This window comes from Homo sapiens, chromosome 1, assembly GCF_000001405.40.
Source record: "Homo sapiens chromosome 1, GRCh38.p14 Primary Assembly".
Taxonomy (NCBI): Eukaryota; Metazoa; Chordata; class Mammalia; order Primates; family Hominidae; genus Homo; species Homo sapiens.
The window spans coordinates 38,658,972-38,801,648 of record NC_000001.11 but is presented as its reverse complement, the minus strand read 5'-3'; the positions used below and the strand labels follow the sequence as shown (position 1 = coordinate 38,801,648).

Genomic DNA, 142,677 nt, shown 5'->3' with positions numbered 1-142,677 from the left:
GCTGTCAGCAGAGAGGAGGCTGTGGAATGGGTAGCTCCTCTCTGCAGCTGGTGGTCAGGAAGTCTGCTCAGCTCTGGCTGAGCCTAGGGCTTCGATGGGCCTCAGAGGGAAGGAAATGCATGCCGATTGGTCCATGGGTCACCATGGGCAGGCCCAGAAAAGGCACCGCAAGTTTCCAGTCTGTTTCCCTGGTCCCCGGGACTGGTAGCCCAGCTCCCAGCCTTCAGGCCTTCCCTGGCCTGAAGGTGGGGCCTCACTGGGGATCCACCCCTTCCACCCAGGAACCTATCTGCCTCTCTGCCATTCATGGCATCCAGACTATAGGTGCCAAGGGTCACCTACAGGCCAGCATCAAGCTGCCCTCAGGACCCCCTTGGCTTCCTTCCTGTGCTCATCAATACCCAGACTGGAGCGGGCTGAGGCGGCAGGGGGGCTGGCATGTCAGCATTGCCCTGAATGTGTGCACACCTGGCCAGGCTGCGACAGCGCCCTAGCTCGACCCCGACTTTGCTCAGAGATTGGGGCGGGCACTGACAGCAGGGAGAAGCCAAGCAGTGGGAACAGGCACTTCCAAGCCTGTGAGAGCAGAGGGGTCCTTCCTGGGCTCCTAAGAGTGCAGAGACGCCGGGGTCTGCAGTCTCCATTTGGGCAGCTACAGCTGCGCTTGGGAAGGTGGGGCTCCTGCTTGCTCCCAGCCCCAACAAGAGCACAGGGAGGCCTGGGTCCATAGCCACTACTTGGGCAGCTGCAGCTGTGCCCAGGAGGGCAGGGATCCCGCCTGTTCCCAAGCCCTGAGAACACAGGGATGCCTGGGTTCTGCAGCTGTGGCTTGCATGGCTGTAGCTGCACCTGGGGAGCTCCTGCCCCAGCTTTTATTGCACTTTGCTTTATTGCACTTTCACAGAAAATGCATTTTTTTTTTTTTTAACAAATTGAAGGTTTGTGGCAACCCTGTGTTGAGCAAGTCTATCAGCACCATTTTTCCAACATGTGCTCACTTTGTGTCTCTGTGTCACATTTTGGTAATTCTTACAACGTTTCAAAATTTTCATGATTATTATATCTGTTATGGCAATCTGTAACCAGTGATCTTTGATGTTACTATTATAATTGTTTTGGGGTACTATGAACTGTGAACCTAATCCAATAATGTGTGTGTTCTGATTCCTCCACCAACCAGCTATCCCCTGGTCTCTCTCTCTCTCTCTCCTTGGGCCTTCTTACCCCCTGAGATATGAAAATATAGAAATTAGGCCAATTAATAACCCTACAATGGCCTGTAAATGTTCAAGTGAAAGGAAGAGTCTCACATTTCTCACTTTAAATTAAAAGCTAGAAATGATTAAGCTTAGTGAGGAAGGCAGGTCAAAGGGCAAAACAGGTCAAAAGCTAGGCCTCTTGTCTAAACAGTTGACAAAGTTGCAAGTGCAAAGGAAAAGTTCTTGGAGGAAATTAAAAGTGCTACTCCATGAATGATAAATCAGCCTTATTGCTGACACACAGAAAGTTGGCGTGGTTTGGGTAGAAGATCAAACCAGCCACAACATTTTCTTAAGCCAAAGCCTAATCCAGAGCAAGGCCCTAATCCTCTTCAATTCAGTGAAGGCTGAGAGAGGTGAGGAAGCTGCAGAAAAAAAGTTAGAAGCTAGCAGAAGTTGGTTCATGAGGTTTAAGGGAAGGAGTTCTCTCCATAACGTTAAAGTGCAAGGTGAAGCAAGTGCTGATGTTAGAAGCTGCAGTAAGTTATCCAGAAGATGCAGCTAAGATAATTGATGAAGATAGCTATGCTAAGCAACAGATTTTCAATGTAGACAAAACAGCATTCTATTGGAAGAGGCTGTCATATAGGACTTTCAAAACTAGAGAGAAGTCAATGCGTGGGATCAAAGCTTCCGAGTACAGACTGTCTTGTTACAAGGGGCTAATGCAGTTGGCGACTTTAAGTGGAAGCCAATGCTCATTTACCTTTCCAAAGATCCAAAGACCCTTAAAAGTTACTAAATGTACTCTGCCTGTGCTCTAGAAATAGCAAAACAAATGTTTTCTATTTATGACAGCACATCTGTTTATAGCATGTGGTTTACTGACTATTTTAAGCCCATCATTGAGACCTACTGCTCAGAAAAAGATTCCTTTCAAATTATTATGCCAACCAGCAATGCACCTAGATACTCAAGAGCTCTGATGGAAATATACAAGGAGATGAATGCTGCCATAGATAGTGATTTCCCCAGTATATTTGGGCAAAGTAAATTGAAAACCTTCTGGAAAGGATTCACCATTCTAGATGCTGTTAAGAACATTTGTGTGTGACTCATGGGAGGAGATCAAAATATTAACATCAATGTGAGTTTGGAAGAAGTTGATTCCAACACTCATGGATGACTTTGAGGATTTCAAGACTTCAGTGGAGGAAGTAACTGCAGGTGTGGTGGAAACAGCAGGAGAACTAGAATTAGAAACAGAGCCTGAAGATGTAGCTGCATTGTTGCAATTTCACGATAAAATTTTAATGAATGGTGAGTTGCTTCTTATGGATGAACAAATAAAGTGGTTTCTTTTCTAAAAATTTTATTTTTAACTGCTGTGGATACATAGTAGGTATATATATTTATGAGGTATATGAGATATTTTGATACAGGTATACAATGTGTAATAATCACATAAGGGTAAATGTATCTATCACCTCAAGCATTTATAATTTCTTGGTTTCTTGAGATGGAATTTACTGCTGGTGAAGTTGCTGTGAACATTGTTGAAATGATGACAAAAGATTTAGAATATCAGATAAACTTAGTTGATAAAGCAGCAGCAGGGTTTGAGAGGACTAAGTCCAATTTTGAAAGAAGTTCGTCTGTAGGCAAAATGCTATCAAATGGCATCACATGCTACAGTGAAGTCTTTCATGAAAGGAAGAGTCAATAGATGCAGCAAACTTCATTGTTGTCTTATTTTAAGAAACTACCAAAGCTACCCAACCTTCAGCAACCACCACCCTAATCAGTCAGCAGCCATCAGCATGGAGGCAAGACCCTCCACCAGCAAAAAGATGACGACTCGCTGAAGGCTCAGGTGATCACGAGCATTTTTTAGCAACAAACCATTTTAAAATTAAGGTTTAGACATTGGTTTTATAGACATAATCCTATTGCACTTAATAGACTACAGGATAGTGTAAACATAGCTTTGATATGCACCGAGAAACCAAAAAATTGGTGCAACTTGTTTTATTGCAGTATTTGCTTTATTGTAATATTTGCTTTATTGTGGTGGTCTGGAACCAAACCTGCAATATCTCTGAGATATGCATGTACATTCAAAAATTCAAAGATCAAAGTAGTAGAAACATGAATGCATTGAGAAGTCTTGCTTCCACCGCTGGCTTCCCTGTCGGGGGTTCCTCATGCATTTGCTTTTATATGTGTGTCTTGCCAGGGTCTTTTATACAATATTCATTATACCTCTTATGTATTTAATTATCTTATTGATGAATGTTTAGGTTTTTCAGGTTTTCCTTCTTTTCATTTTTCTGGTGATCACATAAAAAAGCTGCATCAAACATCCTTGTACATACTTTTTGCACATGTATGTGATCATATCTGTAGGAAATATTCTTATCAGTAAAATTGCTGTGTTGAAGGACACGTAAGTTGGAAAAGGTGAAACTTACTGCCAATTTGTCCTTCAAAGAAGCTGCAGCAGGCTGGGTGCAGTGGCTCATGCCTGTAATCCCAGCACTTTGAGAGGCCAAGGCAGGTGGATCACCTGAGGTCAGGAGTGTAAGACCAGCCTGGCCAGCATGGCAAAACCCCATCTCTACTAAAAATACAAAAAATTAACTGGGCGTGGTGGCGCATGCCTGTAACCCCAGCTACTCGGGAGGCTGAGGCAAGAGAGTAGCTTGAACCTGGGAGGCGGAGGTTGCAGTGAGCCAAGATCGTGCCACTGCACTCCAGCCTGGGCAACAAGAGCGAAACTCCATCTCAAAACAAACACAAACACAAAAACTAACAAACAAACAAAAAAGAAGTTGCACCAATTTTTACTCCTGTTGATGGCACATGAGTGTGCCAGTGTCTCCATACCTTCACCTACACTGGGTGTTAGTACATTTTTACATCTTTGCCAATCAAATGGATGAAAAATAACAATCCCTTATTTTAATTATAACTGCTGATGAACACTTTTTTGAATGTTTAAAAGTCACTTGTTTTTTCTTTTTTGTCTCTTACCATTTTTTCTACTGGGTTGTTGGACTTTTTCTTGATTTTGGAAACTTCTTACATAACATTATGGATGCTGGTCTTTTCCTAGTTTGCAGTCGTCTTGATTTTGTTTTTGTTTTGTCTGGCAGATATCTCTAATTTTTTGTGTAATGAGATTTGTTAGTTTAAACATAATTCCTGGGATATATGTCTTACTTAGAAAGACCTTCAAAAGCCTTGTTTTGGTGTCAGCACATGACCTGTCTGATATGAAAAAAAAATTTCAAAATTTCAAAAAATATTTTTCATGTTTTCTTTTGTATTTTTATAATTGTATTTTTCAATGCTTATATCTTTTATCTATCCAGAATATATTTTAGTATAATAAGTGAGGTAGGAGTTTAGCTCCCCCCACCAAAATGACTAAGCCAATTGTCCCAACATGTTTATTAAATAATAAAATTTCCTCTGTTTTGAAATGCCGTTTCTATTTTATACCAAATTTGTATACATGTTTGTATCTCTTTCTAGACCTTCTATTTTTTCCCTTGATTGGTCTGTCATTTCATGTTTCAGGACCAAATTGTTTTAATTATTGATGCTTTGTAATGTGTTTTAAAAGGTGGTAGGGCTAGTCTCTATGCCCAACTCTTCTCTTTTCCAGAATGTTTCTGGCTATACTTATGTTTATTTTTGCATGTGAACTTAAGATTTACTCATTTTGTTCCAAGGAATATTCTATTGGTACTTTATTGGGATCACATTAAATTTATAGCATAGTTTAGGGAAAATTGGTATCTTTATTGAGTTTTTTTTTTTTTTTTTTAATTCGGAGCTTGGCTCTGTTGCCCAGGCTGGAGTGCAGTGGTGGAATCTCGGCTCACTGCAAGCTCCGCCTCCTGGGTTCACACCATTCTCCTGCCTCAGCCTCTTGAGTAGCTGGGACTACAGGCGCCCACCACCATGCCCGGCTAATTTTGTTTTTGTAATTTAAGTAGAGACGGCGTTTCACCGTATTAGCCAGGGTGGTCTCGATCTCCTGACCTCATGATCTGCCCGCCTTGGCCTCCTAAAGTGCTGGGATTACAGGCGTGAGCCACCGCACCGGCCTTTATTGAGTCTTAATCAAGATTACAACATGACTTTGATTGCCTCTGAGACAGAGGCAGTAAATGCTCACCAAATATTTTATTTGTTCCCCTACATTTTGCAGTTTTTTGCAGTTAGGCAGGTCCGCATAACTAGTTCTGGCCAGTAAAATGTGGGCAAAAGTGACACGTGACACTTTGTGATAGAAGCAATGACAAGCCCAAGGGTTATTCTTTACGTTTTCTTGCCATATTGTGGTAATCATGGAAGCACAAAGTCAAAGCAAGACAAGACTATTGCTGAGACACATGCTGAGGCTGGCTGCCCTGAGGAATGATCCAGATATACAGTTGACTTCAGGTGAGAATAAATAATCATTTATTGCATTAAGCCACTGAGATTTTGGTGCTAGTTATTTCTGCAACATCATTTAGCCTATACTGCCTGATACACCCTCAGTAACATTTAAAAGTTGTACTCATATGGTTCCTGCACATCCTTAATAGGTTTTTTCTTTTTTATGCTATTATAAATGGGATTTAAAAACTGCCTATACATTTTCTAATGGCTTATAATTTATATATAAGAAACCTATTAATTTTTATATATTAAATGTATAATCAGTCATCTTACTGAAACGGTTAGATTTTCTAATAGAATTTCAGTTGATTATCTTGAGTTTAACCTTTCTTTTTTTCCTTGTTCTTCTTATCTATTTGCTAGTATGGAGACTGAAAATGAATTGCTCTTGGGCCAGGTGTATTTTCAGTATTTTCAAAACAATTAAAAATCTTTTTTAAAAAATTGATTTCAGCAGAAAAGTAGGAAAGAAAAGAATTGAGTTTTAACACATATACTAAAGCTGAAATCCTAGCGTATCTTGCAATTTTAGCTGATTTGACAATGCTGGAGTAGTATTCCTGCAGGAGAGAATACACTGGAGCTCATGAGCTCTAGACTGTAGAGTTTAACCAGTCCTTATTTTTTAAAACCCAAATTTCTTTACTTTTTTTTTTTTTTTTTTTTTTTTTTTTTACCTTACTGCATAGTCCCTAAAGGCATTTGAGTTTGAAATCTTGCTGGTATTTTCAGAATGACATTAAATGATATTGGTGATGGTAGGTATCTCTGACTTATTTCGATTTTAATGGAAATGCTTCTAGTATTTTACTGTTAAGAATGAAGCAGGCTCTTCCCCCTAACATTTTATTATGAAAAATTTCAAACATACAGATGAGTTGAAAAAATTGTACAGTGAATACCCCTATACTCAGTACCTAGTTGCTATAATTAACATTTTACTATCCTTGTTTTTATTATTTTCCAACCATCTGTCCTTCTCTTCATTCATCCCTCAATTCATCTTATTTTTTTGATGCATTTCAAAGTGAATTGAAGACAACAGTATACTTTATCTCTAAAAAAGTTTAGTGCGCCTATTATTAACCATAATTCAATGTTTGTTTAAAGTTCTTTTTTCTTTTGAGGTTAAAATGTACACACAATTCAATGCCCAGATCTCAAGTATACTAGTCTATGAGTTTTGACAAATTAATATACTTGTGTAACCCAAACTCCTATCAGGACATAAACTATTACTATGATTCCAGAAAGTTCTGTTGTGCTTCTTCCCAGTTCAATTTCCATTCCTCCACCCCCAGCAACCAGACTTCTGATTTTTTCCCCTGCCACAGATTAGTTTGACCTATTCTAGAACTTTCTATAAAAGGAATCATACTCTGTTAATCCACATTGCTGCAGAATCCTTTTTATGGCTGAGTAGCGTTTCATTGTTATGGCCTGCATGTTTGTGTCTCTCCCAAATTAATATGTTGGAGCCCTAACCCCCAGTGTGATGATATTTGGAAATGGGGCCTTTGGGAGGTAATTAGAGTTAAATAAGGTCATGAGGGTGGAGCCCTGGTCAAATGGGATTAGTGCTTCTATAAGAACACCATAGATCTTGCTCTCTTTCCTTGCCATGTGAGTATATAGCAAGAAGGTGGCCTTTAGCAGCAGCCCAAAGAGAGAGCTCTCATCAGAACCTGACCATGCTGGCACTTTGATATTGGGTTTCTCAGTCTCCAGAATGGTAAGAAAATAAATTTTAGTTGTTTAAGCCATCTAATTGATGGCATTTTGTTATGGCAGCCTGAGCAGATGAAAACATTCATTGTGTGAATACACTGTGTTTAACCATTATTCTGTTGCTGGATACATGAATTCTTTCCAGTTTTTGGCTAATGTGAATAAGGGTGTTATGAACTTTTGTGTATGAGTCTTTTTAGGAACATATTTCTTCATTTCTCTTGGGAGAATAGCTAGGAGTACAATTGCGAGTTGCAGGGTAGGTATATGTTTAGTTTTATAAGAAAGTACAAGAACTTTTCCCAAAGTGCTTGCCATGTTCACAACAATGTATGAGAGCTCTGGTAGCTCTATATCCTTACCAGCACTCAGTGTTGTCTGGCTTTTATTTTTTTTAATTTTAAATTTTAATTTTTAAAAATATATTTATACATAAATAGGGACAAGTTCTCACTAAGTTGCCCAGGCTTGTTTTGAACTCCTGAGCCCAAGAGATTCTCCTGCCTTGGCCTCCCAAAGTGCTAGGATTACAGGCATGAGCCACCACACTTGGCCCTGGCTTTTGTTTTGATGCTAAATATGTATAATCATGTTAAGAAAGTACCAATCTATTCTGATTTTATTAATCATTTTTGTTTCTGTTTTTAAAATCTGGAATTAATGTTAAAATTTATGAATTATTTTCCAGCATCTGTATGATGATCATATGGTCCCCATGCTTTGATTTGTTATTTCAATGACTGATGGTAATAGATACCCTAAAATTGAACCATCCTTGCATTCCAAGGAGGAGCTCTATTTTATCATGGTATGTTAGTTTTTTAACATGTAGCAAGATTCTGGTTGCTAATAGTCTACTTATATTATTATTTGCTATTCATAAATAAGTCAAACCAATTTCATTTGAATTATTTCTTTGTAAGGTTTTGGTATTAGTGTTATACTGGCTTTGAAAAATCAGAACTTTTGGAAGCTTTTTAGCTTCTGCTCTGACCCAGTGATTTTGGACATGTGGTTTCTGTATGACTTTTTCAGCTTGTTGATTAGATGATTTTTGTCCTCCTAATACAGTTATTGGCAGATCCATGCTACCTGTTGCTGTTTGAGGACCATGTCTATAGCCACAGCATACTGAGGAAGTATAGCTAGTGGTTAAGGGGACAGGCTCTGAAACCCAGTGGGGTCAAATTCTGGCCTTGCCACTTTCTAGCAGCATGGAGCAACTGAGACTCAAAGAGGCAAATGTCTGGGTCAGAATATAGAGGTAAAAATGAGGCTTCCAAATCCTCATCTATAAAACAGGGACAATAATAGTGTCTGCCTTCCAGAGTAGTTGAGAGATGCAGTGATAGGTAAAGATACTTAGCACAGACCCTGGCGCACAATAGGCATGCAGGAGGCCTTACAGCAAAGCTGGTTCCAACCCTTCAGTCAAGTCGAACCAGTCAAACTGTCACAGCCGTCTGCCAATTCACAAAATTGGTATCCTTTTCCTGGTGACAACATTTATTTCCAAGAGAGTATAAGGATGTGAGAAATGTCACCCCAAGTTTCCCTGGGAGTTCAGCTAGACTGGTGATAGAAGCCACATCCTATGTAGGTCCAGCCCAACCCACTGGGACCCACAGAGATTGGTCACCAGGAGTGATGTTGCCTCTATCCCTCATTCCCTTCACCTGCTCCTGTTTTTGTTAAATAAGTGAAATAGATGAGTGATGGGAGCAGACTAGGTTCCTGGCTGTTGCTGCATTTTTTTTTCTCTTTTTCTTCTTTTGAATAATTTTTTCTAATTTTCATTTTTTAAAGAAGCTAGCTCTAAGGCTAAACTCTTATCTAAGTTTATCTTATCTTATCTTATCTAAGCTCTTATCATCCTACCTCAGTGGGAGTGGAAGTTTCCCCGGATCTCTCCAGTGGAGAGGTAAGAAAGGGTAGGGGCACTGATGGGAGACAGAAGCTGCTTAAGTGGGGAATAAGTCCCCTGTTCCTGTAGGTGTTTGAGCAGAGACAGGATGGTCACTAGGTATAGATGCTGCAGCAGGGATTCAGGCATTAGATGGTGGAGGTGGGCATGGGAGACCAGGCTGGGTGAGTCTGGACTATGAATAACTATTGGGAAGAGCTTTAAAGGTAGACAGACCCGAGTATGAATCCTACCTCTGCAAATCCCCAGCAGTGTGAGCTCTAGCAAGTTACTGCTTTTCAGAGCCTTAGTTTTCCCATCTATGAAATGGCACAATAATATGTGCCCCTAAGAGGTTGTGAAGAGCAACTGGGATAATGGGGATAAAATGCTGTTTCTTGTTATCTGGAGATTCTGTGAAACAGAGGATTTTCCCTAATGTTTAGTAAGTTGTTTTTAGCATCTGCCCCTTTGCTCAGCCTAACCCCATCCTTTCCACAAGCACAGATTGTGCCTCAGTTTAGAGGTTTCCACATTAGAGGGTTTATATTTCATGGAGACTGCATCTACAGGGTCAGGGACAGATGTCAATATGAGTAGATACTGCTGTGTACTTGGATGGTTCCTGTTATATTTGGTCTCATTGGCTACTTTCCCCAAATTTTGTAAATTAGATATGTTGGCATCATTTGGATGTCCATTTTGGCAAAATGACTTTCCTTGGACTAGATTTGTGGCTGCCTTGTGGCCTCCCATGGACCTGTGGAAGGTCAGGCTTGATTGTGAATTCCATTGTGCTGAGAGGGTGGGTGGGGAGAGGGACAATATAGGTGAATGCCAGTGCAAACCATTACATTTTTGAGTGTTTGGCTAACAATTTATGATGCAGAAATTTCCAAGACAGGAAAGATTTGGAGTTTAAAGCACAAGCCTGTCTTGAGGTTTGATGGTTAAACATTATATTCTAGAACTACAAGATGTAACAATAAAAAAATTTGGGAAAATTTCCCTATAATGGCAGATGGAGATTAAAATGCATTTGGGGAAATTTCCAACATACATGAACATAATGGATGAAAGCAAGTCCTAAATGAACTAACCTGTGGGAACTGAGCTCTGCCTTCACATCTCCAACTAAAGGGGGGATTCAAGAGACTGATGGCTGCCTCTAGGGTCTCTGGATGATCAGATTGTAAGGGGAGGGGCAAGAGTTAAACAGCTACAGCAGCAGGTTAGTGAGATAAAGCAAATCTGGAACAGGAAGGTAGTTTGGGTTTGGAGTTTCAGATTATAAAACATGCCAGGACCAGTGAAGATCTAATCAGTGCATTAGGGACATAGAATGATGCCCATTCTGCAGTGACAGCAAACTGAGGCTTGGAAACACAAGATTTCTAGAGGCTACCAAACAAGTCAAGTATACTTGAGACAATAATGCACATCTTCTTCTTGGTCTTCTATATGGATTTCTCCATCTAGGTACCAGACATACCCTAGTGTTTTGTCTGTGTTGGCATGAACACTACCAGAATTACAGACTCACCTTCTGCAAGTGCTAATGAGCAATGTGGAGGAGAGAATCCATCAAATCCTAGCCAAAGGCTATATCCCATGAATTGCATGCGAGAGAGGTCATCTGTCCTGATGCCTGCAGCTGGCCCTCTTAGGAGGCTGACTCTAGATGACTCAGGGTGCTCCGTCCTCCCTCATTGCAGAAACAATTCAAAGACAAAGTCGCCTGGTAGGGGAAATGTCTCTGGGGTGGTGGAACGCCCATTGCTACTTATCAGCTGTGGGATCCTCAGTAAGCTGGGGCTGAGGGACAAGTTGGTGGCGTGCTTTATACTGTTTGATGTGGCCTGTCTCCTCTCCCCTGCCTCTACCAAATGTTCCTAAGTTCTATTGGAACTCACCAAACCCTCGGTGTGAATGGATTTCCAGTGGAAGCTGGTTCAAGAGGCTGAGCTCTGCACTTGGGGGATGTGGGGGCAGGACAGAGACATTGAGGGGAGCAGAAGAGCAGAATCTAGATCACAGGTGTGAGGCTGGGGTCTCAACCCACATCCTGGGAAGGCTTGAACAGCCCCTATTTCTGTCTCCCAGGCTGCGATTACATCTGGATCACATTATCAATACCTCCAATTTACAGTGGAGGAATCTGAGCCCCGTTCTTTCCCCATCTGGAGCTTTAGATTCTGACAGCCACACTCTAGGCTGCTTCTCCTGAAAACCCTCATGCCCAGGGAGAGAAGTGGTTTGCTGTTGGGAGCTAAGTGGTGGCCTGTGGAGAGATAAGCTGTAAAGACATGGACAAGGCAGGCAGGAAGCGGGACTTTGCTATGCTCAAGGCCACTCAATCCAAAATCTATGTGGGTTTTGGAGGCTGTTTTCTAGACCTCTTTGTTCCTACTTGGCCAAAGGCCAGACCACTCCCTGCAGCAGTTCTTGGCTCCTTTCCAGTGCCTTGTGCCCCAGGCCCTGGAGGACCGACAGCTTCCCATCCCAGCATCCTCACTGGCATTAAATGCATGCATTTCAGCACCAACAACAAAAGCACTAGAGAAAAGGAAGCTCTTTTCTCTAGAGCATTTATTATAAGGGGCCAATGGTACCCGGGGAAAAAAACACTGACTTCCAAATTCTGCTCTGGAAACCAAACCTAATTTAGGGAAGTACGATATGCTGAAGAAAGATTGCCTCTTAATTTTAGATTCATGCGGAATGCAGGCAGGAAGGCAGAATTCCTTAACATAACACAGTGTTTTTGGTGGTGTAACAGAATAATAAATCCTTAAGGAATTCCCCAAGCAAGGTAAAGTAGGATAATATACATTTCTTAATATTGCAGAAGTTTTCTTAATCTTATTGTTTAAACTTTTCAATAAACTGTAATGTTTATTAGTAGTTTTTCATTTCCAACTGTCAGATAATTCCTTTTGCTAAGTTGGGATAAACAGGGTCCCCTCAGTGCCTCTGGTTTCAGTTTTGTGTGATATATATCTGACCAGACACTTGATGTAATAGAGAAGTATTGTGTTTTCCACTGTGTTGAACTTAGAGGTTCAAACGTGTTAATGCAATTGAATTGATTGTAATATTTTATAAAAGTTTCTCCAACGGAAATATTGTTAGCGACTCGAGTTGTCAGGGTTATGAGAGGACACATAGAGGCTTGCTGGCAGCTTCTGGCCACATATGTTCCTCCAGGGGCAGGCAAGGGGGCGTGGTGTGGAGGAGTTCATTTCTCCACTTGCTAGGAGAAATCAGAAGGAAGCACAGCTAGGTTTTCCCCAGAAAGGTCTGCAGAAGAGACAAAATGCATTTGTGTTTTGTAAAGGGTATGCATTCATCCTCCGTGAGTGTGTGACCCAGCTGGTTCCACACAGGACCTCCTTTGCCAAGCACCCCAAATTTTGAGTTGATAGGGAAGTAGGGAAAGCCACACAAAGCTGGGGATCGAATGGAATTCCAAGCTCCTTTTGCAGGAAAGAGATGGGAGATGGTAACGTTAATCACCACTGAGAGAGAACTTTTTCTTTATCAAATGCCCTAGAACTACTGTTATTCTGTGCAGTATTCCCGCAGGGGAAAATCCCATCTTAAATGATCAGCACAAGTGATAAAGAAATTCATTTTTATCTTCTCCCAGACTCTCTTTTTAATTGATTTTTTCCCTCTTGGAAATGGCAAATAATTTAACATTGTTACAAAATTCCTTCCTCTCAATAGCAGAGGGGGGAAATTAACAATCACAATAAGGAAAAGGGTAAAATCCCACTCGGCTAATGAGGTATGTAACTGAGCCATTAGTTCTGCTTGAAGCCCCTGTCAGCCCCAGATTAAGTTGATGGCCGTTCCCGGTGTTTTCAGCTTTCTTCAGGAGCATACTCTGCATACACTTTTACCACCTGCAGCGTGGCTTCATTGCTGGTCTTTCAGAATTAAAAGAAAAAAATCGGCCCAGGATGTTTTCTGCTCTCTACGAGGTGCCAGGCTGATGGAGAGGATGCTCAGGGCACAAGCCTGGTGGTTTTCTGATGCTGGATCCCAGCTTCCTGGCATTCTAATATTTAGCGAGAAGAGTCGTCTGAATATAATTTTCAGAAAAGACTGGATTGAATGGAGCAATCAGTAGACAAGGGTTCTGAACTCACCTTTTGTAATTTCTTCTTTCTTCTTTAAATGATGCTGTAAGCTGGTCAGGACCCATGGGGGTTGGAGGCACAGAAGCAAGCCTGTCTTCCATAGGGTTGTCCTTGAACGAAGTTTCTTTTTTGCCTTAGGATTTAGAACTGCTCTTAGGCCTGAGAATGGAATCTGTGCTCTCCCATACGGTAGCCACTAGCCACACATATCTATTTAAATTTAAGGAATTAAATAAAACTATAATTAAAAAAATTTTTTTTGGAGACAGAGTCTTGCTCTGTGCAAGTCTCACTCTTTTTTTTGAGACAGGGTCTCGCTCTGTCAACCAGGCTGGAGTGCAGTGGTGTGATCTCGGCTCACTGCAACCTCCGCCTCCTGGGTTCAACCGATTCTCGTGCCTCAGCCTCCCGAGTAGCTGGGATTACAGGCATGCGCCACCACACCTGGCTAATTTTTGCATTTTTAGTAGAGACGGGGTTTCGCGATGTTGTCCAGGCTGGTCTCCAACTCCTGGCCTTAAGTGATCCATCCGCCCTGGCCTTCCAAGGTGCTAGGGTTACAGGTGTGCGCCACCGCGCCCAGCTGGAATTACACTCTTGATTATCACATTTATCATGTTTTTTATTTTCTGTATTTTATGCTGCTTTGCCATCTTGGGGGCGTTGTGAATCCTAGAGAAGACTGCCCCTTCCAGGGCTAGCTAATTCCTAGTGGTAGCAAAAACTTGCCTGAGAGTACATCTTTCATATGCAAACCAAGCAATCCAAATCTTATGTCCCCAACCACCTCCTCTATCTAACTATCACACATGAAGCCAGTATTTCCCTTGCTGGAAATCCCCCCAAGGCCAGGGACTAGACAATTAAGAGACCACCCCTGTAGTCCAAAGCCCACCCAAATTATTCAAACTATCCAGTCCCAAATTTGCTCCACCTGGCCTGCCTTCCCTTGCCCGTTCCTTCTTGTGGAAACCACAGTGAAGGCCCTGGGACTGCTCTACTCTGGCTTCCCCTGCCTCCTGACTCAGGCTGGTGCCTCACTGGGTGGCCGTGTGTGGTGTGGTGAGCCCTCTTCCTCAGGAGCTATAAGTAATAAATCCTTCTTTCAAGGCAGCTGTCTCTACGTTTGTTATCTTGCCATATCTGGTTATAACAAAATTTTGGATACATTATAAAACAATTATTATTATTATTATTATTATTATTATTTGAGATGGAGTCTCGCTCTGTCACCCAGGCTGGAGTGCAGTGGCACGATCTCGGCTCACTGCAACCTCGGCCTCCTGGGTTCACGCCATTCTCCTGCCTCAGGCTCCCGAGTAGCTGGGACTACAGGCGCCCGCCGTCATGCCCTGCTAATTTTTTGTATTTTTTAGTAGAGGCAGGGTTTCACCTGACCTCGTGATCTGCCCGCCTTGGCCTCCCAAAGTGCTGGGATTACAGGCATGAGTCACCGTGCCCGGCCATAAAACAATTATTTAATGACAATTGTGGGAGGTGCTACAAGAGAGAAATACAGGATGCTAGGAGAGTGCATAGCTGGGGATATGACCTAAACTCGGGGGGGACTATAGTCAGGAAAGGATTCCCTAAAGAAGTGGTAATGAGTTTGAGACCTCAGGAATACGGGGAAGGGGACAGAGGATATTCCCAGCAAAGGGAATGAAATATGCTCATGTCTCCAGGTAGGAAGGAGAATAGTATATTCCAGGAACTGGAAACCATCTGTCATCCTAAGGAATTGGCAGGGTAAATGCCAGGCAAAAGCATTGGCTGTGATTGCACCCACTGAGTGTGGAGGTCGAGCGTGATGTTAATGTAGCACCCTCCAGAATTCCTTCAACTCAGGGCTTCAGAGGGTCTGTTCTACATGTGACCTTCAAGAGAGGCCCCAGGTTTCTCACCCTCTCCTGGAGCTGGAGCCACAAGCCTTTCCTGGAAATGATGTCAGTTTGGCTTCCAGTTTCCAGGGGAGTGTCTGGGTAGGGTGTGGCAGATTGTAATTTCCGAAGATGGCCGCACTGTTATAAATCCGACTCATGCTCTTCTTGCTATGTGAGGTTGACCCTCTCCTTGAACCTGGGCACACCTCTCTAATGGCTTCAGCCGAGAGAATATGGAGGAAGTGAGGCTGCATGACTTTGGAAGTTAGGACATAAAATATGAGAGGTGGCATGTCTTTCCCCACTCCTCGCCTCCCTTCCCTTTCCTCTCCATTCCCATTGGGATCCCTGGGCTGCTGTGTGAGAAGTCTGACCACCTGGAAGCTGACATGCTGGAGAGATCATGTGAAGAGCTTGTGTAGAGCAAGAGGGAGATGGCTGAGGAGCCCCAGCTGGTTCCAGCTTCTAGCAGAGGCCCCAGAGATCATGGAACAGAGATAAGCCACCCCTGCTGTGTGCCCTGTCCCAGTTCCCATGAGCATAATAAGTGAATGTTTTATGCCACTAAGTTTTGAGATAATTTGTTACACAGACGTCATCACTGAAACAGTGAGTCTGGTGGGATCCTTGGAGCTTGGGGAAAGTAACAGCTTTTCATCTTGGGTGGCCCAGAGCATCCCTGGCATGTGCTGGAAGCAGAGGGGTGCTTTTTCAAATGCAGTCAGACCTTGCAATCTTAGAATTTGGATTTGGTTTAGTTTCTAATCAGGCTTGGGCTAGAACTCCCCAGAGCACTTTCCATCAAGAAGGGATTTTTGAAAGCAAATAGGAATGGCAACTTGAGTGAGGGGGGAGGGCTTTAGTTACCTAAGAGGAGGACTGATGTTGAAGAGACCCAGCCAAGTGTGCGTCACTATTTACACATAAACGATTGATATGCTTACCACAAATCCTTGTCTATTCACCAAAGCAGGCCCCTAAGGACCTAGTTATGGAAACTACAACTAGGTTTGTTAGACTTAGAGCTTGGCTAATGTCAATCTTGTCACTTGTACTTTAAAAAGTAGTAATTGATGAGTATTCTCCAGTGGCTCTTAAAATCCAATTTTTACTTTTTGAGATGAGACCAGCCAGCCCTTGTGCTGGTCTCATGTGGACAGTCATTTCTACTTCTTTTTTTGTTTGTTTGTTTTTTTAAGAGATGGGGACTCACCCTGTCACCCAGGCTGGAATGCAGTGGCACAATCATAGCTTACTGCAGGCTTGAGCTCCTGGGCTCAAGCACTCCTCCTGCCTCAGCCTCCCGAGTAGCTGAGACTACAGGTGTGCACCACCATACCCAGCTAATTTTTTAATTTTTCGTAGACATGGGGCTTCACTATGTTGCTCAGGCTGGTCTTGAACTCCTGAGCTCAAGTGATTCTGTCGCTTCTGCCTCCCATAGTGGTTGGATTATAGGTGTGAGTCACCATGCCTGACCAATTTCTATTATTTATTGAGAGCTTCAAATGTGCCAGGCAAGTGCTGTGCTAGATGTTTGTACCTGGAACATTCTCATGTAACCTTTGAGGGAGATTCTGTAATTATCCTTGTTTTGCAGATGAGATCATGGGTCAGAGGCGTAAAGTGACTTGTTCAAAGTCACCCAGCAGTGTGACTCCAGTGCCTGAGTGGGAGTGGGTCATCATGATGATTCAGCCTCTCCAAGGGAACCAATCTTTCCAAACCGTCTGGTGGAGAACAGATGGCACAGCACCCAGGAGTCCCCGAGCTGCCCAGCCTCAAAGATGCTCCATGTATGTACATGGGTGGGAGGCCTTGAGGTGCCAGAGCAGTGGGGTGTGTGACCTTGGATAAGTCATGTCTATCTCTTTGGGTGGTTGGGTTTGAAGCTCTGTAAACCCTCTTCCCAGTCTTGTCACAGAGAGGCTCTCAGAGTCTGTGGTAGCAAATATCCCTTTAGGTTGCGGCTCCTGTTTGCAAAGCATGTTACAGATGCCTTAATTAATTATTCAGGCTGACATCTCCACCTCCAAAATCAGAGGGTTGAGAAAAGATCATAGGAATACAATGAATGTGAACTTGGCTGATAATGGCTGGTCCCAGGGTGGTGAGAAGAGAAGAAAACCCTCCAAATTGGTCTTCCCTTACACTTTGGCCCCGCTTCCGCCAACGGCCAAGATAAAACTGTCCTCCTTCAATAATTAATGAGCAGGATCCTGCGCTCCTGGCCTGGATCCCCCGAAGGAGACCCCTTGCGGTGGCTGCGCTTCCGGAAGCTTGCGCGCGTGTGCACACTCACGTGTGCCAGCCCGGTCGGGGGCGCGAACACTGAGTCACGGCGGCTGACCCAGCAAAGTGCTGGGAGTGTGACCGGAATGAAGGGTTGCTCTGTCTGTCTCCGAGGTGGCATGGCAGATCAAATCACAGCGGATCAGGCGCCGAGATGTTGCCTTGCTCTGAGTGACAGAAGTTAATAATTAGTGACAATGATTGACAGATACACTCCATCTGCTGCTCTGACGCCTAGGAGCAGTTATTCCACAACTGTCTGCGGGCACAATGAACTCCCCCGGGAGCGCGGGCTGGCCCGTGATTGACAGCTGCCTCCAAGAGAGACAGGCCACTGACGGGAAAGCCGCTGTCAGCAGAAGCGCTCCGTTCCCCCCCCCAACCCCCCTCCTGTGTTCCCGAGGAGGCTCACTCGCTGTATACATTTATTCTGTTTCATTTATCATGTCAGCCGTGGCTTTAAATAGATTACTAGCTAGCCTGTTTTTTAACTGGAGAGTTTTCTATCGGTAAATTAGAAATATCTACCTATGTCGGACTACTTCCTGGGATGCAAGCCTTCCTCTTGTTTGTTCTCTAGATAGATCCAGGAGAGGACGAGGAGCTTGCTTGGGGTTTCAGGTTTAACTGATCTTTCCATTAAAATCAAAATGGAATCTTTAACCAGAAGCCCTGTAAAAGGGATTGAGTGTTACTTGGTAAACTTGGGCTCAAAAGTCCAGAGTGAACTATGAACTATTTATTCCCTAAGAAAATAACATATCTCTGAGGGTGCCTTTGGATGACATAAGATATTCGTGTTTTTAGACAATAAGAAGGATTCCTGGACAATTCAGAACCCCAGCGTTCTCAGGATGAACTGTTTATTCTCTTGTGGGTTCATAGTCAAAATCTGGTACTAACTAGCTGGAAACTCTTAAGTGTGGGTTACAGTTCTATCTAGACCAAAGTCCTTGCCCCCATTTCTTTCCTGAATATTTTTATTCTAAATTAAGGCTTAGCTTCAAACCAGTAGCAGGAGGACTCTGATACCTTCTAGCTCCATTATAAATAGGAAAACAGAAACATATATATTTCTACTAGAGGAATTGTCGTCACCTAATTGTTCCTACTTATAATTTGTTTGGCTTTCTGGAAAAATGCATTTTAATTTTGCTTCATTTAGGATCCCACAGATATGCTTTCCGGGCCGTCACTTACTCCCCTCTCTCCTTTCGTCCCCTGATGCCTCAGCGTAATTTAGAGGACTGTCCATCTCTGTTATGAATAAAAGCCTACTTAAATCCTGCTATTTAAAATACAATGAACCCTGTTTATATTGATCTCATTCAGAATGTTTTCCCGCATATGATGTCCATCTTTTAAAGTATGGGTCATGTTTCCTCTTAAGATGTTTTCTTATCTTATTCCCCTAAAATGATATAAACAGTTTCAGGATTCTTGATAATTAGGTATGCGGGTAAAGAAAAGACATCCTGTTCTTTTTCAAGTTTTTTAATGATCAGGATACCAGAAAATGAAGTCATAGGGACCACAAATGTTTGTTTCTCATCCAGGGACCTGCTTTCCCTCTTGTTTCTATAGCAAGGAAATTTACAAGGACATACGATGTTAGTGGCAACTTAGCCCACCCCTCCAGGGGTGAGTCAGCCTCAGTGTTACCCCAGAATGTTAAAATTGTCCTGTCTCCCATTGTTAAATGTGCATCTCTGTGTCCTGCAATAAACAAGAGGGCATGAAACACATGTACAAGTGTGTGTGGCTGTTTTCGCTCATATCTTTTCTAGAGAGACTTTGAAGAAGGTGTGTGGATGCAGCTCATTTGTTTGTTTTTTGGACCATCAGGTAGAATGTCACCACCCTCCATTTCCTTACTTAGGACCTGCCCCAGTTAGGGTTACAATGACCAAAATAGCCAGCCAGGCACTGTGCCAGTCCCACTGACACAATGGGAAACAGAGACCCTCAATAGTGTACCATCTATTGAGAAATTGAATCAGTAAACAGGAAGTATACCGTCTCATGACTAATGCTGATTTGGGGGAAGAATGTGGCTGAGGGAGCCTGCAGGAGAGGCACTCAGCTGGTCCAGAAATCTTTCTAAGAGGAAACCTGATGAAAGGGACTGGGGTGCAGGGAACAGCAAGGGTGTTTCAAGCATCAGAAATGGCTGGTCGGAAGGACCTAGCCAAAGTTCAAGTGGCTGCTGTGGAAGGCTGAAGAAGAAGCTGAAGTCACATCACTGAGGCCTTTTCTGCCATGCCAAGGAGCCTGGACTTAAGAATCTGTACTTTAGGAGGATCACTCTGGCTACAGTGTGGAAAATGGTTTGGAGTGGATGTGAGACAGGAGGCAGTGTGTGATTAGAAGGCTGTTACAGGTATGACCTGGGTTCAGGGAGCAAAAGACGTCAAGGAGAGGCACAGGCTTTAGTAATCGCAACCGAGTGAGGTCCTGCTGTCTAACTTGAGTAACTGGATGGATGGGGAGGCTGTGCTTTAAGATGAGGAACTTATGAGGAGGAGCATGTTGGGGTGGGAGGAAGATGAAAATTTCAGACATGTTGAGTGTGAAGTGCCTGCAGTCCAGGCCAGCTTCATGGGTGTGTGACCCGGGTGGTCGCCCTGTGCTCAGGAGGGCTCTGAGTGTGTTTGTATGCTCTTCTATCACCATCTTGAAATTCTTAATACATTTTTTTTTATCAGGGGCCTTGTGTTCTCATTTTCTTCTGGGTTTGTGTGCAGTTCAGCCAAGTGGAAAAGTCAGGCAAGCAGCTTGGGATCTGGTTCTGGCAGTCAAGGCTGGAGAAAGAAGCCCGGGATGCTTCAGCATAAGGAGAGGTACTTAAAACCCTGGGAGAGGATGGGCTCACTGCGGGACAGCATGAGGAATGAGAAGAGAAAAGAGTCACGGGTAAGATCCTGAGATCCCCAGCACTTTAGGATCAGCCTCTAAGAGGGTGGGACCTCCAAATGCAAAGACCCAGTTACCTGTTGCCATGTTTTGCCTTTTGAGATGAGGCAGTGAAGGTTAGCCACTGTCTTAGGTCTGAGGAGCGTCTGGATTGGTCTCAGGTTATCAGCTAAATGGCAAATCCAAACAGCACATGAAAAAAAATTATGAGAAAGTATCTATAGCTATTATTAAAGACATTTGCAGCACTCTCCAGATTTCAAAGTATCTTCATCCATTCATTCAACAGATATTTATTGAGGCTGGGCATGGTGGCTCACACCTGTAATCCCAGCACTTTGGGAGGCTGCGGCAGGAGGATTGCTTGAGCCCAGGAGTTCAAGACCAGCTTGGGCAACATAGCGAGACCCAGTCTCTAAAAAAATAACAAAAACAAAAACAAATAAAAACAGATATTTATTGAGTATCTACTATGTGTCAGGCACTGTGTTGGCTGCTAGGGATGTATCAGTGAACAAAAGGGACAAAAACCTCTACTCTCATGAAGCTTCCATTGTAGTGAAGAGAGATAGACAGTGAGCAATAAACATAATACATTCATAAATTTATTATGAATTTATATTAGAAGGTGATAACTGCGTTGGAAAAAATAAAATCTCACTTAACTTTTCTTTGTGAAGAAAAAAAAGCGTTTTGTCTCAGGTGATATGAGACGTCATGTATGAGCCCTGGGGCTCCATCATTGTCCTCAGGTTTGGTTTCATTCTCTGCTTCCTCTGTGCTGATTCTATTATCAGGCAGATCCTACCCTCGTGGGTGGTCAGAGATGCTGAGCAAACACCCAGGTGCATATCTAGTAGAGCAGAGTGAGTGTCTGCTCCCACCTTGCTGGCAAAAGCCCTGAGAGACACTCCAAGTGGACTGGCTTAGGTCCTTTGCCCTCCTCTGAGCTAGTCTTCTCCCCTGTAATCTTTGCAATCACTCAGTGGGGAAGCTGCCATTTCCATTTCCCAGGAGGGGAAGACTGAGGCCAGGAGAGGAAGACTGAGCTTCCCAGGGCTGTACACTTAGAAAGTGGCAGACCTGGGACCTAGGCCCAGGCTGTCTGTCCCTAAGCTTGTGTTGTGTCCACAAGAAGTTCCAAGGCAGAGTATAAATAAATTTAAATACATCATTTCTCCCCAAACCTACTTTAAGGTTTAAAGGTGGCTAATTAAAATAACCATGAAAGACTTAATTAGGGACATGGTTAGGCAACAATTGCTTACAAATTCATGGGAATCCTAAAAGTATAGGGATTTAGACATTTAAAGACTCTCCAGTCTAATCCTTGCCTCTGATAGGCGAGGAAATTGACGTCTAGAGAAGGGAAGGAACTTGAATGGTCACTCAGCAAGTGGAGAAAGGGCAGGGCTGGGAGGGAGGCTAGGATTCTGTTAATCTGGACCAGCGTGAGTGGATCAAACCTCTCCGTGGTGTGTCTGAGCCATTCAGCAGCCACTTAGATTGTCTATGCTGGGCTAACATCTACCAACTGGATAAACACTAGATTGTCTAATGAATATTCACGGCCTCTTAACAGCTTGTTTGCCAATTTAACTCCCCACTAGTTTTCCTTGGTGATAATAATAATAAAATAATAATCATACCACACCCTTATCGAGCAGTTACTGGATGCTAGATACTGTACCAAGAGCTTTACCTGTATCAACATACTTAATTGCAGCAGCAGCCCCAAGAGATAGGAGGTATTTCTAATCCCCATTTTACAAAGGAGACAACTGAGCTTTAGAGGATGAAAAACTCACCCTTGGTCTTGGATAGTGAGCGCTGGAGAGCCCAGATGTAAATCCAAGTCTGTTTGATTCTCTAGCCCAGGATTTTAATCACTGGAAGAGCAATAGTTCTTTTTTCTTTTAAAAAAGAAACTTCAGCCGGTTGCGGTGGCTCACACCTGTAATCCCAGCACTTTGGGAGGCTGAGGTGGGTGGATCATGAGGTCAGGAGATCGAGACCATCTGGCTAACATGGTGAAACCCCGTCTTTACCAAAAATACAAAAAATTAGCCAGGCGTGGTGGTGGGTGCCTGTAGTCCCAGCTACTCGGGAGGCTGAGCCAGGAGAATGGTGTGAACCCGGGAGGCAGAGCTTGCAGTGAGCCGAGATTGTGCCATACGCTCCAGCCTGGGCGACAGAGTGAGACTCCGTCTCAAAAAAAAAAAAAAAAGAAACTTAAAAATTAGGATTGGATACAAAGTACAGCTTGTCACTTTCCCAAACACTACCTACCAGCACATTTCTTTCTTTCTGAGGTTAAGTCAGCCCCTGCTGGGGATAGAAATCATCAGTTAAGTAACAAAGTGCACTTAACACCACTGAGGTTTAGAGCTAAAGGCCTTGATAAGGTGCTTGACTGGTTCAAAGAGATTTTGAAGCAGAATGAAGCAGAACACCATCAAGCCCTGGGACAGAAGCCTTCACCATCCTCTGCATGGTGACATGCCTGTTTGGAAGGATTTATGCATCTCTGTCAAATGTATGGTCTGCGTGGGCTTTCCCCAGGTGTCACTGCCATCAACAATGTCAAGAGAATTATCAAATCAAAATAAGCACAACAGCTACCACTTCTTGAGTGCTCCTGTGCTGAACCCATTAAGAGCTTTGTGTAATTACCTCGTTTAATCCTCAGAAGAGCTGGTGGGAGAACAGAGGTAGGTAGGTCCTGTGAAGTAAGTACAATTAGAATCTCCAATTCACATAAAATAAACTCTAGTCTTGCTTAGAGGGGGTTAAAGGACTTGCAGAGGGTAATAGTTTCTAAGTAGCAGAGCTGGAACTTGAACTCAGGTCTTTGGGGTCTAAAGGCTGCCATTCAGCCACCATGCTATACAACCTGCCACAGAGGCTCAGAGGCACTTCAGAGGTGACTGAGGCGGAGGTTAGAACAGGGCAGGTCCCAAAGCAAGCTGCTGGAAGGTCCAGGACAAGAATCCAAGTGTCCTCACTCCTAGCCTAGCACCCTTTCGAACACACTTAAGAGCTATTGAGCAGCTTATTCTTCAGTGATTCCTAAAACTGTCCCAGAAGAAAAATTGATGAAAGTTTTTTTTTTTTTCCTAAAACACTTCCCCAACTCAATATGCAATTAGCCATTAATACTCGGAGAGTTTGGCTTCAGTCCTGCCCATTGCCCTGCATTTTTCAGTGGCTGTCGATGACCTCATCTCTGTCTTCATCTTTATTGAGGGACAGTAGCGTGCTCAGCCAATGAACCTTCCACCCTTAGCGCATCATGCCATTCCCAACAGCGAGCCTCTCTGAGCTCCAGAGACTAAGCCTGGAGATAGGGTTATAAAATAGGTCGCCACTTCTGTGCAGTTTTGTCACTGCAAATGTGTACACTGATAAGAGGAGCCAACGTTTACTGGAGGGTTTATTGTGTGCTTGGCTTTCTGTATAACTTGTCTCATTTAATCTTTACAATCACTCTCTGGAGGAAGTATTGCTTTTAACCCCATTTTACAGATGAAGAAAATAAGGTCCAGGGAGATGATGAGATGTGCTCAGGAACATGGGCAGGAAGTGGCAGAGCAAGAACTTAAGCCTCTAGAGTTTGTATGACTCAAGATTCTGTGCTTCCCTCATGACTCTTTTTTTTTTTTTTTTTTTTTGTGACAGGGTCTCACTCTGTCACTCAGGCTGGAGTGCATTGGTGTGATCACAGCTCACTGCAACCTCTGCCTCCCAGGCTCACGCGATCCTCCCACCTCAGTCTCCCAAGTAGCTGGTACTACAGGCATATACCACTACACCCAGCTAATTTTTGTATTTTTTGTAGAGACAGAGCTTCACCATGTTGCCTAGGCTGGTCTCGAACTCCTGGGCTCAAGGGATCCACCCGCCTCAGCCTTCCAAAGTCCTGGGATTACAGACGTGGGCCATCACACCGTGACTCTTGACTGCATCTTTTGGAGGATTATCCCAGCTTGTGGGGAAAACCTAAGGAGACATTTTCCCTGCATGTAGCTCATGTGGCTCTTGGGGCATGGTGGCCAAGGCTCCCCCAGGTCTCTGAACAAGGACTAGCTGATGTGCCTGAGAATTGTCCACCTCAAGACCTAAAGATTATCTAATTGAACTGCCAAGCCCTTGCTACAATGCCTTAGTTATATGATCTTTTGTCTTCTGCTTGAACATCTAGCAGATATTTTTTAAGCCCCTTATATGTGTTGGGTACTGCACCAGTTATAGGGATGCCATGGTGACAAGACAGGTGTTTCCTGCCTTTTCTCAGCTCATGCTCTAGTGTGGAAGACAGACAATGAAACAAGTAATTACAGTATTGTGGAGAGTATACAACAATGGGGGCAAGTACAGACTACTCAGGGACACACAGCAAAGCATTGAAACTAGCCTGGATGGGGGCCATCAGGGAAGGCTTCCTGGAGGAGGTGAGGTTGGAGATGATTTCTAAAGAAAGAATAGGTGTGTGTTAGGCAAAGAAGGGGTAGAGGACTGTTCTAGGCAAAACCTGAAGTGAGAGACAATGGAGAGCTCCTTTCAAGACAGCCCATTCTATCTTTGCATACACTTGACTTGCCTAAGGTCATACACCTAGGAAGTAAGGTGGTCTGGTTCCATAGATGATGCTCCTAGCTTCCACTCTGTTCCCTTTCTTCTCTTGGACATTATGGCTGGATGTGATGCTTGGAACTGCTGCCACTGTCTTGGCACCATGAGAACAGCCAGCCTGAGGGCAGAGCTAATTTCCTGAGGATGCAGAGTGGAGAGACAGAAAGAGTCTGAGTTCTTGATGACATTGTGCAGCTTCTGAATCAGCCAGCCCTAGAGTCAAGTGCACCTCTACTTCTTTTTTTTTTGAGACGGAGTCTCACTCTGTCGCCCAGGCTGGAGTGCAGTGGTGCAATCTCGGCTCACTGCAAATTCTGCTTCCTGGGTTCATGCCATTCTCCTGCCTCAGCCTCCTGAGTAGCTGGGACTACAGGCGCCCACCACCACGCCTGGCTAATTTTTTGTATTTTTTAGTAGAGACGGGGTTTCACCATGTTAACCAGGATGGTCTCGATCTCCTGACCTCGTGATCCACCCGCCTCAGTTTTCCAAAGTGCTGGGATTACAGGCGTGAGCCACCACACCCGGCCACCTCTACTGCTCTTAAGTGTTACAATATAGTGTTTGAAGATGTAGGGTTGAATCCTGCCTCTGCCATAAAATGCTCGTGTGACTTTAGGCATGGTAACCCGTCTGAGTTTCAGCTTCCTCATCTATAAAATAGGAATAATAAGAATTGTTAATTGTCGTTATTTACCCAGTGAGTAAGTTTTTGAGGATGACATGTGTTGATGCACGTTGAGAGCTTACGATAATGCCTGGCCTTAGGAAGTGCCGACAGATGGAAGCTATTAGTATTGCCAACACACATTGCCTTGATCGGCTTATACTCCCAGCCCTCTGAAACTCTCAATTAATAATGGAGAGACTCAGGCTAGTCACAGTGCAGGTTGATCCGTGCTGTGATAGAGCCTTGAGCAGGAAGCAGTCAGCTTTTGTGGAGGGAGCAGCTGAAGGTTCCATAGAAGCAATGACTTTGAGCAAGGGCTCTGAATGTGAGTGGAAGTTTTAGGGTAAAGAAGAGGAGGAAGGTCATTTCCAGCAGTGAGAGCAGCCAGTTAAGTGTCTTAAGTGCCTTGTGAAGGGCAAGTAGCTGGTGTGCTTAGAACTTCAGGTGTGGGTGCATGTGTGTGGGATGAGGGAGAGCCTGGAAATATGGGCCAGGACTAGGCAGGGAAGGCCTTGCATGCTAGACTAAGGGGCTTGCTGTGAGTCCCAGTGGTGTTCCGTAAAACTATAGACCTGAGGGTTGCTCCCTGAAGCAGAGGTTCAGTGGCGGTCAAATCAGGGATGGAAACGCTGCACAGATATTCCAGGCCCCCAAATGGCTAATGAACCTTAGCACAGCAAGGGCCCTGCCAAGTCCTATAGGAACAAAACCTGTTTGACTTGGCCTAACCCAGTGTTTTATAAACGTATTCAACCACAAGACACCCGTTATTCCCCTAACAACTATTATTGCCGGTTACAGTTTGGGAGCTACTGTTACAGGTGTTAGGGAGCTGTCAAAAGGTTGGAAGTGAGGGGTCAATTCTGTGTTTTGCAAAGATTCCCTCTAATTATTTAAACAATAAGGGACCAAATTCAATCACAAGTAAGCGGTTGTAAGGGTCTAGCTTGTTCAGCCAAGGCTGTTTTATTCGAAATGGGTGACTTCTCTTGGCTATGCCCCTCTCTGAAAGTCTACCTTTCAAGTGTCTGAAGGAGAGAAGCTTCCCGCAACACACTGCGGTTGTCCTGCTGACCTTTTTAATGTGGCTCTTTAAAGCCGAAGGTTAGATAATTCAGGCTCAGCTCTTAGATTGACACTTGAAAGCTACAATGGGGCTTTTTGGAGGGTTAAAAGTTATAGTCACTGGAGCCGCAGTTTGACTTGAAAAATTTTTTGAAGTCTTTTTCTTTCATTCCTTTCTCTTCCTTTCCTTCTCTTCCGCCTCCTCCTTCTTCTCTTTCTCTTAACAGAAGGGCCAGTCGAAAATGATGCTTTCCAACTTGCAAATCCTGCTGAAGATAACACATGTGGTAAGCATGACCCTGTGAAAGATTCTGGCAAAGGCTGGGATTTCTCATCCCCTGGAAGTTGGGGTGTGGGGAGGGTGGAGTTTATTAAATATATAGATTTTGGCCAGGCATAGTGGCTCACGCCTGTAATCCCAGCTCTTTGGTAGGCCAAGGCAGGCGGATCACTTGCGGTCAGGAGTTCGAGACCAGCCTGACCAACATGGCGAAAGCCTGTCTCTACCAAAAATACAAAAATTGGCTGGGCGTGGTGGCACACACCTTTAGTCCCAGCTACTTGGGAGGCCTGAGGCAGGAGAATCGCTTGAACCCAGGAGGCGGAGGTTGTAGTGAGCCGAGATCATGCCATTGCACTCCAGTCTGGGTGACAGAGCAAGACTCCATCTCAAAAATAAATCAATAAATGAATAAAAATAAAAAATAAAATAAAAATAAAAATACAGACAAAAATCTGCTTCTTGGGTGATTTGAACTCACATAAAGTTGGAAAACTATGGGCCTAGGTACCTTCAGCTTTACACACCAACTCGTCAAACCTCCATAAGTAGGAACATCTCCTCCATACCTACCTCCTTCACTGCTACCCATCCCTGCCCAGCCCCCACCTTAGGGTGCTGCCCCCAGGGTTTGGAGGAGGCCCTATCCCGGCCTGCACAGACTCTGGCCCAGCACCTGGATCTCCACTCCCTTTTCCTGCTCTTGCTCCCCTGCTACAGCCAGGGTTCTTGCTTCTGGGGTGGTGAGGAATGTGGCCCACGTGCAGGAGCAAGGACTTGTGGGTAGCAGGGGGTGGTGGTGAGTGTTCTCAGGGACTAAAGTCATCAGTGCTGGCTGGGCCCACAGTGCTATTACTGGTCTCTACTTTGTGGTTATCTGATTCCCATTTGGCTCTTGCCTACCAATGCAGTTGCTCTGGCAGGGGTTTTGGGGGCTCCTCTTTCTTTTGGCTGTGCCCATCTTTCCTTCCTGTTTTTTTTTTTTAAACTGCTTCATTTGTTTATTAAGCAATAATAGTAGCTAATATTTACACAATGCTTACTCTGTGCCAGGTGCTTTTCTAAGTGATTTAGATACACTACTTCATTTAATTCTGATAATAACTCTATGAGGGATGTGCAATTATGATCTTCACCCCATTTATAGAGGAGGAAATTGAGGCACAGAGAAGTTTAGCAACTTGTTCAAGGCCATTCAGCAAATGGGTAGTGGACCCAAAATTTAAAACCAGATTGGTTGTGTTTTTAAATTATGGCATCGTGTGTAATTGTTAGGCACTGTGCTAAGCACTCGGTATACTTTTGTTATATTATCCTATCTCTACAGATAAGGAGCTGAGCTACAGAGAGATGATGTCATTCACCCAAACTCACTTAGTTTGCAAGTAAGGAGTCAGGTTTGAACGCAGATTTGAACCCAGGTGATGTCAGCACCTGTGCTATTAACCACTGTACTGTCTCTCAATATTTATATATATTTATTTATGGTCAAGATGTAACAGCCAAACAATTGAGAAGAACACAGGGTAAAAAGAGACAGTTTTCCTTCTCCTTTTCCTTCTGTCCATTCTCATTCACTGTCAGACTTTTGGTGGGAGCCTGGCCAGGCAGGCTGGCATTGCCACCTCAGCCTGGCAGAGCTGGGGTTAGGGCTTAGGCTGGAGGCTGGGGTCAGAGTGGACCTGATTGGTCCTGGAAGGACTCTCCGCTGGTGGCTGCCCACAGTGGGAGGGGGCCTCATCTGTGTGATTGGAGCATTAGGGGACCAGCCAGGGCATGCAGGTGGCAGCATGCCGCACAAAAACACTGTGATCCCAGGTAGTGGGTGGCCTAGACCCAAATGCTGGGGTTTTGAATGGACCTCACTGTGTTCTGCAGGTGCTCTGAGCTCAGCGGTCCCAGGACATGAGCAGGTCAGGTGAGGCTGTAGAGGGGTGTCCAGGGAGACTAGCAAAGGTTGCCATGTCTCTTGCTCAGCAGACATCTGGGACAAGAGTCACGGCTTTTGACCCTGCCTCATGAAGATTTCTACAAGTACCCCAGGACAGGACGGATTTTTACGTGGAAGTTTGTACACATAAGCTAGATTTGCCTCTAGAAACACAAAGTGACCCCCTAGACTTCTAGGGGAAGGGAGAGAAGGGAGTCAGGCACAGTCCCTCCCCACCCATGGCTGCTTAAAGTCTGGTGTCTAAGCCAGGGTCACCCAGCGGAGGGTCCCTTAGCATGGGATCAGTGGAGAGGGTGTGAAATGCATTTGAATGGCTTAGCACAAGGGCTCTGCAGCCCAGACAGCCAGGGTTGAAACCTGGTTCTGCCACTTCCTGGCTGTATAATGCTGGGGAGGCTAATTTACCTCCTGAGCCTCGGTTTTCTTCTCTGTAAAACAGAGACACTGACGATAGTACCTTCTCATAGGGCTGTGGTGCAGAATAAGAAGTGAGATAATGAAGCTATGTTGCCCAGGCTGGATTTGAACTGCTGGGCTCAAGCGATCCTCCTGCATCAGCCTCCCAAGCAGCTGGGAATACAGGCACATGCCACCGTGCCTGGCTATTATTTATTGATGTTTCAGGTCACTGTCTGTTTTTCAGCAGGTTCCGTGTTTTGCATTCCCTTCTTGATTCTTTGCAGTGTGGCTTTTGGCTCCTCTGTGACCCCAGAACTGCTCTGTCTCTGGAGACACCACTCACCTGCTAATGGCCACATCCAACAGCCACTCTTCTGCTTTCATCTTTGCTTCTCATCTCTACTGCCTGGGACACTGGAAGCGACTCCCCTCACCTTGAACATTCCCGTGGTGTCCATGACTCTGCAGCCCCTTGGTTTTCCTCCAGCATCTCTGGGTGCTGCTTTGTGGTTTCCTCCATGGGTTCTGATCTCCTTCCCCTCAGGGCTCTGTGGTGGCCGCCTCCCTTCTCTACACATTCCCAACTCTCCCAGTCCACATTTCTGTCTTTTCTTTTTTAACTTCCAAAAAGACAGTGTCTCTGTCTGTCATTCAGGCTGAAGTTCAGTGATGCAATCACAACTCACTTGTATACCCAGGCTCAGGCGATCCTCTGGCCTCAGCCTCCTGAGTAACTGGGACTACATCCACTCACCACCATGCCCAGCTCCAGCCCACATTTCTTTTTTTTTTAATTATACTTTAAGTTTTAGTGTACATGTGCACAACGTGCAGGTTAGTTACATATGTATACATGTGCCATGTTGGTGTGCTGCACCCATTAACTCGTCATTTGACATTAGGTATATCTCCTAATGCTATCCCTCCTCCCTCCCCCCACCCCACAACAGGCCCCGGTGTGTGATGTTCCCCTTCCTGTGTCCATGTGTTCTCATTGTTCAATTCCTACCTATGAGTGAGAACATGCGGTGTTTGGTTTTTTGTCCTTGCGATAGTTTGCTGAGATTGATGGTTTCCAGCTTCATCCATGTCACTACAAAGGACCTGAACCCATCATTTTTTATGGCTGCATAGTATTCCATGGTGTATATGTGCCACATTTTCTTAATCCAATCTATCATTGTTGGACATTTGGCTTGCTTCCAAGTCTTTCTATTGTGAATAGTGCCTCAGTAAACATATGTGTGCATGTGTCTTTATAGCAGCATGATTTATAATCCTTTGGGTATATACCCAGTAATGGGATTGCTGGGTCAAATGGTATTTCTAGTTCTAGATCCCTGAGGAATCGCCACACTGACTTCCACAAGGGTTGAACTAGTTTGCAGTCCCACCAACAGTGTAAAAGTGTTCCTATTTCCCCACATCCTCTCCAGCACCTGTTGTTTCCTGACTTTTTAATGATCGCCATTCTAACTGGTGTGAGATGGTATCTCATTGTGGTTTTGATTTGCGTTTCTCTGATGGCCAGTGATGATGAGCATTTTTTCATGTGTCTTTTGGCTGCATAAATGTCTTCTTTTGAGAAGTGTCTGTTCATATCCTTTGCCCACTTTTTGATGGGGTTGTTTGTTTTTTTCTTGTAAATTTGTTTGAGTTCATTGTAGATTCTGGATATTAGCCCTTTATCAGATGAGTAGATTGCAAACATTTTCTCCCATTCTGTAGGTTGCCTGTTCACTCTGATGGTAGTTACTTTTGCTGTGCAGAAGCTCTTTAGTTTAATTAGATCCCATTTGTCAATTTTGGCTTTTGTTGCCATTGCTTTTGGTGTTTTAGCCATGAAGTCCTTGCCCATGCCTATGTCCTGAATGGTATTGCCTAGGTGTTCTTCTAGGGTTTTTATGGTTTCAGGTCTAACATTTAAGTCTTTCATCCATCTTGAATTAATTTTTGTATAAGGTGTAAGGAAGGGATCCAGTTTCAGCTTTCTACATGTGGCTAGCTAGCTTTCCCAGCACCATTTATTAAATAGGGAATCGTTTCCCCATTTCTTGTTTTTGTCAGGTTTGTCAAAGATCAGATGGTTGTAGATATGCGGCATTATTTCTGAGGCCTCTGTTCTGTTCCATTGGTCTATGTATCTGTTTTGGTACCAGTACCATGCTGTCTTGGTTACTGTAGCCTTGTAGTATAGTTTGAAGTCAGGTAGCGTGATGCCTCCAGCTTTGTTCTTTTGGCTTAGGATTGACTTGGCAATGCGGGCTCTTTTTTGGTTCCATATGAACTATAAAGTAGTTTTTTCCAATTCTGTGAAGAAAGTCATTGGTAACTTGATGGGAATGGCATTGAATCTATAAATTACCTTGGGCAGTATGGCCATTTTCACGATATTGATTCTTCCTACCCATGAGCATGGAATGTTCTTCCATTTGTTTGTATCCTCTTTTATTTCATTGAGCAGTGGTTTGTAGTTCTCCTTGAAGAGGTCCTTCACGTCCCTTGTAAGTTGGATTCCTAGGTATTTTATTCTCTTTGTAGCAATTGTGAATGGGAGTTCACTCATGATTTGGCTCTCTGTTTATCTATTATTGTTGTATAAGAATGCTTGTGATTTTTGCACATTGATTTTGTATCCTGAGACTTTGCTGAAGTTGCCTATCAGCTTAAGGAGATTTTGGGCTGAGAAGATGGGGTTTTCTAGATATACGATCATGTCATCTGCAAACAGGGACAAGTTGACTTCCTCTTTTCCTAATTGAATACCCTTTATTTCCTTCTCCTGCCTGATTGCCCTGGCCAGAACTTCCAACACTATGTTGAATAGGAGTGGTGAGAGAGGGCATCCCTCTCTTGTGCCAGTTTTCAAAGGGAATGCTTCCAGTTTTTGCCCATTCAGTATGATATTGGCTGTGGGTTTGTCATAGATAGCTCTTATTATTTTGAGATACGTCCCATTAATACCTAATTTATTGAGGGTTTTTAGCATGAAAGGTTGTTGAATTTTGTCAAAGGCCTTTTCTGCATCTATTGAGATAATCGTATGGTTTTTGTTGTTGGTTCTGTTTATATGCTGGATTACATTTATTGATTTTCCTATGTTGAACCAGCCTTGCATCCCAGGGACGAAGCCCACTTGATCATGGTGGATAAGCTTTTTGATGTGCTGCTGGATTCGGTTTGCCAGTGTTTTATTGAGGATTTTTGCATCGATGTTCATCAGGGATATTGGTCTAAAATTCTCTTTTTTTGTTGTGTCTCTGCCAGGCTTTGGTATCAGGATGATGCTGGCCTCATAAAATGAGTTAGGGAGGATTCCCTCTTTTTCTATTGATTGGAATAGTTTCAGAAGGAATGGTACCAGCTCCTCCTTGTACCTCTGGTAGAATTCAGCTGTGAATCCATCTGGTCCTGGACTTTTTTTGGTTGGTAAGCTATTAATTATTGCCTCAATTTCAGAGCCTGTTATTGGTCTATTCAGAGATTCAACTTCTTCCTGGTTTAGTCTTGGGAGGGTGTATGTGTTGAGGAATTTATCCATTTCTTCTAGATTTTCTAGTTTATTTGTATAGAGGTGTTTAGAGTATTCTCTGATGGTAGTTTGTATTTCTGTGGGATCGGTGGTGATATCCCCTTTATCATTTTTTATTGTGTCTATTTGATTCTTCTCTCTTTTCTTCTTTATTAGTCTTGCTAGCGGTCTATCAATTTTGTTGTCCAGCCCACATTTCTAAGCACCCTGTAAGTGTGGTGCTCTCCAGTCTCTGCGACCATTCCTGAAGGCTCCCCTGATCTCTAGACTTGAATATCCACCTTGGGTGGCCTGCAGGACGCATCCAAAATTGGACCCCTCCTTTCTGCCCTCAGTGCTGGTTAATGGAGGCAGCATTGGTGGCAGCCCAGGCTGGAAACCATGAAGCCCTCCTGCGCGTCTCCCTTCCTTTCAGCTTACCCAGTCTTATAAACAGCCAAGTTCTGTCAGTGTGCTCCTGTGGTAGGCTGAGTAATGGCTCCCAAAGATATGTCCAAATCCCTGGAGCCAGTGGATGTTACTTTATATAGCAAAAAGGGACTTTGCAGAGGTGATTGGAATAAGGATCTTAAAATGGAGAGATTATCCTGGATTATCTGAGTGGGTTCTAAATGTAACTACAAGTGTCTAAATGTAACTACAAGGGAGGCAGAGGGAAGCTGGGCACGGTGGTTCACACCTATAATCCCAGCACTTTGGGAGGCCAAGGCGGGCGGATCACCCGAGGTCAGGAGTTCGACACCAGCCTTGCCAATCTGGTGAAACTCCGTTTCTACTAGAAATACAAAAATTAGCTGGGCGTGGTGGCGGGAGCCTGTGCTCCCAGCTCCTCCGGAGGCTGAGGCAGAAGAATCGCTTGAACCTGTGAGGCGGAGGTTGCAGTGAGCTGAGATCCCACCACTGAACTCCAGCCTGGGCAACAAGAGTGAAACTTGGTATCAAAACAATAAAAATAAAAAAAAAAAAAAAAGGAGGCAGAGGGAGATTTGACTACAGAAGAGGAAGTCGGGCAAATGAGGATTGAAGAAAGAGGTTGGAGTGATTTGAGGAAGGAGTCATGAGCCAAGGAATGCAGGCAACCTCCAGGAACTAGAAAAGACAAGGAAATGGATTCTCCTTGTGAGCTTTCAGAAGGAGCTTGCCCTATTCACACCTTGACGTTAGCTCAGTGAAATGGACTTTGGATTTCTGGCCTCCAGAACTGTGAGAGAATAAATCTGCATGGTTCTAAATCACCAGAGTTTGTGGTAATTTGTTACAGCAGCTGTAGAAAATGAATACACCCTCCCTTTCGATGTTGCTCCAATCTGTCCTTTTGTCTCCCCATCCCTGCTGCCCCTCCTTGTTTCTTGCTTGAAACAGCTTCCTAAATCTAGCTGCATCTCATAATGATTTCATTTTTATTTTTTATTTTTTGAGACAGGGTCTCGCTGTTGCCCAGGCTGGAGTGCAGTGGTGCCATCAAGACTCATTGCAGCCTTGACCTCCCTCAATTGCTCATGCAATTCACCTGCCTCAGCCTCCTGAGTAGCTGGGACTACAGGTGCCGGCCACCATGCCTGGCTAATTTTTTTATTTTCTGTAGAGATGGGGGTCTCACTATGTTGTCCAGGCTGGTCTCAAACTCCTGGGCTCAAGTGATCCTCCCACTTTGGCCTCCCAAAGTGCTGGGATTGCAGGCATGAGCCACCACACCTGGCCTTCACGATGATTTTGTAACACTTATCAACAACCATCACACTCTGAACTAAGCTCAAGGCCGGGTGAGGCCTTGGTGGAGGCTGAGGTGGAAGGATCACTTGAGCCCAGGAGTTCAAGACCAGCCTGGGCAACATGGTGAAACCTTGTCTCTACGAAAATACAAAAATTAGCCCAGCATGGTGGCATGTGCCGATAGTCCCAGCTACTCAGGAGGCTGAGATGGGAGGATCCCTTGAGCCCTGGAGGCGGAGGTTGCAGTGAGCTGAGATTGCACCACTGCACTCCAGCCTGGGTGACAGAGTGAGACCCTGTCTCAAGAAAAAAAAAAATAGAACTAAGCTCAAGTTTGATGTGACACCCAAGGGTGGCTATAGCTGCACCTCTGCCTGTAGTTTCAGCTGCATCTCCTTGCCTCTTCCTGCCCTGCTCTTTGTGCTTTAATACAGTGATTTGTAACTTGAGGTCCATGTACCGATTTGTTTCCTCCTCCCCAGATTTTTATAGTCAGGTTTCAGAAGGCCCGAGAACCTCTTGAAATTCAGGGCAAAACTTGTTGTACATGCGTATGCAACAGGTGTGTTCTTGGGGACAAGAGCCACGGGAGACCCTGAGCAGGCTCCTTGCCCCTGTGAAGGTTACACATGAATGACTGCTATTCATTCCCCATGAGCATCATGCTGTTCACACCAGCGTGCCTTCCTCCTGCTGTTCCAGCAGCCTGGGATGCCCGTCCCCAGAGTTCCCTCATTTCATTTGTGTGTCTACTCCGGTGTCATGTCCTCAGAGAGCACACTGAGGGAGGCAGTACCTGGATGACCTCACCTGGTCTCTCTGGGAACAAAGATGAGAACCCAGCTTTCCTACCAGAGTCAGTAAACCCCAAGAGTGGGAATTGGGGACTGGAGTTTAAGGTATTTTCCCAAAGGACATTTTCCTCCCTAAGAGAAATTCTGTGTCAGCTGTTAGATAATAATTTTCCCACCTCATTACCTAAATCAGGAACCTGGAAGAGGCAAATGTTGCAATGCTGGGATTAGAACTGTGCTTTGGAATCGAAGGGAATTGGGTGATTAATTCCAACTTGGAGGATTATGGCAACTCCACAGCAGAAACGTCATGTGAGCTGTTTCTCATTGAAGAATGAGGGCGATCTTGATAAGGAGAAAAGGAAGCAAGAAATGGGCAAAGGAAGTCATGGAGTCAGGAGGGTGCTTGGAGTGGGAGTTGTCTTTTACTGTTTGATCCCTAGGGTTTTTGGAGGAAGCCTTGGTCCAAAAGGAAAATTTGAGGCCTCATCGTGGATAGCCCTAACTAGTGTCCTAAGGAGAATGGACTCTATTCTGTAGGCAGCAGAGAGCTAGCTAAGGCTTTTGAACATGAGAATGATACAATCAGATCTTGTTTGTTTTCAAATTCTCAGCATCAAAGTGTGTGGTACATAATAGGTGCTCAAAAGGTGCTTTTGTACCAAGGAATGAATGTGTCTTAGGAGGATGGTCCTGGCGGAGTGAATTGAGTTGGGAAGAGGCTCAAGAGGCACTTTTCCAATAGTTCAGATTGGAAATGAGGAGGCTGGCTGGGTGGGGTACTGAGGTGGCCTGCAAGGAGCATTTAGAGAGTAATTTAGGAAGGAGGATTGACAGGGATTCTTGATCTTTGAGGTTGGGGGGTGAGGTGGAGAATAAGAAAGAGTGGGGATTTGGGGAAGACTGAATTTTGTGGCTTATGAAGGGTTAGATGGCAGTGTCATCGCCAAGATATGGACCTCAGGAGGAGGAGAAAGTGGGGGTATGGAAGGATGGAGATAAGAGGGAGTCTATAGACAGCCTGGTTTTGTACAAGCTGAGACTGAGATCTCTCAGGTGCCAGATTCATCAGCATGTGGGGGGGATGTAAATTTCACAAGTGATCCAGATTATACCCCCCACCCCCTGGTCTCTCCTCAGAGAGAAATGCACAGTGCTTCCCCTAAGGGCCAGAACTTCATTTGTTCTCTCTCAGAACAAACCAACATTGAAGCCCAGCACGAAGCAGCCATTTTTCATTCCTGTCCTCAGCCTCCAGCTCCTCCCAGGAGCCCTCACCTGTTATCTCTCCACTTGGCATGGCCATCAGTTTGGACTGGGACAAGGGACTGTATCTCATGGAGATTTCCCTGATACGCTATCAGCAATGGGCTTTCACTTTGAGTTACAGCATTTCTAAATGTCCATGAGAGGGCCAGGCCAGCCTGATGGAATGTTTATTATTTGATGAACTTAAGGATGCTCCTAGTACATAGTCAAACAGTAGGGTGCCCCTGATTCCTTAGCCTGAAGTTGCCCCCAGAGCCCTGGAGGAGGCATTGCACAGGGCTATTTTGGGGCATAGACAAGATATCTTGGGGGCCCCGTGAGGTCTTGGGACTAGGGCTCCAAATATTCCCTGGAGTAAGTGTGGACATGTGGTGGTGATTTGATTCTACTTCCTTCCACCCACCCACCAGCCAGCTCACAAGTTGCCATACCAGGCCTATGCCAGGTCCTAGGAATATAAAGGTGAACAAAACAGATTTGGATATTTTGTTGCTCAGACAGACACTAACAAGGCAATTACATACTGAGTGTGGACCTGGTATAAGACCAAGAGGCGGATCACGAGGTTAGGAGATCGAGACCATCCTGGCTAACACGGTGAAACCCCATCTCTACTAAAAATACAAACAATTAGCTGGGCGTAGTGGCGGGCGCCTGTAGTCCCAGCTACTCGGGAGGCTGAGGCAGGAGAATGGTGTGAACCCAGGAGGCAGAGCTTGCAGTGAGCCAAGATCACGCCACTGCACTCCAGCCTGGGCGACAGAGTAAGACTCCGTCTCAAAAAAAAAAAAAAAAAAAAAAAAAAAAGGACTAAGAGGCAGTGGGTATAAAAGGTAAAGAGTAAAGGATGTTCTAGAAAGAGGCTGCAGCAGGTACAAAGGCCTGGTGGGTGTTGGGGAGTATGTAGCAGAAGAAAGCATGGTGAGTTCGGGAAGCAATTCAGTTATGGGTACATGCGTGTGTGTGTGTGTGTGTGTGTGTGTCGGGTTAGGGGACTAGAAAGAGATGACACTGGATAATGTGGTCAGGGGAGATAATCATAGACTCTCTTCAGAGAGCTCAGTGCTTAAGAAATAAAGGCAGAAGCCAGAAAAGAAGCATTTGGAAGGCAACCTCTACCCCCTTTCTGGATTTCTTGTCCTCAAACACACCTTCCCCCAAAACAGGGAGCACTGAAGGGCCTGACACTTTCATGGCACCAGCCAGAGGGGAGAGCAAAGGAAGAAGGACTGTAAATTAATGACTCAATACGTTTTCCTACCCCCCACCCCCATTAATGCAAGAGGAAAGGGTCAAAGTATTTCCAGTTCCCAATATCTGCCTTCCTCAGAGGTCTCACAAAGACTACATCAGGAGCAAAGTTGTCAAGTCTCAGCCCCAGGACGCTTCTCCCCCAAAAGAGAGTGACGTTTGCTAAATGAGAATTTTTTAGGCCAGTGGCTGGACAACCTGGTCACGCTTTTGGGCAAAGAAACACATGCAGACAAAGCTCCTGCCCTGCCCCAAGCGTGGCTCCCAGCACATACAGGTTAATCATTCATGTTGAACATTTCCTCTACCAGGAGACTGGCTTCTTAATGAGGGGAGCAGAGCAGGAGCTTCTCCAGCTCAAACCAGCGGATTGGCAGTGGCTAATCCTGGCTACCCATGAAGGCTTGACAGGGCGGGGGGCCCTCATGTCCTGAGAGTTGAACCTTAGGGTCTGCACCCAACATGATGCCCACCCTCCTAAGGTGCCACCAGGTCTGGCCTTTACTCAGTAGCCTTTCCTGGAACATGTCCTGGGGGCCCACTTTATGCCAGGCCCTGTGTAAGGCCAGTGCTGCCTCGCTCTATGTCACTGTCCTTGAGGAAGGCGGTGGGAAGAGACGTGTAAACAAGTAACATCTAGTGTGACCAATGCCATAGCAGAGGAATGATGAGGCCCAGTGCTATGGAGGCTCAGTGACAATAACCACCACCACCACCAGCACCACCACCACAACAACAATAATATCTAATATTTATTGAACACTCACTTGCAGTCGGTACAGGTTGGATGTGGGGAACACAACAGTTTATATTTATTGAGTGCTGGATGTAGGGTTCAAGCTGTTTACATGCATTATTTCTTTTTTCTTTTCTTTTTTTTGAGATGGAGTCTCACTCTGTTGCCCAGACTGGAGAGCAGTGGCGTGATCTTGGCTCACTGCAACCTCTGTCTCCTGGGTTCAAGCAATTCTCCAGCCTCAGCCTCCCAAGTAGCTGGGATTACAGGCATGCACCACCATGCCCAGCTAATTTTTCTACTTTTGTAGAGATGGTTTTTGCCATGTTGGCCAGGCTGGTCTTGAACTCCTGACCTCAAATGATCCACCTGCTTCGGCCTCCAAAGTGCTGGGATTACAGGTGTGAGCCACTGTGCCTAGCCCATGCATGATTTCATCTCAACCTTAGAAACAATCCCACGAGGTAGGTGTAGTAGGCAGAATAGCTCCCCCAAAGATGTCTGTGTTCTAACCCCTGGAACCTGTGACTACTTTGCTTTAGAAGGCAATAGGGACTTTACGGGTGTGATTAATTTAAGGATCTTGCGATGGAGTGATATTCTGAATTATCTGGGTAGGCTCAATGGAATCATAGAGGTCCTTATAAGAGAAAGAGGGAGGCAGGAGGGTCAAAGCCAGAGTGAGACCCTGGGCCATGTGAGAAAGACTTAGGCAGTCATTGTTGGCCACTGTAGAGGAAGGGGCCATGAGGCAAGGAATGTGGGTGGCCTCAAGAAGCTGGAAAAGGCAAGAAAACAGATCCCCCCCGGAGCCTCTAGAGGGAATGCAACCCTGCCAACTCCTTGGTTTTAGCCCAGTGAGATCCCATGTTGAATTTCTGACGTTCAGAACTGTAACATCATACACTTTTAAGCCACTAAGTTTGTGGTGATCTATTACAGTAGACATAGCAAATGAACACAGCAGGTATTATTATTATTGTTATTATCCTAATTTACCAGTGTTAAGGGAAAAACTAAACCGACACTTGTTAAAATGGCAAGGAAGACTTTATTCAAGACTATTGCAATAGGGGTATTGCAATAGAGGAGAGTGGTCGGTCTCAATTCCAAGTACAACAAGGAACCAGTCTCACAGTAGATGGAAAAACAGTCAAGCTAGTGTAAGAAGATAGAGGTATGGTACTCTCTGTCTCAGTCTTGGCTTAGGCTCTAAACCAACTGAGAAATTCTTTTTTCTTTTCTTTCCTTTTCTTCTTCCTTTTTTTTTTTTTTTTTCAGAGTCTAGCTCTGCACCAGGCTGGAGTGCAGTGGCATGATCTCAGCTCACTGCAACCTCTGCCTCCCAGGTTCAAGCAATTCTCCTGCCTCAGCCTCCCGAGTAGCCAGGATTCCAGGTGTGTGCCAGCACGCCCAGCTAATTTTTGTATTTTTAGCAGAGATGGGGTTTCACCGTGTTGGCCAGGATGATCTCTATCTCTTGACCTCATGATCTGCCCGCTTCGGCCTCCCAAAGTGCTGGGATTACGGGTGTGAGCCACAGTGCCTGGCTAAGAGATTTATTTTTAAGGAATTGGTTCACACCATTAAAGAGGCTGGCAAGTCCAAAATCTGCAAGTGGGCTGGTGGGCTGGAGATGCAGGAAGAGCTGAGGAGGCAGCTTTTCCTGGAAAAGTTGTTGAAGTGCTGTGGCATTTCTCTCCCGGGACCCATCCATGCAGTGGGATAGGGGTCTTATCCTAAGCCTAATGAGAGAGCCTTACATTGCTGCTGGAATGTGAGATACACAATGGGGTGGCGTCCAGGATGGGTTCAAGCACAGTTTACAGTTGAGAGGTTGCTGAAAGTGGCTATGGCCACATTGAACTTCTACAGGCCAGAGGGTGTGGACAGGGTCATTTAACACAGATACTGCCTGTGTTGGTTAATTAATGTGTCAACTTGGCTGGGCCACGTGGTGCCCAGATAATTCATCAAACATGACCTTGGATGTTTTGGCGAGGGTGTTTTTGGATGAGATTAACATTTACATTGGTAGGCTTTGAGTAAAGCAGATTGCCCTTTATCATGTGGGTGGGCCTCATCCAAACAGTTGAAGGATTAAATAGAACAAAAGACTGACCTCCCCTGGGCAAGAGGACCTCCTCTGCAGTAGATGGCCTTTGGATTTGAACTGCCACCTCAGCTCTTCCTTCATCTCCAGCCCACCAGCCCACTTGCAGATTTTGGACTTGCCAGCCTCTTTAATGGTGTGAACCAATTCATTAAAAATAAATCTCTTGGCCAGGTGTGGTGGCCCACGCCTGTAATTCCAGCACTTTGGGAGGCCGAGGCAGGTGGATCACCTGAGGTCAGGAGTTTGAGACCAGCCTGGCCAACATGGTGAAATCCTGTCTCTGCTAAAAATTCAAAAAATTAGCCAGGCGTGGTGGCATGGGCCTGTAATCCCAGCTACTCGGGAGGCTGAGGCAGAAGAATCGTTTGAACCCAGGAGGCGGAGGTTGCAGTGAGCCAAGATTGTGCCATTGCACTCCAGCCTGGGTGACAGAGCAAGACTCTGTCTTGAAAAAACAAACAAATGAACAAACAAACAAAAAAACCTCTTTCTCTCTCTGTACATATCCTGTTGGTTTTGTTTCTCTGGAGAACCCTGACTAATACATCCCAAAGGGCTTCCTTCCTGGGGTGAGGCAGCCTTAGCAGAAAGAGGCTGGAGGGGTCCTGCTGGATGTGGATTTGGGGGGCAGTCATATGGGCCATCCATATGGCATCTACTGGGGGGCCAGTTGGATGGCAGGCATTGCCTGCATCAAGAGGGTTGCTGATGTGTGTTTCCAGTGGGGGTATTTCCAAGGAACCCACGTGAGCTGGTCACTCATAGTGGTTTTTGTGAAAGAAATAGCTCATCAGGATGTAGGAATATCTCACAGTCCGCAAGAACATTAAGTACAGCGAGGCATCTCAAGAGAGAGGCAGGAACTGGGAATGGGAGAGCTGGCAGCAATGCAGGCCCATCCTCTCTCCATCTCCATCCTGTGGTCTCTTGTGTTGTCCTCTCTGTGGGGTGACTCTCTTTGCTTGCTCATCATTGTGTATTGCCTCAAATGTCTTCTCCATTCATGGGCTCAAGACTACTACCCATTACCATTTGTATCTTTAGTTCAAAATTTCAAGAGAAATCTGATTGGCTTGTGGCTAGGAATCTGATTGACTGCCTCCCTTGGGTCAGTTGCTCCTCTCTCAACAATGAGCTGGGGCTTGGAGGAGTAGGTACCTTGGTAATACGTAGTATTTTGGACTGCTCCCTCCTAGGGCTGTAAGAGGTGCAGACTGAGCTAGGTGCAAGTTAAGTGTGGCAGGAAGGTAACCAGTGGTAATCAAAGGGCCAGTGAGGCTGCAGCCTGGAAAACATGGAGCGTTGTACCAAAAGATGAGGTTGTGAAGGGCATTGGAAGCTAGATTGTGGAGGATTTTGAATGCCACGTCATGGAGTTTGAACCTTAACTCCTGTGTCCAGGACCTGGGAAATAATATTAATTAACAGCTCCATACCTTCAGGTCACTGCCACAAGGCTCACTTACCTGGCTGAGTGGTACGATGTGAAGGCAGCAGCCAGCTGGGGATTGTGCTGAGGATGTGCCTTTTTTGATGGACACTTGAAGGGATGCTCAGGCTTTGGAATGATCCACTTCAAGGACTCTTGGCTTTTGTGTTTCAACTCTCGATTGCAACACTATACTAATGTGGTTTTTTGCATTGAATTAAAATTAATCTAATACTTGACAACTCTGGCTGGATGCCTGCCAAATATGGAGACTAGAGATGCTTCCTGTAAATTCTGCCACAGAGGATTCTTACGATTCAGGGAACGTCTCATTTATCTCACTGCGATGCACTCCTGACCTAGATTCTCAAGGGATTCCTTCCGTAAGATCCTCTTGCATAAATGTGAACATGCTCCATGGCAGTTACTTTTTCAAATCTGTATAATCTCTGGGGATCAGGATGATCTGGGGTGCAAGGAAAGGGTCATTTAGATGAACCAGCTCTGCTCAAAGTCAGTCTTGGATTTTTTCCAGTAATAATCTCTTTTGTCATTAATGGCCTGCTGGGTGAATCTTATTATATCTCTTTAAAATAATTTAGATGCTAATATCTCCCAGTGACCATCATATGGAGAATGCAGGCTGGAGGTAGTGATGAGGAGGACTGAAAGCTGTCTTAATTCTATGTTCCTTTACACAGCTGGAGACCCTCATTCGATGGACTTGAAAAAGATGCCCTAGCAACTAGGATTTTCACATCTTTACACTCAAAATGCCTTTGACTGGTGTTCCAAAAGTTCTACTTTCTAAGATGAGGAGCCAGGATTCTGGCAACCCAAGGGGATTCTGGGTGAAAATTTCAAGAGAATTCTGAGTAAATGATGGAAGGGCAATTGTGGGTTTTTTTTTTTTTTTTTTTTTGGACACAGTTTTACTCTGTCACCCAGGCTGGAGTACAATGGCACGGTCTCAGCCAACTGCAACCTCTGCCTCCTGGGTTCGAGTGATTCTCCTGCCTCAGCCTCCCAAGTAGCTGGGATTACAGGCGTGTGCCACCATGCCCGGCTAATTTTTGTATTTTTAGTGGAGACAGGGTTTTGCCATGTTGGCCAGGCTGGTCTGGGACTCCTGACCTCAGGTGATCTGCCCAGCTTGGCCTCCCAATGTGCTGGGATTACAGATGTGAGCCAACATACCCAGCCGGGCAATTGTATTTTTAATCAGCCGTTAGCTGGAGGGTGGGATTGGGGAGGCAAAAAGGAAGAGGTAAGATTCCAGTGGACTGGCAGTCAGGAGGTTTGACTTCCAGTTCTAGGTTCATTACAGCTAGCTGAATTCATTTATTCCTTCCTTCCTTCATTTATTCAGCAGCTACTGATGCCCACTCTGTGTTGGGTCCTTTGCTGGTTCTGAGAACACAGAGATAAACAAGCCATCATTCTTGCTTCAAGGAGTTCATAGCTTGTTGTGACTTTCTCCTTCCTGTACGGCCCTTTCCATATGGAGCAGAGGTTGGTGTAGAAGTTCTTGGAGTGGTTTTCCAGAGTTAGTGCCTGGGACCATAAAAGCCTCAATATCTGGGACCATTTCTTTTATCTCATTCACTAAACTCCACCCAAGCACTGCCTTGTGGGCCATGGATGAGTCTGTTAGGATCTTGCTGTTAAGGAGCTCAGAATCAGTTGGAGCAGAAATACACGTGACCTAGTGGTAAATGGCCAATCAATGGATATTTGTTCAGAGTGCTATGGGAAAGCAGAGGAGGGAACAAACAGCTTTGCTTAGAGATGGTGATCATAAAGCTGAAGAAGTCCCATACTTCATGGTTTCCAACCTCTTAGAATCCCCAGAGAATCCCAGCCTGATGCCAGCCTCCCCTTAGCTCCTTTCATTGGACAAGGGCTGTATGGCTCTCTTGTAACTCGTTAGAACTTGGTTTCTGATTCAGCCCCTTGATTCCCTGGGGCTGAATAGTAAAATAGGCTGAGCCTGCACTGAGGTTCTCAATTTTGAGCACCAAGGAATATGCCACCACTTAAACACAAAGTGATAATGTTGTTGACATTTTAACAGAAATATTTCTTGTTGCATGCTAGAGAGCACGCCAATGTTGTTTTCTTAGCACAGGAGGGAGTGTGGGGTGTGAGTATCAAGCTTGATTGTGAAGCATATGGGCCTCACCAGTGGTGAGGAGGGGGTCAACCTGAGGGAGCTCCAGCTCCAGCTGATTCATCCAAGTAGATCCTGAGAGTTCATGGCTGGCTTGCTTTAGGTTCTTTCAGAAGCAGAATCTGAGTCTGAGTCAAGGGATATCAATGAGGATTCAATCAGAGAAGTGCAACCACCACTCAGAAGCAGCAAAGCTACCATAGGATTCTCCTACTGGGGGTTTGCCTGAACCCTGATGGCTATACTTTGTCTCTGATGTTTCTCCTGGGAGAATGTATATCCACATATGAGGGATTTATTACCAGGATTTGACTTTACACCTTGTGGAGTCTCTGTAAGGCTGTGGTCATTGTGCCATCATGCCTGATATTGGAGTTGAGATCCGGAAGGCAGAAGATTGTGAAGGAAAGATGGATGGAAAGTGAGGGAGAGCAAGGACAAGCTGGAACCCAGAGGCATGAGCTGGGACCCCATAAAAACCCTCTGAAACTTGTGTCTGTTATTGTTTCCTCTGATAGTATGGGGTGTTCTGCAGAAGCCGAGGCCCTTGGCCACAGAGCTAAACACATATGCTTGAAGTGGAAGTCAGAGAAACTGAAGAGAGGTCCACGAGAAAGTAGAGCAGTCTTGGACCTCAGCCGCAAGGTGTGCAAGCTACAAAATGACTGCTGCCTCCCTTCTGCCCTCCACATCTCCCACAGTAAGTCCTTTGGGGCCAACCTTAACCAGAAAAATACAGGAAATGGAATTCTGGGAAATGTAGTTTAACCTAGCCAAGTTGACGCATCACAAAGTCATCAAAGAAGGATTCAAGTCCAAGGACTTTATTTGCGAGCTGATCCCAGGAAACACTGGTAGGCAAGTAGGGAAGTAGGACAGGGATGGAAAAGAGGCCAAGGGTGGGGCATGGTGGCTCATGCCTGTAATCCCAGCACTTTGGGAGGCTGGGGTGGATCATTTGAGGCCAGGAGTTTGAGACCAGCCTGGCCAACATGGTGAAACCCTGTCTCTACCAAAAATGCAAAAATTAGCTGGCGCGGTGGCACACTCAAGAGGCTGAGGCAGGAGAATCATTTGAACCCGGGAGGTGGAGATTGCAATAAGCTGAGATTGCACCACTGCGCTCCAGCCTGGGTGACAGAGTGAGACTCTGTCTCAAAAGAAAAAAGAGGCTGGGCACTGTGGCTCACACCTGTAATCCCAGCACTTTGGGAGGCCGAGGCAGGAGGATCACCTGAAGTCAGGAGTTCGAGACCAGCCTGGCCAACATGGCAGAAGCCTGTCTCTACTGAAAATACAAAAATTAGTTGGGCGTAGTGGTGCATGCCTGTGATCCCAGCTACTTGGGAGGCTGAGGCAGGGGAATCGCTTGAACCTGGGAAGCGGAGGTTGCTGTGAGCCGAGATTGCACCACTACACTCCAGCCTGGGCGACAGAGTGAGACTCTGTCTAAAAAAAAAAAAAAAAGCCAGGGAAGGGAGGGCACCAGCCAGGTCCACTGTGATCACCTGGAGCTTGATCCTCTGGGGAACTTTGGGGGGACATTCTGATGGAGTCTCAGAGTTACTCGTCCAAGATGGGGTATTGTTTCTTCACCAATTTTCTGTCTGTCATTGGTTGAGGGTTGTTTCCAGCTAGGGAGAGGCTTTTGGGCAGGAAGTCACAGGTGTTCATGATATGCAGCCTTTGGGGGCAGAAGGGAAGGCCATGGGGCAGTGTTCAAAAGATTCTTTCTATTCTGGGGCACCACTCATATGTAGTGTCCTGCCATTCCCTTCTGCTTGTGCTATGGCCACGGTAGTGACAGCGCCTCCTGTTTCCCCTGCCACAAGGAATGGGGAGAGTTCCTTCCATACCCACGCCTGCCGCTCTTCCTTATGTGGTCCTCAGAGTGGGGTGGATCTGGTTTCACTCTCAGGCCTCCTAGAGATTTTAGGGAAAGGGTTGTCTATGCATTCACTTTTCTTTGTCTGGCTTTTCCTTGGATGTAGCTGACTGTGAGAACTAAGCCCGGCATTGCCTGCTGGCTGACACAAGTGTTTGCAGAACCAAATCTCTTTTCTGAGCCAGACCTACTGCCTGTGGGTTGGGGGTGTTCTCTGCTGGGTGGGCTCCAGCCTCTCTCCACACAGGTCCAGCAGGACCACATCTCGGCCTCGCCTTGAGTTCTCAGAGCCCCCAAGAATCTCAGCATATCAGAGCTGGAAGGGACCTGCCAAATCACCCCACCCAACACACTTACTTCACGGTTGAAGTTGAAGCCTGTCTAGAAAGGAAGATTTTTCTGGGGTTGTTTGACCATTTAATGGGATCTGAGATGGTCTGAATCCAAGGTCAATTGATTTCGCATTATGCCATGCTCCGTACCAGGACAAAATGTCTGAGTGGCTGTTCCATTAATATGGATCTAATCACAAGCAGTTTTGGAGAACTTTATGGCTGCCTTTGAGCCTGTTTCAAATCTTTGCAATATGACCAGACCTTTCTTTCCCTCTCCCAGGCAGGTTCATAGATACACCCTTCAAGGCTGTCCCTCCAAATGAGAAGAGCATGAACTATGTGGTTGTACAGCTTGGGTGTGAATTCCAGCTTGGCCACTATGTGACTTTGGAAAAATTACTTAACTTTGTGTGCCTAATTTCCTCATCGGAAAAACAAAGATAATAAAACATACCTCTTGGGGTTGTTGTACGGATTAAATGTGCCTGTGTATACAGAACCCCTAACACAGTCTCTCAGATGTTGTAACTGTTTAACAAGTAGTGATGTGATTATTGTTGATAATGTTGATGGTAAGGCCACTTACCCCACCATGGGTTCAATTTTAGGAAGCTCATCGTTGCTGCATGGCTGAGCCCTGTCTGCAATACCGCTAGTATCAGTAATAAAATGGATACTTTGATCTCTACCTGTCTTGCTCTTTTGTATTTTCTTCAGTTAGTTCAGAGCCTGGATTGGGGAAAAGAAGGTGTATTAGTCTGTTTCATGTTGGTATAAAGAAATACCTGAGACTGGGTAATTTATAAAGAAAAGAGGTTTATTTGACTCATGGTTCTGCAGTCTTTACAAGCATGGCACCAGCATCTTCTCAGCTTCTGGTGAGGCCTCAGGAAGCTTTTACTTGCAGTGGAAGGTGAAGGGGGTGCAGGTGGGTCACATGGCAAGGGAGGGAATGAGAGAGAGAGAGAGAGGAGGAGGTGCCAGGCTCTTTTAAACAACTAGCTCTTGTGTGAATTAATAGAGTGAGAACCCATTCATCACCAATGAGGGATCCGCCCCCATGATCCAAAAGACCCCTACTAGGCTCCACCTCCAACACTGGGGATCACATTTCAACATAAAATTTGGGAGGGACAACTATCCAAACCGTATCAGAAGTATATTTATTGGGTCTGCTCAAATCCCAACAGCGTTCTGTGAGATCATTTTTTGAAAATTTAGAGAGGCAAAAAGAAGAAAATAAAAATTACCTAGTGTTGTGCCACCCAGAAATAACCTTCTTAAGCTGTTTCTGTGTGTCTATATATTTTAAAGCAAAGTTGTATTATGTTGTATGTTTTATTGCTACCCTTTCTTTGAAAGAAGCAATTCATGTCATTAAATATTTTTTCTTAGCATGATTTTTAATGGCAGAATGTTATTCAATTGTATGAGGATCTTATGGTCTATTTGCCCAGTCTCCTGCTGGGGATGTACCAGATCTTTACTGTTTGCCCCTCAAATATACTGTTCACCCTTTTCTACCCTTTCTCGATGTCCAGGGACCCATCAGCTGGCTCCTGTGCCTAACCTAGAGCACTGTGGGTCCCTGGTATGGCAGACAGCAAAGCAGAATGTGTGTTCCCTGTGCTGGCAGATGCTGATGAGGAAGAGAGGGAGAGACGGGGATGCGTGCAGCAGTTCTTCTCCTAAACTCACCTGTCAGGGTGAGGAGGGAAAAAAGCCAGGCAAGAAGACAGGAATATTTAGACAAACTTCCTCATTGTAGATCCAAGAGGAGTGGGAAAGAAAAAAAATATCAGGTAAAAAAGTCAAAATACTGTCATATACCTTATCTTGTTTAATTCTCACAACCAGCCTGTGAGGTAGGTAATGCCATCAATTCCTACTTTACAGGTAAGATCGAAGCTCAGACATGTTACATGATCTACCCATAGTCACACAGCCAGTGGGCGACAACCCCTGGGCTAGAAACTGTGGCTCCTGGCCCCCAGTTCCCCTCTCTGTATCAGTTAGAAAGGCTTTCTAATAACTGAAGTAGGTTGGCAGGGTGTGGTGGGCCGGGCTCTTGGCATTTCTAATACCAGGCTACCTTAGAACCCCAGGTGAGAGGGAAAAGTAATGGTGGTGAGCAGAGCTGCAAATCATGTTCAGAATCTGTGAAGGTGCCCCCAGGTCCACCCAGATTCAAGGGGAGGGAAAATAGTCTTCACCTCTTGAAGTGAAGAGCAGCTCATGTGTAGAGATATGGGAGGAACTGTGGATGGTGTTAGCTAGAGACTATCTACCCTCACCTCTGCCTCAGGTCCAGCTTTATTATGTAACAACCTCCTAACAGTTCTGCTGCTTCCTGTGTCTTCTCTTCAGCCAGAGGCATCATTTAGGGATGCAAATCTGACCATGTAACTATCTTGTTATCCTTCTGTGGCTCCTATTGCCCATAGATAAGTCTAAGATCCTCAGCCTAACATATGTATCTCCTGAAGCACCCTTCAAGCCACATATTTTGTTAATTTCCTCCTGCTTAAGCCTCAGTAAAGTATTGACTATTGCCAAATGTGCCCTGATTGTTCATTCTTCCACGTGAGGGACAGGCTCTTCTCTCAACCTAGAACACGATCTTCTGATTTTATGGTGCATTCCTCTTTATGCGTCAGGGTCCTGCTCAAAGGTCACCTGTACTGCAAAGCTGCAGAAGTCAATTCTTCCTATAGCTTCTAGTACTGTGCAATTCTAGTTAGCCCAGACCACACTAAAGTGCAATGACCAAACTACTGTATTTCGCCACTTCTAAGATTTTTTGCCTGTTCATTTCTCTGAAATTGGGGTGCACTTTTACAAAGTGTGCCATTACCATAATTACTGTTGGATAGGTAACAGGTGACCACAGCCTATGCATGCTGGAAGTGGATTGTTATTTCTGGTGCCTTGACCAGACAACTGCAGCCCCTCAGTGTTTCAGTCGCAAACCAGTTAAGGGCCATTCAAGGAAGGAAGATGAGCCTGGGTTTTTGTCTGAAAGTTTTCTGTTGGTACCCTCTGATGTCAACAGAAGAGCAGGAAAGTCTAGAATCAAAACTTGCAAATGCATGTCAGCAGCTTGGAGGAAAACCCCAAGAGATGGTAATGAAGCCCTTTTTGAAGAAATGTAGCATCACCATGCTCTTGTCACAGAGGACAATGTTAGGTAAAAAAAAAATCCAGCCATAAACCTCTCCGAATATAAAAGTTAATCTGAAGACTTGGATTCAGAATGTGAAGGAGTTTTAGAGCCCTTAAGACATTAATTTTGCTTATCATTTTTTAATGTGAATGCCCAAGAATGATGTGATAAATAAAAAGCCCATGTTTAATTGTGTCAAATAGAGCTTTTTGGATAAGAATAAAATAAAAAACCCATGATAAAAAGCATTGTATCTTAGTTTCATTTGTGGCTTTTTTTTTTTTTTTTTTGAGGCAGGGTCTCACTCTGTTGCCTGGGCTAGAGTACAGTGGCATGATCATGGCTCACTGCAGGCTCCCAGTGAGGCTGGAACTCCCAGGCTCAGGTGATCCTCCTGCCTCAGCCTCCTGAGTAGCTAGGAACACAGGCACATGCCTGTGGAGACAGGGTTTTACCATGTTGCCCAGCCTGGTCTTGAACTCCTGGACTCAAGCGATTTACCTGCCTTGGCCTCCCAAAGTGTTGAGGTTACAGGCGTGAGCCACTTTACCTGGCACATTTTTTATTCAGTAGTACAAAAAATAATAATGTAGCTATTAAATAATAATCAATGCCATCATATTCTAAAGGAAATATAATTATCTGTGCAAGCATCAGAATTCTCTCACCAAACTGAGCTCCCACCCCAGGGAAGGAATCATGCCATTCATCTTTATTGCTTTCAAATTATTCTTATCCAAAAATATTTGTCATGTAAATGAGTTTAATTCCACTTCCAGATAGCAAAAGATGAAAAAGGCAAGGCCCAGAGAGGTGATGCTTCTTGCCTAAGATCACACTGCAGAACTGGAATTTAAACTTGTATCTGTTTGAACTCCAAGATCAGTGCTTTTTCCACAGTACATATCAATTAGGGTGCTTTTGGGTATGAGAAACAGAAGACCCAACTCAAAGAAGTTTAGACAAAATGACAATTTAATGCTCACATAATAAGAAACCTGGAGTTAGGACAATTCCAGGGTCAGTTATTTTCACGATCCAGTGAGCTCATCAGGGACTCAGGTTGTTTCCACTTTTCCTCTCTAACATCCTCTGTATGTCAACTGTTTCCCTCATGGTCACAAGATGGCTGCAGCAGCTCCAGACAGCTCTCTTTAAGATCAAAGATCAAAGATCTTAAAAGATTCCAAAAGTTTCCTAGCAGACTCCCCCTTGGCTCATTGGCTAGAATCACATCCTATGCCCATTCCTAAACAATCATTGGCCAGAGGGGTAGAATGACCTCAATTGGCTTAGACCAATCAAAATACAGTTGTATGAGCTTGTGACCTGCTGATACTGGAACAAAATCGGGAATCTGTAAGTCAAGGAGAAGGGAAATGACATCAGGTAATTAACCCATAGAGAATGCCCAGACTTGTTATGTACCCTAAGAGAGCTTGCATCTTTGAGAAAGAACAGAAAATATCCCCACAGTTAGAGCCCATTACTTACTTCTACACTTTCCTTCTGTGTTCAGGGATCCCTGGTTTGGCCTGGCCAAGGGGACCGAGCTGCCACTCCTTCGTGCGTGCCTCCTGGGTGTGGAGAGAGGAAGCACTTCCCTCTCTGAGGCCCAAACATTTTAGAGTGAAATTTTCATTCTCCCCTTACTCTTCTTGGCAGTCTTGAAAGTCACACTTGTCTCTTACCTTCCTTATCTTCCCAGTTTACACACTTGTCAAGGGAAGATTTTACTTTCCTTCAGTGGCTCAGATATCAGGTGATATGTGAGGCTCAGCTTCTTTAAGAGTGACTGATTGGGGCTTTATGAAAATATATTTTAAAGGTTTCAAGATTAAACTTTTCCTCCTCCATATAATTCTCTTTGGAGATGCAACTTCATGCTTATTTTATTTCACAGCAAACTTGATCTTGCACATGGAAGATCCTTACGGCCAATATATGACCATTTTAGATCTTCCCAGGAAGCACTGTACTGTATTGGTTAAAAGTCCAGCCTCTGAACTCAGACCGGAATGCAAATCCCGTCATTGTCACTTACTAGCTGTGTGAAGATGGACATATTACTTCAGCCCTCTGACTCTCAGATTCCTCAAATGGGGCTAAAGGTGGGCTCTACCTGACAACGTAGTTGTGAGGATTGAATGAGTTGCTGGAAAGTGCCTGGCATGTGGACTGCTCTGTAAATGCCATTCCTCCTTAGGGTTACTGAAGGCAGTTTTCACATTGGCTCAGTAGGGAAAGGGTTGACAGCTCTTACAGGACAAAGACCTCCCCCTTCACTCCTCCTCTCCTTCTTTTCCTTCTTTCTTCGTCAAGTATTTACTGACCTCTCTTGTGAATGAGACATTCATAAGTGTCTTAATTAGGCTTATTTTAAAATAAAATATTCTTAATTCCTAAGTCTTTTAGGCTTCTTTAAAATAAAATATTCCTGATTCTTTGGAGTTAGGAATACAATACAGGGAAGAACAAGACAGACATGGGCTCCGGCCTCTTGGGGTTTACAGTCTAGCAAGGATGATGGATAGATCTACAGATCCATATATAAAGGTCAACAACAAGGGTAATACGGGTTCCACGAGGGAAATGTAGGTGCTGTGCCATGATGAGGTAAAACAGGGAGCTCATCTGGGACCCAGGGAGGGTGGGTGATGGTAAGGGAAGATCTCTTAGGGGTAGTGATGTTTAAGCTGAGTCCTAAAGGATTACCTAAGTTATTCGAGTTGGGAAGGGTGTTCTGGGAAGAAGGAACAGCATGTGCAAAGTTCCAGAGATGAAAGAGTGGGACATGCTTAGACCAACTGGAAGAAATCCAATATGGCAGCATGAGAGAGGCGGGAGACTCAATCATGGAGGACGTTGGGTCATATGAAGGAGTTCAATTATATTTTTAAATGATGAGGAACGTTAAAGGGTTTTAAGCAGGCAGATGAGCAGATATGTATTCATTCAACACAACTTATTCTGGTTGCCTCATGGAGAATAGATGAAGCGAGTGGTGATAGGAGGAAGGGAGAGAAGCTAGATGGCTGTTGCAGTGGTTCCAGTGAGAAATGATAGGCATGTGGCCTAGGATTGGGGCAGCTGAAATGCCACCTGAGTTCAGGTGGATTATGGTGAGACTGGTCTGCTAACTGTGGAACTGGAATTAGAGATCACTTTTGAAGCATTCTCTCCTTGGCCTGCAGTTTGCAGGTCCGGCTGAATTGTTGGGCCTAGAAACCCTCATTGGATTCTGGGACCCATTCACTGCATTAGGGTCCCCCAGGTCTTCCTGTAGAGTGAAGGGTTAATGTGACTTCTCAGAGGCCATATTTACCATTAAGGTTGAACTAAGTGGACATGGTGCCAATTGGTAATTCCAGAGTGTGTTTCTTTGTAAGTGTTCTGCTGACTGTGTGCAGAGACAGCTCAGCCACCTTGAGCCTTATTTCCCTCATCTGGAAAGTGGGAGTCATAACACTTCCATGACATAGGCGTACCATGAGAATGGCATGAGGTAGTGCCTGCAATGGACTGGCCCAGTGCTTGGTACCCAGCAGGGGCTATGATAATTTTTGCTGTTACAATGGTGGATGCTGTAGCCCAATATGTGTGTGTCTGTACTGGGGGGACTAGAATGACACCCCTTCCTTTAATAACTATATTGTAAACAAATTGTGTTCTGGGAGCCTGTGATGGTCAAAGGATAGACTCCAACCCATAGCACCTAGGGGATATGGAGCTGGTTAGTGGGAGTCCATCGACCAGGAGTTGGAGTCCTGGGTTCCAGTCTCAGATCTGCCCCCACACCATCATGTGACGTAGAGTAAAGCCTTTCCCTGTCTGGCTTCAGTTCTCCCATCTGAATCGTGGCACTGATAACTGCGGCTCAAGCAGAGGGGAGGTGGAAGCAGAAATGGAAGGCTGCTTTCTTCCGCAGAGGCTGGGAAAGCCAGGAAGCCTCAGGCTGTTCCATGGCACCTCCACCTCAGTCCTTGTGGTGGCTGCTATGTTTTCTGGGTCATCTTGGGGAGGGGTCTCGTCTGCTCCCACCTTCTGCCCCTCCCATCCTGAAGTCTTCACCTAAGAGAAAACTGCATTCTTGTCAATGACTGGGGAAAACAGCGCAGATTATTTTGGGGGTGTTTGGTCTAACTCTGCCCATGGATCATAAACAATTTTTCCTAATTTAGTCAGATGATTTCCTCAAGAAAGTTTGTGTTTATACAAATGAATACGTTCGCATAATCTATTCCATTGTGGTCTCCCCAGCCTCTCTGCACCTGCCCCACCCGCACCCACCCCTCTCCACCTCCGAGAAGCCAGACAGCTTCCGGGCTAATTTGATCAAGATGAGTAAAAGCAAAACCATCCGTTTTTCTTCGACAGCTGAGTCCAGAATCATTGTTGTAAAAGACCTGTCTTCCAGGTGAGCCGGTGATATTAGGGAGTTGTCGCTCTTTGCTGAGATGAAAGGGCTCAGCCTGCTACAGAATGCCTCCGCGCCAGCATCAAGCTTCCAGTGAATCACATCAAAGGCCTCTCTGCCACGGCCAGCCCCTTCCAGCTGGGGGAAAATGGGCTCATTAGAAGCAGGAAGAGTACATTGTTTACATTAGGTGGTGCTGATTTACAAGCTTGGAGCTGCCATTTTTCCCTCACCTTGAGCTCCGGGCTCTGGAGAGCCCTCCACTTGCGGGGAATGGCTCCTTTGAAGGTGCACGGCAGCCTCCTGAAAAGGAGCCACACGATGCCCCCACCCTCCCTGCTCTCCTTCCTCTAATTAGGCTCTTACCAACTGAGCAATATCTGGGGTTGGGTAGAGACTAGCAGGGGGACTATCGGCAAAGGCCTCTTGCATAATTGCATTGATTAAGAGGTACAAGGCTGGAAATGTTGTTTTCCTTCAAGATCAAGTCCCTGCGCTTGTGGGAGCCTTGATTTTCTGGGCCACTTTGTTTGCGTTGGCCTAATTGCTCAGGAAGCATTTTTCAGAGTTTTCAGCCTAGATGGTTTGGTGTAATTCTGCAGCCCAATCCCCAGGGCTCCCAGACAGGGGGCAGGAGGAGGCCCGAGGTCTGGTTGTCTATCCTGGGGTGTTTCAGTGTGGGACAACTTTGGTGCCCAGCTGGGGTTTGTCTGGAGGGCTCTGTCAGGCAGGACAGCTTTAGGGCGGGATGAAGAAAATGGTTCTTATTCTCCTGGGTTCTGGGCTTCCCTCCAAAAGCCATGGCTCTTTGGGGCCCTAGAGAAAACTCAGAGAAAGTAAGAACTCTGGCTCAAATAATATTTAGAGATTTAAAAAAAATATCATTCGACTTATGGCAGTTGATACTCACCCAGTATCTACACACACTCTTATGTTTCCCAGTATCTCTTGTGGTTGGGTTGGGGTAACATTACTAGTTCAGGCCAATAGACTTTGAGAGGAGCCAAATATTCAAGACAGAGGGGGCCAGCCTGACTCACATCTGACTTTTTCTAAGAAGTAAACCTTTATTGTGTTAAGCCTCTGAGATTTCATGGTTTAGTTTTTCCTGCAGCCTAGTGTAGCCTGTCCTGACTAATTCATGGCCCCAGTGAATGTCATCAGCACTAGGAAAATGACTATGTTAGATTTGCACTCAGAGACACTCTGGGCAAAGCTAATGTCAGACAGAGAAACTTTCTTCCTCAACTTACTGTTTTCATCTGCACCTTGGAGATATCAGTTCTGGATCAACACGTGGTTGTGTCTGGAGCCATTGGGACAGTCTGCCAGCTTGGGTCATGTGCCCATGCCTTGGCCAATCACTCTGAGTCCAGTACCATTGGGGTATTTTGATTGGCCAACTTGGGCTGGGGAGGTAGGGCCATATGATCGACAGTCCCCACCAGTGGGGATGGATTTGCTTTGGAAAAGAAAAGGTTCTAAGAAGCTGAAAATGCCTATTACAACTGCTGTTCCTTGGGCCAATGTGAGCCAGCAGGCTAGAATGGCTCAGATACCTCGAGAAGACCTTACTGCCAAGTCCCAGGAAGGCTGTCTGTCTGGCCAGGTAAGAAAGTGTGTGTATGCAGTGGGGAGGATCATGACCTAAGTGACTCACCCTATCTGCTTGTGACTAGAGGTGTGGGAGGAATGTTTGCTTTAATGGTTGCACGGTTTGGAAGTGAGAGGCAGCGACCCTGGAATTGAAGGCATGTCCACAGTGGTCATGGGTGCTGGGAACCGGAAAGGGTACGAGGCATTGCCTGTCGCTTTTGAATACAGTTGTCCTGACAAGCGTCACCCCAGGAGAGGGGCCTCACGACCTCCCATCTACTCAGGACTTCTTCATTCTCCTCTTTCTCTCTTGCCTGACTTCTGTTCACATTGTGATCCTTTGAAAAATGGTGGGAGGGCTGTGCATGGTGGCTCACACCTGTAATCCCAGAACTGTAGGAGGCCAAGGCAGGTGGATCACCTGAGGTCATGAGTTCAAGACCAGCCTGGCCAACATGGTGAAACCCTATCTCTACTAAAAATATAAAAAACTAGCTGGGCGTGGTGGCGGCCGCCTGTAATCCCAGCTACCTGAGAGGCTGAGGCAGGAGAATCTCTTGGACTCAGGAGGCAGACGTTGCAGTGAGCCGAGATTGCGCCACTGGACTCCAGCCTGGGCAACAAGAGTGAAACTCCGTCTAAAAACAAGAAAAAAAAATGGTGGGAGCATCAGCCCCACCATTTGAGTGTCCTGACCTCATAGCTCCATGCCCCAGGGTGAACCACCACAGGCTCATGTCAAGATCACAGGAGAAGATAATCTCATTGGCCCAGCTGGGGTCAGGTGTCCAACAGTGGCCAGTCAGCTATGGATGTGGTGCAGGACACATGGCCCTTCTGGGCTATGAGTGTGGCCATTTCTTGAAAAGGGGGCTCTGGGGGAAGGAGCCATTTATTGCCATCACTTGTATGGACCCAAATATAGGCCTCTGGGCTCTGTCTTAGTCAGTTTGGGCTGCTATAACAAAATACCACAGACAGATAATTTACAAACCACAGGAATTTATTCCTCACAGTTCAGGAGGCTGGGAAGTCCAAGATAAAGGTGCTGGTAGATTTGGTGTCCGGGGGAGGGCTGGCTCTTTCTGCTTCCAAGATGGCGCCTTGTTACTGAATCCTCTGGAGTGGAGAGACACTATGTCCACACATGGCCTGAGGGTGGAAGATGGAAGGGTGGAAGGGCCTAGTTCCCTCCAGCCCTTTTGGAAGAGCATTATTTCCATTCACCTCTGCCCTCATGACCTCGAAAGTCAGCACATTCTAAAGGCCCCACCTCCGGAGAACATGTTCAGGCCATAGTGGACTTCAAATCCTGGGCTTCAAAAATGGAGTGAGAGAGGAAAGACCTGGGTTCGGAAAGCTGGAGAGCAAGAGTGGCAGGCTTCCAGATCCAGCCGGGCCCCACGACAGGACACGCGGCAGCTTTTCGGAGTCCACTGCAGCCTTTGTGACCCTCTCGTGGGTCACCGCTGGACTTTCAGTGCAGGAGCGTTCCTGAAGTAATGTCCTGTGTTAGTCTATTCTTGTGCTGCTAGAGTGAAATACCTGAGACTGGGTAATTTATAAAGAAGAGAGGTTTAATTGGCTTATGGTTCTGCAGGCTGTACAGAAAGCACAGTGGCATCTGCTTCCGATGATTGTAAGCCTCAAGGAACTTCCAGTCATGATGGAAGGTGAAGGGGAGCAGGCAGGTCACATGGCAAGAGCAGGCACAAGAAAGAGACAGGGGAGGCTCCGGGCTTTTTAAGCAACCAGCTAACAGAGAGAGAGAACTCACTTATTACCATGGGGAGGGCACCAAGCCCTTCATGAGGGATCTAGCCCTGTGATCCAAACCTCCCACCAGGCTCCACCTCCAACCTTGGGGATTCCATTTCAACATGAGATATGGACGGGAAGCAGAAACTGTGTCATGTCCCTCTCGTCCCAGGGTATTACCGAGCAGCCAGAGTTGAACACTTTTCTTAACTCAGCATAGCGTTGGACAACAGTTACTCTGTCCAAAGTCTCAGGATAATCCTCCAGAGACTGGGGGTCGCTGTCGTTGGCCGCATATTCTTTCCTTACCTTGCAAGCGTTGTAGTAATTGATGGGGAAGATGAAGCCCTAAGCTAGTGAGCCTGGAAACCCCTAGGCATTGCCTCTAGTTCACTGTGTGACCTCAACAAGCCCAGTTCTCTCTCTGAGCCTCAGTTTTCTCAGCTATACAAAAATGGGTCAAATGGCATCATCTCTGGGGTGATGTCTGGTGTCTCTGATGATGGGAGGGCAGTGTGGTGTAGTGGTCAAGCATGCTCATTTGAAGTCAGACAGCTCTGGGATTACTGAATCTCATCTTCCCACTTATTAGCTGTGTGATCTTGAGAAAGTTACTTGACATCTCTGAGTTGCAGATTCCTCATCCATAAAATGAGAATAATAGAGGATAACAGTGATGTCTACTTCAGAGATTTAAAAAAAAATTCACTGAAATGATGCGTGTAAACCATTTAAGCTGTAGCTGATGAATAGCAAATGCTCCACAAATTTAGCTACCAAAAAATGCCTATCATTTTAAAGGCTTTTTCCCAGGAGTCTATTCTACATTTTGGGATTATGTTTTAACAGTGATGTACTTTGGAGGGTGAGACTTAGATTTGCGTAGAGAGCTGGGAGAATGGGAGGATGGCAGTGGAGAAATCCATTGTGTTCTTCTAACTCAACTGGGCTCAAGGATGACTTGTGGGGATTGCACGTGGGCAAAGGCATAGCTAGTGATGAGGCAACTAGGGCCAGGCTGAGTACCTAGGGTGGACCCAAAGCCCTGGGTCCAAAGTGTGGCACGTTTGACAGGACACTGGCCCTTGTGGTCCTGAAAGGGCCCAGTGGATTGGCTGGCAGGCAGGCAGGTGATGGGGGCCCTTGGGACTCCCATAGGTGACTGTTGGTCTTGGAAGTTCTATCTAAATGTGACTGTGCTGAGGCCCATGGGCAAGACTGCCTCTCCTAGGCAGGAGGCAAGCAGGAATGATTTAAGCCGGGGACAGGCCCAGGCCCACAGGATGTAATCACAGTGCCAGGGGCAGGAAACTCTAGAGTCCCCGGTCAGGGAAGAGTCAGGTTTGTGAGGCCTGAGAGCCGGGCCAGCCTGGCTGGGCTCCATGGGTCCCGGGGCCTGCTCCTGGAACTCTTAGTGGCAGTGGAGCCCAGTGATGATAGCTGAGACCAGGGCTGGGGGCTTCAGCTTCATTCCAGCTCCTAGAGGGGTTGGGGCTGCCCTGAAACACCCATCCCAGCCAGGACTGCCACAGTGCCTGGGAGCAAGATGGGGATGATGTGGAAGTGGGAGCCCCAGTGGGCCCATCTGTGAGGCAGAGGGAGAGGAAATGAACGGGACCCTGACAGCTGCAGAAGAACTTAAAGTGACAGTTTCCATCAAAGACAGGGCTTGTGTGAGGGCTGTCAGAGTTAGCAATGAAAAGTTACACCAGGGCAGGGGCACCGGGGGAAGAATGGTCAAGCCACATCATTGTGGCCCCTCCCAGACCACCAGGTGCTCTCAACAACACTAACTTTCAACCATTTAACATTTACTATGAGCCTTTATTATGCCAAGAAAGTACTTTGTGTGTGTGTGTGTGATACCACTTAACCCTGGCATTGACTCTGTAACAGAGGGAGAGGATTACTATCCCTTCTTTTTTTTTTTTTTTTTGAGACAGAGTCTCATTCTGTAGCCCAGGCTGGAGTGCAGTGGTGGGATCTTGGCTCACTGCATTCTCTGCCTCCAGGGTTCCAGCAATTCTCCTGCCTCGGCCTCCTGAGTAGCTGAGGATACAGGTGCCTGCCACCATGCCCGGCTAATTTTTGTATTTTTAGTAGAGACAGGGTTTCACCATGTTGGCCAGGCTGGTCTTGAACTCATGACCTCAGGTGATCCACCCGCCTCCGCCTCCCAAAGTGCTGGGATTACAGGCATGGGCCTCTGCGCCCGGCCTACTATTTCTTCTTTTGTGTGTTTGAAGAGATAGGCTCTGAGAGGTCAAGTCACTCACCGAAGATCAGACAGTAAGTGGTGGAGCCAGGATTTGAAACCAAGTCTGGTCGCTCCAAAGCACAGGCCCTTGCCGCCTGCTGTCTGTGCAGCCTCCCTGGCCCCGCCTGCGTGGCTCTTGCCCTTGCTCACAGCTCTGCAATCATGCTGCTTTCCTTTCCACTCCCTGATTGTCTGCAGGGCTTTTCCAGCCCAGGGCCTAGACGCATGCCATTCCTTAGGCTTGCAACACTCGATTCTTCCCCATTCCGCAGGCTCTGGCCTAATGTCACTTCCCAGAGTCTTGCAGACTCCTAATCTGAATGGGGCCTGCTGGCTGTGACTTCTCAGAACATCCTCTCTTTCCCTCGGAGCTGTTATCACATATGTTTGTTAGCGGTGATTTGCATCGAGTCAGTCTCCCCCCTGGCATTCTGTGAGGTCTGGGAGGGCAGGGACAGAGGGGTTTTATTCATAGCTGTATTCAGTGCTTAGGACAGGAGGCACCACATGTGTTTACCCATTTGTCCCTGGCACCTGTGGTTCTGTCCTTGCTGGCTCTGGGGTCCTCTTTGTGGCCTTTGTGTCTTAGCTTCTTGCCCACAGCTTGGGCTCTGGAGGTTGGTCTTGTGCTGACAGGTAGATCGGGTAGTCGCCCTACATCCCCAGGCCTCTTTGTCTCTGCCAGAGGAGGGTAGGGCAGGCCCCTGACTTGCTCAGACAGCTGGCCTTTTCCCTGGACCCCCTCACGGGGGGCCTGGAGGGGAGACCTGGGGCTTGACACATGTTTAGGAGGTTCGCCATCTCCTTTGGCCAGCAAAGACCTCTTGTGAGATTTGGGGACAAAGATGCCTTGGCCAGGTGTGAGAAATGGTGTGTTGACATTTTGCACCACGAAGGTCTCTGCCGGGCTCAGGCAGGAGATGCTAATGTTATTAAGTCAGTTTCTAAACTGGACAACATTCTTGACATTTCAGCCGAGATGCCTGAGCATGCAAAGCTTCTCCTCTCCTGTTGTGCGTCTCCAAACAGTAACTCTAGCAATATGACTTGACTTAAAAGCCCCGGGCAGTTTGCTCATAATTCTAATAACCATCCAGAATTAGATCACTTCACATTCACCTTATTTCTTCCCTCATTCATCTTCTGGTCAGGTCATTAGAAACTCCCCGATGCTTCCCCCAACCTCAGCATTCTATTATTTATATATTATACACATTTCTCTACAGAGTCCCTGGAAAATGGTGAAGTGGCCACAGAGGATGGGCTTTCTCCCCTGATGACAGCTTGGGAAATGTTCTTTTCTTTATCCACTGATCCATTTAATCCATTGGGGTTTTAAAACTTCCAACTCTAAATATTTGCCAAAAGGCATGTTCTTGGGGTCCCAGTGAATTTGGGATGGGTCGGTGGGATGGGCCAGTGGCTACAGCTTGGAGGGAGGGTGGGAAGAGGCAGAATGTTTGTTACTCAGCTCCTTTGGGGGCCCTAAGCAGGATTTTTGAATGCTGCCATGTTGATGTGGCCATTTTTGTGGCAAGAGATGTTTTAATGTGGCCATATCAGTGTGATATGGATTAGAAAACCATCATTTAAAGATGTCATTTATCTTCGTTTTTCCTGAAGACAAAATAAATATTTGCTTATTGAAAAAAATTCAAACCTTACAAAAATTATACATTTTGTAGAATGTCCTTTATTATCCTATTACTCCTAGAGATGACAATACTGTAGGTTATAGCCTAGATTTTTTTCTACACAGATATACATATGAGTAAGAATATATAATTATATACAGTTATTTTGTTATAAAATAATGCGAACCACAGACATCTAGGATCCACACTTTATTTCTGACCACTCAGTTTCACTAAACTCAAGGGATGACCACTCAGTTTCACTAAACTCACTAAACTCAAGGGAACTGGGCAGGATGTTCTCCCACTTATAAATGGGAGCTGAAGGATGAGAACACATGGACACATGTGGGGGAACAACACATGCTAGGGCCTGTCAGGGGGGAGGGGGACGGAGAGCATCAGGAAGAATAGCTAATGGATGTTGGGCTTAATACCTAGGTGATGGGTTGATCTGTGTGGCAAATCACAATGGCACATGTTTACCCATATAGCAAACCTGCACATATACTTCACAACTTAAAATAAAAGTTGATGAAAAAAAAAAAAGAATTGGGCAGGGATGCCCACCACCCACTGTGCTGATAATAAAAATGATGACATATTAATGGCTTGGGTTTTAGTCCATGTCAAAATATCCTTTTGTCCAGAGGCCAAGTCAGGAATGTCCCCCTCACCCCGTCTTGCCTCCTACGGGCTCCCTCTGTCTCCTGTGGGCACCAACCTTACTACATGCTTTTTTCTCCATATAGCCTCATGTGACTTTCCATCTCAAGGCCCATCTGTCTCAAATGTCACCTCTTCCAGAGCGGTCCCCTGGATCTCCCCACCCTAGACTCTTCCCATTCGGCTTCCAAAGCTCAGAAAAAGACAAAGCAGAAAGAGGCAAGGTGCCTCTGAGATTTAGCAAAATTGTGAAATTTCACCAGGTCCAACTTTTTTCTTTGAAATTTAGTCCTCCAGACGATGCAACATACACCTTTGTTTCCATGAACTTCAAAGTTGCCCTTTCAGACAGTCTCCTAATATGCAAGGTTAAGATAAATGATATTCGGTCTTGGCTGCAAGGACTAGATTTTTCACCTCTAAGTTTTAGTCCACGCATTGAGGTGTTAATTTAATACATTGAATGGCAGAACAGATGAGCTCACCGCTCAGAGTCTTTTCTCTGGGGGCGAAAAGTATTAACAGCAACAAAAATAAGACAAATGATGCGCAGATCAGTAAGTTTATGAAGTACAGTATCCAACGATTGTGATAGCTGATCCTCTTCCAATAACTCATTGCTTAAATGAGAGACATTTGTTGTCAAGAATTCACAGGATTAGACCATGAACAGTTCTTCTGAGAGGCAGAAAGGGCTCATGTCTACCTCTTTTCCCCGACATTGGTTTGGGCAGTCAGTTACTCTCACTGAGCCTCAACTTCCTCATGGGTAAGACGGGGAATAACTGCTGCTCTGCTACCATCCTAGGGTTCTTGTGAAAGTTGAATGAAGTAATAGAGGCCAAACAGGTGCACAGCAGATATTTGTCTCCCGGGATTGCCTAGTATCCAAATACTCTTTTTATGTGGGGAGTAGGTAGGAGTGAAAGCTCTGCCTCTCATACAGAAATGGAATGGGGTCAGGTACTCGTATGCATGGACATGTGGTGATGCTCAGCCAATCAGCTGCTCTTACCCTGTGCAGTGGCTCTTGGCTGAGTGACACGCAGAGTAGGGGGCGTATTAGAATTCCTCCCAGTGGCTGTGGAGCCAGCAGCTGGAGGTGGTATCCTACCCAGACCCCTCCTGACTTCCCGAGTTTCTACCTGCTTTGGAGCTGGGTTCTCCCCTCGGTGCTGTGAGCTGAAGGATCATCTTGCCTTTGCTGCTTATGCCAGCTACAATTAGCTTCAGCTGTTTGCAATGAGGCGCTCTGGTCCACAGATTCCTTTGTAGGCTGTGCACCTGTGAGGGGGTATTTCTGTGTGTGGGATGTGACACAGTGTTTCCTTCCCTGGAGAGCTTCAGATACAAATACCTGGGCCCTAATACCGTCCTGAGATTCTGAAGCTGCCAATCATGGGGAATTTTGGCCTGTGTGGTTCTTCAAGCTGGAAGGCACTCAGAAGTCATAGTCTTGGTTCTGCCTTGTAATCTGTGCAGGGCACAAAAGCAATGTCTTCTTTTAGGAAATGTACACAGAGGTGTGCATCATCCCTCTCAATTGCGCATCCCAGAGTTCCTCCGAGCTGGTTAACTTGATACATAGAAACCACTCTATGCACAGGGGATATTCCTTACAGCACTGTGTATAATGTAACAATATGGAGACAGGTCTGATTGCCCAAAATGAGGCTAATGGTTAAGTAAGCCACAGCTCAGCTACTTGAAGGAATATTATGCAACTGCTAAAAGTGTGTTTGGGCAGAGGTTTTTAGTAACATGAGAAAATATTTATAAGTTAAACATGCATAACCAAAAAGATATAAGAAAACCTACCAAGATAGGTTTTGGTACAGGTTTTTTTGCAGTGTAGTTTTTTTTTTTTTTTTTTTTTTGAGACGGAGTCTTGCGCTCTGTCACCCAGGCTGGAGTGCAGTGGTGCAATCTCGGCTCACTGCAAGCTCTGCCTCCCAGGTTCACGCCATTTTCCCACCTCAGCGTCCCGAGTAGCTGGGACTACAGGTGCCTGCCACCACGCCCGGCTATTTTTTTGTTTTTGTATTTTTAGTAGAGACGGGGTTTCACCGTGTTAGCCAGGATGGTCTCGATCTCCAGACCTCGTGATCCGCCCACCTCGGCCTCCCAAAGTGCTGGGATTACAGGCATGAGCCACTGCGCCCGGCCTGCAGTGTAGTTTTGTTTTTTACAAAATTCAGCATTCACCTTTTTTCCTTCTTCTTCGTAATGCGTGATTCAGTAAAACTGGTTTGTGTGTACAGAAAATTTCCATCGAGGTAATTATGGGGAAATGTTGACTGATAGGACAGCGACAATTTTAAGGCCAACCAAAATACTTGAAATCATCGTGGGCTAATTACGCCCCCATGGTTTTTTTGCCTCCCGTTGGGTAGCTGCCACTGGTGAATGTGCAGGTGAAATTGTTGTTTGCTGTGAGAGTTGAAAGGCCAGGCTTGCCCTGTGTGGGAGACCATCAGGCTATACAACACACTCCGGTTACTTTATGATTTCTGTATAGAACCTTTTCTTGAAATGAAACAAATGTTTGAATCAAACTCTGTTTTCAAGATAATAATAGAGGCCCCTAGGTAAAACGTAATATCTCTATTTATTAAAAATTATGTATTTCCAGTCAGCTCTTTTTTTAAAAAAATCATAAATAGGTAGAAAACATTTGCTTATTAGTTTGTTCATGCGCTTGTTCATTCATTCACCATGTTACTGAGAACAGAGCTAGGAACACCCTTAATTCACTTGCATCATTTCCTAAGGTCAGAAGCTTCTGGTATTTGTTCAGGCTCAGTCTCAGCTCTTTGAAGCTTTTGGACTCTGGTCTTTGCCAAGGGGTTCCAGTGTTTTTGGTCCATTGAAGGGGATTTATCCTCTCTTCTGCTAGTGCTTGCCTATGAGGGGCAGCTCAGTTAGGTTAGGTTATCTTCACAGAAGCCCTGGCAGAGGATCCCTGCCACACCTACAATGGGGAAGGTCTACCAGTCTCTCCTCTCACTTTGGGTCTACATATTAGGTTCTTTCTAAAGAATAGGAGACCCCTTCTATTTCCATTTCAGTCTGCTCCAGTCTAGCTCATTAAACAGGGATGTATGGCTGACATTTTACCCTGAGTCCAGGCCTGTGTTGGGGGTTGAGGGGACTGTAAAAGAAGTTTAGCACCTCTAAGCATTTTATGGAGGCAAGATAAACATACAAGCAGCAAACTTCTATGAAACCCTCAAAGGACACTGTGTGGCCCCCCATCCTGGCAGCTGTCCCCACTTTGGTTGGTGGTAGTGATTCAATCATTCATTAGTTTATTTTCTCAACAAACTTGCTGTGTGTTGGGTGGGCACTGCATAACAGCCGTGGTATCACAGGAATGAGGAAGACTGAGTCAGAAGCTCACAGTCTTGCATGGGCGATAAGACGTACATAAATAACTAGGTCATCAAATGACAAAATTGTATTCCCTGAATTTCTGCTGATCCTACTTCCTTACTAACTTTTAAAATCTTTTCCTCCCCATCCTCACTACCATTGCTTTTTTCTCTTGGATGATTACATAAGCTTTCGAGCTCATCTTCCTGCCTCCAGTCCAGCTCCCACATTCCCATCAGATGGATTAGTCTACAATCTAGACACGTCATTCCTAGCTCTGAGCCCTCCAGTCTCTATGCAAGATGAGGTGACCTCCACCTCTACTTCCTGGCCAGCTCTCTTGCCGCAAGCTGCCTCACCATTTCTGTGGTATTTGCACTATGTGCCTTTGGGCCCTCTGTCATTCCCTCTGCCAGGGATGCTCTCCCAGCTTGTTCTCCTAAAAGACTCTGTTTGTCCTTTGAGACTCAACTCATGTACCAAATCATCTGGCAAAACTTCCTTGGACTCCTCCACTCCATTCATTTTATTCACTCTTTGATGAGTATTCAGTATGTGTCAGGCATGGTGCCAGGAAGATGAAGGGAAGTGATATGGTTTGAATCTATGTCCCTGCCCAAAACTCATATTGAACTGTAATCCCCAGTATTGGAGTTGGGGCCTGGTGGGAGGTGATTGGATCATGGGGGTAGTTTTTCATGAATGGTTTGGCACCATTCCCCTTGGTACTGTCCTTGTGATAGTAAGTTCTTGTGAGATCTGGTCATTTAAAAATGTGTAGCACCTCCCTGCTCTCTTTCTTATTCCTTCTTTCACCATGTAATGTGCCTACGTGCCTCCTCTCCCTTCACCTTATGCAATGATCATAAGTTTCCTGAGGCCTCCCCAGAAGCCGAGAAGATGCCAGCATCATGCTTCCTGTACAGCCTGCAGAACTATGAGCCAATTAAACCTCTTTTCTTTATAAATTACCCAGTCCCAGATATTTCTTTATAGCAATGCAAAAATGGACTAGGACAGGAAGTAAAACCAATATGGTACCTGACCTTGTTTGTAGAGCTTCAAACTGAGTGATGGAGAGAGATGCTCATTAAACAAGTTTAAAATAAATGTAGGATTACAAACTGTCATAAGCAGGATGAAGAAGAATACAGGGTGCTCTCAGAGAGTATAGCTGTGGCTCCTCTCCCAGAGCATTGTGAAGCAGCTGCAGGTTATTCGTTTCTACTGGGTACTGGCCTCTTGCCCTATGGAGAAGGTCTGACCAAAGGTACAATGGGAATCATTTGGCTTGACCCCGGCTCTGTGTGTTAGGCTAGTTCAGTTGGCTCTGGTTGTGATAATGTAGTCCTTTATTAGATACTTTCTGGAAGATTCTGCCTACCTCATGGTAATCTTCCTGAATTTCCCTCCTCATCCTTGTGCACCAACCCTTATAGTCATGTCTGCATTGTGTTACAGTCCACTTGGTCATGGTTGAAGGTATAGTATGGTATACCTGATCCAAATTTGACAATTCAGTTTCTTTCTCCTCAAAATTTGAGACTCAAAAATTCTAGGACTGGCTGGGATGGTCTGTAGAAAAGAATAGATGGGGACTTGGGAGTAGGGGGTGGCCATTTCTTTCTGTTGTGAACTGAGAAGCAAATGGATGAAAGGAACAGAAAAGAGACCTGCAGCAAGTTCTTTCTTGAGGTCTGGTGCCATTTGTGCCCTTGAGTTCCAAGAAACAGTCTTATATCCTTTTAATGAATTCCCCTTTGCTGCCTCAGCTTAGCTTACGTTGGTTTCTATTTCTTGCAGCTTAAGAATTCTAGCCATACAGATCCCAAACAGCCAATCATCCATGTGAGCAGGTTGAAGAAAAATCCTTCACCCCCGCAAAGGCTTGGATGGAGCTGCTCAAGGCACATCAATCAATGCAGTCAGAGAGACAAGACTGGCAGCTTCTTGGCTGACCTTGAAATGTTTCAGGGGTAGTTTTGGCATCTTGTGTGCCCCAAGTCTACTCCAAAGTGAAATTGCCCAACTGGTTGTTAACAGGCTATTAGTAATTGGTCTGTCTAGTTCTAATGATTGGTTGGTACCTGTGTGTACATGTCCCGCGTTTACTTAGGTGGAACCTCTGGTGTTTTGGGAGTAGTGATTAACCCTGCAGAGTGTATGGTCTTGTTCTAATCTTTGCAGGAGTATTGATGTTAAGTAGACGCATTGTTTGCCAGGTCAAATTTGTCTTTTTCTGTTGCATTTCTTTTTAAAAGCCAAGTTTTTTTTTCTCCTATATCACAAAGAGAATTTTATTTTTCTGATAGGATTTTTTACAGACCTTTAGGATTAAAATTAGCTGCCTTTCACTTCTGGGCTTTACTCTCTTCTTGGGTTAATTTTAGCTAATCAGTGGCAAAATAAGTTGCCTTAAAATCACACTTCCTTCCACAGTCTTAGAAAAATAAATGAAAAAAAGAGACCCTACTTAAGTGGCCTTGTTATTTCTCCTACTTGATTTGCACAGCTTTAGCCTTCCTTCTTTTGTCCATACAAACTGTAACGCAAAGGTCACAAAAATTCCTTGACTTACTGAAATGTGGCTGATAGCATCGTTGAAGCAAACATCGGTCTAACCCACATGTTTCATAGTTCGGAGATTTTCAACTAATAAGAGGAATCAAACACTGTATTTGGGGAAAGATTAAGGTCACTGGCCCTCATTTGAGTTGATTGGTCTCTTGAAATGAGATGTTAATTGTGAAATTGATAGGCAGATTTCCATAAGATTTTACCCCCAATAGTTTGTGTTTATAATTAAAATAATAAAAATGGAAACTGTCCAGTTCAATCAGCATAATCTCCCATCTATTCTCAAGCAACACAACTGGCGTGAGATGCATCTGTGTGTGTGAGTCACATATTCCTTTTACTTTACTTCTGGAGGGAAGGGGAAAAATAAATTGCCTAGAGTCTACATATGTTGACATCTCCACAGAAATTAGAGAACAACCACTACAATGTTGGAATAAAAATGAAAAGAGATAGAGCCACTTTTCTATAAATAATAGAAGATTTTGGATGTTTGCAATTAAGGTTATCACTTGATTCATTCATGCAAGCAATATTTACTGAGTACCTACTTTGTGCTGGCACCGTTGTACTGTAGGTACTAGGGATACGAGGTGAAGATGAGAGTTGGGTTCCAAATCTTACAGAACTTGCATTCTGATAGAAAAGGGTTTTAAGCAGGGGAGTGGTGTGATCTGATGCTGTTTCCAATGGCTGATTACTCTGGCTGCCTTGTGGAACAGGTGCTGGAAGGGGCATGAATAGTTGCAGGAAGACTAATTAGGACACTTGCAGGGGTCCAGGTGAGAGACGATAGTGATTTAGAACTGCTGGTGACAGTGGTGAAGGCAAGAAGTGGTGGATTTAGCACTTCTATTGGAGGTTGAGTGGAAAGAACTTACTGATAGATAAGATGTGGGGGACGAGGAATACAGAGGATTAGATTCCTCCCTCCCCCAGCTGAATTGATGGTGGTACCATGCTGCAGGTGGGAAGACTTGGGGAGGAATTAGGAGTTCCATCTTGAGTACCTTGTCTGTGAGATGCATCCAAATTGATTGACAGGTTGCTAGTTACCTGATTTCCAGAGGGGACTATGGAGCTCAGTACCTGACTAAAGGACGCAGAGTCGTCCTATTTGTGGGGAGCACTAGCAAAATGATTTGCATGCATGACAATATAGAATGGGGAAAAATCTTGGCCAGCTGGTAAATTTGGCAGCACCTGAAAAAAGGAATTCAATAAAGATGAATGAAAGTTTTTAAAACCAAAGATAGAATAGGGATGGGAAGGTGGGGAGGAACATGGGGTTTAGCAGAAGTACTTTGCATTATAAAAGGAGAGGTTTAGGGACAAGTAATATGAAGAGGATGACAAAATGTGTGTGTGTCCTTGAACTGCCTCCATAATAGAGAGAGTCCTGACTTGGGGGTCAGTCAGATCTGGGTTCTAAGTCAGACACCATCGCTTACAAGCTGTATGTCTTCTGGCCAGTTACTGAACCTCTGCACACAAACTCAAAGATTTTTTCTCCCCAAAACATTGAAGTCATTAAGTAAAAACTAATTTGTTTCCCATCTTTTGTTGAGCAAAGATATATCAAGCTGCAGCTTGAAATGTCAGGTCAGCTTGAGAGAGTGTGACCACATGAATTGAAATAATTGCAGCCAAAAGCAAAGGCATTTTTCTTGAGGCACAGGTCTTATCTTGCATGAATGGGTCATTTCAGCTGTGATTTTTAAAACCTTAAGACAAGCTTCTGTACCCTTGAGGCTGTCTTTTCAGTTCCCAGGTTAGGGGCCAATGTGCCATTTCCCAAGAGCATCCCAGGTGAAAATATCTGGGACACTCACTAACCTTGACCACTTCTGTAATTGAGAGGGGATCCAGGGAAACAGAGGTGCACTCTTTCTAAGAATTTAAAGACCTCTACATTTTAGGAAGAGGTATGCAATACTTTCCATGTCTACATTTTAGGAATGGCTGTAGGAAAGGGTATTGGTCATCCCTTCATCTCCATCCATTTTTACATCTCCCTAGGAATGGGAAGAAACTTTCCATTGTGGGAACTAGCTTGGATTATTTCTATGTGATGTTACAGCATCTCGACTTAATTCCAAATCTAGTTGTTTGGTCCACGTAATGCCAAATAATGCTTGATACTTTTGTCCCTGCTTGATTTTACGGGTTGATGGCTAGTACACGGACACAGTCCATGATGAATCAGCCATGTTTCCCAATATGTTTACTACAGGCCAGTGCTTCTCAAATTTCAATGTGAACCACCTGCACATCTTCTTAAAGTGCAGGCTCTGATTCAGCAGGTCTGGGTGGGGCCTGAGAGTCTGCATTTCTGACTAACTGCCAGGCAATGCTGCATCCTGCTTGTCTGGGAATCACACTTTTAGTAGTGAAGTTGCAGAAGCCTAATCTGTTAGTAGAACACAGGTTGCTCAAGAAAAAAGAAGGAGGAAAGGGTCCATGGATAAAGGTCAGGAGTAAATGGCATACCTTACTGGCATCTTAAAGGCCCTGAGAAGTCCTGCAGGTACAAAGAAACTGTTTACTTGTTTTACTTAGGGTCAAATTCATTTGATGATGAAACATTTTTGTTGTTGTTCCCAAGGAAAACCTATTAATGTTCAGTGGAATTAGTTTTCTGTGTATCAGAATTTGAAAACAATTTAGCACGAGAGACACAGATTGTCCTACAACTATGTTGATTGTAAATGGGCCAGTATTCGACTAAGGCAGCCACCTGGGAAAGTGCCAGTGTGTGATGAGTAAAAGCTTGGGATCTGAAGCTGAGTCAAAACCTGAGGTTGAGTCTTGGCTCTCCATTTGGGGTCAGTCAACTTCTCTGAGCCTTGATTTTCTACTGTATAAAATGGGCATAATAAAAGACCCTGTACATGGACACTGTTACTATAGTTGCCTGGATTAGCAAAACAGATGATATTGAGCATCTTGGCTAGAGTGAAAAGTACTCAGGCCAGAAGAAACCCAGGAGAATAGTAATATATGAAGAACAGAAGTTTGAGCAGGAATGATCCCTGGAGACTGATGCAGAACCCTTAATTATAGATTAACTTCACTGCACAGTGGGAAGAATTCACCCAAGACCAAGGACCAATTCACCCAAGCAGCAGAGAGCAGACCAGGACCCAGAACCCTGGTCTGAGCCCACTGCCCTCCAATCCACCTTGCCAGAGCCTCACCAAGTCACCCAAAGAACCCCCTCAGGTTTCCTGTAAGGAGCTACCTTTGTTCCAAACACAGCTTTTTGGGATGAAAACAATCTTCATGCATGAAGTCCAGAATTCACGTGGTTCTTCTGTCAGCACTGTGTTTGAAGCTGTGGGACATAGCAGGAAAAGGAGCAAAGGTTTTGTGCATCAGCACCTTTCCCCTGGAGGAGCCAGGCACGGCATCCCCATCACAGCCTGGTTAGAATCCTTGGGATTACCAGGGCTTCTGTGGAAGCGGTGGTGACCCTCCTACAGAGACAGTGCCTGTGGCATCTGCAGGATGTGGTGCAGCCCGAAGAGATCCTGCAGAGTCAGGGCCAATCTTGCAGAGACTAGGGAGTGCCCCCAGCCCACCAGGGCACTTTTCCTGTGGCAAAGCCTGCTGGGTTTGGGAGCAGGAAGCTGCTGCCAGGTGAGAGGTGGGAGGGGACTGGCTGCCGGAACCCCAGCCTGGTCCTTACCCCCTCTGAATGCAGGCTAAAAGGATGAGAAGCAAATGAATGCCCCGCACTTCTCTAGCCCGTTTTCTTTTTTTCTTTCTTTCTTTCTTTCTTTCTTTCTTTCTTTCTTTCTTTCTTTCTTTCTCTTTCTTTCTTTCTTTTTTCTTTCTTTCTTTCTTTTTCTTTCTTTCTTCCTTCCTTCCTCCCTCCCTCCCTCCCTCTCTCTCTCTCTCTGTCTTTCTTTTTTTTCTTGAGACGGAGTCTCACTCTGTTGCCCAGACTGGAATGCAGTGGCGTGATCTCAGCTCACTGCAACTTCTGCCTCCTGGGTTCAAGCGATTCTCCTGCCTTGGCCTCCCATGTAGCCGGGATTACATGCGTGTGCCACCATGCCCGGCTAATTTTTGTATTTTTAGTAGAGACGGGGTTTTGCCATGTTCTGGTCTCTAACTCCTGACCTCAGGTGACCTGCCCGCCTCGGCCTCCCAAAGTGCTGGGATTACAGATAGGAGCCACTGCGCCCAGCTGTTCTGGCCTGTTTTCTATGTTGAGCCTTAGAATAGCCATGAAAGGCACCTCAAATTATCAACATTCCTATCTGAGGGGGGAAAAGAGGCTCCAAGAGCAGGATGACCTGTCCAGGGTGCTACGGGCTCGGACTTGACGCCCAGGTCCCTTTGTACTCCACCTCTTAAGCCCCAGCCTTGTCTTCACACAGTCATCTTCAGACAACCCAAGTGGGTGCATTTGCCGTGATAGCTGAGAGCTGTTACCTCCTAGCTAATTTCCTAAACACTATCTATTCCTCACCCTCTCACTCTGGGTGGGAAGGCAGAGTCCAGGGAGCATAGATGAGGTGCTAGGGTGGACAGAAGGAAACCTGGGGTCTTGGGACAAAAGGACAATCCAGGAAAAAAAACCTCAGCAATGTCCTAATCACATGATGCTAACATGGGAGGGAGCTTACAAAGTTCTTTCACATCCATTCCTCGGTTCTTATAACAGCCTCATGAGTGGGCAGGGCAGGGTTTATAATTCTCTTTTTACAAGTGAAGGAACTCAGGCTCAGAGCTGGCAGGACTTGTCTCCAAGTTCTCAGGGGAGTCTGGATTAGAACCCAGGGCTCTGGATTGGCCCAAGCCACCCCAGGAACTAGACTAGAGGCTACCACTGTTTGGCCCACACCCCTTTACCACTGCCACACCCAGGAAAAACAAGGTCCCGTAGAACAGCCGTGTAGCACCATTCAGAACTGCCCTCTGCCCCGTGCCAAGCAGAAAAAGTGTGAGGTCTGCGAGTCATCCTGCTACAGCCGGAGACTCAGCCTGAACCAGTCAGCGTGAATGTGGTATGTGTGTGTGTAGGGGTGGGAGTGGGGGCTGGAGGGGAGGCAGAAAGAACCGCGGGCTCCATGCCCAGTCTCCACGATTTCCCAGGAGGGAAGCAGGCCTCCAGGCAGAAAGCCAGGAGTGTCCCTCATTGCTCCAGCAAATGGGTCCTGGAGGAGTCATCCCACGTCCCTGCTGCTGATGGGTAGCGTGGGGGTGAGGAGAAAGGGCATGGCTGTGCCCCCCAAGGACTCCAGCTGAATCCGGGAGGAAGTCCGCTTATTTATCTTATTTCCTGTACACCATTTTGATTTATTTTCCTGGTCTGGAGAAAGAGCTGTAGCATAAACTAAGGCTCCATTCTAGGGGGCCTGTTGGCTCCTTGGAGTCTGTAATTGGGACATTGAAAGGAAAAAAAAAAAAGAAAAGAAAAGAAAAGAAAAAAAAACAAGCCCGCAGAGGAGTGGATGATCTTTTATACTTAAAGTTCCCCCCTCTATAAAAGCGACATATTACAAACCTCTTTCTCCTCTCGAACATTTCTTGCTAAGTGCATTCTGATGCCACATTGAAACGCAAAATAGCTGGAATCAAGCAGGCACCGAAGGCTATTTATATGCTAATCTTTATTTCCCAAGCTGAAGCAGGAACCTCGAGCTTGGTGCTGCTTCTAATGATGGCTCGGCTTTAACCTCTCTGGAAGAAAGAAAAGTATTTTCCTTAAGAAAACAACTCAGTTTCTTTAAGATGAAATGTAATTATCTATTATCAGATGTCCCTTAAAATGCAAGGCCTATTAAAGCTGCTAAAAATATTGAAGCCCTAATTTCACCATAATAGCATTTTAATTTCAGCAAATCACGCTTCTATTGTTACAGGACATTTTGCGGTAGGAATGTGGTAAGAGGTCCATCTTAGCTTTTTTCTTAACATTTTCCTTTCTTTGAGAAGTACAATTAAATCATTGCAATCATCTAACCTTGCTCGACACAAAATTTTACTTATCAAATGTGAAAACAATGGTCATTAGCATTTAAAAGAATTTGTTTTAAAAGTAGCTAAAGTTTAATTGCTTTAAATATTCTTGTCGGAATATGCAGCCGGCTGTTGGTTCAACGTTCTTATTAAAGAGGGACGGTGTTTAATTAATCGCTGAATTTCATTGAAAAATATTTACTTTATTTCTGGGTGAAGTATAAAAGAGACGTCTTGCTGGACCCTCAAGGAGGAACAGATTTGAGGGAGGTGAATGCTTTGTAGGGAGTTGCTGGCAGAGTGACCCAGGTACAGTGCTCACCTCTGGATTGGATGCATTTTGGGGAACTTTTCCCATGAAAGTTTCTGAAGCAAACCTCACCAATCCCCTTTTTAATAGGCATCAATGGGAAGCATCTGTGGCTCCCTGCAAAATGCTAGAATGTGTATTTTTGTTTTTCAGAGACCCTGCGAACATGGAGGCCGGTAAAGAGGGGGAATTTCATGCGGAGAAGAGCAGCCTGTTCACTTCTAAGTGGGTTCACCTTTTAACATGGGTTAAAGTGTAACTGTGACCCTGGTAATCAGTACTGCTTGTTGAGCACTCGCTGTACACCAGGCACTATGTTGAGTTTTTTAAATGCATAATTTCCCTTAATCTTCACAACAGTCTTATGGTGGGGGGATATTGCCTCCATTTTCCAAATTTGGAAACTGACACCCACAGCGGTTAATTTGTCCAAGCTTATGTGGCCAGCAGGAGGCAGAACCCCAATTAATCTGAGATCTATCTGGCTATAACCTCCGTGCTATGCTGCCTCCTACCCATTTCTGCTTCCAGAGACCACCTTAACTCTGGCCTCCAGTCCAAATCCGGTTCCAGACAGCTCCCCTGGCTCCATGCTACTTCCTTGCTGCCACCTTTGCCTTGGGGCCCTCTGGACCCATGTACACATGGAATTTGAAAAGTCTCACCATTCTTTCCCTCTTTGGGACTCAGTTTCCTACCCATAAAATTAGGAACTTGGATGACCCAGTCTTCAAGAGCTTTTCTAGGTCCAAGGTCCTCTGGATTCAGTTCAAGTCTACAGAATGGCACTGAGCACTGTGTGGGCCTTGGGCGTGCAGAGATGGTGAAATGGGTCCCTGTCTTCTAGATGAACGCCAGCACTGCCAGCTCAATATTGCCAGCTGTCCTTCTGTATGTGTGGTCAGGCTGGACAATTGTGATGGCACCCTGCACAGCAAGGGTAGAGTCCTTTAGGGCTGCAGGACAATCTGAGATTTCACTTGATTTTCCCTTTGTTTGCTGGACAAACTCCTACTTCTTTTTAAATAAGCAGCTCAAGAGTTACTTCTTCTGGGGAGATGTTTTGGCTCCTTTTCAAGCCCAGATTCCCATGACCCTTCTAGTCTTTCTCTTATAGCATCTACTCCTGCAATAGAGAAATAAGTATATAGCCTTGTTTAGATTCCTGGCCCCACTGCTTACCAGTGTATGATCTCAGGGCCTGTTTCCTTGTCCATGCAGTACAGTGATAATGGTGTCTATCTTTCTCTCTGGTTGTGTAAGTCCTAAATGAGAGTTGTATAAAGCTCCTAGAACTGTGCTTACAAAGCATTACTTATGTTTGAAATGCTTGTTCCCCGGTGCCCTAAAGAAATGGCACTTGAACATAAATTTAATGTTACTCAGCAAGGCCATTTTTGCTTCCTGCAGAAAGGATACACTCGCCAGCAGTTTTGCCATGAGAGTACCCCTAACAAAGGAGACAGGGTAATTTATAACCTGACGCGTCCACCCTACTGCTGTGTCCAGTTTCCATTGGCTGGAACAGGACCTCACATTCTGTGTTTGTCCCGATTGGCTAGCAACTTGAACTTTTTAAGAGAGGCAAAGGCAGAGGAGAACAAAGGAAGGAGGAAGTAACTTGTGCAATGCTGGGAAAGGTAAAAAAAAAACACCTTCAAATAAGGAAGAGGAACAGGCTACGACCTAATGTTTGCTTGGACCAGTATAAGCATGCCAGGGCAAATATTTAGGCTAAATTGTGGGAGCTAAGAACGTAAAGTACATTGATTTCTTTATCACGGCTGGCAGATATTTAAGACTGTTAGCACAGGTCTTTGAATACATTTTGCTTCTAAAAGAAGTTACTATTTATTCCTCATTAAATGGGGAGGAAAGTCTTTGAAGAGGAACCTCTACTTTACTTTTTACACTTATTATTAATATAGTAAAGGTTCTTATTGATAGGTGTGCGTTCCAGCCAGGCTGTGTGCTCTGCCAGGTCTGGTACCACAGGAGTGTCACCTTTATATCCCTGTGTCTAGCACAGCAACTGCTGCATAGCAGAAAGCACTCTATAGTGGCCAAGAACACTTGGCCATTTTATGCCACCTACTGGCTGTGTGACCTTGGGTAGGTTCCATGACCTCTCTGGCCTTCTGTTTCTTCATTTGTAAATGGGCATAATTACAGTTCCCTGACTGTGCAATTATTGGGAGAGTGAAATGAGGCCAAGCTGGTAAAGTGAAGTCTTGCTCAGAGCACCTGTAAGAGTTCAACCCATCATGTCTATCAGGTTACCAGACTCTCATTAATAACTGACATCTGTATTCCACTCTCACATTCTTATCTCATTTAATCCTCACAACAGCTCTGGGAGGGGCCTCCGTTATCGTCTCTGTTTCTCCAAGATTTTACAGCTGGTAAGAGGTAGGTCGCCTGACCTCACATCCCAGCCTGCATTTCTTACCCCATGACATCTGCTCATATCGTGAAGGTAGACAGATGAGGGAATGACGCTCAAGTAGTCCAAATAGTCTTCCATAAAAGTTAGGTGAGGCTTGGGCTCCTGGCTTGTTAGGAATTCCAGCTAAATTGATTTCATAATGGTGGGTCCTGAAGTGACACCTCCAACAGGAAGCTGCCCTTGGCTTTTTATACTCTTCAGGGGCTGTTATAAATTTGATTATATCTGAAATAGCAGATTTCAAGTTGAAGTCCCCTTTGTCCACTCTGGAATTCAGATTTATTTCTGAGAGACCAGTGCAATTTTCTTATCTTTGTTACAAATTACTACAGTCTGGGTTAATCTCACGCAGCAATAAAGCTGTTTGCCTAGGAAGCTTCCTGCAGTGTCAGAGCTGATGAATGGCTCCCTCTGGCTATAATAATTCAGTCTAGAACATTGAAAAAAGTACCAACTTGGTTCTTCTGCAGGAAACTCCACCGCATGCTTGGCTGCTTAGATTGTTGGGGATCAGAGACTCTCACCTGGGTTAAGGCATTGGCACCTTAAACCCATGAGATCTGAGGGGCCCCATGATGAAATGGCAGGCAGCATCGCCCCTCTACTTTGTAAAGAAGGCAGACCTGTCTGGAGTTTTCTGAGTATGGCTGTAGATCTACAGTAGAAGCCAGAGCAGGCAGAGGGGACAGACTGAATGATTTCAGGACAAGGAAGTGAGTGGGCTGGCCTCAGAAGCAGAGAAGAATGCACTGTGGGTGAAGGGGCAGAGGACTTGTATTTCATTCATTCAACAATGACTGTAGTTTTAAAAATCTAACATGCACACTGATTAGACAATACACTGTTGATTTAATATGAAAACTTACTGGGGGGCAGGAGGAATGAAACACAACCACTTTCAATGTGCACATTGATTTTAAGACCCAATGTTGTGGTCCTAGGAGGCATTCTAGGGAGATTGAGATCTGAAGGATGGGAAGAGATGGTCAGGGTGTGTGTGTGAGAGAGATATCTAAGTAGCTGGGAGGAAGAGTATTCAGGCAGAGAGACTAGCATGCCCGAAGATATTGAGACAAGAAGACTTGCTCAAAAAACTGAAAGAAGGCCAGTGTGACTTTGGGGGTAAGGGGTGTGGAGAGATAAAGCTGGGGGTCAGCAGGGTACATCACATGAAGGACCTTACAGCCTGGCTAAAGAGTTTAGATTTATTCTGAGGACAATAAATTCCTCAGAAAGGTTTTAAACAGTAGATCAATATATTCTGTATTTAGGGTACATAGGAGGTGTGATGGTTAATATCAAGTGTCAACTTGATTGGATTGAAGGATGCAAAGTATTGTTCCTGGGTTTGTCTGTGCGGGTGTTGCCACAGGAGATTAACATTCGGATCAGTGAACTGGGAGACGCAGACCCACCCTCAATCTGGGTGGGCACCATCTAATCAGCTGCCAGCGTGGTTAGGATAAAAGCGGGCAGAGGAATGTGGAAGGACTAGGCTGGCTGAGTCTTTTGGCCTCCATCTTTCTCCTGTGCTGGATGCTTCCTGCCTTCGAACATCAAACTCCAAGCTTTGAACATCAGACTCTTCAGCTTTTGAACTCTTGTACTTACACCAGTGGTTTGCCAGGGGCTCCTGGGTCTTCAGTCACAGAATGAAGGCTGTGCTGTTGGCTTCCCTACTTTTGAGGTTTTGGGACTTGGACTGGCTTCTTTGCTCCTCAGCTTGCAGACGGCCTATTGTGGGACTTCACCTTGTGAGTCAATACTCCTTAATAACCTCCCATTCATATATACATCTATCCTATTAGTCCTGTCCCTCTAGAGAACCCTGACTAATACAGGAGGCAAAGCAATATGAGACTGAAAAGACAGCTGTGTCACGGGGAATGCTGGTGGGAAAAGGTGACTTACACAACCTGTGCCCATCCGGGGACAAGCATTGGCTTACTGGGCTTTAGGAGGTACTTCAACAAGAGGCGCTTAGATGACAACGCTAGAGTTAAGAGATAGCACATGTCTTTTTGATTCTGTAAGTCCGAATTCACCTCTTCTGAGTGTCCATCTTTCTAAGCTGGCAAGATCAAGTCTTCAAATGGGTTTCTGTTCCTTGCCTTCCCTCCACTACTGAGTACTAGAAACATTCTGGAGGGTCTTACCCAGTCCGCTCTGGTCTGAGTCCATGCCGGTCACCGTGTTTAGAAGGTGGGGAACCCCTCAGCCCTTGTGCTACGCTTGGCCACAGGGGTCTTTTCATGTAGATCTGAAGGCGGCAGATAGTAGTATTTAATTACCTTCTCCCCCTGCCCCATCACAGCAAGTCCTCATCATGGGTACCATGTGCCATTTGGTCTCTGTCCCACTTGGAAACTTCCAAGAACCCTATCCTTCCACTTCCTCTTCTCCCTAATGGCTTGGTCATTTTGATTCATTCCATTCTAAGCATTCGCTTCCATCCTTTCTGAGATAATTTAGTGAATAAAAGGAGGAGTGGGTTATCTTTTCCTGCCTAGGAATTTCAGCTTTCATCCCTTCAACACCAAAACCTTCAAGCCATTGAGATAAGAGAGCCCAAAGCCCTGGCCTTCCTCTCCCTTCTTCTCTTTTGACTTCAAGGATACTCTAGAGTTGTTTTTTAGCTGATAGAGTACTTTGCTGTGAAATGAGCTGAGCAACAAGGAGATGGCATTAAATTTCCATTCATCTATCCACCCACCCATCCACCCACCACTTTGAGCAGAAGCAAAGGGCTTTTAAGGATAGTGTTTCTTTGACAACTGCCCACTTCTGAGAATGGGCTACCACGGCCCTGTTTCCCCACTAGGCTGTCTATTGTCTGAAAAAAAACAATGTCCCAAACCAACATACTATAATGTTAAAAACCTGGGCTCTGTGCCGGGCGTGGTGGCTTACGCCTGTAATCCCAGCACTTTGGGAGGCCTAGACGGGTGGATCACGAGGTTAGGAGATCGAGACCATCTTGGCCAACATGGTGAAACCCCGTCTCTACTAAAATACAAAGAGTTCACCAGGCATGGTGGTGCGTACCTGTAGTCCCAGCTGCTTGGGAGGCTGAGGCAGGGGAATTGCTTGAACCCGGAGGTGGAGGTTGCAGTGAGCCTGAGCCAAGATCACGCCATTGCATTCCAGCCTGGCGACAGAGCAAGACTCCGTCTCAAAAAAACTAACAAACACACACACAAAAACAACAAAAAACAACAAAACCAAAAAACCTGGGCTGTGGAGTCAGACTCCCTGGGTTCAATGTCCTGGCTTCATCACTTACCAGCTGTGTCAATTTAGCCACACAAATCCGAGTTTTGTTATGGTGTTTACCTTATCTGTAAAATGAGGCTGTTAGCAGCACCTACCTCAAAGGCTGGTAAGGATTAAAATGAGTTAATACACGTAAGCTTTTAGAGCTTGTACTTAGGAAGGGCTCCACAAATGTTTGCTATTGTAAATACCCATGGACCCAAGTGGACATCTGACACCAGCTGGGTCAATTCGATTCTCTCTCTTCTCCCTGAAATTTGGAATCAAGACTGGAGTGAGGCTGGGTCACTCAAAACTGCAGACTTGAATAGATCTTGTAGGGAGGTTGTTCCAGGCTCAAAGATGTTGTTCTGCAGAGGAGAAAGAAAAATGAATGTCTAGATGGGAGATAGAAGTGGGCAGGGGTATGAGGAAGGGAGAGAGGGGATAGGGAGGCAAAGAGAGAAAAGGAGGAAGAGGAAAAGGAGGAGAGGAAAGAGGAGAGGAGAGAGGCTTAAGGATGCTTAAGTGCTTGGGTTCCTGATCTTGGTCCTGCTCATAGTGGTCAGGGCTCACCTGCATCCAGGTAAATCCCCATTTGCTTAATTGCTTTTTGCTTCATGTACTTTGGAGTGGATTTCTGAGCAGGAGTGAAGGAAACAAAGGTAAGGCAAGCAGATCATATGCCTGCCCTCAAGGAATTTGCCATCTAGCAAGTGAGTATGGGAGATAAGACAAGTTTGCAGCTGACCAGAAAATGAGTGTGGATGGGGCTGTGAGAGAATGAAGGACTATGGCAATCAGGGAAGTCATCTATTAGGGCTGGATGGCAGACGGCTTGTCAGAGGAGCGAATCATGGCATTAGGTCTTGGAGGATGAATTTTGTCTAAACTCCCCTCATGGAGCTAAGCCATGACTATGGCTTCCAGCCACAACACCCTATTGGGGCTTTGGATGGGAAACAGCTAGACCCTGAGAAAGATTCTCAAAGTAAGATTTCCTGGCGAGGCACAGCATCCCCTGCCCCACAGTGTGTTAGGGCTCTTCAATCTGACAAGGCACTGATTAGCATTCTGGGGTTCTGGATGGAGGTGGTCTTATTTTTATTAGCATCTTTTTTTTTTTTTTAATCTCAAAGAGTGTTAAGAGTATGCTCTAAGAGGGAAACTTTATAATTTAAACACTCTCTCCACCTACCCTGACATTTTGAGTATTAAGTTTAATGAGAAGGCCTGGGGAGCCAGCAGAGAGTTCCGTGAAGCAAGCTCATCCTGCAGTCAGATCAGCCACCCGGTGTGGCCAGACTGACAGTTCATGAACCCAGTGGGACAAGTTGCTGTTTCCCGTATCCATTCTGAGTGAAACTTCCCACTTCCGGACGTTTGCCTGTGCTGTTCCCGCTACCCTGTCCTCCTCCCCCATATGTCTACCACCAGAACACAACCCGTTCTTCAATGCCCATGGTGAATGGGCCTCCTCCATAATGTGCATTTTCCATAATGGTTTTTTTTTGCTCTCCTGATTCCCAGATGTGGTTTGGCTCTGCCCTGAGCTCCCTCAGTTTGGACCTCTTGGGCAGCATTACCTCATTCTGAGTTTTTGTTTGTTTGTTTGTTTTTTTGTTTTTTGTTTTTTTTTTTTTTTGAGAAGGAGTCTCCCTCTGTCGCCCAGGCTGGAGTGCAGTGGCGCAATCTCGGCTCACTGCAAGCTCCGCCTCCTCGGTTCACGCCATTCTCCCGCCTCAGCCTCCCGAGTAGCTGGGACTACAGGAGCCCGCCATCATGCCCGGCTAATTTTTTGTATTTTAAGTAGAGGCGGGGTTTCACCGTGTTAGCCAGGATGGTCTCGATCTCCTGACGTCGTGATCCGCCCGCCTCAGCCTCCCAAAGTGCTGGGATTACAGGCGTGAGCCACCGCGCCCGGCCTCAGTCTGGGTTTTACTGTAACACTAAGCACTTGTTTTATTCTTACTTATTTATCCCCTCCCAGACTGGGACCTCTTCAAGGACAAGACCCATGGTTTATTCTTTCTTGCATCCCCAGAACCTCCATAAATGTTTATTGACTGTGTAATAACACTTCTTAATGCTTTAAAGTTATTGATAAACTACAACCAGAAACATGTGGTGCTAATCATTTGCCAGGAATTGGACTAAGATAAATGATTTCATGGAATTCTAATGCCAGTCCTGTAGGTAGGTGGTATTATCCCCACTTTACAGATGAGAAGACTGGATGGGGCTAGAGAGAATTAAGTAAGGCACCATAGCTCATGGAATAGCAGAATTTTATTTTCAACTCCAGCCTAAATCCAAAGCTTTTAACTCTTAAAAATGATGATACTGACTCCCTTCTCTAAGAACCCACAAAAAAGCAAATTAGAACAACAAAGAGGTCTTTTTAAAATTAGGCTATGAAATGAGGATAAAAAGAGATCATCAATGTTGACAGTGTTGCATTGAACCGGATACTCTCCTATGCTTGCGGCATTGATGCTTAGTCAAAAAAACCAGTCACTCCCTTTGACCCAAATATGGCATATATGTTGAAAATTTACCTTAAGGAAAAATCCCAAATATTGGGGAAGAAAACAGTAAATACAAAGATGTTCATTGCAGCATTACTTATGATAGTGAAATACTCGTTAATAGAACACCTAAGTAAATTATGGCCAAAATCCATGGAATATTAGGCAGGATTAAAATCATAGTTATTTAGGTTGTGTATGATGCCAAAAAAAGTTTAGGATATAATATTAGGCCACAAAAAATTGGATATACAATTGTGAGTGTGCCATGGTTACAATGAGGTGAAAGCTAGAGCTTCGGGGAGAAGAAACACACCAAGAATGCTAATAGCAATTGTGTCAGGATGAATGAATTATGGCTTGTTTTTGTTTCTTTTTTCCCCTATTTTTCAAATTTTCTGTAACATAGTTATATATTTTTATTATGAAAATGATGTATTTTTTTTAAAAAAAGCTGATGAATAATTCTACAGCTGAACTTTATTAGCAGCCAAAGGCGACCTTGTCTAAAGAAGATGTCCTCCAGGCCTTAGATCAATGCCAGGGGCGCAGGGCAGCATGTGGCTCACACCCTGGGGTTGTGGAGACGGTGGACACCTGCATATGTGTCCTGTTACGCTGGAGAACTGCTAACATGGGGCTGACCTAGGGTCCTGAAGATGCTGCCTACCAGGGGGCTAACCTAGCTTTCCGGGTAACATAAGCACTCAGACCTCCTTTTCCGCTGGAGGCATCCCTGCTCCACGCATTGCTGTGTCTCCCACGCTTCGATTGTTGTAGCCAAGAGCTGAGGAGCAAGTTCAGAAGCTCAGGGATGCAAAAAGCTGGATAAAGCATCTTCAGGTAGTAAAACCCCCTCTTTTTGATTACAAACAAAAACAACAGGTGAGAGATGACACTAAGGATGTGATGGATGGTTTGGAACATTTTTTAATCTGCCCAGTTAGTTGATGCTTGCTCTGTGGGTTTTGACTGCCTTCCAGGCTAGTTTGGGCTGTGTTGTTTCTCGCTTTCAGCTGTTCTCAGTTCTTCCTCAGCGTGCAAGCTCCTTGAATAGTTAAGAACAAGGTGAAGGAAATGGGTTTATGAAAACTGCCTCTGATTGCCATCAGGTGTGAGGTTGTTGACCATTCCTCACTGAGTGGGGCTGGGACCTATGCTCCTCTCTGGTTTGAATCCTGTTGTAGCTACTTACTAATTGTGGCTAAATTATTTGGGCAGATTCTTTCATCTTTTTTGAGCCTCAGTTTCCTTATCTGTAAAGTGGATGAGAAGGATAATTCCTGCTTCAGAGGTTTGTGGTGAAGTTAAATGAATTGAGATGTATCAAACACATAGTGCAGAGTTGGCTTGAGTGTGCTTCTTAGTGCTTGATAATGCTAGCCCTTGTTATTATTGTTTCATGATCATTCCTTCCCTTGGGTTCCCAGCTGAGACAGATGGGCTTTTCCTTTACTAAGAACTTTACCGACTGTAATCCTAGCACTTTGGGAGGCTGAGGTGGGTGGATCACCTGAGGTCAGGAGTTTGAGAACAGCCTGGCCAACATGGTGAAACCCTGTCTCTACTAAAAATACAAAAATTAGCTGGGCATGGTGGCGCATGCCTGTAGTCCCAGCTACTCAGGAAGCTGAGGCAGGAGAATCGCTTGAATCCAGGAGGTGGAGGTTGCAATGAGCTGAGATAAAAAACAAAAACAAAAACAAAAAAAACCAAAACTTTACTAAGGGAGAAAGAAAAGGAAATGGTAGCAGAAGATACAAAATGATCCAAAGACTTCCTATGCCCTTTATGTTTCTGAGCCTCAGACCTTGTCCCTGAAGAAATTCTCTTTCCCCAAATCACTAGGTTTTTCCAGAACTTTGATCTGGCTTCTGTTGCTACCCTCCTGGACTGTCTTCATATTAAAGATACTTTCTTATTTCCCACCCAGAATAGTTGATCCCTGGCATTGCCCCCTTCCTGCCAAGGTCTCAAGACCAAAATGTATTACACACAAGTCACTCTAAGTGCAATACATACCATTTCTAATTGAATTCTCACAGTCTTTGAGGTAGTATTATTATTTTTATTTCAAAGAAAGGGAGGCTCAGAGTAGATAAAGAACTTTCCCAAAGTCACATTGCTAGTAAGAGGCAGAGCAAAGATTCTTATCTAGGCCCAGATGATCATGATCCCATGTTCTTAATCATCACAGCTGTGAGATATTAAAATTAATACCTACTGCCCAGGAGGTTGTAGTAGGGATTATTAATGAATATGAAAAAGTACATTGTAACTTCTAATGTGCTAGGCAAATACAATGGTGTAATAATGTATAACAACATAAACAAGAAGTGCAACTTGTGGTTATAAGCTTGTGTTCAAATCTACTCTGTCACTTATTAACCCTTAATCATTGAGTGACCTTTGGTAAAACACTGAGTGTTTCTAAGATTCAGTTTATTTTTTTTTCTATAAAACAGGATGGGGTTATGATGACAGTTAAATTTGGTAAGCCCTTAAAACAATGTCTGGCACATAATCGACAATAAGTAAACTCTAGAATGTGAACTCCACACTGGCAGAGAGTACTGGCTGCTTTGTTAATTATTTGTGACCAGCACCTGGCACGTACTATGTGCTCAGTCAGTCTCTGCTGCATGAATGCATGGTGAAGGTCCTAGTTTTTGTAGCCATAATGTCTCCAGTGTGGCCATTCTCTTTCCAGGGACATCAGCTGTGTTGGATTTTTATGGATGACAAGCCTGGCTCTGTCAGTGGCAAATAATTTGATGAATGGATCTGGACAGCAACTAGATACCATGACTTGAGTGGCCTGATCCAGAGGCAAGACCTAAGAACAGTCATATTGGCACCCCTTGAGTTGCTTCTACCTGAGATTTCATCATTTTTCCTGTGAGGAAAGTCCGTCCAGGCCTAATTGGAGTTGCTTGTCAAATTTATTGGCTAGAGTCAAAGGGAAGACCCTTATTAAATTAGGATTCTACAGGGCTGGAGAGACCACTGGGGCTTGGACCATCCTGTGGCCCTACATGGGGCCTCCTATCCCACCCCTTCCTAATAAGAGGCCAGGAGTAGTTAGAATTCAATTACACCCTGGTGAAGAGAGTCTTCCAGGCAGAGCTGGGGCAGGCCCGTGTCTGGGCTGAACAGAACAACCGATTTAAGCTAAATCAACGCCTACTTAAGTGAGCCGTAATAAGCATTCTGGGGGCAACGCCAGCCTGGGGGCATCATTTATCACTGGGTAATAGAAAACTGTAATGAATAATAACTTGGGCCCAGCAGCCGGAGCGTGCATATATTATGGGGTTCGAGCTGCCGCTGTCCACCAAGCTGGGAGGGTGGGTCTGAAGCCAGGGTGGCGGGGTTTGCATATTGAATTCTGCTGCTGTGCAGGAAGGCCTTTGTTGTACAGAAAAGCCATTAATCTCATACCTGCTTTGCCAGTCTGCAGTTGGTGTGGTGAACACATGGCCTATTTTCTTGTATTGCACCAAGAGGGAACAAGATACCCCCAGGAGAAAACCTGCTCTAGAGAGATGGTTTTGGCCTCTGCCTTGGTCAATGTATGAGAACATAGACCTCAAGTCAGCTCCCCTCTGAGGCCTGATCCCAGGGTGTGTTCGTTTTCTCATCAGGCCTTGTCAAGCAGCACAGTTTGAGTACCAGCAGTGCCCAGAGTTCTGTGCTAGCTAATGGTGGGGTCTGGGGATAGCATAAGGTGGGCCTGTGAAGCTCCTGTCGTGGCACTATTGCATTTGATATCCACTTCTGGTTTTGAAATGGGTGTTAACATTTGTGCCCTGTTTTACATATCAGAAAACTGAGAATCAGAGGGGTTAAATGGCTTGCACACAGAAATAGGAAGAGGGGGTCCTGGATTCAAATTCCAGGCTTCTGATATGAATTCTGAACTCTTTGCCTTTTATCACCTTCCCTCCCAGACAAAAAGGCTTGAACATGTCTTCATCTGTTCTCTTGATCCCATTCCCTTTGGGCTCTGGATCCTAGAGAGTTAGTTATTGCCCCGGCGTATGGTGGGCCAGCAGGCTACTCCCTCCTTTGGAAAGCTCTCCTTGTGTCTTCCATGATATGCCTTCTGCCATTCACCTTGGCCTCCTTAATGGGATAATCACTACTTCTCACTACTGTTGTGAGGATAATTTGTCAACCTGTGCTAATCCAAGATTCTTCTAGTCCCATCAGCTTAGGCGTAAGGGAAAGCTGCAGGAATAATAATAATAATAATAATAATAATAATAATAATAATAATAAAAACAGTGTCTTCCTGTCTCAGACTCCACTGTAGGCTTATTCTCAATCCTTCCCCTTGTGATCTTTGAGGATTGCTGGGGTGCTTATCTTGCTGGCACCTTCTGTTGCTTCCAGGCAGCCTCCATGACTCCTTCAGTCTAGCTCCTGGACCCATTGGGTGGCTCCCAGTTTAGTGTTGGCCTTTTCTCCTCCTCTGACACTGGTTTCTTGGTGCTGGGTCTCTGGAGGTTGTCCTTAGTTCCTCTTGACTGGGAGTGACTTCTCTTTTGTTCCCCTAAGGTCCCCAGTGAAATGGGGGAGGGTGGGGTAGGTTGCCATTTTTCACATTCACTTGTTAATCCAACAAAACTTATGTGTACCTTCTAGTGGCTGGATATTCAAAGAGGATTTAGACCATGTCCTACATCAGAATGATGTTTTCCTCAAGACTGAACCCCTCCTTGCTCACCTCCATATTTCAGTTTCAGAGCTGCATAGTCTTGTTTCTTTGTTTCCTGAGGAATCTGCTGCTAATGCTTGTTTTACTTGACTGGCTCTTGACCATACACTTAGCTCCTTAGGATCCATAATGAGTTCACGGAAGCCTGAAGCCAAGCATGAGTGCCATGAGCTATGCTGAGTACAGTTCTCCCTCTCCTCTGCCCCCAGCCACTGTCCTCAGACTGAAATGGGGCCTGGGCCTGAGTTTTCATTGATCAAGGCTGAATTGATTTAGACTGGCATCTTAAGACTGAACAATTCACTTCAGGAAAATACCTCTGCAGCATTCCTCATAAACCACTGTAAATAAAGTCAACTCACTTTAATCAGCTATAAATTGATAAAACCAAACACCACAGAAAAGAAAACAAAGAGAAGTGTCCTAATTCTTATTTGAGTTGTAAGAGCTTTGTTCTGACCTGGTCTCTCCTAGTTTATTCTCAAATATTTCAGACTCGTAATCCTTTTGACTCTTTAATCCCTTTGTTATCCATTTAACAAACCTTATGAGGACAAAGCCTTTTTTTTATAATGAAATCGTCAATGTGATGTTGGCCATGGAGATGGGTCACACAGCTTTCCTTTCATTATTATTATTATTTTTAGAGACAAGGTCTCACTCTGTTGCCCAGGCTGGAGTGCAGGGGCACCAACGAGTTTCACTGCAGGCTTAGGTGATCCTCCCACCTCAACCCCCTGAGTAGCTGGGACTACAGGCACACACCACCATGCCTGGTTAACTTTTGTATTTTTTATAAAGATGGGGTTTTGCCATGTTGCCCAGCTTGGTCTTGAACTTCTGAGCTTGGGCAATCCACCTGCTTTGGCCTCTCAAAGTGCTGGGATTATAGTCGCGAGCCTCTGCGCCTGGCCCAGCTTTCCTTTCAAAAGGACCAGGGAGTGGCTGACAGCCTCCAGGTGCTGTACTTTTGGATCTCTGAGATGTTCAGCTGAGGCTCATTCTCCCTAGGCTGTGCCTGGCCAACCACCAAGCACTGTGGGGGTAATGGAACTGGACCACTTTCTGCTTGATGCAGGACTCCTCTAATGGGCAATCAGTGCTCTGGGGCTCCTCAGAGCCGCACTGCAGTTTGAGGGTCTTCCTGTCCAATCCTCTTTCCTTCCCCCTCCCCTTTCACAGCTATCAGGTTGGTATTGCAGATTGCAGATTCTCCCTGCCCTTTAACTCTCACAAACATTTCCTGCAATTCATACCTTGCGCTTCTGATTCTGTTCCGGCATCTGCTTCTAGGAGGGCCTAACCTGACACACATGCTCAGAGAGAAGCAAACAACAATATATTCATACATCATATATACATTTAAGATGGCTTCAAGGAACCAGGATAGGGACTCTGTGAAGGACGGAGTGCTAAGCAGTACCTTGGTATTCTTTGTAGTGTCCAGCATGGGCCCAGCTTTTGGCTGGGGCTCAGTGAGTAAGGGACACCAGGACTCTTCTAGCCTGACTGCACATAGTGTGAGTCTGTTGTGTCCAGGGGCAGAATTGAGAAGCCAGAAGGTGTTGCTTTGGGCTGCCTTGCTCAGCTTCCTTTCCTGTGTTGTTATCACCAAGGACTGTGCCAATCATTGATATTAAAGTGGTTGCCTGCATGCTGTTTAGGGACCACTGGACCTCAAGAGGGATCCTCAAGAATAATCTGCCAGTCTCAGTTTTAGCTTCCTGACCCCTGTGGCCTGAGAACCTGCCAATCTTCATACCCTGAGAATATGCTAATCGCGTGTCCTGCACCCCCATCATCAAATTTTAGGAAAGTCTGTGGTTCTAATTTGGAGGTAGGCACTGATCAATATCTGCCACAGCCTTAGGGTAGGCTGTGACCTGAATGATGGTTGTGGTAGACAGGAGCTGAGTGAAGTGGCCAACTGGCTGAAATTGGTAAGCAGGGGTATGTGGCCTGAGAGGTTTTGAAGGAACCACAGGAATGTCCAGGTGGCAGAGAGGTCCTGAGTCTGGAAGGTAGGAACACTGGAGCTCCATGTTGCTGAATTCAAATAACCTCTCTATCCTCGTGTAACCCCTGTCAGCAGAATTCCACACAGCTAGCAAGTCCCTTGCTTGTTAAAGATGTTTGTATCTAATGTTCATGAGAGGGATTGGTCAGTGGGGTCTTTTTCCTCTTAATTTATTTATCTGGTTTTGGTATCAAGGTAATGCTAATTTCATAAAATGAGTTGGGAAATGTTCCTTCTATTTTCTGGAAGAGTTTGTGCAGAATAGTTATTATCTCTTCATTTAATGTTCATTAGAATTTAGCAGTGAAGCCATTTGGGACTGGAGTTTGTGGAAGGTTTTTAGTTATGAGTTCATTTCTTTAATAGATATAGGACTATTCAGGTTATCTGTTTCTTCTTGAGTGAGCTTTGGTAGCCTGTGGGTTTCAAGACGTGTCCATTTTATCTAGCTTATATAACTTATTAGAATAAAATTATTCATACCATATCATTCCCTTGCTGTCCTTTTAGAATCTGCAGGATCTATAGTGATGTACCCACTTTAATTCTTGGTATTGGTAATTGGTATTTTATCTTTTGTTTCTTTCCGTTTGACTAAAGGTTTATCGATTTTATGGATCTTTTCAAAGAGTCAGCTTTTGGTTTCATTGATTTACTCCACTATTTTTGTTTTCTATTTTATTGATTTATGTTCTTATTTACCTTTTCTGCTTATTTTGGGTTTAACTTGTTCTTCCTTTTTAAATTACTTAAGGTGAACACTAGAGAATTGATTTCAGAATTTTATGATTTTCTAATATAAACATTTAATGCTATAAATTTCTAAGCATTGATTTAGCTACACTTCACACATTTTGATGTGTTGTGGTTTAGTTTTCATTTGGTTCAAAATATTTATAATTTCTGTCATGGTTTTTTTAGATCTATATGTTATTTAGAAGTGTGTTGTTGTTTAATTTTCTTTTCTTTTCTTTTCTTTTTGTAAATAACAAACATTTATTGGTGTCACTTATGGTAGAAAAAACTTCCTACACCAGATGCACATGACCCAATTGTTAAATAGAACATTTTGAAGGTGAATACACACCCTAACCCAGGCTTTTTACCCACTTTTTAAGATGGCCAATTCTTCTTCTCCTGACCCGTCCAAAGACATGTGAGCAACTGCTAATGAAAAGCAGTAAACAGCCGCTTGGGCTATAGCATTTTCAACTCCACTCTGAGGTGAAGATTCCAATTACATTTGAGACTTAAGTTCTCTCTATTTTTTCCTAACGAAAGTTCCTGAGTCCAGTATTTACAATATTACAGCACTAGCAGATCAGTGTCTACAACTCATCTTTTTCTGCTGTATCCTCTTCCCCAGTTGGGGGAGGGCCTGCGCTTCCATAGAGTTTGCTGATAATTGGTTGAACAATTTCTTCCAGTTCCTTCTTCTTAGCTTTGAAGTCTTCAGTGTCAGCATCTTGGTGGCTTTCCAGCCATTCAGTCTTTTCTTCTACAGTTTTTTCCATGGTCTCCTTATCTTCAGAGGAAAGTTTACCTCCCAGCTTTTCTTTATCTCCAATCTGATTCTTTAGAGAATAGGCATAGCTTTCCAACTCATTTCTAGTATCAGTGCACTCCTTGAGCTTTTTGTCTTCCTCAGCAAACTTCTCAGCATCATTAACCATCCTTTCAATATCTTCAGGTGTCAGGTGATTCTGGTCGTTGGTAATTGTGATCTTATTTTTGTACCTTGTACCCTTGTCTTTAGCTGTCACTTGAAGAATATCACTCACATCCATCTCAAAGGTGACTTCAATCTGTGGGACCCCACAAGGAGCAGGAGGAATTCCAGTCAGATCAAATGTACCCAGAAGATGATTGTCTTTTGTCAGGGGTTGTTTACCTTCATAGACCTTGATTGTAACGGTTGATTATCAAAAGCTGTAGAAAATATCTGAGACTTCTTGGTTGGCACCACTGTGTTCCTTGGAATCAGTTTGGTCATGACACCTCCCACAGTTTCAATACCAAGTGTAAGGGGACATATATCAAGCAGCACCAAGTCACCTGTATCTTGATCACCAGAGAGCACACCAGCCTGGACAGCAGCACCATATGCTACAGCTTCATATGGGCTTATGCCGCGGGATAGTTCCTTGCCATTGAAGAACTCTTTAACCAGTTGCTGAATCTTTGGAATTTGAGTAAAGCCACCAACAAGAACAGTTTCATCAATGTCAGACTTCTTCAAATCAGAGTCTTCCAACACTTTCCAACACTTCTCTGGCTAGGCTTCATAGTAGACTGGAACAGATCCAGTTGAGCTCTTCAAATTTGGCCTGAGTCAGGGTCTCAGAAAAGTCTTCTCCTTCATAGAAGGACTCAATTTCAATTACTGCTTGCTTGATGTTGAGAAGACAGGGCCCGTTTGGCCTTTTCTACCTTGCGCCAGAGTTTCTGCACAGCTCTATTGTCTTTCCTGACATCTTTGCCAGTCTTCTTTTTGTACAGTTTGATGAAGTGTTCCATGACACGCTGGTCAAAGTCTTCTCCACCCAGATAAGTATCTCCATTAGTGGCCACAACTTTGAAGACACCATTGTCAATGGTGAGAAGAGACACATCAAAGGTTCCACCACCCAGGTCAAACACCAGGATGTTCTTCTCCCCCTCCCTCTTATCCAGGCCATAAGCAATAGCAGCTGCTGTAGGCTTATTGATGATCCTCATAACATTTAGGTCAGCAATAGTTCCAGCGTCCTTGGTTGCTTGGCATTGGGCATCATTGAAATAGGCTGGTGCAGTAACAACTGCATGGGTAACCTTTCCCAAATAAGCCTCAGCGTTTTCTTTCATTTTAGTGAGAACCATTGCAGAAATTTCTTTAGGAGCAAATGTCTTTGTTTGCCCACCTCCAACATCAATTTGAATGTATGATTTAGTGTTCTTTTCAACCACCTTGAACGGCAGGAACTCGATGTCCTGCTGCACAGACGGGTCGTGCCACCTGCGGCCGATGAGCCGCTTGGCGTCAAAGACCGTGTTCTTGGGGTTGGAGGTGAGCTGGTTCTTAGCTGCATCGCCGATCAGACATTCCCCTTCAGGAGTGAAGGCCACATAGGACGGCATGATGCGGTTGCCCTGATCGTTGGCGATGATCTCCATGCGGCCGTTCTTGAACACGCCGACACAGGGGTAGGTTGTCCCCAGGTGGATGGCGACCACCGTGCCCATGTCCTCCTCCTTGGCCCGCGCCGCGCTGAGCAGCAGCAGCAGCATCGCGGCCACCAGGGAGAGCTTCATCTTGCCAGCCAGTCGGGCAGCAGCAGGCAGGGCATCCCAGGCAGTCCAGCCACAGGCCGCAGCACAGGAGCACAGCGCGGTTACCGACTTGCAGGTGGCAGGGGTCACAAGGCGCCACGAACCAGGCGAAGGGCAGCTCTGGAAATGCAGGCCGCGGCGCTTACCTCTCACATTCACGAAACACCCCAGTCGGTCGGTCTGTCTGCGCTGTCTCGGCCGGCGTCTCTATTGTTTAATTTTCAAACATTTGAGGGATTTTCAGTTAAAAGATGTCTTTGTTATTGACTTCTAGTTTAAATTCATTGTGGTCAGCAAGCATACTTTGCTTGAGTTTAATCATATTAAGTTTGAGACTTATTTTGTACCCAGATATGATCTTGGTGAATGTTTCATGTGAACTTAAAAAGAATATGTATTCTTCTGTTGTTGAGTGGTGTATTCTCTAAGTGTGAGATTTTTCTGAAAATCTACTTCTTATAAATTTTTTGAATTAGTGTTAACATGGTGTATTTTTTACATCCTTGCACTTTTAACCTATATGTGTCCTTATATTTAAAGTTGGTTTCTTGTGGATAAAGATACAGATGGATCCCATCTGATACTCTTTGCCTTTTGGGCTGTTTAGACTTTTTTTTTTTTTTTTTTTTGAGATGGAGTCTTACTCTGTCACCCAGGCTGGAGTGCAGTGGTGCGATCTTAGCTCACTGCAACCTCCACCTCCTGGGTTCAAGTGATTCTTCTGCCCCAGCCTCCCGGGTAGCTGTGATTACAGGTGCCTGCCACCACATCCAGCTAATTTTTGTTTATTTAGTAGAGATGGGGTTTCACCACGTTGGCCAGGCTGGTCTCAAACTCCTAACCTCTGGTGGTCCACCTGCCTCAGCCTCCCAAAGTGCTGGGAGGCGTGAGCCACCGTGCCTGGCCATAGGACTTTCTATTTAATAAAGTTACTGATATAAATGGGTTTAACTCTACCATCTTCCTATTTCTTTTTTATTTCCTCATTTGTTCCTTGTTCCTTTTTCCCCTCTTTCCTTGCATTCTTTTGTAATAAATGAGTTAAAAAAATTTCATTTTAATCTTCAGTATTGGCTTATCTTCTCTTTGTTGTATTAGGTTGGTGTGAAAGTAATTGCGGTTTTTGCCACAACCTTTTGCACCAACCTAATAGTTTTAAGTGGTGACTCCAAGGTTTATATATATGCATCTTTCTCTCATCACAGTCAAATGTTTCAAATAATATTATACCACTTTATACAATGTAAGAAGTTTACAACAGTATACTCTTATTTCCCTCATCCTTTTTTTTTTGCTATTGTTTTAATACATGTTACTTGTACACATGCTATAACTTCCACAGTACATTGTTGTTACTTTTTATTAAAACACAAATACTCTTCTAACGAGATTCAAAATGAGAAAAAAGAAAGCCTTTTATATTTACCCACATATTTACCATTTCTGCTGCTCTTTCATTCTTTTGTGTTGATCCAAATTTCCATCTGGTATTATTTCTTTCTGCCTGCAGAACTTCTTGGACCATTTCTTGTAGAACAGCTCTGCAGGCGATAACTTGTTTTAGTTTTTGGTTGTCTAAACAGTTTTATTTCACCTTTAGATTTGAAAGATTTTTTTGCTCGGTAAAAAATTCTAGTTTGGCCAGGCACAGTGGCTCATGCCTGTAATCCCAGCACTTTGGGAGGCTGAGGCGGGTGGATCACCTGAGGTCGAGAGTTCAAGACCAGCCTGGCTAACATGGTGAAACCCCTTTTCTAAAAATACAAAAAAATTAGCTGGGTGTGGTGGTGCATGCCTGTAATCCCAGCTACTCGGGAGGTTGAGGCAGGAGAATCGCTTGAACCCAAGAGACGGAGGTTGCAGTGAGCCGAGATCATGCCATTGTACTCCAGCTTGGGCAACAAGAGCAAAACTCTGTCTCAAGAAAAAAAAAAAAGAAAAATTCTACATTGACAGATTTTTTTTTCTTTTTCTTTCAGTACCTTAATGATGTCTTTCTATTTTCTTCTGGCTTGCATGCCTTTCCGACATAAAATTTGCTATCAGTTTAATCTTTGCTTTTCTGTGCATAAAATGCCTGCCTGCCTTTAAGATTTTTTGTTTTTAATCATGATTTTCAGCATTTTGGTTATGATGTACCTTGGAATGGTTTCCTTTAGATTTCTTCAGCTTGGAGTTCATTATGCTTCCTACGTTGGTGGTTTTATAGTTTTCACCAAATTTGAAAAAAATTTTGTCTTTTTTTTTCGAATAGCCTTTCTGCTCCTCCTTTTTTCCCACCTCGGGACTCCAATTACACATATATTAGACTGCTTGATATTGTTCTAAAGGTCACCAATGGATTTTTTTTCCCAATCTCTTTTCTTTTAGTGCTTCATTTTGGATAGTTTATATTGCTAGGGTGTTCAGGGTCATTGGTCTTTTTCTTCTGCAGTGTCAAATCTGTCATTTTTCATTTAATACACTGTATTTTTTAATCTCTAGAATTTCCATTTGCTTCTTTTTTCTATCTTCTATTTTTCTTCTTATCATGGTCATATTTTTCTCTACCTAACTGAAAAACGTAGTATATTTGTAATAGCTGTTTTACTTTCCTTGTCTGCTAGTTTCACCATTTGTGGGTCTGTTTCTATTGATTGATTTTTCTTCTGGTTATGGAGAAAAAATTTTCTTTTTTTTTTTGCATACCTGGTAATTTTTTATTCAATGCTAGGTATTATTATTTGATCTTCTAATGGGATTCCAAGAAGATCAAACAAAGATATTGTTTGTTGATTGCTGGTTTTATTTTTACTTAATTAAATAGTGTTGGTTTTTTTTTTCTGGTGCTTGGTTACTTGAAATGAATTGGATCTTTTCAACCCTTTTACGTTTGTTATGGTAGGTCCAAAGCAACTTTTAGTCTAGGCATAATTAAGCACCAATACTAAGGCAATTCCCTTCTGTGGCTTCTACCCAATGCTCCAGGTATTAGGATGTCTATTCCCAGTTCTGTGTGAGCTCTGGGAATTAGAATTAGTCAGCCTGTTTTTTGCTTATGGTTCTTTCTGCATCTTTGGGTAGTTTCCTCTTATGCATGTATAGATCAGTACTCAGTCATAGACTTGCAAGGACATTTCTACAGACCTCTGAAACTCTCCCTCTGTGTAGGTCCCTCCTATCTGGTACTCTGCATTACAGTAGCTTCCTTGGCTTCCTGAACTTTCATCTCTAACCTCTCAACTCAGTCAGACTGCTGGGTTCTGTTTTGGTCCCCATTCTCTTTGCTAAGACCTGAAAACTGCCTCTATGCAGTGAGCTGGTGCCTTGTTTCCCTTCTCTCAGGGATGGAATTTCTGTGCTGCTTATTGCGTGAATAAAAAGCTGTGAAACAATGCTCTGGTATTCTTATTGCTTACGGTGTGAGGATGTCTGGTCTCTGTTACTCCATCTTGGCTGGAAGCACAAGTGATCACTCCTTCCTTCTTGGAACACCTTATTTTTCTTTTTTGTTCTCTCACTTTGCTGGCCACTCCATCTCATTTTAAAAATTCTCTTAATAATCTACTTATAAATATTAGCATTCCCTGTGCCTCAGTCTTAGGCCCCCTTCTATTTTCTATTCATTCTCTCCATTGGTAGATTCATCTAGCCTTTTGCTGGATATGATTGACTCTTAAATGGATATCTACAGCCCAACCTCCCGCTGAGCTCCAGTCTCACACATCTGACTTTCTATTTGATGTTTCTGGGATGTCCACTATGCTACCTAACAAGCCCACAGGAAAGCTTCAGAATTACCCTCATCTTTCTCATGTTCCTCCCACAGTCTTTTTTAGCCCAGTAATGTGGTTTATCCAGTAACTCATTGTCTTAGTCTGTTTGGGCTGCTGTAATAAAATACCGCAGACTGGGTGGCTTATAAATAACAGAAATTTATTTTTCACAGTTTTGGAGGATAGGAAGTCCCTGATCAAGGTATCAGAAGATTTGGTGTCTGCTAAGGGTCTGTTTCCTTCACAGATGGACATCTTCTCATTGTAATCTTACATGGCAGAAGGCACAAAGAAGCTCCCTTGGGCCTCTTTTATAATATTAACAAAAGGGCACTAATCTCATTTATGAGGACTCTGTCGTCATAACCTAATCAATTTCCAAAATGCCCCACCTCCTAATACCATCACTTTTGGGGGGTAAAGATGTCAACATAGGAATTTTGGGCACATAAACATTTAGACCATAGCACTCATCGTTTACTCAGAAACTCAAGACAAGATCTTTGGAGTCATCTTTTCCATTTTTTTTTTCCTTTTCCTCTAACAGCAAGTCTGTTCATAAGTCCTGAAGGTTTGGCTTCAAAAATATATTCCAGAGCATCTCACCTCTTACCACCTTCACTGCTACCACTTTAGTCTCTGCCATGATCATTTCTCGCCTGCACTATTACAATAGTCTCCTACACGATTTTTCTGCTTCTACGCTTGTCTGTTTCTACTTTAGCCTATTCTTCTCACAGCAGCCAAAGTGACCTTCTCAAATTTTCAATCACATAATTTTATTTCTTTGCTTAAAACCCTCCAGTGGCTTCTGATCACATTTAAAATGAATATAAATATCTCACCATAATCCATAAGACCAAATATGATTGTTCTCTGCCTCTCTCCGTAACTTAATCCCCTAGTATTCTCACTTCCATCCATCTACTCCTGTAAGACCCAGCTTCTTTCTAAATCCTGAACACAATTATGATTTTTTTTTTTCTGCTGAGGACTTTTGCCCATGCTACTCTCTCTGCTTTTTGTGCTCATCAACCTAATCTTTAAAGCAGGGCTTTTCTTTCTTATCACTTAGGTCTCACCTCAAATATTATTTCTTGAGAGAGGTCTTCTCTGACCACCTAATATGAAGAGGCGTCTGACCCATGTTGCTTTCACATCCCATTACTCCCCCCAACTTTTTTTTTTAATAAACCATGTTTGTTAATTGCAAAAATGGCCACAATTTTCCATCCTTCCCTTTATTGGTGTCTCTTTGCAGCATTGATGTGACTTTGTAGCACTTTCCATCAAGAGATGGGGTTGGTTTCCCTATTCCTTGATCTGAGCTGGACTTATGACTTACTTTGGCCAAAAGAATGTTTTAGAAGTAAAGGCATGTCAGCTCTAGAGCCTCACAGTCTTTCACACTTACTCTTGGATCCCTGCAACTGCCATGTGAAGGAGCCTGAGCTAGCTTGGTGGAGGATGGGAGAACACGTGGAGGAAAACTGAGATCCTCTAGCCAATAGCCAGCTTTCTCCAGATACAGACCAATTGCAGACACATGAAGGAGCCCAGACTAGACCAATAAAACTGTGAAGTCATCTATAGACTCATGAGCAAAAATGAATTATCATTTTAAGAAATCATAAAATATTAGCATGGCTGGTTATACAGCAAAAGCTAACTGATCAGTAAGAATAAATTTAAGAAATCATAAAACATTAGCAGGTTGGTTATGCGGCAAAAGCGAAATGATCTAGCCTATATCACAATCTGAAATTATTTTATGTATATGCTCATTTCTTTATTGTGTCTCCCCAACTAAAATATAAATTCCTCAAGGGTAGGTATCTTTCTCTTTATTGTACTACAGTGGGTATTGCAATGGATCAAAATGACATGACATTTTGAGAAAGATCAAAATATTGGCATTTTATTACAAAGGTAAGATATGGACACCAAGGTCTTCTATACTTTGTCCTAACTTCCTCCCGAGAGAAAGCCAGAGGTAAAGAACTGAGGCAATTTTGTTCTTTGAGGAGCATGATGGTTAAAATAAACTAAAATAAACCACCTACGGGCCATGACACTGACAGGGGATCTGGCCCTTTTCTGGGAGGGGAGCAGAGACAATCTAGCCCACGGGAAAGGAAGGTGGGAAGACCTGGAAATACCATTCCCTCTCCTCTCTTTGCCCCCCAGTCCTGCTACCATATCCTCCTCTTGTTCGCCATAATTGACCGCTCCTTCTCATTCTAAGGAGACTCCACCAGGGTCCTTGGAGGAACAGCAGAACCCAGACTAGCTTTTGAAGTTTAAATTAGTAATAACACTCAAAAGCAACCCACCAAAGGAAAATGCAATGACCAACAAACCAACTAACCATCCAGGTCTTGGGATATAACAACAGCAGGGGAGAAATATGGACAGATGGGTTTCTAAAGGAGTGCTCCTGGAGCTGATTAGAAATCTTGATCTGTGTATAACTTTTTGGGCAGCTTCCAAAATATAAGTAATTCAGATTTCAAGTTTTTTAAAAAATGGAAATAATGGTATTAAATCAACAAAAATATTAATATTTTGATACTTAAAACTGGTATGTGATACTGGAATGCCCAAACACCTACAGCCTCTATTGCAATCACCGTCATGTTCCCAGCTCCTAGAAGAGCTCCTGGCAGGTTCTCAATCCATGGATGAATACATGAATGAACAAATGCTCCCCAGGATTTGGCTGTGGGAAGAGGCTGGGTGAAGGTCCATCCCCAGGGTAGGCAGCTGTCCTCAAGCTCCCCCATCAACCCATACACACATGTCATCCCCCCCAGACAACAGCTGCTCTAGCAGGCAGGCTCCAAGACAGACAGGGGAGCAGGAGGGAGACTGTGGGTGCTCCCTGAGGGACATGCATCCCAGGACTAAGATTGCATGACTGGTGGAGATGGTGGTGCAACCCTCCATGGGCTCCTGGTCTGGTAGGGCTGAGATACCAGCAATGATGGGGCTGGGAGGAAAATAACAGTCACAAGCAACAGCAATGAGTACCTCCTTGGTGCTTTCTGTGTACCAGGCACTGTGTTAAGCCTTTTATATATTGTTATTTTCATCTTTATAGCAGTCCATTTTGTGGATGAGGACACTGAGGCTGAGTGAAGTTAAATCAATTGCCTGTGGTCACACAACTAGGAAGTGGTAGAGGCCAGGATTTGAACCCAAGTCTTTGTATGCCACACTTCCTAAAGGCTATGCTGGGTGACTGCCTTCCTTGTCTTTCTGTTTTGAGCCACCCCTTGCTTTTGTCTGTTCCAGTGGAGGGCCAGACCCCCACTCTGAGCCCCCACCCCTTCCTCCAGGTCTCCTGAGCCTTGCCCTGACTCATATGTTATCCTCTTGGGATCAGTCTATAGTCCATCTTCACCTCGGGCCCCCTTTCCGAATAGCTCCTGCTCCTAGCATTTCTCTGCATTTGGGCAGGCCTGAGAGACTCATCCTAGAAAGGACCCAATTACCTCCTTCCAGGTCAGTGTGGTTTCCTTATAGATCCCATCTCTCATCCTCTCAAACACACACACACACACCACCCAAATACATGCATGCCACCTCCCCAAAGACAGACACAGCATACACAGCACACAAGCTCAAACAGCGAATGTATTATATGGCAGAGACCCACACCATGCACAGATGAGCCATTGGTTTCCACACACATGCAGTATATGCTCCACATACATGTGTACCCAGGCTCCCAAAACACCATACATGCAAGCGAGCCACACGTCAAATACATGTGAGTCATCCACACACACTATTCCACAAACATGCAGTGTACGCTCTACATAACATGTACACAGGCACCCAAACACCATCCACACAGTCAAGACACATACCACACGCATGTATAGGCACAGCAACCACGAAGTACGCCTGGGGCATGTGCGCACACGTATCCACATCCCTGCTGATGGATGGCCATTTGCTGTGGTGGGTAGTTGAGGCAGGGTGAAAATTTCCTTGCACTACTCATCTTCCAGGTGTCCTGACATGCTCCAAGGGGTGTATGGAAGAAAAGGGGGAGAAGCTGGAGCTGAAGTGAGCTTAACAGGCACTAGCACAGCTGTGGGCAAACAAGGTCGCCCGCTCCTGATAGAAATCAACAATACTATTTTTATGGGAGTGGGTCTTGGCGATGTGGCCAATACACTGAAAAAAAAGGGGGGCTACTGAGTCCTCTGAGGAATGTAGCAAATGAGTGATCATAATCCAGAGGATGAAACAGAGAAAATGTGAATGGGACTCACTTTAGATATTTCTTTTTTTTTTTTTTTTGAGACAGAGTTTTGCTCTGTTGCCTAGGCTGGAGTGCAGTGGCACAATCTCAACTCACTGCAACCTCTGCCTCCCAGATTCAAGTCATTCTCCTGCCTCAGTCTCCTGAGCAGCTGGGATTACAGGCGCCTACCATTATGCCTGATTAATTTTTGTGTTTTTAGTAGAGATGGAGTTTCACCATGTTGACCAGGCTGGTCTCGAACTCCTGACCTCAAGCGATCTGCCCGCCTCAGCCTCCCAAAGTGCTGGGATTACAGGTGTGAGCCACTGTGCCTGGCCTAATTTTAGATATTTGAATAAAGCAAAGCATGAATGGGAGAAAGTTCCCAAAGATGAGGACCCTCCTGTTCCTCTAAGGATAATGCACAGAGCTGGAAGAGGGTATCTACTGGGGAATAAACCCAAGGCTGGTGGGGATCAGACTCATAGCATCTTGCAGCAACTGGGCTATTTTGTCCAAAGTGCTTCTTCCCCCTGCCTAGATTTTGAAGAATGATTATTGTGGTGCCAGTAAGCCTAAATGGAAATTCAGTCATGTCTGAACCTGGGCAGGCCACATCTTGGGGATTCATCCAGTTGCATGGGTTTATTGACCTGGGGCAAGGTTTGTATGCAGAACTGTAGAGGCAGAGGTAAGGAACTGAGAAGGCAGCTGGAGTCCAGCGCTGCCCAGCTCAGGGAACTGGAGTCCCAGGGGGCGAGCTGGGTTTTCTAGTGGCCCAGGGACCGAAGACACAGACAGCATGGTTTTGTAGCCCAGAGGCCTGTGCAGAACAGAGTGGAGTACAAAAGCCTCCCTCCCACCTTTCCTGGGAGCAAAATGGCTTTGGATTAGGAGGGACTGCCGGGACTGTGGTGTTTGGATTCTCTGAATACAGCATTCTGCAAAGTGAAGGATGTTCTTCCTGAGGGCACTGGCAACAGGGACATGTTGGGGTTCCAACCGAGATGCCTCTGAAGGGGACAGGAACAGAAAACATAGGAACACTACTTGGGAGCACATGTTAGTCTGCATGACCGTTGGACATTTCCATAAGGCAAAGGGGTCACATTCGAGGGGCCTGGAGTTTGCAGTAGGTGGACAAGGGTGGAGGTGTGAACAACAAAAATTTCTGTAATTGCATTATGTGACTTCAGTCAATTCTACAGGACTGTTGGGAGACATTCCAGTTATTTTGTTAGTTTACTCAAACTGTATTTGTCACTGAACAACAGTAGCAGGTAACTCAAACAGCACTCCCTGGATGGACCCTTTCCTAGAGTTCCCCCATGGTTTGCCCCGTTTGCTCATCCTGCCTCGTGGGGGTGGGGGAAGCTTTGCACAGGTGCCCTCAAAGGGTAAGTGCTTGTGTGGAAGGGATGGCACCATCTGGGTCATTCTGGAGCGGCTCCTCCTCCAGAAATCCAGAAGAGGCTCATGAGAGGATCCCTGGAGGAGGGAACTGGACCATTTGTGTTGGGTTGAGTTGAGTTTGGTTAGCAAAGATGGGGCTGGGAAACTTTCCTTAGGCAGAAAGAACTCTGTGAGCAAAGCCAGGGAAGTAGGGAAATGCTGCTTTTATCTGGGGAGTGAGGAAAAGCTGGCTGAACCAATGTGACAGTTAATTTTGTGTCAACTTGACAGGCCATGGGGCGCCCAGATGTCCTGTCAAATGTTGTTCCGGGAATGTGTGTGAGGGTGTTTCTGCGTGAGGTAATACATGATGGGTGGACTGCGTAAAGCAGGTGGCCCTTCCCTATGTGGGTGGGCCTCATCCAGTCCACTGAAGGCCTTAATCTAACAAAAAGTCTGAGTAAGAAAGAATGCTTTCTCTCTTCCTGTCTTTGAGCTGGGACATTGGTCTCCTCTTGCCTTCAGACCTGGACTGGAACTTACACCATCGGCTCTTCTGGGTCTCCAGCTTGCTAACTGCAGATCTTGAGACTTCTCAGCATTCATAAATGTGTGGGCCAATTCCTTATAATAAATCTCTTTGTATATATGTACACATATATACTTACCTGTAACTTACATGTATATGTGTATGTATATGTATATGTATATGTATATGTATATGTATATGTATATGTATATTCTATTGGTTCTGTTTCTCTGGACTAATGCAGTTAGAGCAGTGGTTCTCAACTGTGACTGCACTTAACATCATCTGACAGGGGCAGGGTGCGTGTAGGTTCAATAAACATAATTCCCTGATCTCCATCCCCACAAGTTCTGATTCCCTTGGTCTGGGTGGGGATCTTGGGCATCTCTATTTTTTAAAAGCCCACCAGAGACTCTTGTGCAACTAGGGTGGGAAGCTCTGAGCTGGGGCATGGGACGTGTGAAGAAGAGGAAGGAAAGAGATGTGAACTCTTTTAGAACATCTGTGTGTTGCAGTTATTTGCATAGAGTTGCTTGTTTAATAATATACAAGACAACCACACGTGGCAGTGATGATTGTTCTCCCCATTTTCTTGTAAGAAAACCAGATGATCAGCAAGTAACTAGATGACCCAAGGTTATAAGAAGAGTAAGCAACAGAGATGGGATTCATACTCAGGTCTATCGGACCCTAAAATCTGAAAGATGAACCTGGAAAGGTTTGGCTTAGAAAAGCATTTGCCTTTTACTCTGGGAGCCATGGAGAACAGTAGAACATGGTAATCCCTGCTCTGAGGTCAGATCCTCTCATCAAAAACCCCATGCTCCTTCCTGGGAGGAGATCTTCAAGCTTGGGGAGCCTGCAGGATCTATGAGTCCCATGGTAATATCTTGCGCTTTTTAATGTTGGTGAAATATTGGCATTGAACTGGACCTCAGAAATCAGAGCATCCCCTGATTCCCCTGCCTTCCTTCCAAGGGAGGCAGTCTCATTCATAATAGATGTCTCATTTATTTCTTTAGTCCCTTGATAGCAGTGTTTGGCACACAATAGGCACTCAGTTGATGTTTATGGAATTAAAGTAAACGGTTTTTGAGGTCACAAAACTGATGCAACCGTGCTCAGAGAAGTCTAATGTCTTTTCTAGGTCACAGCTATAGCAGAGCTTGGACTAGAATCAATTCTGATCCCATCCAGTGTCCTCTCCACACTGTCGTTCCACAGTGTTGTTAGTTTCAGAATCATAGGCATTTGGGGCTGAATGGGACTCAGAAAAGGTTTACACAACATTTACAAATAGTGTTCATCTTCTGTGTCCTCTCTAGCTCAATAACAGTGGCTGTTTGCAGTGCTGTATGGAGAAAGATTCTGAGGCTTATGAGGAAAGAGTGCTGTCATTGATTGGTGATGCCTGCCATGAATGTGGGAGTGGCTGTTGGCAGCATGTGTGCCAGAATTTTGCTGCTCCTGATTTCTTCCAGATCTTTTATTTTATGGTTAAGAAAACCAAGGCTCTTTTTGCCTTCCATAAAATTTGTCACTGGACACCAGTAATGGGGGACTCTTTCACAAATCCCAAGTTTCATAGGATCTCCTTAAGGAAAGCCAGAATTGGGGTTATGACAAAGATTCTGGACTTAAGGTTGGATGAAGAGCTTGGTGTACCCACTTTTATGTTTAATGATCGTGTGATCTTGGCATGTCTCTTCTTTCTGAGTTCTAATTTCTTCACTTATAAAATGGAGATGTAATCACCATGTCTCAGGGTTATTATGAAGAGTAAATTAAGAAAGTGTGAGAAAGGGTCCCATCAACTATGAAACCCTGTGAGACTCATTCCTTTTGTAGATTGCACTATTGGCCTCACTTTACCTCTCCCTGTATGTATGTGCTTTCCACATGGCTTTGTAGTTCTTCCTCCTAAGGCAAAGTATATTTCCCTGGCCTTTAACTTTGAGCTTGGTCAGGTGATTTGCACTGGCCAGTGGAAAAAGGCAGAAATCATGTGGTGCCAGCTTGAGCTAGGCCTCAAGAGGCTGCCACTGCCATGAGAAGAACATATCCAGTTAGTTGGCTGGATCCAGGAGAGTGAGGCAAATGTATAGCTGACTCAGGCCAAACCCACAGCTGGGAGTTGCCCAGCTAAGCCCAGCCTGGATCAGATGACCCCCCCCAGCTGGCTGAGAGACCTCCGAAGGCCGTTTCTGGAAACTCTTTCTGGGACTGCAATTTTATTGTGGAGTGAGCAAAGGACAAAGTGCTACAGGGGAGGAAGGGCATCTTGTCATAGATTGGCTTTCCCTTCTTCTTCCACCTCTGAAAGGAGCCTAGGGGCTCTGGATGCTGCTGAAATTGAAGTATCCAAAAGCTAGCAAGCCTCTTACTCAGATATGGCTCTGTGGCAGGCCACAGGCTCCAACAGAACATCGGTTGCTTTGGTTTTGTTTGATCAGCCTTGCAAACCATAGCTTTCCCACAACCGGCTTATACCTACAACCCCCTTCTGGAGTTCTTTCATTGCTTGTTCCTCATTCTCTGCATCCCCCTTTGGTGTGGGCCTTTACTCTCTGCAGGAGGAGTGGAGATGTATGAGCAGGGCAGCTGCCCCAGTCAGCTGTGGAGAGAATGGGCTTTGCCTTAACTGGGGAGCAGGGCAGCTGCCCCAGTCAGCTGTGGAGAGAATGGGCTTTGCCTTAACTGGGGAGCAGGGCAGGTCTGTGATGGGTAACTCAAGGGCAAAGAGGACCTGACAGAGTCCAGGAGAATATGCAAAACTGTGCGTCAAATAGGCAAAGGCTCAGCTTTCCACGTTCTTTGCTCTGAAGTTCAAGCAGAAAATGTGAGAATTGATATGCTAAACGAATGCAGGGAAAGAAATTCTTCCAGCAGATCCTCTGGTCTGAGAATTTTTCCCCAGATGAAGAAAAGAAAGGTGATACACATGCTAAATCATTTTTAACTGGCATCTCTCAGAGGCTATCTGACTTTGAGGTCATTGGGTTGAGAGGAAGAAACTAGAGCCAGATAGGGGTGGGGACCTGCCTAAGATGGCAGTGATTTGGGGGCAGAGCAGGGACTGGTAGCAGGTGGGCTACATCCTGATTGGGCTTTTCCTTTGCTGAGCAGGTTTTCAGGACCAACCTGGTCCAAGACCAGGGCCGGGATTAACCACCTCACATGGATCAATTTTCTATAGACTTAGTAGCTATCACCTATCTTCCTGCTGGAAAATATCCTTCTGCAAGGCTACAGCTCTTCTCATGGCATGGCCCTAGTGTCCATGTGTCCAAAGAGTCACTGCTATTTGCTTGCACCATTGATAATAGGGCTGTGCCCCTGTTGCCTCAGATGTTGACTTCTCTGAATGTGGCTCTCTTCCTGCACTGGGGGTACCTGTACTGCTGCAATCCCTGAAGCTGATGATAAAACATGGAGGCTGGCTACACTGCTTTCTCTGGCCCAACTTGGCATGACCAGGGCAGCCCACTCTTCTCCAGGCTGTCCGTGCTGGAGAAATCCTCATGCATCACCAGAAAGCAATGATCCACAACCCTGGATCATTTCTTTCTCTTGGGTTAACAACTTTATTGAATAATTGACAGAACATTTATTCCCTTACAGGTAAATTCCATTCCTACCCTTGGGGAGTGGTGTTTCTTCTGTAGGCTTGGAAAGATAATCACAAAATGGTCCATGATTGATGTTATTTCTAAGAATTGCATTTTCCTGTTCATTTTTTCCATGATTGCTTTATTATACTCATGTAATAAATGGGAAACTGAGATTCAGAGAGTGTATGAGTGGCCAGCCTAAGGTCACACTGCTGGCTATTGTTGGAGTGGTGGTGTTATGGGGTAAATGTTTGTGTCCCCCAAAATTCATATGTGGAAACCCTAATCTCCAGTGGGATGGTAATAGGAGGTAGGTCCTTAGGGAAGTAATTAGATTTAGATGAGGGCATGGGGGTGATACCCTCACGATGAGATTTGTGCCCTTATAAGAAGAGGAAGAGACAGGATATATCTTTCTCTCACTGTCTCCATAAGCACACACGGAGGAAAGGCCACGTGAACATTCGGTGAGAAGGTGGCTGTCTACAAGCCAGGAGATAGGCCCTCACCAAGCATTGAATCTACCAGCACCTTGATCTTGTACTTCCCAGCCCTTAGAACCGTGATAAATAAGTGTCTGTTGTCTAAGCCATCCAGTGTATGGCAGCCCGAACTAAGACAGGAGGTGAGAAACCAGGCCTCCTGACTCTTAGTGTAGCTTTCCTCTCCACCCAGTGTCTTTTGGAGAGGGTGACTGTACATTATCACTTAGGTGGCTTAAGGTTTGGCTTAACTCCCTCCTGTGGGGTACAGAGTGCCAGAGGTGAACTGGATCATCGTGATGGCTTAAGGCTTTATTTAACCAACTACTTTGGGATGCAGGGTGTGGAGGGGTGAACTTCATTCTGCCCCTCTGTTGGGGAGGATGGAGTGGGCTTGGCTGTGATTCAACAGCCTTCATGACACAAAGTTGGAAAAATGTTTTTCTGTAAGAACACTTGTGGCAAGAGAGCAGGAGCAGACATCTTGCTGTCCAACAACCAAGGTAATTAATATTCCATTAACAAGGCCATTACAACTCCTGAATAGAAATATACTTCATCTTAAGGTGCAAAGCCTACTTCTAAGTGAGGTGTAACAGCTGAATAAGCATACCTGCTGATTTATGTCCATAAAAGTTAATTTATTAGCAATGTCTTAATTGTGATGGTGCATAGAGTCCCTGAGCCATTAGCAAAATCCTCTAAAAGCCGCTGACAGGAATAATATGCACAATAAATGGGATGAGCAGCACTTTTTCTGCTTCTGAGGCTATAGACTTGCAAATAAGGCTGGGCTGGTCTTTTAATGGAGTGTCTGTGTGGGTGGGAGGGTGCCCTAGTAGAGTGCAATGGAGAATGGCTTCATCCCACATCTTAGGACCAGCCCCACAGCTGCATCTTGAAGAATGGGTGGTATTTGGACATGTAGGATGCTGGGAGAGGCGAGGGCAATGGGAGAAGACTATTCAAGGCATAGTGAATGTGGCACAGAGGTGGATGGGAGGTGGGTGTGAAGGAATAATGAGTTGTCAGTTTGGCTGGAGAATAACCTGGCTTCATGTATTGCCTCCTCCTTACCTCCCTCTCCCTCCCTCTCCCTCCCTCTCCCTCCATCTTTCCTCCCAGCACTGCCAAGAACTTGACCCTGTACTGAGTACACACAGCAGATTAGTAGTTGGGTATCTTTGTGAATGCCAAGAGGTAGACTCTGGTCTCCTTCTTATATAGATTCAGACATACTGCCATTCCCCCCACCCCCTCAACCTGGAATGCTTGGACTCAAGAACAAAAGCCAACAACCCATGGGCTTTGAAAGGAATTACTTTGCACACTTCAATATTCATCTAGATGCATTAAGTTGCAAAGCAGAATCTTCTGTCTCTTCTGGTAACTCTAATGGTCAAAGAATTGCATTCCCTCCTTTCCCTGGTTTTCCCAAATGGGAAAGAAAGATATTAGAATCCTCATGATTAGGAAAAGCAATTCCAATGGCTGCTGCTGACATCTGTCACCCAAAAGCTCTTCCTCATGTCTTTCACAGACACCATTTTCTGAAAAGGACAAATGGAAAGAGTGGCTTGAATCGAAGTACTCCCAGATGGCCACAGTGGCAAGCTTTGTCCCCAGGCTTCCCACCCACAGCTCTGCACCACCTCTCCTGCACCTGCCACTGTCCATACCAGGGGCACTGGCAAGCCAGGCACTTCAGTAGTCTTGGAATGGAATGCACTCAAGAGTCCTGCAGGGCATCACTGTTAGTTCCACCCGTGATACTTGTTCTAGTCAGCCAAACTGTTTTTCTTAAACTAGTTTGAATTTCAGTTATGTTACCCAAAGAATCATGATTAATGTAGCCGTGCCATGTATTATTCAATATTTTTCTTTTACTAAACAATGTAAGGAAAAAAAGCAGGAAAGAGCCAGCAATGTAAGGAGAATGTACTGGCTTTGAGATATTGTCAAAATCCTATTCTAATTCTTTTAAATAAACTGTTATTGTTGTTGTTGTTGTTGAGACGGACTCTCGTTCTGTCACTCAGGCTGGAATGCACTGGTGCAATTTCAGCTCACTGCAACCTCCGCCTCCTGGGTTCAAGCGATTCTTGTGTCTCAGCCTTCCAAGTAGCTGGGACTACAGGTGTGTGCCACCACACCCAGCTAATTTTTTATATTTTTAGTAGAGACGGGGTTTCGCCCTGTTGTCCCGGCTGGTCTCAAACCCCTGAGCTCAAATGGTCTGCCCACCTTGGCCTCCCAAAGTGCTAGGATTACAGGTGTGAGTCACCATGCCCAGCCTAAATCAACTTTTTTTGAGGTGTAAACATATGTACAATAAAACTCAGTGTTTTAAAGCATACAGGTTGATAAGTTTTGATAAATGTATACACCCATGTAACTACCACCTCAATGAAGATACAGAACATTTCTATCTTCCCACAAAGTTTCCTGGTGTCCCTGTGCACAATTGCCTCTGTTCAACCACTCTTCTGATTTCTATCACTATAGCTTAGTTTTGCCTGTTTTAGGATATCACATAAATGGAAGCATATAATATGTATTCCTTTTTACCTTTTTTTTACTCAGCATAATTGTTTCAAGATTCATTCATCTTGTGTATCAATAGTTCATTTTTATTGGAGTGTAGTATTATCTGGGTATGACACAATTGCTTATCCATTCACCTGTTGATGAATATTTGACAGGGGCTATTATAAATACAAGTGGTATGAACATATGTATACAAGTCTGTGTGTGTGTATCACACACAATTTATTCTGGATAAATACATAGGAATGGAATTGCTGGGCTATATATGCTTAACTGTATAGGAAACTGCCAAATTGTTTTTCAAAGTGGTTGTACCATTTTATATTCTCAATGGTGTATGAGAAGTCCAGTTCCTCCATATCTTCATCATCTGATCTTGGAATTGTCTTCAAACTTTAACCATTCAGTGGGTGTGAAGTGGAATCTCACTGCAGTTTTAATTTGCTCTGGTGACTCATGTTGTTGAACATTTTTTTTCTTGAGTTTATTGACCTTTTTGTATAGCTTCTTTCATAAAGCACCATTCAAATTTTGCCCATTTAAAAAATTGAGTGTTTTGTCTTTTTCTTATTGAGTAATAAGAGTTCTTTTTGTATTCTGGCTTTTTTATGCATGCTTCTTGACAGATATATGTGATGCACATATTTTCTCCCAATTTGTGACTTGCCTTTTCACTTTTTGATTATGTCTTTTAGAGAGCAGAAGTGTTTTATTTTGATGAAGTCTAGTTTATTAATTTTTTCTTTTATGACTAATACTTTTGTCTATCAAAGAAATTCTTGTCTAACCCCAAACTACAAAGGGTTCTTTTTTCTATTATTTCTTCTAGAAATTTTATAGTTTTAGGTTTTATGTTTATGTCTATGACTGATTTCAAATCAATATTTGTGTATGGTGTGAGACGGGGATTGAGTTTACTTTTCTTTCATATGACAATCCAGTTGTTCTAGCCCTATTTTTAAAAAATCATTACCCCTTCCCCATTGAATTATGCTGGTGCCTATGTTATTAAAAATCAATTGGCCATGTATATGTTGGCCTCTTTCTGGACTCTCTAGTCTCTTCCATTGATCTACATTTTTACCCTTATGCCTGTGTAATTCTGTAACATCATCATACTGTAGCTTCATAGTACAGTAGTTCTTCCTTACCTGCAGTTTCATTTTCCATGGTTTCAGTTACCTAGAGCCAACTGCAGTTCAAAAATATTAAATGGAAGTTTCCAGAAAGAAGCAATTCATAAATTTAAAATTGTCTGCTGTTCTGAGTATCATGATGGAATCTTGCTCTGTCTCACTCTGTCCTGCTCTATCCTGCCCTGGACATGACTCATCCCTTTGTCCAGTGTATCCACGCTGTAGATGCTGCCTGCATCATTTAGTAGCCAGCCATCTGGTTGTCAGATCGACTGTTGGTATTGCAATGCTTGTGTTCAATTAACCCTTATTTTACTTAACAATGGCTCCAAAGCACCAGCGGTGATTCTGGCATATTGTTATAATTGTTCCATTTTATTACTAGTTATTGTTAATTTTTTACTGTGTCTAATACATTAGACTTTATCACAGGCATGTGTGTACATATAGAAAAAATCATAGTATATATAAGTTTTGGTACTATTCATGGTTCCAGGCTTCCACTACGGGTCTTGGAATGTAACCCCTGTGGATAATGGGATACTACTATGTAAGTAGTGTAGATCCTCCAATTTTGTTCTTTTTTCAGATTTCCTTGAGCTAGTCTGTATTCTTTGCATTTTCATTTAGTTTTAAAGTCAGTTTACCAATTTATACAAAAAAAAAACCTCTCTAGGATTTTGATTGGAATTTATAGATTGATTTGGGGAGAACAGACATTTAACAATGCTGAATCTTCTAATCTATGCATATGGTGTAACTCTCCATTTATTTAGATCATGCTCAATTTCTCCCAGTAATATGTGTAGTGTTCAGGTTAGAGATACTGCAATCTTTCCTTAAATGTATTCTGAGCATTTTGTTTTCTAATTTGATACTGTTGCAAATCCTATCACTTAACATTTTTTATTTTCCTATTGTTTGTTGTTAGGATCCAGAAGTACAGTGGGTTTCTCTATATTGATCTTTATTCTGTGATTTTGCTAAATTTTCTTATTTGTTCTATTAATTTTTTTGACAGATTCCTTAGAATTTCCTGCAATTTCATTGTTTGCAAAAAAACCCCATGTAACTTCCTTTCTAATCTTTATGCCTTTTATTTCTGCTCCTTTTTTATTTTTTCTTATTTTACTGGCCAGGACCTCCCATGCAATGTTATATAAAAATGGTAAGAGTAGACATCCTTGTTTTATTCCTGATCTGAGGTGAAGAGCATTCAGTATAATTAAACTGTAGTTTTTTTGTTTGCTTGTTTGTTTTCATACATGCCCTTTATCAGTTTGAAGCATTTCCTTACATTCTTAGTTTGCTGGGAATTCCTTTTTTTGGTTATAGATTTTTGCAGTTACAATCCCACATTTGTATTGATTTAGGTATTTTCCTGTATGTTAAAATTAATAAATTTTACACTAATAGAAATGTTGGAAGGAAAAGTTTTAAAATGTAAAAATTAAAACTTTAGGATTACTGAAAGAAAATATCTGGGAAATTATCTTTATACCTTTTATAACTTAGTAGTATGGAAGTCTTCTCCAAGTGTGACCCCAAAAGCAGAAACCATAAATAAAAAAGTTATTAGATTATACTACATAAAAATTGTAAATTGATATTCTAAAGATGTCATAAACATAGACTAATTACCACTGATAAAAAATGTATGCAACATATATGATAGATAAAGGATTATTTATAATATATGAAGAGTTCACATACATCAATAGGAAAAATTAGAACAATCTCTTAAATAAACGGGCAAAAGGCATGAACAAGTAGTTTAAAAAGAAATACAAATATCTAACAAAAGTATGAAAAGATGCTCAACATCAACAGTGTTAAAATAAACACAAATTAAACAATAACAAATATTACTTAGCAGATTGGCAAAGATTAACAAAGTTGATAATATTCAGTGTAAAGGAAGGTGTAAGAAAATTTTCATATTGGTGACAGAGCAATTGGTTTGACATCATTGGACCATATTTGTTAATAGCTATCAAAGGCCTTAAAAATGTGCATACTCTTCAGCCCACAGTTTCATTTCCAGGAATTTGTTCTAAAGCACAATTGAAAAGGTGAGAAAACGTTATATATAAGGATGTAAATTATAGATAATATCAACTTTTGGGGCCAGGCACGGTGGCTCACGCCTGTTATCCCAGCATTTTGGGAGGCCAAGGCAGGCGGATCACTTGAGGTCAGGAGTTTGAGACCAGCTTGGCCAATATGGTGAAACCCCGTCTCTACTAAAAATACAAAAATTAGCCGGGCATGGTGGTATACACTTGTAATACCAGCCAGGTGGGAGGCTGTGGCACGAGAATTGCTTGAACCCAGGAGGCGGAGGTTGCAGTGAGCCAAGATCATCCACTGCACTCCAGTCTGGGTGACTGAGTGAGACTGTCTCAACAAAAACAACAAAAAGTCAAATTCTGGATACAACCTAAATACCCATCTGTAAGGACCTGATTAAGAAAACAAATTTTGCTATAGCCACTCAGTGGAATACTATGTAACTATTTAAATGGAGTATGTGGATCTATATTGAAATGAAAATATGTCCCTTGTTAAATGGAAGATATTGTGTATCTAGCTAGATCACATTTTTTTGTATAATAAAGGAAGTGTGTATATATGTGCCTAACACAATAATTGACACAGAGTAGGCATTCAGTAAATAATGACTAACTGTACAATTTTTTTAAAAAAAGGTTAGATGTGTTTATATAAAATGTTAACAATGGTTATTTGTGGATGGAGGGAGTTCAGGTGATTTTTATCTTCTCTGTTGATTTCTGTGTAGTTTGAAAATTTAACATATTTTTGGGATACATGTCATATTTTCAATACATGTGTACATGTGTAGTGATCAAATCAGGGTAATTGAGATATCCATCATGAACATTTTTAAATAAGCAAGTATTACTTTTATAATCAGAAATAACAGTAGATCTATTTGTTTTCTAAAAATATGGAAAGAATCAATAGGTCCTGATGATGGATTACAAGCAGGACTTGAGGGAAAAGGAGGTGTTGAGGATGCTGGTCTGTATCTCAGCTTGGGTGACTGCTTTTAGAGTTCTGTCTTCACTCAAAATAAGGAAATCAGGAGGAGGAGGAGTAGCAGGGGGTGTGGGTATGTTTGTGTTGGTTGTTAAATTTTCCAGAAAACCAAATATTGCATGTTTTGACTTATAAGTGGGAGCTAAATGATGAGAACACACAGATACAAACAGGGGAGTAACAGACACTAGCGCCTACCTGAAGGCGGAGGGTAGGAGGAGGGAGAGGAGCAGAAAAAATAACTATTGGGTACTAAGCTCAGTACCGGGTGATGAAATTATCTGTACAACAAACCCCCATGACATGAGTTTACCTACATAACAAACCTGCACATGTACCCTTGAACCTAAAGTAAAAGTTAAAATAATTTTTTCCCCACCTGTTGCATTTGGACTTCCAGCAAGGTACCCAGTTGGATATATGGATTTGGAGCTCCAGGAGAGATGCTAGATTACAAATCAATTACCATTAATAAGCTATAAGTCAAAGTGTGGTAGTTTCAATCATAAAAATGAATGCTGCTGCCCAGCATAGATGGCTGTGTAAGGAGAGGGTAAGGGGGAAGTCCTGTTAAATACCACTACCTTCAGAGAGGGCAGGAAGAGTTTCCAGGAAAGGAACCAGAGGAGGAACAGGGACTTGGGAAGAAGGAGAAACAGCAGAGAGCTGTTCTGAAATAATGGGGACTAATGCAGCTGAGAAGGCAAGCTAAGTGTGGAATGAAAAGTGCCCGGTGGATCTGGTAATTAGGGGGCCACCCCTGACTTTGCTGGGGTGGTCTCATGGGAATGGGGGGTACAGAAGTCAAAATGAAATGAACTGAGGGGTGAATGTGACAGCGTGAGTTGGTGGGGCAGTAAGTGTATTTGTAAGTGTGTCCTTATGAGACACTTGGATGAGAAGTTAGGAAAATAACTTGGGTGATAGCTGGAGGGAGATGCAAGGGTAAGGAAGGGAATTTTTTACTAGGATGGAAGTGATTGGATCACGTTCATAGGCTGAGGGGAAGGAGCTAGCTGAAAGAGGGCTGTCAAGGACACTGGAGAGGGGGAGAATGGCACCACATGGGGTCAGAACTGGTAGGGAGGGACGATATCCATGGCAGTAAGAGGACAGTCCTAGAAAAGATGACCCTCTTCCCCTATGATGGGGAGAAGGAGGAGAGGGTGGATGTGGATTCAGAGGCACTATAGGGTGGGGGGCAATAATTAGAGGTGGTTCATGCTTGATTTTCATGCTTGATGATGTTTCATCATCTCACTACCAGAAGGACCAGGGTTTTAAGGTTCCTGCTTGATGAAGTTGGCTTGATGCAAAACAATAATGAAAGTCGCCGACGGAGAATGTGGCAGGAATCAGCCCGGGTGTCAAATTCACTCAGCCCCTATGTGCAAATAGATAATTACGAGGCATCTCTGCCAGTCGAGTGGATCAAGATTCTTCTCATGCGTAAGCTGGCACATGTTTAAGATTTCCAGAATACAGATTTCCGAAATAATGATTCTAATAAACAGTGGTTATCTTAACTTTATTTTCAGGCCATAAAACACATCCTTTGATAAATTATTTTGCCGTCTATCCCCAAGTGCACCTCTCCATGCAAGCCTCCCCTCCCCCGGCCAGCAGCCGCACGAACAGCAGCTCCATATATTATTCATTCCAATCAAATAAGACACAGTGGTGCCTCAGTAAACTTGCTTTTCATATCAGAATTGCTCTTATTGAGTAATACACACTGCAGACCCCAGCTTCCAGCACCAGGCCTGAAATGAGCAATTCTCTCATTGTAATAATGTGCCTCTGTCATCTCCTTATTATCAGCATGATAAAAGATGAAATATTCACAGATGCTGCCCTCCTAACCTGATCACAGCTTGATATTTGAGCTTTGGAAATGAGTTTTATAAGCTTTAATATACTCCTTGGCGGAGTGACCCCTGAAATTAAACATTATTACAGAGCGGATATTTAAAAAGCTGGGGCCGCAAATTACATCAAAATGAAAATATTAAGGAGTATTACGAATATACCAAGTGGAAGCTCACAGCTCTGGAAGCTGTGAACGCCGGAGAACTCCACACGCGGGTGTCAAAAACATCAGAAAAAATAATAACAGCAGAGACACCTTGACTTCAGTTATTTTATACTTAGGACTAAACGAAATTATTTGAATGGATTTTTTTTCCTCCTGTAGGCTAGCTTTCCAGGAGGGAAAAAAAGCCCATTATTCTCAACTTTAGGTTCCTAATACATTTCATGTTTGGTTTAAAGGGGCACCCTTCCTTTTTTTTTTTTTTTCTTTCCTGGTGCATGGATAAATAAAAGAAATACCTAAATATAATGAAACCAAAGATCATGCTAAGAAAAAAAGTGAGCAAACACGACTAGAAAGAGCCCCTGGATTCAATTTCCCCTGCGATTGGCACTCTGATGGACAGGCTCCCAGCAACATGAGGGCTGTTGGAAGCTCAGGAGGGGGGAGAGAGGGTTCGCCAGTCTGCTGCAGAGCTGCGGCAGCTTCCAGATGGGACCTGGGGATGCTCTGGAGCACATTGCGACCTGCTTGAGTCACACATGGGATTTCTGTTTGCCTGATGGTGGGGGCTGGGCTTGGGTACCATGGATGCTAACCAGTGAATACTGGTTTCATGCCTGAGTCTTCTGCTGGATGGAAAACTCCATGAGGGCAGGGACTGTGCCTGGCTTGTTCCCAGCTATATTCCTAACATTAACGCCAGAACTCAGATAGGTGGTCCATCATAAATACTGTATTTATTAAATGAATGAATGAATGCAGAAGAACAAATCACTTCCCAGTTATTCTCCTTCCCAACCCCCACAGGGGGGTCTTTACCTCCATGGACTGCAAGAGAGCACACAAGGAGCCTTTCCAAGGCTTCAGCTTTCAGTATTCACCTGAGGCTGTAAAACTGATTTGCAACTTATACTTGGAGGCTATTTCAGGTACTTTGTTTTGATGCGTTATACACATCGTGCTATCTGCTTGACACTGAAACTTCCTTTTTTCTGGTTGTTACTTTTTTATATTCATCTCAGCCTCAGTTTCCTCAGCTGCCAAGTCAAGACGCTAATACCTAACTTGCTGGTTGCTGTTTGGATGGAATGAGCAAACACGTACAAAACAATGTGTTGGTTCTTTTTTTTTTTTTCGCTTTTTTCTTGAGGCAGTGTCTTGTACTGTTGCCCAGGCCAGAGTGCAGTGGTGCAATCTTGGCTCACTGCAACCTCTGCCTCCCGGGTTCAAGTGATTCTCCTGCCTCAGCCTCCTGAGTAGCTGGGGCTACAGGCACGCACCACCACACCCAGCTAATTTTTGTATTTTAATAGAGACGGGGTTTCACCATGTTGGCCAGGCTTGTCTCAAACCCCTGGCCTCAAGTGATTCCCCAGCCTCGGCCTCCCAAAGTGCTGGGATTACAGGCATGAGTCACTGTGCCTGGCCAATGTGTCAGTTATTTTCCCCCTTTACTGTTTTTTTCTGGCTCTGAGATGATGCTGATGTATTGATCAAGTCGAAATAATTTTCTTTTCCTTTAAAAGAAACAAATAAAAATCATTTCCCTTACTGGCGGATCATTGTTTTTATGTACCAAGATTTTCTATTACAAACCTCAAATGTATTTTTGAAGTGGAGAAAGGAAAAGCAATCCATAGTACAGGGAATAAAAACATGGATTTTGGAATGGGATTTGAGTCTTGGCTTTGTTTGTTTCTAACTATGAGACCTTGGGCAAATTACTTAACATCTCTGAGGTTCAGTTTCCTCATTTATAAAAATGGAAATAATGGTTATGCCAAGATATATGCCTAAAAATATGAAATATAAAGATTAGAGGGAAAGAAACACAAGTTATTATTTGCAGATCTATGATTGACTACGTATAAAACCCGAAAGAAACTATAGATAAATTACTAGAAGAAAAAATGAGACATTAGCAAGGTTGCTGGATATGAAATCAATATACAAAAATCAATTCAATTTTTATACACCAATAGCAGTCAGTTGGAAAATTTAATTTAAAATAAACCATTCACATTAGGAACAAAATATGAAAGTATCTAGGAGTAAATATAAAATAAGCTATGAAAGCTTTTTATGGAGAAAATTATAAAATTTTATTGAAATACATTAAGACCTAAATAAGTGGATAGATGATGTTCTTGGACAAAATACCCTGTATTATAAAGATGTAAATTCCCCAAACAAGACTTTTGATTCAATATAATTCCAATTAGATTTACAACAGAGTTGGAACTTGACAAGGTAATTCTTATATAGTATAACAAGGGGCCAAGATCCTCTTAAAGAATAAGAAGAAGCTGGGGGGATTTTCATCCACCAGATAACAAGGCTTATCATAAAGCTGTAGTAATTAGGGTGGTGATCAATGAATAGGACAGAAGAAAGAGCCCAGAAACAAATTATGTGTGTCTGGAAACTTGATTCTTAATGAGGTAGATGGGGAAGGAATGGAATAGTCAATTGATAGTGCTGGGAAAATTAGTTATCTATACCGAAAAAAAAAAAAAAGGAATTTGGTTCTTACCTCATGATCTACACAAAGATAATTTTCATGTGAGTTAAAAAACTAAAAATAATGGGAAAAACTAGAAAACTTTTTTTTTTTTTTTTTTTTTTTGGCGGGGGACACTCTCTCACTCTGTTGTCCAGGCTGGAATGCAGTGGCACAATCTTAGCTCATTGCAACCTCCACCTTCCAGGTTAAAGCCATTCTCATGCCTCAGCCTCTCGAGTAGCTGGGACTATAGGTGCACGCCAGCATGCCCGGCTAATTTTTGTATTTTTAGTAGAGACGGGGTTTTACCACATTGGCCAGGCTGGTCTCTAACTCCTGACCTCAAGAGATTTGCCTGCCGCAGCCTCCCAAAGTGCTGGGATTACAGGTGTGAGCCACCACGCCTAACCTAGAAAACTTTTATGACACAATATGTGAGCATACCTTCATAACCTTGAGGTCATGAAACATGCACACTATAAAGAAAAAGTTCAATAAATTTGACCCTATTAGAATTAAGAACTTGTTCCTCCCAAGACACTGTAGAGTGAAAAGACAAGCCACACCCTAGGAGGAGATATTTGTAACATATATAATCAACTAAGGATTAATATCCAGAATATATAAAGAATGACCGCAAATGTGTAAGTACAATATATTTGTAATAAAATAGTGGGCAAAAGACATATGCAGGTATTTTACAGAAGAGGAAACACAAATGGGGAAGAAACACATGAAAAGATGCTCAATTTCACTGACAATCAGGAAATTACACATTAAAACCACAGCGAGATACCATTATATGTCCATCAGATTGCTGAAAATGGAAAAGATGGCAATACCAAGCACTAGGAGGAATATGGAGTAACAGAAACTCTCATCTACTACTGTAGGGTGTGTACATTTGTACAACCATTTCGGAAAACTTTTTGGAATTGTCTGCAAAGTTGAACGTACACACATATGCTATGAGCCAGCAATTCCATTAACAGAATATTAATGGAAATGAGCCAACAATTCCATTAACAGAATATACTCTAAAGGGTGTCTTATATGTGGGTACCAGAAGATGTGTACAAAAATGTTCATGGTTGGCCAGTTGTGGTGACTCATGCCCATAATCCCAGCACTTTGGGAAGCCGAGGTGGGTGGATTGCTTGAGCCCAGGAATTTGAGACCAGCCTGGGTAACATGGCGAAACTCTGCCTTTACAGAAAAATAGAAAAATTAGTGGAGCATGGTGGTGGGTGCTTGTAGTCCCAGCTACCCAGGAGGCTGAGATGGGAGGATCACTTGAGTTCAGGAGGTGGAGGCTTCAGTGACCTGAGACTGTGCCACTGCACTCAGCCTGAGCAACAAGTGAGATGCTATCTCAAAAAAAAGTTCATAGTATCATTTTCTATAGTAACAAAGGCATTTCTACATAGCCAAAATGCCTCTGTACAGAATAATGGATAAAGAAATTGTGTTAACTTATATAGTGGAATCCTATTTAGAAGTAAAAATGAATATATTAGTACTATGTGTATCAGCTAGGATGAATTTCACTCCATTTTGAGTGAAAGTAGGCAGTCATAGGAGAATATCTATAGTGTGATTCCATGTATAGAAAATTCATTGACAGGTAAGTAAAATAATATTTTGTTCAGGGATCCATACAGGTAAGGTAAGACTATACAGAAAGTCTAAGGAATGGTTAAAACAAAACTGAGGGTAGTGGTTACCATAGGGTGGGGCGGGATTGACAGGAAAGGGTATGAGATTGGGGAGCAGGACAGAGGAAGCTTCTGAGACATGGCCAGTATTCTATTTCTCCACCAGGGTTGTGGGTACATGGACTTTCATTTCATGATTATTCTTCAGACAGTACATGTGTGTCTTAAACCTTCTTTTGTATGATATATTTTATAATAATAATAATAATAATTATTATTATTATTAAAAAGAAGCAATCTCAGAGATGGGCATGATGTGCCCAGAGTAAGAAGTAGACAAGGATATAAACCACGGCCTCCAGGTTGGTGTCCCATTCTGAAGCATTAGTGATAACACTCAGCCTTCCACTGCCTGTGGCTTTCTGTCTCCATTGCACCTGTGTGCTCATGACTCCCTGGGGCCTATGGCTCCTTCCTCCAATATGCAGGCCTCCCCCACAGGACAAGAAACTAAGTTATGAGGCCATATTTCCAAAAAGGACTGTATATTTCCCTACAATTCGTCCTTAGGAGGCAACATTGAAACCCAAATACCACATGTGTCAGTCATCAACAAAAGGGCCAGTATGCGGGTCTAATTTTTTGAGTGTTTATAAAACGCCAGATATTTCTGGCAAATGCCAGAAAGGAGTTACCAGAAATGCTGACAGCAGAAAGCCCTTTGGAGATAACACTGTCCAAGCCCTTCATTTTATCTGAGAGCTAGGAACTTACCCATGGCCATAAAGCCAGGAAGTGGCAGAGCTAGAACTAGACTGCCCAGCTCCTAAGCTCCTGGGAAGCTGCTTCCATTGCCCCCAGTCAGCAACAACGTCCTGTTGTTCTTAGGTTCCTGAGAACATTCAGGACCATGGAGAGCAAATGGGGGGGGGGTTGAGGGGGCTGCGGGGGATGTTTGCACACTGTTTCCTGTGATTATGACCTCTGGGTTGCAATTACAAAAGATTCTTCTGAATCATCAGAGAAACACCCTAGAATGTTCTGAATATTTTGGTATTAACTACATTCTAGAATCCAGGGTATTCCAAAATCTTGGCTAATAAGGGTATTCATTGATGCAGCAAATATTTGCTCTCACCTGTCCAGTGCAAAGCATGGAATTAACATGTATGGAGTTGTGGGGAGGCAGGCAGAAGTGAAGAGGAAAGAGGCTTGTTTTTATTTTATTTTATTCTATTTATTATTTTTTTTTTGAGACAGGGTCTTGATCTGTTGCCCAGGCTGGAATGCAGTGGCACAATTATGGCTCACTGCAACCTCGAACTCCTGGGTTTAAACAATCTTCCTGCTTCAGCCTCCCAAGTGGCTAAGACTACAGGTGCGTGCCACCATCCTCAGGTAATTTTAAAATTTTGTTGTACAGATGGCGTCTTGCTGTGTTGCTCAGGCTGGTCTCAAACTCCTGGGCTCAAGGGATCCTCCCGCCTCAGTCTCTCAAAGTGCTAGGATTACAGGCATGAGCCACTGCGCCTACCCAGGCCTGTTTTTAAAGAATGGAGACCCTTATGGAGTTGAATGGAGAAAGGTGAATCAAAACATTGGTATAGAGGTGGTTTGTTAGTTTTTTAACACACTGTTGCTGTAACAAGTTACCACAAACTCAGTGGTCTTAAACAGCACACACTTATCTTACAGATCTGTAGGTTAGAAGTCTGGTGCAGAGCTCACTGGGCCAAAATAACGTTGTTGACCAGGCTGCATTTCTTTCTGGAGGCTCCAGGGGAAAGTAATTTCCTTGCCTTTTCCGGCTTCTAGAGGTCACTCACATTCCTTGAGTCATGGCCCCTTCTTCCATGCTTAAAGTCAGCAACGTTGCATCTATCTGACCATTCCTCCAAATAACATCTTCTGACTTTCTTTTCTTCTTCTTCCACTTTTACAGACTCTTTAGAATATGTGAGGCCCACCTGGATAATTCGGGATTATCTGTCTGCTGATTGGCAACCTTAATTCCATCTGCTTCCTTAATTCCTCTTTGCCATTTAACATAACATGTTTACAGATTCTGAAATTAAGACATGGATATCTTGGGGGGCATTATTCTGCCTACCTCACCTGACGTGTGGCAATTTACTGTAATCAAATTTCTTGACTAAGCAGGTTTTCCTGGAAGAATAGAGCCCAGTTCCAAGGAGTGTATATATGAACACCTTTAAATGATCTCTATCTGCCTCTTACTTGCAGATTTACCTGTAATAGCCTTCTGGGGTTCCTCTATCATAACGTGTACATGGGGGTATTATCAGCACATGGGGGACAGACACAGTATATACACTAGAGGTACAGATAAATAAAATACAACTTCTGCCCTCAAGGAGCCCATGACAAAGTGAGACCACATTGCAGTAGCAATTGCTGCACCTCTACCTTGAATTTTAGTGGCATAAAACAACAACTGTTTTAATCTCACAATCAGTTCTCAACTGGGGCTGGCATTGCCTGAAGGTTTGGCTAGGCTGGACACCCAAGAAGCTTCCTCATGTGGCTGGCAGTTGATGCTGGCTATCAGCTGGGAACACAGCCAGGGATGTTTAGCGGAGCCCTGATGCATGGCCTCTCCAGCATGATGGTCTCCAAGTGGTTGGACTTCTCCCATGGTGGATGGTGCAGGAGGAGCTTATGAAGAGAACCAGGCAGAAGCTGTGTGACCTTTGATGACCTAGTCTTGGAAGTTATATAGCAACACTCTTATGATACTCTATTGGTTGAAGCACTCCCAGGACCTCCCAGATTCAAGGAGAGGGACATTGCTCCCACCTCTCAATGGGAATAATTCAAAGAATCTGTGGCCATTTGTTTGAAAACTGTCACAACTATAAGACAGGGAACTCAGTGGGGGCAGCGATGATGTATGTCTTGTCTCCCACTGTATCCCCTATCCCCAGCTTCTTGCACAGTGACTGCATGTAGTTGGAGGTGTGTGGATGTTGATTGAGGGATAATCACCATAACTGAAATTTACTGAGTGCTTGTGAGTTTATGAACTCATCCACTCTCCACAGCAACCCTAGGAAGTGGGTGCTCTTACCATCCCCATAGTGCAGATGAGGAAATCAAAGCATGGATTGGTTAGGGAACTTGCTGAAGTCATGTAGCTGGGAACTGGGGGAGCCGGGATTTGAATCTTGGTAGTTTGTCTCCAGAGCCCATGCCCTGAACCATGTTTCCATGGTAATAGATACATAAACAGTCCTTTAAGACTCATGATGACTAGTGCTACTAGTGAGGGGAGTGCAAGACCCCCTGGGAGCACAGTGGACAAAGTGGGCAGTGGAGGGAGAAGCAGGAAGTGTTTCAGAGAGGGGTTGCATCTTCAAGGAGAATGTTTTTGAGGATAGAGTTGCAGGGAGAGCGTCTTAGGAAAAGTACCAGCATGAACAAAAGTCTGGGGGTATGAAAAAAATGAGTTATGTTTCCTGAGAAGTTCACTAGGCTGTGTGCTGGTGACGATAGGAGGGAGATGAGGTTGGAGAGGAAAGTGAGGCTCAACTTGATAAGACTGGAATACTGTGCTCAAGGACTTTAGCCTTAACCCTGGAGGAAGCTGGAAATTCATCATGATTTTGAAAGGTCACTCTGATCTTGTGGTGGATGGGCTGGCCAGCAGGAAGAAGCCGCTGGAAGGGAAGCCTTTCTGAAAGCAGCCTCCTCTCCTGTGCTTGTGTGCTTAGCCTAGTATGTCTGCACATTGGTAAGCAGAGCCTGGAGCAGTGGCTAGTGTGATAGATGGCACCAGGAATCTCTAAAGGAAACCTTTGAGGATGAGGCACAGGGAGAGGAAATCAGTGGTGGCAAAAACACTGGGAGCCATCTGGTATCCCAATGGATCCCACAGCAGTGTGGGGAGAGGGGAATGTTGTCTCCATTTGACCGATGAGAAAACTAAGACTGAGAGAGGAAAAGTCACTTGCCTGTGTTCACATAGCTGGTAGGTGGCCTAGGAACCAAGAACAGTATCTGTCTGTCTTCAAGGCCCACGAGTCTGCTTTAGGCCATATGATTGCTCAGACCTGTTGGATGACCCCAGTGAGCTGCCCCTGCCCCATCCCCAGCTCCCCAAATCAGCTTGAAAGGTAAAAGCTCAGAGGGAAAGACCATGCCTACAAAGTGTCTGGGCTAGCCACATTATTAGCAGGGCTCAGAGCAAAATAAAAATGTGGAAGTCCTTGTTTAAAAATCAGTATGAATTTCACGACAATGACAGCAGAGCATTAAACTAAGAATAAGCCCTTCTAAGAGCCAGGCCCTGTGTGACGGCACAGGTCACACGCAACAAAGCAGTAATTGGCCTGGCCACTGTGGATGTGGCTCCATCTCTACCAAAGCCCAGGACAGCCCCAGATCAGCTCTGGTGGGTGGAGAAGCACCCGGGGCCTCGTACAGGAGAAGAGAGAAGCTGTGGGAGGATGAGAGGTGCACTCAGCAGGGACCATGTCCCTTTCCAGAGAGTTTTGAAGCTCACTGCTGACAGGACACCCTCTCGTGTCCTATGGAAAGGAAGTCAAACATGAATTTTCACTTCCAGTGTTGGAAGTGTCCAGTTGAACCCTGAGGGCTGGGAGTGGGGCTGAGAGATGAGGCCCTGAGCACCTGGTTCAACCAAAGCTATTCCACTCCTTTGGTTTTATGTCCTGGGTCTTCTGTAGGATGCTCTTCTGGTAAAAGGTCTCTGTTACTGTAACACATTTGGAAACCACTGTGGCCCTCACTGATGGGCATCATTCTCTCACTTTGACCTAGGATCACAGGTGGCATAGAGACATCCATTTAAGTATTCTCACCCCGTTGTTCCCAACATGGCTTACCTTAAGGTGACAATTTGATGACAACATTCTCATGATGCAATTCATCCCCAGCCACTTATCTGGCCATGAAATATCAATGAGAGGCAATTCCAAAGTCAGCATGCCCTGGAGAGAACATGCTCTGGCCAGCTGCAAGATTGATAAACTGACCTTTCTCCAAAATATGAGCCTGTGCCTTTCCATGCCTTCTGTTTGAATGGCACTCATGGAGGCAGTGTCCACGTTCCAACACCCCAGTACACACACATACATCAGTGACCCCAACTGAACAGCGTCTACATATGCTCCTCACCCATCCTGCCAACACGGACAGGACTAATGGCAACAATACTAATATTCACAAACATTTATTGAGTACCGACTGTGTGTTGAGTGCTATTGTAAATGCTTTCATTTAGTCCTTCCAACCATTATTATTCCACATTTTCCCCCCCCCGGATCTGGGTCCAAGCCCAGCCAGTCTGATTGCAGAGCTTTAACTACTCTGCATATATTCAACTATTTATTTATTTATTTATTTATTGACACAGAGTCTCGCTCTGTCATCCAGGCTGGAGTGCAGTGGTGCGATCTTGGCTCACTGCAACCTCCGCCTCCTGGGTTCAAGCGATTCTCATGCCTCAGCCTCTCAAGTAGCTGAGACTACAGGCATGTGCCACCATGCCTGGTTAATTTCTGTATTTTTAGTAGGGATGGGGTTTCACCATGTTGGCCAGGCTGGTCTCGAACACCTGACTTCAAGTGTTCTGCCGACTTTGGCCTGGAAAAGCGCTGCGATTACAGGTGTGAGCCACTACACCTGGCCTCAACTATCCATGACATGCTGCTATGGTCTGAGTGTTTGCATCCTCCCAAAATCTGTATGTTGAAACCTAATTTTTAATGCAATAGTATGGAAAGGTGGGGCCTTTGGGAGGAGATAAGGCCATGAAGGCTTTGACTTCATGAATGGGATTAGTGCCCTTATAAAAGAGGCCTAAGGGAGCTTGCTAGCCCCTTTTTGCTCTTCTGCCATGTGAGAACACATAGAAGTTGCTGTCTATGAGGAACAGGGGAACAGGCCTTCACCAGACAGCAAATCTGTTGACGCCTTGATCTTGGGCTTTCTAACCCCTGAAACTGTGAGCAATACATTTCTGTTGTTTACAGATTACCCAGTCTAATGTATTTTGTTATAGTAGCCCAAATGGGCCGAAGTGCATGCCTCCTGAATTCAGGTATGTGAAATAAGTAGTGAGCAAAACAGACGCGTCTCTGTCACTATGAAGCTAACAGTCCAGAGGGGTAGGTGGGCATCAGTCATCCACCCAAATATTCAATCACAGGTGGTGACTGGCTGTAGAATAGAGGCAAAGGGAGCCACGAGAACATGTGATGGGAAACCGTGTAGGTTGGGAGAGTCAGAGAGAGCTTCACCAGGAAGTCACTTTCAACATGAAGGCTGAGTGGACATTAACTAGTTTGGGGGGTTTCATTTTTATGCTGAAGAAGGTGAGTGTAGTGCAGAGGGACACCAGGATGGTGCAGGGGGTGAGCATGTGCCTTTAGGGCAGGAAGAGTTAGAGGGAGAGCTAACAGGCAGCCTCCCTCAGAGTTAGCAAGAGGAATAGGGCAGCTGAGAAACGTCTCATCCCAACCTGCCCAATGGGCTGATGGAATTAAGCAACATAACTGCACCATCTTGGGGCAGAGGCCTGTTTATCTGGGGTGTGATGGGAAGACAGGGCTGATATCCTGTCCTTCCAGTTTCCATTCCTGAGCTTAGGGAAGCTACTTTCAAGAGCAGGCTTCCTTCCTCTGAGATGAAGGTGGCTGCTTTTGGACCACAGCTAAATTACTTTTTGGCATCTGACTTCAGGAATTTGTTAATTCAGGGAGCCAAGAATTCAGGCAGGTCTCGAAGTGTTCCCCAGCCAAGTAAGATATGCATCCCAGCGGGCTCTGGTTGTGACTGGAACTCTGAAAGATAAAAGGCCATATGATTGCTCAGACCTGCTGGACGACCCCAGTGAGCTGCCCTGCCCCATCCCCAGCTCCTTTTTCTTTTATCAGAAGCAGGGTCTTCTTATCATTGGTCTGTTTGTGCTGAGGTTGCTCATTTCTTGTTTTCTTTATGTTAATTAGGACCAATGCAAGTCTCATGAACTCTGTTGGGGCTAGCAAACAATGAGGGTTTATCATATGGACATTGAGATGTTTTTTGAAATCCAAAAAAGAGACACGTGACTGAGCCTTAGGAACAAACAGACCTACGTGGTAGAGCATAAAGCAGGATCCCCCCGCCCCTCTATTTCTGCAGCCAACAGGGATCATGAGGACTCTGCTTCATTCCCTCAGTCATGGGTAGAATAGAGAGAGCTTAGAGAAGAGCTTCTCCTGCCCAGGAAGCAGAAAAGAGCCCACTGTGCAAGGGGAAGAGGATGTCCTACTTCTTGCCATTAAATGTAGAAACTGTCCCCACTAATAAAATGTGGTCCAGTGAATGTCTAGGCTTGGCAGTCAGGACAACCATCTCTGCCACATCAAGAGAATTAAGTGCAGGGATGTAGAGAGGAGGTGGAGTGTTGCTAGATGAGTCCCCTTCTGAGCTGAGTCGGAAATGTGAGGCAAAGGGAGATGACTTACTCTTAATACTGATCAATTGAATTGAGTCTTAAAATGTCACCTAAATGAGCAGGCCACTCATGCATCCTATGTTCTGGCCTATGTCCAGGTCTCATTTCATTTGAAGTATTCCCTTGCTCTTGAAGTCAGACGTGGGCACTGGTTCCTCAAGGGTCACCTCTTCCAACATGGCTACATTAAAAGGGGAGGTTTATCTCCTATTGGCTCACACACTCCCAATGTTGCTTTAGCAGAAGTGAGAGCTTACCGCTCATTGGTCCAGCTGCATTTATCTTAGTACATCAAAGTATAGCAATGCCAGAAATGAACATGCTTTCATATCAGCATTTGCCATTGTGGGTAAAGTTACTTGAGCCTTCTTATCCCAGCTCTTGGAGCACATGAACAAGCCCAGTATTCACTTTTCTCTTTTTGTGTTCCATGGCAAGATAATCATGAACACAATTTTAAGAAAATTATTGTTATGCACTTTGAAGTTCTAGGTCCAAAACATAGCACAGAGTTGGAAAGCAGCCCATTCCTTCTGCCTCTGCATGGAACCCACCTAGACCCTCCCCAACAAGGTCTGGATCTCAGCACGAGGGTTGGGAGCTCTTCTTTAGATGCTCTATCTCAGCCCTTGGGGAAGTAGTGGCTGATCCTTATTTGTGCTATTCCTGTGTTCTTTAGAGTTCTTTTTACTTATCTTTTGCTAATCCTGTTATATTTTTACTTATCCTTAACAAATCCTGTTATGGTTACTAATTCTCATATTAAGCTTTCTCTGTTCAAATTACTGTGTGTTTTTTCTTTCCTGATTGGACCTAGACTAACATATTGAGCTTGAAGAGATATGGTTATGTCAAAGAATGGAAATACTAAATAAATGCCCCCATCTCCTTGCTCGCTGGGGATGGGATAACTCTGGGTACACGTCTGCTTTGACCACTGAGTTTCCTTAGTGGAAGGAGGCTCTGTTGCCTGCTGCAACTGGCACAATAATGCACCTGCTCTATTTTCCCCAGTTGTCTGCCAGTGTTTCCTTCGTCTCCCAGATAAACCACATGCACTCACATTTCTTTCCTGGGCCTGCTTCTAGGGGAACCTGTTGGCTCGCACATTCCCAATATTGCTCACTGTTCATTGGTCCAGCTGCATTTATCAAAATAAGCAGTGCCAAAAATGAACACATTTTCATATCAGCATTTGCCATTGTAGGTAATGTTACTTTAGCTTTCCTTTTATTGTTTTTTGAGACAAAGTCTCACTCCATCACCCAGGCTGGAGTGTAGTGGTGCGATCTTAGCTTACTGCAACCTCTGCCTTCCAGTTCAAGCGATTCTCATTCCTCAGCCTCCCGAGTGGTTAGGACTACAGGTGTGTGCCACCACACCCAGCTAATTTTTGTATTTTTTTTAGTAGAGACAGGGTTTTGCCATTTTGGCCAGGCTGGTCTCGAAATCCTGATTTGCCTGCAGTGGCCTCCCGAAGTGCTGGAATTACAGGTGTGAGCCATCGTGCCCAGCCTACTTTAGCTTTCTTATCCCAGCTCTTGAAGCACATGAACAACCAAGGCACTTATCCAAGGTCACACAATGAGTCAAGTTCTCTTTAGGCTAGTTTCCAGCACTGCTCTGTTAGCCCCAGTGTTCTTAGCACATCCTGCTTCCAGCAGGCTTTATACATGAATTCGTAGTTACTTCTTAGCTAATTCTCAAGCTACTGGATTTCTTCCTGGTTGATACTGTGTTAGAGATGCCAGTCACCACCTTCCTGGACACATACACTTGCAAAAGTAGCCTCTTCTACTCAGGCTTCTGCTTACTAGGAGAGGGTCTTAGTGCCCTGTGTGTAATAACATGGAGGTCTTTCACTGAGATTTCTCTATATGCCAGACACTTTGTTAAGCATTTACTTGCATCGGCTCATACAGTCTGCATCATCATCCTATGCAGCTGGTCTTGGTTATATAATTCCTTGATTCTAAGACACACCATGCGTTTATTAATTTTTTGGGAGGTGGGGGACACTATCACATTAAATACATGCATCAATTGTAAGACACATCCCAATTTTAGAATGCTACAAGTGAAAAGATACAGGATTATCTTCACTTAACAATAGGACTTGAAGACTCAAAGAAGTTAAATAGTGTGCCCAAGCTCACCCAGTTAATAAATGGTGGGGTTGGCATTCAAACCCAGGCTTGTTTGATCCTAAAACTCATGGCAATGAAAGATAACCTAAAACTTATGGTAATGAGAGATAAGAAGAGTTCTTTCACCTCTCCTTCTTCTTCCTCTCCCTCGGCCACAGCTGGTTGGCCCTGGTATGTACACTTGATCTCTAGCTGTTTCAAGCATTGTCTTTCTCCCAGGAATAAAGTATTCATGCTCAGGGAGAATGAACCTGCCTGGGCTGCTGAGCTGGGAAACCTAGGAGGGTCAGAGCCCTGAACAAGCTGACATGTGAGGGAGCAGACACTGTGAATAGAAGGAGCCAGCTTGGGCAGGGAGGTAAATGGCGCAGAGCTGCCAACAAGGTGAGATGGAGAGATACCAGCTCCTGGGAGTCCTCACTGTCTTTCCTCCGAGAGAGTTCTAGAACATTCTCTTGAATAAAAATAAAATTTATGTGCCACAAACATGCTAAGCCTTTACCTGCATAATCTTCTATCATGCTCATGACAACACTATGGTAGGTTCTAGTCTCACCCCACTGTAGACTAGAGGACACAAGGCTCACTTGGTGTCACAGCTGGAAAGCGGCAGAGCTGCTTCTGCATCTATGTGGCCTCTGTCCAGAGCTGTGTTTCTCGTTTTTGCATATCCTTACTTTGTCATCATTAGAAACAATAACAACAAACAAACAAACAAACAAACCGCACATCACCTTTTTATTCACCCCAGTTTGTGTGAGTCTCTGATCCTTGGTATTAAGCAAACCCAACTACAAGAGACGTTTCCACAAAGGATTTTGTTTTCCCCTCCGGGTTTATCCTGTTTGACTATGGCACCAGTGACAACATCTGCTTTGTATTTTCACAGAATCTTTTTCAAAGCGTTGTACTCGAAGCGTGACTGAGTGTTTGGTTTGTGCACTGAGTGACTATGTTTTATTTCTCTGATAATCCACATCTCTTGGGCACGTGGTGACTCTGAATTGTCCCGATTGTTTGATTCATCTGAGAGGTCCATGCCTCAAGATTGACTTCTCACCCTCCCTTCTCACATGATGGATGAATCCATTTGAACAGGGTTTTATGCTTCTACGTAATTTATTTACAAATTCATGTGCTCCTTCAGCAACTAAGCATTTACCGAGTGACTCCTTTTTTCCTAGACATTGTGCTGGTGACCAGAGAGCTGAGACAACAGTGTCTCTGGCTTCAAGGAGCTAACAGATTATGGTATGGGGAGGGTGGTGGGAAGGAAGAAGGTCACTGGTGACCCCATGCATCCCAAGAGCTATCATAGAGGCAAGCACAGAACTGACGAGCTTCAGAAGAGCAGGTTGTACATGAGTCTGGGGGGTCAAGCGAGGCTTCCAAGTGAGCTGACCTCAGTACCGAAGGACAGGTGGGTGTTAGCTACATAGAGGAAGGGTGGGGAAATGGGGCAGCATTTGAAGCAGAGACAATAGCAACTATCAAAGTCAGGAGAAAGGAGAACTGCAAGTCACCTGCTGTTGCAAAAGCACAGGATGAGTGGACTTAGGGAAGAATGACTGGGAGATTGTACCTGTGAGGCTTCAGAGGACAGAATGAGAAGCAGCCTTACTAACACACTGAGTGGTTGCTGCTGAGCAGTAGGGTGGGTGGGGTGGAATGGCAGTTTCCCGTTAGAAAATCCAGCTTGGAGAGAGTACTCTCACCCAGGAAGACTGTGGCAGTGGGGATAGAGAAGAGAGAACAGATTTGAGACACATGTAGGAGGTGGAATTGGCTGAACTTGACTGGAGCAGTGTTGAAGGAGAGGAAGGCATTTTTCATTCTTAGGTCAGTGGCTCAGGTGATCATGTGGTGGTGGCATCGTTTATTGAGAGGGTGAGGAAGGTGATGGAGCAGCCATGGGGGATGGGGCTGGGTTGGTGAGGATGAGTTCGGATGTGAATATGCTGAAATAGATGTGCCTATGGGACATTTAGGAGAATGTTGGATATTTTGGGTTAGAACTTGAGAGAGGGGTAAGAAGCAGAGACACCAATGATCAGACAGCATCAGCATCCTACAATTGCCTTGGGAGTGGAATATGCTGATGATGTAAGGAAAACTCTTTTGCTTATCTTAGGCATTTTGGATGTTTTTCTAACAAGTTTTTTATTTGGAAAATCCCCCCACTTGCTTCTGGGGTGTGTAGTCAAATAGCAATGTTGGTGCACCCAACATCAATAGTTTCCCTGGAAACGTATATCTTTGTACACTTTTGGATGTGGCATGTCAGAGCTGATGTTGAGGATTTTGCTTCCTTGAAGTTTATTGATACTTTTCTTGCATTTGGTATCCATAGTACTCTGGCCATCACCAAGTCAACAGGATTCTAATATTCCTTTCCCTGATCCAACCAAAGCTCTTTGTAAATTGGACTCAGCAGGAGTAAGTCCAGTGACCTCATAAATAGTGGAAATGATTGCAAATCAGAATTCATATATGTTCCCAACTCAGTGGGTATCCTTCTCCCCGACAAAGGAAGCAATCATTGCTTTCAAATTTCTGTTTGCCCTTTTACTCAGCTATGTTGGAAGAAAATATATAGAGAGATTTTGCTCTATAAGCCTGAAAGGTCCACTTCCTCTAACTTGAAAAAATAAAAGTTCTATGTCTAGCCCTGTGTAGTCAGGTGGTCCCACTTGGGGAATAACCACAGGTATGGGGGGCTGGCTAGGGGCTCACAGAAATATTCTTCCAAGGCACTTGGGAAAATAATTCATACTCAAAGAAGCACTTAAAAAATTTATGGCAAGACTTCGAATTCTCCATCAGCATCAGCATCAGCGTTTTCCCCTCCTTCCATGACACCCTATATTTCCCTGGCATGTAGGACCATGTGACTCATGCTGATGAACATGGGCAGAAGTGACTCTACCTCTTCTGGGCTTGGCCCCTCAAGAGACCCTTTATGTTCCCCTTCTCCCTTGTTTTCTGGCTATTTCAGCAATCGAGTGGAGGACTCTGAGTCCCTAAGAGACGATGGAGTAACTAGATGAAAGGAGCTTGAGTCCCTGAATGATTGCATGGAGCAGAGTCCCACCCACAGATCTGCACTGAACACTATCATGAAAGAGAAATAAACCTTCCTGGTATTTAAACACTGAGATTTTGGAGTTGTCTGATGTGGGAGTTAGGCCATCCTTTCCAATACATATTTCTTTGCTGAGTACTGTTTTAAGAGCCCTGATGGATTTGAATGGAAAAGGCTTCTTTTCCTCCCCTCCTTCTGTCCCTTGCCGCCCACCTGCTTTTTCCTGCAGAGAAATACATGAATCCTGTAACTCTAGTTCTGATGCATCAAGGGTACCTAAGATAGAGTGGGGGCAAAAGATTGCTTGGGAGAGCATGGATAGTCTTGGATTCTCATCCTGCCTGTAGCTTTTACTACCTGATGAACCACTTAATTTTGCCCAATCTCACTTTCCTCACTTGTGCAATGAGGGCATACATGAATAAAAGGGGTTGCTGTGAGAATAGAGGAGATCATGTATATGAAAATGCAGTTTTAGAAACTGTAAAGCTCTATATGCCTGTGGGTGACTATCAGGGAAGTAGGAGGATGTTATAGCTTTCCTGAGTGATGTCTTTACCCCTCTGTTCCCTCACCTTACATCTGCAACTCTGCAAATCCCTTTTATTATTTTTTTTTAGTGGAAGCACCAACATTATGCCCCAAATTCTATCATGTTGCAGTGGTGGAAATATTCCTTGATAGCATTTATAGAAAGTGAAGTTAATTTTGCCCCCTCTCAATGCTTTTTCCTTCTTCCTTTAGTTGTTACTAGATTTATGGAGGAATTCACAGCACAGTTAATAAGTCAATTAAATTTCATTTAGTTTACTAAAAACCTCTATTCTAAAACCTCCCAAGAAACAAAACTGCATCTATTCACACAAATTCTATAACACTTTTTTTCTGAATAAACAATTTCTTTTTATGTTTTATTGTTTTTATGTCCTAAAAGGACAGAGAGAGTCACCAGTCTTGGAATTTCCATAATTTAAGAGCAATCATTTGCTTTTTCTAATTTATCCTAATGAGCTCACATTTTTTCTTTATCATACTCATTTTCTCTGGCAAAAGGTCATCATGGGCAATCATCCATGTCTGCTGGGTATAAATTGTTTTCATAACAATTTTCATTTGCCTTGGAAAATGTGCCAGGCTGAAAACATGGCCACTTTGTATCTGTGACAGCACACATTACATTTCCCCCATTTGCTTTGGTATATCAACCTCCCAAAGAATAATAAACGGTGGGATTAGTAATGCTGGCTGATGATGTGGACTAAAGACCCCTTCCCTCCCTGAAGGTTTCGCTCCCAGACCCTGCCTTCCAGTGCTGTGTGACCATCTTGCCTCCTCTCACTGGCTCCTCCATGGCTCCAGGTTCCATTACAGCTTCTCTTGCACCTCGTTGGTGAGCTTTCTGGCTGCCTTTGCCTTGGACTTGGACATGGATTCCCCTTTCCCCTGTGCCCTATGGCTGAAGGCTGGGCAGGCCCACTCTCACCCCCAGCCTCAGCTCTTAAGGATCCTGGGCCAAGCCTGGGACCCTGTGATCTCACCCTCATCAGGATGAGGATGAGAGGGGTTCAAAAAGCAGCACATTTAATATTTTATCTTACTTTTCCAAATGTTCAAACGTGTATTCTGTTGATTGATTGATTCATTGATTCATTCAACAAATATGACTAAGCCCTATTCTGTCTCACTGACTGAGCACAGAGATAAGACAGAACATATTCCTGTCCACAGAGTGCCCACAGTCCAGTACTGGGGATGGACAACTCAACAAGAAATTATATTGCCATTGTGAAAAGTGCAGAGATAGAAGGGGAGCAGGTGTCAGGATGAAAGTTCCTGCTCGGATTTAAGTCAAGCAAACAGGACATTCTAAAAATGGAGCTAGACCAGCATGGTCCGATAGGTATATAATACTAGCCGCAAATGAAATTTGAAAAATTTACAAAATAAAATTTAAAAAATTATACAGCAGTAAACATACATGTGCATGTGTCTTTATAGCAGTATGATTTATAGTCCTTTGGGTATATACCCAGTAATGGGATGGCTGGGTCAAATGGTATTTCTAGTTCTAGATCCCTGAGGAATCGCCACACTGACTTCCACAATGGTTGAACTAGTTTACAGTCCCACCAACAGTGTAAAAGTGTTCCTATTTCTCCACATCCTCTCCAGCACCTGTTGTTTCCTGACTTTTTAATGATTGCCATTCTAACTGGTGTGAGATGGTATCTCATTGTGGTTTTGATTTGCATTTCTCTGATGGCCAGTGATGGTGAGCATTTTTTCATGTGTTTTTTGGCTGCATAAATGTCTTCTTTTGAGAAGTGTCTGTTCATGTCCTTCGCCCACTTTTTGATGGGGTTGTTTGTTTTTTTCTTGTAAATTTGTTTGAGTTCATTGTAGAGTCTGGATATTAGCCCTTTGTCAGATGAGTAGGTTGTGAAAATTTTCTCGCATTTTGTAGGTTGCCTGTTCACTCTCATGGTAGTTTCACATGCACACGTATGTTTATTGTGGCATTATTCACAATAGCAAAGACTTGGAACCAACCCAAATGTCCAACAGTGATAGACTGGATTAAGAAAATGTGGCACATATACGCCATGGAATACTATGCAGCCATAAAAAATGATGAGTTCATGTCCTTTGTAGGGACATGGATGAAATTGGAAATCATCATTCTCAGTAAACTATCACAAGAACAAAAAAACCAAACACCGCATATTCTCACTCATAGGTGGGAATTGAACAATGAGAACACATGGACACAGGAAGGGGAACATCACACTCTGGGGACTGTTGTGGGGTCGGGGGAGGGGGGAGGGATAGCATTGGGAGATATACCTAATGCTAGATGACGAGTTAGTGGGTGCAGCGCACCAGCATGGCACATGTATACATATGTAACTAACCTGCACATTGTACACATGTACCCTAAAACTTTAAGTATAATAATAATGAATAAATAAACAAAAAAAACTATACAGCAAAATTAACTTTTCTATCTTTGAGTGTTCAGTTCTATGAATTTTAACACATGTAATAAATCTGTGTAACTATGACCACAGAGTACAGAACAGTTCCATCACCCCAAAACTTTTTCTCTGAACTATCCATTTGGCATTCCACCTTACTCCAACCACTCATCTCTAGCAACACTCATCTGATTTCCACCATCAGAGTTTGGTCTTCTTAAGAATGTCAAGTAAATGGAAGCACGCAGTATGTAACCTTTTGCAATTGGCTTTTCTTTCATTCAGCATAATGTCTTTAAGATTCAGCCAAGCAGTTGAGTTTAATCAATAATTCTTTCCTTTTTTACTGCTGAGTAGTTTTCTGTGGTGTGGATGTACCACAGTTTGTTTATCCATTTACCCAATGAAGGGCATTTGAGTTGTTTCCAGCTTTTGGCTAGCACAGAAAAAGCTGCTATGAACATTTGGGTACAGGTTTTTGTGTCAACATAAGTTTTCACTTCTCTAGGGTAAATGCCCAAGGGTAGGGTTGCTGGTATAGATGGTATGTGTATATTTAACTTCATAAGAAACTGTCAAATCGCTTTCCATAATGGCTGTGCCATTTTGCATTCCCAGCAGAAATTTATGAGCCTTCCAAATGTTCCTCATCCTCACCAGCACTTGGTATTGTTAATATTTTTTATTTTAGCCATTCTACAGGTATGTAGTATTATCTCATCATGGTTTTATTTTGCATACCCCTAATGACTATTGATGTTGAACATCTTCTTATGTGTTTACTTGACCTCTCTTATCCTCTTTGTTGAAGTATCTGTTCAAGTCCTTTACCTGTTTCTTATTATTGCATTTTGAGAGTTCTTTATACATTCTGGATACAAATCCTATGTCAGACACGTGGTTTGAAAATATTTTCCTGTCTATAGCTTGCCTCTTAATGATCTTCTTAGTGTCTTTGGCACAGCAAAAGTTTTATAGATTTTGAAGTCCAATTTACCAATTTTTTCTTTGGTTATGTGGATCATGTTTTTTGTGTCATTTCTAAGAGCTCCATATATTTTAAATTTTCCAGTAGCCATTTTTTTAAAAGTAAAAAAAGGAAAATTAGTTTTAATAATATATTTTAACCCAGTATTTCCAAAATACTATAATTTCAACACATAATCATTTAAAAATTATTAGAGAGTTATTTATTTTACATTCTTCTTTTGTACTTACTCTTCAGAAGCCATTGTGTATTTTATACCTATAAGCCATCTCAGTTCCAACTGGTCACATTTCTTTCTTTTTCTTTTTCTTTTTTTTTTTGAGATGGAGTCTTGCCCTGTCACCAGGCTGGAGTGCAGTGGCACAATCTCGGCTCACTGCAACCTCCACCTCTCAGGTTAAAGCAATTCTCCTGCCTCAGCCTCCCAAGTAGCTGGGACTACAGGCGTGTGCCACCACATCTGGCTAATTTTTGTATTTTTAGTAGAGACGGGGTTTTGCCATGTTGGCCAGGATGGTCTCCATCCCTTGACCTCATGATCTGCCCCCTCAGCCTCCCAGAGTGCTGGGATTACAGACGTGAGCCACCACACCCAGCCCTGACTGGCCACATTTCAATTGCTCAATAGCCACATGGGACTAGTGGTTACTGTATTGGAGAATGCAGAGTTAGACCATGGGACAGGTTTTCAAAGGTGATGATTGACAACTCTTGAACTCCTCACTCACATTAAGGGTACGAAAAGGAGAGGAATCAAAGATCTGGGGAGGGTTTGGGGAAATGACTTCTTCCGAGAAAACTGTGCTATGGATGCAATCCCAATTTCCCTGGAGGGGTGGAACCTGCTGCCTTTTAATCTTAAACCAAATGAGGGTACCACAAGGAGAGGTCCTCCTCAGGGACAGGAGCTTTGGAAAGGGAGGCTGTTATGCTGTGGGCCCTAAGGGGAGGGATGGGAGATACACGCCTCTTGCCTCAAGCCTTGAGAAAGGGCTCTCTCAGGTCATGTGGAAAGCTTCACATACATCCCCTCTAGTTGGAGGACATCTGAAAAACCTAAAGGGCAAGAGAGTGACTGAGGCAGCCTGTGGGAGCCTAGCAGAAATTGCTGTGTTTGGAGACCCTGCACTCCCATCTTTTGGGATAAAAAAGGCAAAAGAATGCAAGAGGGTTTACTGAGAATATGCAAGAGAGAGAAAGCCAGTGTAACGTCTTGTCCAGGAGAGCCACCTGGAGAGGCAAAAGAACCTCAATAGAGAGAAGCTGGAGGTGTCACCCAATGCCTTGCAACTGAGGAAGGGCAAATGACTGTCTTAAGCAGAGATACCTCTGCCCTACTCAGGAGAACTGCAGGGACAGTGGTGTCTCCAAAGAGCCCACGAGAGAAAGGAAAGAAGTCAGCTTTAAATATCTGCTATGTTAGAGAATAGCAGTGCTGGATCTCCATGTACCAGTCAAAACAGAACATTCTGGCTCCCTTACTTCATTCTCTTCTTTTCACTTTATCCCTGGAGAGGTCAGAAAGGTGGCTGGCAATTAGGAGAGGAGGAGAGTCATAGGTGAGGAAAAAGAAGAGATCTACCATGTCCCTCTTCTCTGACTGCAGGCTTCCTACCTGCAACATCCTGGGGTGACACAGTGGAAAACCTGCATTTTAAATTAGATTTAGAGGTTTGATCATGATGTGAGACAGGACATTGAAATGAATGACTTTAAACTACATAGGGACTTAGTGAGTGTAAGACTGTGCTTCTCACCTGTTCATGTCATGGTCTCATATCTAGTCTCCTGCCTTTAGACTTTCATCCTTCCCCCTGCTATCCATCCTACTCACTGACTTTGGGTATGTAGCCTCTTGAGTCTCAACCTTGATCATGGCTCGCTTCTCAAAAACCTGTCATCTGCAAACCTCTTAAGGTTCTCCATGGGACAAAAGAAGATGCTCCCTTTATTCAGTCCAAAGGTGTCATAGTAGTAGTCATGGTGGGGTTTTGATGGTGGTAATGGTGGGATAAGGAATGGCAGGGAGTATACCTGTCTCAGATGCTCCTGGGGCCCTTGCCCAGAAAGTACAGATAGAGTTTAGTTTGCTTGTAATGGGGAAAATCATATACATTCTCAAGTAAAATTGATCAATTGGAAATGTTGAAATATCATTAGATTGTCTTTGAGTAAAAATAGCCCATCAACCAATCATCAAATGTGTTTGATGGAAAATATAAGAGACTAGACTGGGTGATGTATTAATTCTAGAAATATTTATTGAACCAAGACACATGGTAGGGAGCTAGAAATGCAACATATTAGTGACAGTCTCTGACTTCATGGAGTTTAGTTTATTATATGCAAGCAAGAAATTATAGTGAAGTGGGAGGGTTGTTGTGGTAGAGGAAGTCCAAAGTGCTTTGGATGTCCACAGCAGAGACAGCGTTTAAAGCCTTACAATGTTGGGTTTCTAGCATTCTGGGATCAAATCTAGAACCGTACATATAGCCTTGGAAAGAAAATAAATATCAGAAGGCCCCAGACCCCCCCAAAAATGAAAGAAACAGCATTATTTGGTAGGAACATAATAAGGAACATAAAGGCAAGAAAATAGTGGAACTTTCTAATGATAAACTGGGGAAACAGAATTACACTCCTCAATCATGGAAGAAAAAAAAAGAATCAAAGAATTATCATTGGCTTTTTAAATCGCTTATTGATCTCCCATGATGGGTATAAAACAGTTATATTTTCCAGATAATGGTTAAAAATGGGTGTTAGTATGATGCAGCCTTTCTGTGGTGGTGGTAGGAATGCACCTCTTAGATTTCCAATAGCTCGGAGCACGGTTGACCAGCAGCCCTGGCGCTGAGTTCTCAAATCCTTCCACAGTGTCTCCTTCCTGAGCTTGCCTCCAAGCCGTGCTTCTGTAGGCTGTTCCCAGGGAACAGAGCCTGGCAGCGATACTAAGGCAAACTTGTTCCTAGGAGACATGGGTCTTTTCTGATGGGTAACTGTGGTTTGACACCTTTCTGACAGCCTGCCAAACTTTCCTTACAACTCCGCGGCAGTCTAGAATGCTTCCACTAAGTCTTCCTTCCTTCTTTTTCTCCTTCATTTGGGGTTCAAACTATATTCCAGCCTCTCTTGGCACCCTCCCATTTTCTTTTTTTTGAGACGGAGTCTCACTCTGTCACCCAGGCTGGAGTACAGTGGCACAATCTTGGCTCACTGCAATCTCTGCCTCCTGGGTTCAAGTGATTCCCCTGCCTCAGCCTCCCAAGTATCTGGGACTACAGGCATGCACCACCATGCCTGGCTAGTCTTTTTTATTTTTAGTAGAGATGGGTTTCACCATGTTGGCCAGGCTGGTCTCAAACTCCTGACCTCAAGTGATCCACCTGCCTCGGCCTCCCAATGTGCTGGGATTACAGGTGTAAGCCACTGTGCCCAGCCCACCCTCCCCATTTTCTATCACTATTGCTTCCCTAATAACTTTTTGGCACATCTAATTCTGATTGGCATTTGTTCCTCAGAGGACCCAGACTAATGCACCTTCTCAAAACAGTGTTCTAGAGGGGATCGGTAGATGTTCCTTGAGGCATCTTTTTACCTAGAAACCATCAGTGCCATCTGGGTGGGTGCAGCAGTGGAGGGGTGCCAAGCCAGGCCATGGGGCATGGTGTCACACACACACCTGGTTCAAAGCTTGGCTCTTCCACCTACAGCTGTGTGATCTGTGGCAAATTACTTCATCTCTGCTATCCTCAGTTTCCTCACCTGTAAAATGGGATACTTATTTTTTCCCTCACAGGTTTTCTGTGGGGATTAATTGAGATACAAATAAGGGCTTATCATAGCATCTGGCACATAGCGAGCGGTTGGAGCTGGCTGCTAAGGGCTTCATTCTCTGTTTTTCACCACCAGCTCCCCACTTTCCCCGAGATGAGAAGGGAGGAAACACAAGTACAGTTGGTCATCTTTCATATAGGCCCCTGGATGCACTACCCCTTTAACACTGCCTAACAAGGTCCTACGGAGCTGGTTCCTTTGCTTCTTCCTCTGACCTCCTGTTAATGTCTCTCTCGGTTCTCATTGTGCAGAGTCCTGTATGGTTCTCAGTGGATCTCTCCAGATCTTTTTCTAGGAAATTCCCATCCCCATCCATACAATCACCATGGGAGCTGCCACCTTGGTGTGCTGTCCTTCTATCCCTTGGACACCGTTGATTATTCCAGAGGTGGCACCTGTCTCAAAAGGAGCCATCGATACCTTCCCTAGGAATCTTGGGTGTCAGCTTTGTTTCTCTCCCGGGGTAGCTGAGGCCATGACACCTCAAGCTCTGAAGCTATTGGCAGCCATGTTTTCCCCTGGGTGAAAGGAGAAAACCAGGCTATGGGAGATGAAAGAACGTGCTTGTCACACAAGAGAAGGAGAGACAGGAGAGGGAGAGAGAGCTGGCTGCATCCAAGTCCTTGGCTTTGGTTATTCTTTAGGTTTTGTGAGACACACCAACATTCTCATAATCAACATCCCCCTGTTTGCCTAAGCTAGTTGAGTAGGGTATCTGTCACTTGCAGCACAGAGTTCTGACTAATGAAGGCGTGTTCCTGTTCCATGTGCCCATCCTGCCTTCCCACCTTGACTGTAAGCCTCACAGGAGCCTCTACAACATCCCTCATTCCATTTCTGCCCACAGTGCCCGGAATAGTGCCTGGCCCCTGCAGCTGCTCCAGACAGATGTGCTGTCAACAATGAGGCTCAATCAAATCTTCTGCTCATGGAAGGTTTCTATATATTCCACACATGATGTCATAGGACCACTTTAAATCCACACTCAAAGTCCTGGTTTAAATGTGCTAAAATTGTTTTGTGGCAAGGACTGTGGGCCCTTTTGGAAAAGAGCTTCTAGCAGGTATTTTGTAAGAGGCAAGATGGGGTTTCAGGTTAATGGGTGTTGCCAGGAGAATTACTGTCCTTAAAATGAAGCGACGTTGCCACTCACCCTACTCCGCCCTGGGCTCCCCCCAACATCCTGCCCCTTTGCTCCCCTGCTCCACCAAGCAGCCTATTTAAAAATGCAAACATTGAAGAGGTCAGTGAGGCCACAGCCTGGATCCTCTTTGGCTGTAGATGTATAGAGGGCTTGATTCTTTCTCAAGGTCTTTCACATATATTTTTCCATTGACTCATTATTAAGCTGTACAATCCATGAGGGCAGATATTTGTTTTGTGTTTCCTACACAAGCTGGCCCAGGCTGGGTTTTTTTTGTTTGTTTGTTTTTTGTTTTTGAGACGGAGTCTCGCTCCATCGCCCAGGCTGGAGTGCAGTGGCATGATCTTGGCTCACTGCAAGCTCTGCCTTCTGGGTTCATGCCATTCTCCTGCCTCAGCCTCCCGAGTAGCTGGGACTACAGGTGCCCCCCACCATGCCCGGCTAATTTTTTGTATTTTTAGTGGAGATGGGGTTTCACCGTGTTAGCCAGGATGGTCTCGATCTCCTGACCTTGTGATCCACCCACCTCAGCCTCCCAAAGTGCTGGGAATATAGGCGTGAGCCACTGTGCCTGGCCTTAGTGTAGTATTTTTAAAAATTAAAATTAATGAAAAAATCTTTGATGAATAAAATACCAACATTCTAGTTAAAGACAGGCTCTGTTGACAGGGGCAGAAATGGGGTGAGGTAAAGAGATGAACCATGCAAATGTAGAGTGTACTGTGAAAGGTAGCGAGGACATTGCCATGAGTTCATCCAAAGCCATTTTGTCTTCCTCCTTGGCTTGAGGATGAACTACACATCTCCTCCTCCTTTGCAGGTAAGTGTGGTTTTGCAGTTAAGTGTGTGCAGTCAAGTTCTAGCTGATGGATTGTCAGTGGAATTGACGTTAGCTACTCCAGACCTGGCCATTAAAAAATATCTAACATTCTCTTTTCCATACTCTTTCCCTCTCCCAGCTTGATACAGATGAGCACGGTCACCTCATATGCTAAGGGGTGAAAATGACAGAGCCACAAGATAAAAAGAACCTGAGAAACATAATCACTAATGGAGGAGAGCATCCCACTGGTCAGATTAGTCCTCCTTTTAGGACTTTCAGGGACTTTAAAAAAGCCTTATGCTGCGTTAATCCACTGAGATTTGGGGGGTTTTATGCTCCAGCAGCCAGTATTAATTTAACTAATATAGAACTTGTTACCAGAAGTGGGGTGCTGCTGTTACAAAAACCTAAAATATGTGACATTGACTTGGTTGTCAGGTGGCAGGCAGCAAGGAAACTGATTTTGGAGCTGGACTTATGGAAAACCATGACAAATAGGGGCAA

General features: G+C 44.3%; 1 long non-coding RNA gene and 1 pseudogene across 1 annotated transcript, besides 7 other annotated features; one reads left to right on the top strand and one right to left on the bottom strand.

Moving 5' to 3' along the window:
* Nucleotides 12,879–13,444: an enhancer, noted in NCBI's record as "OCT4-NANOG-H3K4me1 hESC enhancer chr1:39253877-39254442 (GRCh37/hg19 assembly coordinates)". NCBI's record gives its function as "activates a minimal SCP1, AML or CMV promoter by ChIP-STARR-seq in naive and primed H9 embryonic stem cells {active_cell/tissue: H9 hESC(naive and primed)}" and the evidence as "EXISTENCE:reporter gene assay evidence [ECO:0000049][PMID:30033119]".
* Nucleotides 17,192–18,564: an enhancer, noted in NCBI's record as "VISTA enhancer hs1139". NCBI's record gives its function as "enhancer in: hindbrain (rhombencephalon)[5/5]" and the evidence as "EXISTENCE:transgenic organism evidence [ECO:0001131][PMID:17130149]".
* Nucleotides 54,192–54,775: an enhancer, noted in NCBI's record as "NANOG hESC enhancer chr1:39212546-39213129 (GRCh37/hg19 assembly coordinates)". NCBI's record gives its function as "activates a minimal SCP1, AML or CMV promoter by ChIP-STARR-seq in primed H9 embryonic stem cells {active_cell/tissue: H9 hESC(primed)}" and the evidence as "EXISTENCE:reporter gene assay evidence [ECO:0000049][PMID:30033119]".
* Nucleotides 56,818–57,112: an enhancer, noted in NCBI's record as "tiled region #12321; HepG2 Activating non-DNase unmatched - State 23:Low". NCBI's record gives its function as "activates a minimal TATA promoter and a strong SV40 promoter by Sharpr-MPRA in HepG2 cells {active_cell/tissue: HepG2}" and the evidence as "EXISTENCE:reporter gene assay evidence [ECO:0000049][PMID:27701403]".
* Nucleotides 59,772–60,446: an enhancer, noted in NCBI's record as "H3K4me1 hESC enhancer chr1:39206875-39207549 (GRCh37/hg19 assembly coordinates)". NCBI's record gives its function as "activates a minimal SCP1, AML or CMV promoter by ChIP-STARR-seq in naive H9 embryonic stem cells {active_cell/tissue: H9 hESC(naive)}" and the evidence as "EXISTENCE:reporter gene assay evidence [ECO:0000049][PMID:30033119]".
* On the top strand, nucleotides 73,094–108,775 carry LOC105378660 (uncharacterized). Its single transcript, XR_947213.3, has 3 exons — nucleotides 73,094–73,200; nucleotides 74,619–74,690; nucleotides 108,302–108,775. It is a non-coding gene; the product is annotated as an uncharacterized LOC105378660 (long non-coding RNA).
* Nucleotides 73,187–74,712: an enhancer, noted in NCBI's record as "VISTA enhancer hs1031". NCBI's record gives its function as "enhancer in: nose[3/10]" and the evidence as "EXISTENCE:transgenic organism evidence [ECO:0001131][PMID:17130149]".
* On the bottom strand, nucleotides 90,560–92,919 carry HSPA5P1 (HSPA5 pseudogene 1; annotated as a pseudogene).
* Nucleotides 101,371–101,590: a silencer, noted in NCBI's record as "fragment chr1:39165731-39165950 (GRCh37/hg19 assembly coordinates)". NCBI's record gives its function as "represses an EF-1alpha promoter that drives an FKBP-Casp9 reporter gene in an ReSE screen in K562 erythroleukemia cells {active_cell/tissue: K562}" and the evidence as "EXISTENCE:reporter gene assay evidence [ECO:0000049][PMID:32094911]".
* Nucleotides 108,776–142,677: the final 33,902 nt, after the last annotated feature.